The sequence below is a fragment of the Toxotes jaculatrix genome, chromosome 21 (assembly GCF_017976425.1).
Source record: "Toxotes jaculatrix isolate fToxJac2 chromosome 21, fToxJac2.pri, whole genome shotgun sequence".
NCBI lineage: Eukaryota > Metazoa > Chordata > Actinopteri > Toxotidae > Toxotes > Toxotes jaculatrix.
This window is the reverse complement of record NC_054414.1, coordinates 6,191,073-6,335,251: the sequence shown is the minus strand read 5'-3', so window position 1 is coordinate 6,335,251 and position 144,179 is coordinate 6,191,073. Positions and strand designations below refer to the sequence as shown.

The 144,179-nt window shown below is 38.6% G+C and overlaps 3 protein-coding genes across 7 annotated transcripts; 1 reads left to right on the top strand and 2 right to left on the bottom strand.

Annotated features, from left to right (window-relative positions):
* Positions 1–66,656: 66,656 nt before the first annotated feature.
* frmpd2 (FERM and PDZ domain containing 2) lies at positions 66,657–81,949 on the bottom strand. Its single transcript, XM_041029203.1, has 28 exons — positions 81,939–81,949; positions 79,623–79,744; positions 79,256–79,419; positions 78,531–78,596; positions 78,248–78,427; positions 78,046–78,121; positions 77,804–77,891; positions 77,364–77,520; positions 77,071–77,142; positions 76,266–76,440; positions 75,913–76,048; positions 75,657–75,795; positions 75,111–75,263; positions 74,798–74,983; positions 74,513–74,672; positions 74,224–74,422; positions 74,011–74,111; positions 73,781–73,861; positions 73,510–73,617; positions 73,071–73,187; positions 72,010–72,191; positions 71,665–71,763; positions 70,546–70,639; positions 70,203–70,288; positions 69,868–70,063; positions 68,279–68,493; positions 66,810–66,876; positions 66,657–66,694 (listed from the first exon to the last, which is right to left on the bottom strand). Exons 2-28 carry the CDS (start codon positions 79,741–79,743, stop codon positions 66,657–66,659), a joined length of 3,456 nt encoding a protein of 1,151 aa, XP_040885137.1. The 5' UTR covers position 79,744; positions 81,939–81,949.
* Positions 81,950–83,028: 1,079 nt separating this feature from the next.
* On the top strand, positions 83,029–107,612 carry mapk8b (mitogen-activated protein kinase 8b). Of its 4 annotated transcripts, XR_005896576.1 has the most exons (13): positions 83,029–83,333; positions 89,678–89,858; positions 90,916–91,045; positions 91,513–91,571; positions 93,476–93,614; positions 95,414–95,579; positions 97,477–97,548; positions 98,367–98,549; positions 99,970–100,094; positions 101,025–101,088; positions 101,901–101,978; positions 102,733–104,742; positions 104,777–107,612. XR_005896576.1 is itself a non-coding variant. In XM_041066543.1 (12 exons), exons 2-12 carry the CDS (start codon positions 89,737–89,739, stop codon positions 102,906–102,908), a joined length of 1,227 nt encoding a protein of 408 aa, XP_040922477.1. In that variant the 5' UTR covers positions 83,029–83,333; positions 89,678–89,736; the 3' UTR covers positions 102,909–107,612. The 4 variants fall into 4 exon arrangements, 3 of the variants coding, with proteins under 3 accessions (XP_040922477.1, XP_040922476.1, XP_040922478.1); XM_041066543.1 differs by having other exon boundaries at positions 102,820–107,612; XM_041066542.1 differs by having other exon boundaries at positions 102,733–107,612.
* A 181-nt stretch (positions 107,613–107,793) lies between these two features.
* si:dkey-191m6.4 (rho GTPase-activating protein 22) lies at positions 107,794–136,328 on the bottom strand. Of its 2 annotated transcripts, XM_041067131.1 has the most exons (10): positions 136,286–136,328; positions 129,542–129,741; positions 126,144–126,231; positions 117,278–117,406; positions 113,810–114,017; positions 113,590–113,722; positions 113,418–113,491; positions 113,076–113,197; positions 111,940–112,975; positions 107,794–111,227 (listed from the first exon to the last, which is right to left on the bottom strand). In XM_041067131.1, the coding sequence occupies exons 1-10, from the start codon at positions 136,326–136,328 to the stop codon at positions 111,005–111,007; spliced, it is 2,256 nt and encodes a 751-aa protein (XP_040923065.1). In that variant the 3' UTR covers positions 107,794–111,004. The 2 variants fall into 2 exon arrangements, with proteins under 2 accessions (XP_040923065.1, XP_040923066.1); XM_041067132.1 differs by lacking the exons at positions 126,144–126,231; positions 129,542–129,741; positions 136,286–136,328 and adding an exon at positions 120,859–121,101.
* Positions 136,329–144,179: the final 7,851 nt, after the last annotated feature.

Below are 144,179 nucleotides of genomic sequence, written 5' to 3'. Positions count from 1 at the left end.
CTCCCTGTGCGACCACCGCAGGATGCAGGCCTCATAGAAAACACACACACACACATAAGCTAAGGGAACTTATACATCACAGTAGTCGGCCTCCTATGAATGTTTAATAAGCGAGGACAGGGGCCAGTCAAAATTCACACACACACACACACACACACAAACTTAATGAGGGGTGTCTCACACATAGTGCTTCAACTGATGCCAGGAATGGTGGGAGAGGGGTAGGTGTGTGTGAGTGTGTGCACGTGAGTGTGATTGTATATAGTATGTATGTGATGTATGTGTAAAATGAGGGTGTGAGTCAAACACTTAACTAAGTTGCTCCACTCATGCTTCCCAAGACGTCCACAAACCCATTAAGCTGCCGATCATATTTCTGTGTGTGTACCGAGTGTGTGTTGCAGTAGCTCTGCACAATAGACCCAAACTAGATTTTCTGTAAAAACGTACTCAACCTACTCTCAGCTAACTTGTCTCCATGCTGTTTAGTGTTATCTGGGGTCAGTTAAAGGAGCTAAACGTGAACTTTGAGTTCATGTTTCAGCTGCAGTTTAGCAAGTAAAAAGTGGGACTTCCACCGTGGCTACAGGCCAAAGACCTGTCAACACAGATACGTTTTTTTGAAAGATACTGTATCTTTACTCATCTATCACATCAGTCTGTGATGAAAACAGATTATCAACCAACAGATGAAAAACACTAGTTTAAAGCTGTCGCTCCTCTTTTAGGGACTAAATGAAATGTTTTTGTGACAAAAGAAGAAAATGGAAAAATGTGGAAAAAAAAACATGGAGGTGGAGATTTTGCTAATTTTTCTGATTTTGTTTGTTTGCAGCCTTTTAACACCCTCGCTGGCCTTGATTGGTGTTTGCCTGTTCAGTATACACTGCGGTGACTTGTGACGTTATTATTTCAAAGGTCAAACATCAGCACATAATTAAACATTCATTGGAATCTAAATATTGTAGTGAATTTAGAATGAAGCCTGTCAACATCTAGGAGCTTCTACGCTGCAATTTTCTTTGTGGTCAGATTCTGCAGGAATTCAGTTTCATCTTTCGCTAAGCTCCCGCTCACGTCTTCTCCTGTCTCAGTTATTCGATGAGTACTTGCTTCCCCCTCGGGCCTGAGCTGTCTCTGCGGCACTCAGGATGTGTTTGTTGTTTCTTGCACTTGCACAGCCAATTAAGGTTAATGTGATAGACCTGACTTAAGCACATGAAAGCGTTTGAGGTTCCCTTGCAAAATACTTTGGTGGAGTGAAACTCCAAATAAGTGTGTGTGTGAGATGAGACATACAGAACCTGAGGCAAGCCTGGAGGTTGTAAATTGTCAGCGATGTCTGGAGAAAAGTCTCCCTTTGAAATAAAGTCACAAGACTCAGTATTCCTGGAATGCACTGTCAAACTCCACTTTCTTGATATACACAGACATGTTTATTCATTTTTTTTAAATCTTTGCTTTCCATGTTATTCTTTGTTTCTTGCCACAAACTAATCAGGTGCAATAAACCTTTTTAGAACCTGAGCCGTCAAGCCAAATGGACATATATTATTTTCTTCCCTGCTGCTGAAAACAGCAGATCTTTGTTCAGCTCCATTGATGCAAAAATTACTTTCCCTTTCAGCAGCAACAATTTCAGGAACCTTTTTAATGGGGCATCATGGTAAACAAGCATAAAACATGCCTGTATGTTGTATGTACATTGTTAAACGAGAATTAAATGATTTACTGGCTCCAGGGGGCAGCATAACAAGCTGTAAACTTTTAGCTCTGTTTTGGTCTTCACCAACTCTTGTGGGAAACATCTGGCTCTTTAGCTGCTAAGTCCTTCACCACATTCACCAGCTAATCAAACTCTGGCCCTTATGTGTAACTTCTTTGTCACCATGCTGCCCATGTTCCCAGCGTGATCTCATTGGGGGTTCTTTAAAAGCACACGTGCAGACCCACCACACATCCAGGGCAATGGTGGTCCACTGTCTGATGATCTGCAGCGCCCTGTGTGAAAGCGAATCCTACAGTGTGCGAAGCAGATTCAGAGCTAATCCAAGTTCTCACCTATTAAAACGAAACAGATCACCACCTCAAAGAGAGGGCAAAATCCCCACTAATAGCGGTGAAGGCTTGTGGCAGACCCACACACACACACACACAGAAAAGACAGACAGTGATGAATTGTAGTGGGAAAATCCCTGTTGTATGGATCCTTCAAAGGCAAAAACCTGCAAAGCTCTTCAAGGCAGATCCTCACAGCACTCAGACAGAGCTCGCTCTCCTCTAGTAAAGAGAATGAGGCTGAATAAGAGCACTGGAAAGTCATTCAGGCACTTTATTAAGATCTCAAGTCATAAAGCCACTGGAAAGCCATCGGATTCACGGCCATTTGGGCGCCATGTCCTATGGACAGCGATCAAAAATCCTGATGCATAGCATACATCTGGGATAGTGCTTTAGCTAGGAGTCTTCTATACTGGAGTCCAGTTAAGCAAACACAGAGGTGGGTTGCACCCGGTGTTTTCTGTGTGCCAGCGCCGTTCAGCTCTGGAGGTTTCTGTCCATTGAAACACCACCACAGCTGCTGAAACCTGCAAACGTTTCCATAGGACTCAAGCGAACAGAAAGGAACATTGGACACGTTAGAATTTCAGTTAGAATAATGCCAAAGATCAGCTGGCTGCTCCAAAGGTCACCAGAAGTCACCAGGTACTGTATCATGTCCTGGTTCAGAGACCTCAGCACAGCCAACTTGAAAAGACTGTACAAGTAAATTAAGCAGGGTGGAGCAATGGAAAGAGTCCAGTATGAGAAAATCCTGCTCAAGAAGAAATATTTTAATTTGACTTAAGTGTTGGTGTTTCTGGATTTCGGCCATTTTGACAAATTACAAACAATTTTACATTACTGAAGCTAAAAGTTCAGGTCCCACCCTAACCCACGCCATCCCACTGCCATGACTACATAAATAAAAGTCAACTTAAAGCTGCATTAATCAATATTCTTATATCAACAAATGTGTAATGTGAAATAACAATTCTTAGAAAATAATTACCAGACTCTGCAGTTCCTCACAGAGCGTTTTAGCATCATTCAGCTCATTGTTTTGGTTTTTTTGTCACACAGCCCTCACCACTCTCATTAGCATTGTTTCTACCTGTAGTAGGCAGCTGTTTTCAGCAAAAAAGCTTTGACAGACCAGCACCAACGTGCATACACACACACATACACATTGGCAGCTAACTGGTGAGCACAGTGGAGCCTCTGGCTGCTAAACAGCCTCTTCTCAGGAGCTGGTGGAAAAAAAAAATTCAGAACTATAAAAATCAGCATGCAGAGACTTGGAGTTTGCTTGGGTTAAGTAACAAAACACATCATGTATTTCAACATTGTCTAAGTTGTGCTGTACAGTAAAGCAGTTGAAAATGGATTTGAAAAGTCTGCGCTACATTTAAACAATACAATGACATGATGCCGAGTCTAAGCAACTTGACTTTCATTATGTAACTAAATGAAAATTTACCACACTGTGCGATTCTTTGTTTTGCAAAAGGTATAAGAGGCTTTAAACTTATAACTTATATTCATAAGTTATAGTAAGTAATCTGCATACTTTAACTTAGAGACTTTCCCTCCTTGAGGATGACAAACATTTTTCTGGTTGCAATTATGTCTGCAATGCAAATAGGCATCCTGTAAATTTGCGGTATTTTGAGGTTATGCATTCATGCAGGCAGGCAGCAACCCATGCTGGCTTTAACACACTGAGACACGCACTGAGACAGACACACACAGCTTTTACAGCTATTTAACTCAACAGTCACAAAGCAGCGGTGATATTTTTTTACAAGCTTCACTCAGAGGGAGATGTGTTTGCTTCAGATCATTTATGTCTGTTGAGCAATAATGACACACATCCCAGCTATGAAGGCAGTGAAAGCAAAGTTTGATTTTTCCCATCTATCCTATTTGTAGCATTTCTTTCCTTTCACAAATTGACTAATCTGTTATTTTTGAGTGTTTATAGATCCAAAACCTTATTTGCACATTGTCAGAGAATAAAGATGAACAGTTTACTGTATGCAACAACACTGCTACTTGATCCAAACTTTTGCAACGCACCAGCACACGTTGCTTGAGATGTGATGTGATGTGAGGCATTTAGATTAGTCCCCTTTACAAAACTAAACAGTCAGTATCCATGTATCCATGCATATTACTGTTTTGAAATTTTAAATCTGTGCTTCGTGTATTAACAAAAATCTCTCATAGTAAACAAGTCACCTACTCTTCCTGTACAGACTGCGACATAAAGGCAGGGAGGACAGTGGATGTCAGCATGCCTCAGTAGCATCCTTTAACACTTCCTCCTGCTCTCTTGGGTTACACAGCTGTCCCATAAAACCATCCTCTTCCTATCACTGTATAATGTGTCTTTTTCACAGTGTTGCCTTGTCTGTGTGTCTGAGACTTGTAAAGATTTACTTTTACCAGATGCTCCCTGCCTTGTTAACTTCAGCCCATTTGTCCCATTGTGGCTCAGCTCGTTTAATAAGATTTGCATGGCTGAACTTGAAGTCAACAATTCAAGAAGCTACCCACAACTGTGTGTGGTAAGTTCAATTCACCGGAGACTTCTGCTCACCACAGCTCCTGCTAACTATGTCTTCCTTTTTTGTGTGGACTGAAAATGTCCCGTGAGCTATTTATGCACTTTGTATGGTGGTGATGCTTTTATCTGTGACATTACAAACATGACCTGCATCCTTGAATGACACCAAATCATTTTTTTCATATAGCTCTGTGTTGGCTTTTTTTAGTCGAACTGAAACTTATTTTGCTAAAATACCATTATGAAAACTTGGTGACTATAGCATAATACTCACACAACTACTTCTTGTGAGTATTTTGCCTGTCTGGTTATTTCAATTCGCCACATCTGGACCTTTGAAAGACAGACAGCCAAGGAATGAGCTAGACAGAGCTCCTCTGACGTCAGCTTGACGTTCACCAGTCTATTCTTACTCCACCTCAGACATTTTTGAGATGGAGCCGCTACATAACGGTAAAGACATTCTGTCTGAATCATCTGATAGATATAATGTGTTGCTCGAGGATATGAAAAGTTTTCAGTTAAACAGTGGAGCCCTGACACTTTAATAACAGCATCTGACTTTGACTTGACCTTGACCTTGAGAGCTGTTGATCTGTTGATTTGTACGTCTCTGACGATTCTTCCCGTGCCAAAGAGACAAAGACGAATTAGATTATTGAGACAATAAAATACGATATTGAAGTACTGAACATATGTGAATGATTGCACATCACATTTAACATTATTATCTCTGTTTAGATCTGAAAATACCCCCCAGTTCTTCATAGGTCTTGGAAGATGAACAATACTTGTAAATGCAGCCATTTTACTGCTTTAGATGATGGCTTACAGTACGTCATCCTGCACACATTCACATTTATAACAATGGACAGAAATGCATGACTTAGTGATGTGTGATGTGATTTCTTTTTCAGTAACAAGTAGAGTAAGGGATTGAAATCATTTTGACAACATGGAGATGACTTCTTGACTCTCGTAACAGGAGTTTGATGGAGGGTTGTTATCAGTTTGGTCTCTGATGAGAAACAAATAATCTTGTTCACGTGTGAATGGTGATGCATGAGGAAAATAAAATGATTTTAATTTTAAGCAAAGCATGAGGTCAGTTATACTTATAATCAATCAAATGTTCAGTCCTCAAAATCCTGGGGTCACTAATTGTTTGTTTCCAGTTGTATTTCTGTAGAAATAAGAACGTGATTTATTACAGTAGGATCAACATTTCTCAAAATAAATGATCCATTACTGTCAGCCTGTAAATTAAGATGGTTTATTTTTTTGGGGGGTAAAGCTAACTTGAAGTAACCTCAGATACTTTGGCTGCTAACTTTACTGCCCCATCTGCATTGCTGGACCAACATAGCATGCAAGAGCAAATCGTCATTCCAGATTAACAATTTCCAGACAGATGGTTTTGGATACTAAAACTTTATCACAGTTATATGTCCATAAATTTGGCTTTTGGGGATCTTTGAACCCCTTAACATTCCTCATTCCTTAATGGCCTCTGTAGCTGTTGTCTTTCCTGACTCCTGGGGCTGGTATGAAGGGAGGGAGGGTGCCGTTGTTCTCGTTAGCATTGGGGCCATTTAAAGCTGATTATATGGAGCTGGCTGTGCCATAAAGCCTCCCTTCATGAGAGATCACCCGGATAAACCGCACGTCCAACTGTCAATATGATGGCTGTTGCTGGGTCGGCCAAACACAGTTTTCTGGAATGCTTGTGTTTAATCAGAGGACAAATGCCATATTTTGAGCAGTTTGTTTTTACGGCACAGCAGGGGTGTGTGAGTGTGTGTGTGAAGTAGCATGAATGGGAGTGTATGCTCCTTTGAGTTTGGTCTGAGTTTATATAAACATGCAGCAGTATATTTTTCTCTTGTTTTTCTGCATTTACATTATACCGTATAAACGTGCAGAGGTGTGTGTTGCTGCAAAGTAAGGGTGGTGTGTGTGAGACATTTTGTGTGTGTGTTTTTGTAGAAGTAAGAGCAAGTTAACTGTATATGTGTATATGTCACACTCCAGTGTGTGTGTGTATGTACAAGCAAGACAGTGATTATAAATGCAGAAACATTTTGTGTAGTGTGTGTGTGTGGGAGATTAAATTGTACATTTGGCACGTTAGCATTTATGTGTAAGTGTGTATGTGTAAGTCCCTGTGTGCTGTGCCAAGGGCCCGATGTGACCACCCATGATGACTGTGGGGCCTCAGAGTAACACAGCTTGAATCAACAGCAAGACAAAACACATTTGAACCCCACTGAGTTTCCCTGTAAGGAGCCAGTTAATGGTCCTGTTCTGAAAGTACGAACAGCACACAAACGCACAGTTCCGCACACAGTAGCCACCATTGTGTAAGCCTGCCTTCATGCATTTATCCTGCTTTGACACTTGTGTCTTCAATTCAGAAGAATGTTATTAACAATGAGGACTTGCGCATGAAGGAGGACGTTTGAATAAATGTTCTCTGTGGGAAACTGACCCTGATTTGACTAACTTCTGTCCTGGAGTCAGATGAGATGGAGTCAGATGTTGATGAGCTTCCCACTCAACTGGACCTGTAACTTTTAATACACTTTCCCTCCATCACCATGTTTAATAGAGGGAAATAAGAAAAATTATATTATGTTCAGGAAGTACTTTTTAATGCTAATGTTTCTTGTATGTGGAGCGTTTTTTGTGCTTTTAACCTGTGCTACACGTTGATGTGTTACACATTCAGGAAACTTACAGTTAATTTTTCTTGGGCTGCAGTGAGAAGCTAAGCATTATCATTTCTACTGACTGTCTCTTCTCATTAGTATGCCGTGTGTCATGCTCATCAGCCAGACCTGACAGGTTAATGATAAGACGTTCACCCCATTCATTATCATTTGCAAGGCATTGTGGGATTCCATTCTAAGCAACAGACCAGCGAAAACAAAACAAAAGGGGAGGGGTTATGTGTTCAAAATATTCAGCTTCATGCAAATGAGGGCAAAATCGCCTGCTTTGGTTGGCTTACAGCAGGTTGCCTCATTTGTAAATTATGACAATGACCACATTGATGCACATTTTCTACTAGGGATACTGGGCTGTAACATAAATGCCAGTACGACACCACAGACTGCACCCTCAGAGGCTAAACGCTGTTTAAGACACAGAAAAAATCGAAATCATGTTTTCGATTTGTGTGGGATTACCTTTAACAAGGGACAGCTGTCTTCAACAAAATGTGGAGGGCCACATTTGCAGTCAAATTTTTTTTACCGAACAAATAATAAATAAGGCAGATTTGCACTGGATTAAGATCATACACAACCACTGCAATTACAAAATAATAGCAGGGCTTTTGGCAGTTTTATAGGAGACTATATTTTTTTTCTTCCAACACTTATGTATGATGCAGGAGAAATAAATGTATGAAGGTTTTCATGGCAGTTTTTCCTTAAATACATTTAAGAGTCTGGGGGTGGTGCTGCCAGGTATGCGGGCTGGCTTCTGTAGATTAGAAGGGGGGCTTGTTATGTCTTCCATATTGTCCTTTTCATGCTGTATAGCTGCATTTTGTTCTGTAATTGATTCTTGATTAGTCTGATTTGAGACAGACTTGGAACGGCGGCGTGCAGAAATAAATAAACTTGAATTTAATCTAGCTTTTCAACAACAGCTACCACCGTTGCAGCCAGGGATTTGGAGAAAATATGCATTTAAATCAGTTCCACACTGAACATATAAACACTATTTAGCATGATTAGATACACCAACCCAGGAATAACGCTCGGCTTCAACCGCAGAGAATTTGTTCTGTGTTGTCCAAACCGTGAACTGCACAGTTGACGTTTTTCTACACCCTGATAAGACCCGATGCCTTTCTGAGAGACAACTTTTCCTCGAACATCTTCGATGGAAACGATCCGGGTCAGTCTGTCTTTGTCTGAGACCTTGGCCCAGCACTCTCACTAACCACCACTTGTTTCTGAAGTGGGCAAATGAATAACTGCCTACTGGAAATTTGTCTCTTCCCAGTCAATAGCTTCAGACCTTTTACAGGAATTGTCTCTTTCACTCCCCACTTGACATGAGTAACTCCCGATTGTGTGTATTCTGAACGCGTGTGTGAGCTTGTTCACATTTATTTGTGTTTATTGCATGTGTCCAAACCCACGGCCCAAGGTCGCCCTCGCTCCAAGCCATGAAAAGCATGAATCAGAAACCACAGGAGTTCAGTCACATACACAACAATGCTGACCATAAATATTGAGAGGAAGACACACCCCAACAACACTTGGAATGCCCTGTGTTTGTGAACGTAGCCTTGTAGCTTTCTGTACAAAGCATAATCCAAACATTGTTCCTGTAGTTTTTTTTTCTGTGAACAGTTTGTTTTCCTCCATCAGAAGAAGCCATTTGCTCTCTTTACATTTTAATGAAAGAGAGGGATAATCCATCACAGTTCCCATAAAGAGTGCTTGTTTATCCTCACTTCACTTTGCTGAGTTGTGTTTTCATATCAGTGCTGCATGACATTACGCTCTGCTTCCCCTCCAGTCACTCGATGCCCACAGGAAAAAACACAGGAGCTCTACAGGAAATAATCCCTTGAAGATGTAGATCTTTATACAACATCAAGAAGCCAAAGGTGTGATTTTTCTTTTCTTTTTTAAAATAGCTCTGCAAATTTGGGCGTTACAAATGAGTAGTGGCCCAGAAACCGTGGAGATGAGAGAGGTGCTTCCTGACGACTGGACACAAACATTAAAGCTGGTTTTATACTTGATGCAAGGGGTTAACAGCAGTGCTGGCGTGTTTGCTTACAGTGTAGTATCCCTCTGCTTGCTTGCTGCATAGTCGTAGCCTTGTTGTTTATCACGGTTAGCGGCACCCTGAACACAGAACAGTTATCAGCAGGCTTAAGTGTTGGGTTTACTGCCACTGCAGAGAAATAACTCTTGCTCATGCAAGGTGCTGTTTTTCCACTATTGTCTATCAGGCTTGTCAGTTCTGACACAACCAGCAGCTCAAACTGGAGGCAACAGTTCAAGCTGATTTTCTGCTTTTTAAACTTGACGGGGAAACTACCACCACAGCTGTAGACCTGAAAAAAAAAAAAAGATTATAAAAGGCAGTTGTTATTCACAGTAAGTGTTGGAAGAATTCAGTCCTGTAATCCTGTAATTAACTTTATACTTCAAAAAGAATCTCTGTGATTATATGCACAGTGAAAAATAATGATTTAGTGCATAGTTTGTCTTGTTCCATCACTGAGAAGGAGACCACAGCCTTGCAGTTAACCTAACCCTAACCTCCTTGTACTTTTTTATATATTTTTTTTCTTTTTAGCATCCCTCTTTAGTCAGGACAGCAATATAATCCAAGGTCTGTAACGTTTAGATTTCAAAATAAAAAAAAAGTGAAGGAACAAAAATCTGTGAGCAAAAGAAGTGCATCTAACTTAGAAAAGCAGAAGTTCAGTAAATGAACTGTAACCCTCACTGACACTGATATCCTTCAGCAATGTAAAATAAATGGCTCCGGTAATGTCTATTCAACATTTCTCTTCCTCTCCCTGCTGTATTTTTACCCAGCCAGGAAAACCACATGCACAGTCTATACGATCTAGCCCATATCTAAAGACAATACAGGCCAGCCTCCTGACTGGAGCGCCAATAGGGCTTTTGAATGGCTGTCAAAAGAGATCATGTTTTGTATCCCATTTAGTGGTTTGGGAGAGGAAAGACGCTGGCGGAAATCAAAGAAGCGTCTTTGTGGAAACAAAGATCATCTGTCTCTCGTCTTTTCTCTTTTGACAGGCAAAAAGAATGTCTGAGGGTTGTGATTAATGAAATTATGGCGAGGGTACAGTAAGTCAGGAAACATGCTTACACACACAGACAAACACACACACATGCAGTCAAACAGAGCCTGGGCACCTGGAGGAGGCATGCACATAATATCCATCACAGTGAGAAAAGATGACACATTTTCTACAGTGAAACGTTAGCTCTCACCAGCCGGCTCAGCTGTGTATCCTGGGGCATTTTGTCTTTGGCAGGAAAACACACACACACACAGGAGCTGGAGGAGCTTCAACTGTCACCAAAAAGTTGAGGATGGAATCTTAGTGAGAATAATGGTGTTGTTATTACAGTGAGGTAATGGCAGATGGAGCAGCCAATGTCACACACACACACACACATACACACATAAGCACACACTCTAAGCCACTATACACCTGTTCACATGGACATGGATACACACAGTCACCCTAACACTTAAATTAGCAGCACACACACACACACACGCAGGTTGTAGTGGAAATATAGCTTTTTGCAGTTGTGTGGGACTTCAACAATTGAGCGCTCTCACAGCCACACAACTGCTGGTCTTCACTCTGAGGGTTTGGAAGAGCACTAAGCTGCCCAGCAGGAAGCAGAGCTGAGTGTAAATGTGACAGACACTGGGCTCCACTCACCACGCTGTCATTACTCTAGACTTATTTGTGTTGATGTTGGAAGAATTTAAAGCTGAAAAACTTGTGTAGAGCCACAGATTTTCTTACTGGTTAAGATGAACCTCAGTGGGTGGAGCCACAGAACCACCGGCTGCTCTCTAGTTGGCTGTGCTGATGCGCTGCACATGCAGCGGAGGCGAGGGCAGGGAATGACGACAGGTATGATGTTGAATCTGTACCATCTGATGGTCAAACAGGTAGTTGTACCACACAGGTAATGTGACAGATGCTGTGTTTGTTCTGCTTGTGGAGGATTTGTAATTCATAGGATTTAAGATTGCTTGAACAGCAGGTCCACAAGGTGTGTTGTTGAGATTTGGGTGTATACCAGCTCCTCTCTGAGCCTTGGCCACCAACAGTTACTCATAACACCCTCCTCTGCGTAAGTCTGCAGAGACGTTTATGTGGATCTTTGGAGAAACATAATTGTGCCTTTAGGTGTCAAATTTTAATGTAGTGGAATAGGGTTGGATTTTGGCGTGCAAGGGGTTTCAGAGCTAACAGTAAAATGTAGGAAAAATCACTTTCTTTGCCATTCATAAACCAAAGTGTTGGACAAATCGGAATTTTTCCTTAATCATGGTGCAAAAGTCAGAGGATCAACTAAAATAATTACAATTTAACCTGAGGTAGGGGCTTGAATGTGTGCAGCAAATTTCATGTCATTTCATTCTACAGTTGAGGGAACATTTCACTCAAAACCATGAATGTCAACCTCATTGTGGAGAAGAAAAGCCAGAGAATAATGTAGACTGATCATCTGGGAGCCGTGAATGTATGCACCAAACTTTGTGCCATTTTTGTGCCAAATTTGCAGTCCACGATACGGATACCTGACAGGGTTGGATTCAATCCATGTCATAACCTTTAATGTTGTGATTTATTGTGCGTTGTTGAACTTTATTGGCCAATGTTCTACAGTGTATGTATTGTGAACAGATGTCGTATTGGCCCCAGTCAGTGAACCAGAAAAACAGATTCAACTCTGGTACACTCTGTGGTCACACAACTACAGCAGTGCACTAATAATGGAGTTCTGATAATGGCAAACTCTCTGTGTGTCGTCCCCATGTGCATTTGCGCATTACACACACACAAAAAGGAAAACACACACACACACACTTGCACATACACACTAATAGGACAAGATTTTTAGCAATCTGATGGTCTGTCTGCTCTGGTAATGGCCAAGGAGACACAGATGCAGTTAGATGGGTAGTTTCTGCACATATCTTTAATAGTGGATACACACACACACACACACACACACACACACACACACACACACACACACACACACACACACACACACACACACACACACACACACACACACACACACAACAGGATGGAAGTGTGCTGAATCTTAATAACAAATAATAAACTGAAGAAACCTGAACAGGAAATAGCTCTTATACACATGCACTCATGTAGAAGTTGATCCATTATTTACAGTTTTGCTTTTTTTTCCAGCTGGAGAAAAAAAATAAAAAAGCCTACATTAACATATGTGCATTTGTCATCAGGTTAAGTGGAGTTAGTACAAAAAGCTACAATTATATCCGTCTCAAATCCTGAAGGCAGTGTGAACCATTGATCTACACTCTAAGCTGTGGGACATGTAGCGGGATGACAGGCTGTAATAGTGACACCAATTGAAGCTCTGCACTGCCATCTCCTGGATTTGCACATACTCTGATAAGAATCGATAATGAAAACATCTGCATATTTGCAAAGTGTTTGTGCAGAATATAAAAGAAAATCTTCACTACCTCCATGTTTTTAATGTTTTCTGAGCAGTACTTGCTCTTGCAACACAATAGCAACTAAAGTGTAAAGACACACGCCTTCTAAGTTGATATAGTGACCTTCCTCAAACCTTCCTCCATAACTGCTGGAATGTTTACATATTCCAGCAGTTATGGAATGATGTTAACTTTCAACTGTAGTCGTGTTTCTGGCCAATATCCAAATCTTAAATTCCATTATGTTCACCGGCTGGTTGCTTTGTGTGTTTAGCCTGTTTGGTTTGGTGCTGAGCAAGTAGTGTATGGTTGTACAAAAACAGCTGCCTGCTGGGACCAAAAACAACAAAGTTGCAGGGCCCGAAAACCAAAACAGTGAGCTGAAAGATGCTAAAACACTCTGTTAAGATGATGGGAACTGTAGATTCGGGAGTAGCTTCATCACTAGAAGTTCACGTTGTCATCTTGTCAGATGATATATTGTTCTTATAAAGCTATAAATTATAGCCATTTTAACTTAAATCACAGCTTTTCTCTTATCTAACGTTAGTCAGAGTTCCTCTGTTGCCTAAACCTAACCACAAACAAGACTCGTGGGATGTGAGCCCCACTCTCCAATGCCAATTGTTCTTTGTAATTTCTGCAGACAGATTCACGTTACAGACATGCGGCTTTACTGATCTTTCAGCGGGATTTTATACTCTTTCATCCAAGTTGCTCTCCATGGTTGTATTTATAGGGACTGAGGTCAAGATTCATGAATGATTCACAACATGCTGAAAAGATTCTTTGTAGCCTTAAATTGGCCAAAAGGAAAAGCAACAGGAATGTCTATAGAAAAACAGTTGGAGACAATTTGACCCCATAGGTCAAGATGCATTATGCACACAGTCTTCTTCTACACTTGCATGCATGCATCCATCCTTGATTCAAGCTCCAGTCCACCTTGTAACAATCTGTGCATGTTGTGGATCAAATCATCCCTTCCAAGTGGTGATTGGAACAAGATGGACATTGCACCGGGAAGATGATTTGTAAAATGCATGGCAACAAATTATTTACAGGGATCCTTGCCACCCAAAAACACATTTACAGGGAAAGAAGCTTGAGTTTTTACTGGGACGAATAAGACTTTTATGAGATGTGATGGACAGATACAGAACTGAGATTTATGGCTCTGGCATGGCCTGTTCATCCGCAGGGATACATTAAGGAAAAGACGGGGAGATGAGGAGATAGATGAGGGGGAAGAGTAAAGGGTGAATGGGTAGGAAGAGGGAAAGGAGAGAGACAAAAAAGTAAAAGAGTGCTGTGGGGATACTTGAATTCCTTTCATTCACTGCCATTATCTTAAAGTCAAATAAAAGAGCAGTGAGAGGAGAGCTCACATTCCTCCGCAGACTAGAAACACTATCAACATCTTTAATTTGCCCTTGATCACTTGACACTGATGCTGCTGTTGGAACTTGTACTGAAACACATCCCACATATTACATTTCCACATTCTACAGTTAGGAATTATTGGACCCTTGTTCTTATTCTCTATTACACATCTCTGCAGGACTGAATCGCACCGTGGTCATAAGGAATGTGGACATCCATCCGTTTTAAGAGGAAAAGGGAAGCACATTGGATTTTTATAGTTTCAGGCGAACATGTCTGGAGCAGAGCTGCTGTAAAAGTAGAAATGATCTTACTGGCTTGGTTGAACCTCAGTGGGTGAGCACAAGTTTTCTAAAATGCAAGTTAGGCAGGAGTTTTAAAACTGACTGAAAGATGAATTCTAAATAAAGTAAATAAATGCTAACCCTCCGACATTATCAACGACCCTTCCCTCAATTAATGAAAAATAATAATTACCATGTAGAGTAAGTGTTTAGAGATTAAAAGATCAATTTATACAAAAGTGGTGAAGTGATCACCAACGTATGTGAGTCACCCAAAACAGTAAAATGATGGGCTGTGAAACAATCAAAGGCTACACACAGCTGAGAAGAAGGAAACTTGGGTGATAATTCTCAATAGGTTCATCGCTCTGAGCGAGGCCTTCACATTACACAGTCATTGTTTTCCACTGTTGACATAAAAATATTTATTAGTGCAGCTTTAGGTTTATTGTCTTTTTCACAATCTAATCCTCTACGAAGAAAGACAAAACATTTACCACTTTTCTGAAACAGAGCCAGAAATGTGAAACTTTTTAAACAGCTTAAATTATAAATCAAAGACAGACACCTCATATTTATGATTAGATCAGGGTTACGTCTTTGTTGCTTAAGCCTGCTAACTTCAAAATACTGCTGATCTTTGGCTCCTGTCCATTGAGATGATTTCTGCCTCTGGAGCAGCTCTGCCTAAGAGAACATTTTCTTAAAGTAAAACCTCAAGCTGTGAGTGTTAATGGCTCCTGAGGGAGTGGTCTGTGATGGGGAATGGTGCCTTTGGGGTGGAAAGGGTGGGCTGATTGAGGGCAGGACAGAGACGTTAGGGCTTGTAAAACTTCTCTGGGCCTGATGCGGTCTTGCTGCGTTTCACAGAGGCTGATGTTAACTGCTGCAGCGAGGTGGAGGGTCCGAGTTCAGTGTGTTTATCCTGGACAGGAAGGTAGATGGGTGCATGAAGAGAGAGGGATGGCTCTGGATGATCCAGGCTCTGGCTGCAGATGGGTGGGCTTTACAATACGTGTGAGAGTATTACTGCATAGGCTGGACCATATGTGCTCATGTGGCGGATGCTCATGCTACTCAAATGAAGGAATGATTATCACCTTTACAACAAAGTTTCATATCCACAAGGGATTGTCACATAGGAAGTAACTCCACTCTTGCACTATAAAATCCATCATTTCCAGTGTCTTTTGCACTGCACATATATACATTTTCTTCATCCAGCTCAGCTGGATGCAAACCTGAAGCTCAGCTCTGGTCAACGTTTTCTAACTGCAACAGTTTGAACACTGGTAGGGTCCTTGGTAGGTAAAGTCTTACACTGTGCAGGGTAAAGTGCAGTACATACAGTATGTCTGCTCCTACTGTAAAACAACAACCCTCACCTTGATTTATTTCCCTCACTCATTTTCTCATGGACGTCTAGGTGGTGAATTACATCAGGTTTCAAACCATAAAGTTTCAATAGAGCGTGCTTCATTCAACAGCACTGCACATTTGGCCCATTAACACACTCGGTTCAATGTCCCCACGCAGGATGGGCCCGTGTGGAGATTCCTGATTTCCTGTGGAGATTTAACTTTCTAATGTCACACTTGAATGTAATGTTTTACCAAGTGCCGCGTGAGCTATCAGAGGCTCAGTGGTGTGTCATTTTGTGTGTGAGTTTTATTAACATAATTGTCCAGGGAGAGTTTCCAGTTGCTCTTATATCCAGCTCAGTCCTTCCTCTGCATCCCAGATCAGCACTAGTATCAAAATATCAATATCATCAACCAACACTCAGCCCTAGTTACCTACTGACCAGCTTCAGTGACAGAAGCAGATAAAAGCTCATTTCTAGCTGGCAACCACTGAGTTTGGTGGTTAACAAATGTAGCACCACTTTATCAACTGTAGCTTTCTAGATTATTAAGCCTGTATTAATGTGAGCTTCATGACTCAGCAGAAAACAGCACTGAGGAAACTTAATTTTTATACAAGACAGGTCAGAATTTGTGGCTTTATTGTTTATATTTTAAGACTGTATGTATCACTTTTAACATTGTAAAACAATGTATATTTTTTATGATGAGAACGGACCAGTATGTGTTTATCAGATGTAATAGTGTCTCAGATATTAAGCTTTGTGAAAGTTCATTGTCTCAGACCTCATGGACTGAGGCAACCACAGCTCTGACAAACCTTAAGCTCCATTACACATCCAAACTCTGGTCAGTTCCATCATTGAAGACAAAGTCAACTGTATTATGTATTTCATCCATCAAAATTTAACTTACTACTTAACTTACTAAAAATACTTTTTGTACTCTCACGTTGTCCTCCATCTTAAAAAGTGGCACGTTCATGTGCGATTCTACTTTTTGGAAGCACTGAGCTCCGTCCCCTTATGGAAGCCTCATTAAGGCTTTTGGAAAAATGAGTTAATTTGTCGTACAATACCTCATCCTTCTGGTCTTATCATCACTGTAAAGGGATTCTGGGAAATTAAAGTCCCATCACTCTTCAGTCCATGTCTGTTACAAGTACAATTCCTCCCTCATTGTGAGTCCATAACCAGAATTTTTGGCCTTGAACCACGCAGAACATCAGGCCGTGGCCTAACCTCTGCTGCAGGGAGACTGAGGCTCTTTCCTCTTGGCTGTTTGATCCTTTGCACAGATGGTTTTCTGCCGGAGAAGGTGCTGAGTGAGAGGTGAAAAACCAGGTTTATGGTATCTGAAGAACCCAAGAATATGGACCGTTCGTGCTGTACTGCCAAGAACGGCTCTGGCTAACTTGGGAATGAGCAAATCAAACGGTTCTAACTGAATGTAAAGATGATAGTTGTTTTTATGGGGAGACCTGAGCTGTGATTGCATAAGAAATGCTTTAAATTTAAATCATTGAAATGCTACTTGCAGGAATTTGTACTTTAGTTGTAGCAAATGTTAAAATGTCATTCATTATCTTTCATGCATAAACGTGATCTTCATCATAACTGGGTGGTTGACAGGTCAACTAACCAACTTATGTATGTAGCTAAAGGCTGCAGTGGGTTTGAACTGGGTCAGCCCAGTCTTGAAGATCCAAACCAAACAGCGCTCATGACAGCACGCTACAGGATGGATCTTGGTTCAGATCTGTGATTTCGCTTATTTCATCTTACACTTAATTTATTAACAATATAAAGTCTTCACATGGCTTTTTACTCAAATCCTGACAACACCGACTATTCATTTCCTTCCTCTAATACTTACATCTGGACTTCATACCTGTCAGTGATGAGCTGAATGACAGCTCAGCACCTGTGGATCAGTCCGGTCAAGAAGTGCTTTTCGTGTCACCATTTAAAAGCCTGAACCCTTCATATCTGTGGAGAACACCTACAGCTATTGGTGTGATTATGAATCATCACCCCAAACTCATACTCAGATCAGACATTACGTCATTCGACCATTCCCATCCAAGAAGCAGCCCAGATGCTAGTGTAGGCAGTGGTCATCTTCACATCAAATTACTGCAGCACCCCACAGGCGGGCCTTACTGTGCAGGCAGTCAGGCTCCCCTAGCTGAATGTATATGCAGAAATATATATTTCAGAGTTAGTGTTATTCATAGAGTTTAAGAGATTTGTTGATCACCTCTACACGTGTGGTGAAATCCATTTTGATTTTCAATAGTTCCACTTACTGTAGGACTGACACCCGACAGCTTTCTGGATGCAAATATGACAAGAGGTCAAGAGAGTTAATAAAAACAAATGAGCACAGAAATATATGATGATAAATAAATGTGTGACAGTGACATTCAGCCTAATGACTTTTTATATTTATTATCAGCATAGATGATCATATTTGGATGTGATAAGCTGGTCTGCTCCCAGAGCGTCCCAAGACAAAAACTTGTTGGCAGACATGAATTAAATTAAACTAAAAGATGTTTTAGCTTTAATTGAAGCTCAGCTGCCAACAACAGAAGACTATTGATGAAGCGTGTGACTCCCCAGATCTAAATAAGTGTGAAATAGGGTGTTACTGAGACAGAGCACATGCATGAGACACATAACAGTCACCTTTGCCCAGATAGGTGGATCCTGTCAGTATGACTGAAAGTTCCTCTGGCTGGTACTGAGTATTTCTTTCACAGAGAACAGGAAAGCTGTAAATCTCATCTAATGAAGTATTCGCTAAAACTCTGGCATCAGTCAGAAACCTTATCAGCCTCTGGCAGATGTACCTTATTGTGGTGTTTTTGTGCTACGGGGTAGTAGACATTTTCCAAACTAGCCATTTAACGATGTGTAAATATCATATCTCTTTCTCCTCTCTGACACATGAAGTATCAGATTCCTGTTGTCAAAATGAGCAAATCTTTCACGATCCTTTCCACCTCATGGACTGAGACAACCACAGCTCTGGCTCCTACCCAGGGCTTCATGGTCCTTGTTGTTTTGCTTTCCTAAAGCGGTGGAGATGTATGATGAGGATTTCCGCTGAAAGAGCTGCTGAATTTCTCCCTTGTGAGTTAGGCGGAGTCCCCCTGAGGCGACCTCCCACACTGAACAATGTTGACACATTATGAGCTAGCTGTTCAACTCTCCTATTTCCTTTGATTCTCACACTTTCCCTTGAACTGTGTGTGTGTGTGCACATGTGAATACACACCCACTTACTCCTTCGCCCTCTATTCATCTATTCGACATATTGAACTTTTATTCTCTTTTGACTGCTTCCTTTTCATTGACGTCTCCTCCATTACCTTTTCAAGCTCCTTTGCCTTTTCGACTCCCTCAGAAACCTGGAATTCTTTGGCGCACTGCTCCCTTAAAATGTGCAATTACCATTGTTTTCATTTTACATATCGGCCCATTTTGGTCAGGATATAATTATAATTAGGATATCCTTTTCCACTTGCCAGTAATAAGTCAAATTTGATGATTTGCCCTTCATGTTTCAAACGGCTTGAAGGCTTTTTCCAAGCCGAGCGAGTTTGTGTCAGTGGATGCTCGGTGCTGCAGCCATGGTGATGGATTTGAGGCCCTTCTCAAAAACAACACGGCTTACCTTTAATCGTGGCAGTCCACTTTACACATTAGCACAATCAGTTTAATTGGGGAAATAGCTGAGCGAGAGGTGACATCAAAGGCGTGGGCAAACAGCCCAACGCATGCAATCATCCAGCATCCATTGTGGACGGGGCTGTGCGTCACAGCGTCTGCAGTGGAAAATGTGAATCGTTCACAGTGCCCTGTAACGCAGAGAGAGATCTTTGAGGCCTGTCAAACTGCATCACTGTGCCCATTTTTCTCCGTGGTGTTTTACATGTTATTTTGGGGGTCATGGAGCGCTAGCATGTGGCTTCACATCGGGAGCAGAGATGTTTAGCCACATCCATGTGTTGAAAATGTAATATGAAATTAAAGCTGCAAGCAGCGATGGGCAGGCCCTCGCACCCCTTGCGAGTCGCGGGAGTTGCAGCCAGCACAGCCACGCACAAGAGTCCTCCTATGTCCTCTCCTCTCTCCTGCTCTTCTCCCCAGAGACGCACAGCAGTATACAGCAACAGAAAAGACATGGCCCCCTCCCAGCAGGGGGCGTTATGAGTGTATCATCATATGAGCATATAAATGAGTTGAGAGTGTGAAGGTCATCCTGATTGTCTGTGCAGAGCAAACATGTAATTTGGTTTAATGGACGGTGAGTTGAGTGAGTTGTGTTTATGTGACTACATGTGTAATGTTGTTACAAGAAAGTTGCACATGTTAAGAAAAAGTATCATGAAGTTTGTCAGAGGATAACTCACGCAGTCAGTGTTCAGTTTGAGAGATGTTGATGAAGCAGGTTAATGGAGCCTTAATTGTTAGACATTGTTTTTCCAAACATTGTATAATTTGTATTTTAACCATACACATTTCATGATTAAATGTAGGGAGGTTGGACTTTAGTTGAGTGGGACTAGTTGTTTGGTTCAGTGGTGTCTTATGATTGATGAATGATGTCTGTGGCCACACCCACTTTTGTTTTGGGAATTCTGCCAATGTGTGAATAAAACAACAAGGTGAGTTTAGGTAGACATTTTTGGATGATTTGGTAATAGTTAAAGCTTTGTAAAATTTGTATAGTGTGTTGGTTTTTGGTTAGATGGGGTTTATTTTGGCAGTACAAATGTTGATCTGCATTGTAAGATGTTATTTGTAAATCACCTTAGTGTTGGTTAGAGTTTGTGGATGGAGGTTGAGAATGTTTTAGTGATTAAAAGCAATTTTACAATGGTTGTGGCTTGTTGATATACACAGGTGTTATTAAAACACATTTAAACAGTTCTAGCTTTGGTTGAGATTTGATGCAGAACAGAGATGTGTTGCAGTCTTTTTTACCTGTTTTTCTGAACTTATATTTTTATATGTACTGTGTTTTTATTGCTGGAGCACAACAGGGCTCTGGTGCATTTTCTAAATTTCTACTGTTTGTGTGCTCTTTACATGTCCAAATCCTTTGCTTTCTCGACTTTCTCAACAATTAAGAACTATTTCAAATCATATATAATCATGTACCACTTACCCACAGACGTAACGCAAAAATAACACATTATAGATTATATGTCATAAATCCATGCTTTGATTCTATAGCAGTAATACCTACATATATGTCATATACATTATTCAAAGTAAGGTTTTCTTTCCTACATTACAACAGCGTTTCCACGAATGCCATATCTCATTCTAACTAGATATGTTGATAACACAATATTTAAGAAATGCTGTTGAAATATAGGTTTTGCTTTACCTTTACATCACTTCCAAAAGCAAAAGGCACTGGTTATGGTACACCTAGTACACTAGGGTGGGGTTCAATTCCCTGCAGTGCCCTGCTAATAGATTGATGATGTAAGATCCACACAAAATCCTGAATTTACACAGAAAACGTCATAGTATAGTAAGGCTTCAAAATCGGGCCAAAAAAGTCATACTTTAGTATGGCCTCAAAAAGTCATAAAAAACGTCATAGTATAGTAAGGCTTCAAAATCGGCCAAAAAAAGTCATATTTTAGTATGGCCTCAAAAAGTCATAAAAAAGTCATAGTATAGTAAGTAAAATTAATGTTTTTAATTAATAATTAAATGTTTGATCTGCACAAATAATTCATCTTACAATGCAGATCAACATTTGTACTGCCAAAATAAACCCCATCTATCCAAAAACCAACACACTATACAAATTTTACAAAGCTTTAACTATTACCAAATCATCCAAAAATGTCTACCTAAACTCACCTTGTTTTATTCACACATTGGAAGAATTCCCAAAACAAAAGGGGGAGTGGCCACAGACATCATTCATCAATCATAAGACACCACTGACCCAAACAACTAGTCCCACTCAACTAAAGTCCAACCTCCCTACATTTAATCATGAACGCCTTACCTCAAAATGTGCCTTTTTTGGCAAAAAAAGTCATATGCCTTTTTTGGCACATTTTGAGATCATATTTAAGTATGACTTTTTCTTTGGCCAATTTTGACGCCATACTATACTATGACGTTTTTTATGACATTTCAAGGTCATACTAAAGTATGACTTTTTTGGCTGATTTTGACGCCATACTATACTATGACGTTTTTTGGCACATTTTGAGGTCATACTAAAGTATGACTTTTTTTGGCCGATTTTGACGCCATACTATACTATGACGTTTTTTGGCACATTTTGAGGTCATACTAAAGTATGACTTTATTTTCCGATTTTGACGCCATACTATACTATGACGTTTTTTATGACATTTTGAGGTCAAAAAATTTTTTGACTTTTTTTGGCCGATTTTGACGCCTTACTATACTATGACGTTTTTTATGACATTTTGAGGCCAAAAAAATTTTTGACTTTTTTTGGCCGATTTTGACGCCATACTATGACGTTTTTTGACACATTTTGAGGTCATACTAAAGTATGACTTTTTTTGGCCGATTTTGACGCCATACCATACTAAGACGTGTTTTGGCACATTTTGAGGCCATACTAAAGTATGACTTTTTTTGGCCGATTTTGACGCCATACTATGACGTTTTTTGACACATTTTGAGGTCATACTAAAGTATGACTTTTTTTGGCCGATTTTGACGCCATACCATACTAAGACGTTTTTTGGCACATTTTGAGGCCATACTAAAGTATGACTTTTTTTGGCCGATTTTGACGCCATACTATACTATGACATTTTTTATGACATTTTGAAGCCAAAAAAAATTTGACTTTTTTTGGCCAATTTTGACACCATACTATACTAAGACGTGTTTTGGCACATTTTGAGGCCATACTAAAGTATGACTTTTTTTGGCTGATTTTGACGCCATACTATATTATGACGTTTTTTGGAACATTTTAAAGTCATACTAAAGTATGACTTTTTTTGGCTGGAAAAAACGCCATACTATACTATGACGTTTTTTATGACATTTTGAGGCCAAAAAAATTTTGACGTTTTTTTGGCCGAAAAAAACGCCATACTATACTATGACGTTTTTTATGACATTTTGAGGCCAAAAAAAATTTTGACTTTTTTTGCCCGAAAAAAACGCCGTACTATACTATGACGTTTTTTATGACATTTTGAGGCCAAAAACAATTTTGACGTTTTTTGGCCGAAAAAAACGCCATACTATACTATGACGTTTTTTATGACATTTTGAGGCCAAAAAAATTTTTGACTTTTTTTGGCCGATTTTGACGCCATACTATACTATGACGTTTTTTATGACATTTTGAAGCCAAAAAAAAATTTGACTTTTTTTGGCCGATTTTGACGCCATACTATACTATGACGTTTTTTGACACATTTTGAGGTCATACTAAAGTATGACTTTTTTTGGCCGATTTTGACGCCATACTATACTAAGACGTGTTTTGGCACATTTTGAGGCCATATTAAAGTATGACTTTTTTTGGCTGATTTTGACGCCATACTATATTATGACGTTTTTTGGAACATTTTGAGGTCATACTAAAGTATGACTTTTTTTGGCTGGAAAAAATGCCATACTATACTATGACGTTTTTTATGACTTTTTGAGGTCAAAAAAAATTTTGACTTTTTTGGGCCGAAAAAAACGCCATACTATATTATGACGTTTTTTATGACTTTTGGAGGCCAAAAAAAATTTTGACTTTTTTGGCCCGGAAAAAACGCCATACTATACTATGACGTTTTTTATGACTTTTGGAGGCCAAAAAAAATGTTGACTTTTTTGGCCCGAAAAAAACGCCATACTATACTATGACGTTTTTTATGACTTTTGGAGGCCAAAAAAATTTTTGACTTTTTTTGCCCGAAAAAAACGCCATACTATACTATGACGTTTTTTATGACTTTTGGAGGCCAAAAAAAATTTTGACTTATTTGGGCCGAAAAAAACGCCATACTATACTATGACGTTTTTTATGACTTTTGGAGGCCAAAAAAAATTTTGACTTTTTTGGGCCGAAAAAAACGCCATACTATACTATGACGTTTTTTATGACTTTTGGAGGCCAAAAATTTTTTGGACTTTTATGGGCCGAAAAAAACGCCATACTATACTATGACGTTTTTTATGACTTTTGGAGGCCAAAAAAAATGTTGACTTTTTTGGCCCGAAAAAAACGCCATACTATACTATGACGTTTTTTATGACTTTTGGAGGCCAAAAAAAATGTTGACTTTTTTTGCCCGAAAAAAACGCCATACTATACTATGACGTTTTTTATGACTTTTGGAGGCCAAAAAAAATTTTGTCTTTTTTGGCCCGGAAAAAAACGCCATACTATACTATGACGTTTTTTATGACTTTTTGAGGCCAAAAAAAATTTTGACTTATTTGGGCCGAAAAAAACGCCATACTATACTATGACGTTTTTTATGACATTTTGAGGCCAAAAAAATTTTGACGTTTTTTTGGCCGAAAAAAACGCCATACTATACTATGACGTTTTTTATGACATTTTGAGGCCAAAAAAAATTTTGACTTTTTTTGGCCGAAAAAAACGCCATACTATACTATGACGTTTTTTATGACATTTTGAGGCCAAAAACAATTTTGACGTTTTTTGGCCGAAAAAAACGCCATACTATACTATGACGTTTTTTATGACATTTTGAGGCCAAAAAAATTTTTGACTTTTTTTGGCCGATTTTGACGCCATACTATACTATGACGTTTTTTATGACATTTTGAAGCCAAAAAAAAATTTGACTTTTTTTGGCCGATTTTGACGCCATACTATACTATGACGTTTTTTGACACATTTTGAGGTCATACTAAAGTATGACTTTTTTTGGCCGATTTTGACGCCATACTATACTAAGACGTGTTTTGGCACATTTTGAGGCCATATTAAAGTATGACTTTTTTTGGCTGATTTTGACGCCATACTATATTATGACGTTTTTTGGAACATTTTAAGGTCATACTAAAGTATGACTTTTTTTGGCTGGAAAAAATGCCATACTATACTATGACGTTTTTTATGACTTTTTGAGGTCAAAAAAAATTTTGACTTTTTTGGGCCGAAAAAAACGCCATACTATACTATGACGTTTTTTATGACTTTTGGAGGCCAAAAAAAATTTTGACTTTTTTGGCCCGGAAAAAACGCCATACTATACTATGACGTTTTTTATGACTTTTGGAGGCCAAAAAAAATGTTGACTTTTTTGGCCCGAAAAAAACGCCATACTATACTATGACGTTTTTTATGACATTTTGAGGCCAAAAAAAATTTGGACTTTTTTTGGCCGAAAAAAACGCCATACTATACTATGACGTTTTTTATGACATTTTGAGGCCAAAAACAATTTTGACGTTTTTTGGCCGAAAAAAACGCCATACTATACTATGACGTTTTTTATGACATTTTGAGGCCAAAAAAATTTTTGACTTTTTTTGGCCGATTTTGACGCCATACTATACTATGACGTTTTTTATGACATTTTGAAGCCAAAAAAAAATTTGACTTTTTTTGGCCGATTTTGACGCCATACTATACTATGACGTTTTTTGACACATTTTGAGGTCATACTAAAGTATGACTTTTTTTGGCCGATTTTGACGCCATACTATACTAAGACGTGTTTTGGCACATTTTGAGGCCATATTAAAGTATGACTTTTTTTGGCTGATTTTGACGCCATACTATATTATGACGTTTTTTGGAACATTTTAAGGTCATACTAAAGTATGACTTTTTTTGGCTGGAAAAAATGCCATACTATACTATGACGTTTTTTATGACTTTTTGAGGTCAAAAAAAATTTTGACTTTTTTGGGCCGAAAAAAACGCCATACTATACTATGACGTTTTTTATGACTTTTGGAGGCCAAAAAAAATTTTGACTTTTTTGGCCCGGAAAAAACGCCATACTATACTATGACGTTTTTTATGACTTTTGGAGGCCAAAAAAAATGTTGACTTTTTTGGCCCGAAAAAAACGCCATACTATACTATGACGTTTTTTATGACTTTTGGAGGCCAAAAATTTTTTGGACTTTTATGGGCCGAAAAAAACGCCATACTATACTATGACGTTTTTTATGACTTTTGGAGGCCAAAAAAAATGTTGACTTTTTTTGCCCGAAAAAAACGCCATACTATACTATGACGTTTTTTATGACTTTTGGAGGCCAAAAAAAATTTTGTCTTTTTTGGCCCGGAAAAAACGCCATACTATACTATGACGTTTTTTATGACTTTTTGAGGCCAAAAAAAATTTTGACTTATTTGGGCCGAAAAAAACGCCATACTATACTATGACGTTTTTTATGACATTTTGAGGCCAAAAAAATTTTGACGTTTTTTTGGCCGAAAAAAACGCCATACTATACTATGACGTTTTTTATGACATTTTGAGGCCAAAAAAAATTTTGACTTTTTTTGGCCGAAAAAAACGCCATACTATACTATGACGTTTTTTATGACATTTTGAGGCCAAAAACAATTTTGACGTTTTTTGGCCGAAAAAAACGCCATACTATACTATGACGTTTTTTATGACATTTTGAGGCCAAAAAAATTTTTGACTTTTTTTGGCCGATTTTGACGCCATACTATACTATGACGTTTTTTATGACATTTTGAAGCCAAAAAAAAATTTGACTTTTTTTGGCCGATTTTGACGCCATACTATACTATGACGTTTTTTGACACATTTTGAGGTCATACTAAAGTATGACTTTTTTTGGCCGATTTTGACGCCATACTATACTAAGACGTGTTTTGGCACATTTTGAGGCCATATTAAAGTATGACTTTTTTTGGCTGATTTTGACGCCATACTATATTATGACGTTTTTTGGAACATTTTAAGGTCATACTAAAGTATGACTTTTTTTGGCTGGAAAAAATGCCATACTATACTATGACGTTTTTTATGACTTTTTGAGGTCAAAAAAAATTTTGACTTTTTTGGGCCGAAAAAAACGCCATACTATACTATGACGTTTTTTATGACTTTTGGAGGCCAAAAAAAATTTTGACTTTTTTGGCCCGGAAAAAACGCCATACTATACTATGACGTTTTTTATGACTTTTGGAGGCCAAAAAAAATGTTGACTTTTTTGGCCCGAAAAAAACGCCATACTATACTATGACGTTTTTTATGACTTTTGGAGGCCAAAAAAATTTTTGACTTTTTTTGCCCGAAAAAAACGGCATACTATACTATGACGTTTTTTATGACTTTTGGAGGCCAAAAAAAAATTTGACTTATTTGGGCCGAAAAAAACGCCATACTATACTATGACGTTTTTTATGACTTTTTGAGGTCAAAAAAAATTTTGACTTTTTTTGCCCGAAAAAACGCCATACTATACTATGACGTTTTTTATGACTTTTTGAGGCCAAAAAAAATTTTGACTTATTTGGGCCGAAAAAAACGCCATACTATACTATGACGTTTTTTATGACTTTTGGAGGCCAAAAAAAATTTTGACTTTTTTGGGCCGAAAAAAACGCCATACTATACTATGACGTTTTTTATGACTTTTGGAGGCCAAAAATTTTTTGGACTTTTATGGGCCGAAAAAAACGCCATACTATACTATGACGTTTTTTATGACTTTTGGAGGCCAAAAAAAATGTTGACTTTTTTGGCCCGAAAAAAACGCCATACTATACTATGACGTTTTTTATGACTTTTGGAGGCCAAAAAAAATGTTGACTTTTTTTGCCCGAAAAAAACGCCATACTATACTATGACGTTTTTTATGACTTTTGGAGGCCAAAAAAAATTTTGTCTTTTTTGGCCCGGAAAAAACGCCATACTATACTATGACGTTTTTTATGACTTTTTGAGGCCAAAAAAAATTTTGACTTATTTGGGCCGAAAAAAACGCCATACTATACTATGACGTTTTTTATGACATTTTGAGGCCAAAAAAATGTTGACGTTTTTTTGGCCGAAAAAAACGCCATACTATACTATGACGTTTTTTATGACATTTTGAGGCCAAAAAAAATTTTGACTTTTTTTGGCCGAAAAAAACGCCATACTATACTATGACGTTTTTTATGACATTTTGAGGCCAAAAACAATTTTGACGTTTTTTGGCCGAAAAAAACGCCATACTATACTATGACGTTTTTTATGACATTTTGAGGCCAAAAAAATTTTTGACTTTTTTTGGCCGATTTTGACGCCATACTATACTATGACGTTTTTTATGACATTTTGAAGCCAAAAAAAAATTTGACTTTTTTTGGCCGATTTTGACGCCATACTATACTATGACGTTTTTTGACACATTTTGAGGTCATACTAAAGTATGACTTTTTTTGGCCGATTTTGACGCCATACTATACTAAGACGTGTTTTGGCACATTTTGAGGCCATATTAAAGTATGACTTTTTTTGGCTGATTTTGACGCCATACTATATTATGACGTTTTTTGGAACATTTTAAGGTCATACTAAAGTATGACTTTTTTTGGCTGGAAAAAATGCCATACTATACTATGACGTTTTTTATGACTTTTTGAGGTCAAAAAAAATTTTGACTTTTTTGGGCCGAAAAAAACGCCATACTATACTATGACGTTTTTTATGACTTTTGGAGGCCAAAAAAAATTTTGACTTTTTTTGCCCGGAAAAAACGCCATACTATACTATGACGTTTTTTATGACTTTTGGAGGCCAAAAAAAATGTTGACTTTTTTTGCCCGAAAAAAACGCCATACTATACTGTGACGTTTTTTATGACTTTTTGAGGTAAAAAAAAAATTGTGACTTTTATGGGCCGAAAAAAACGCCATACTATACTATGACGTTTTTTATGACTTTTGGAGGCCAAAAAAAAATTTGACTTATTTGGGCCGAAAAAAACGCCATACTATACTATGACGTTTTTTATGACTTTTTGAGGTCAAAAAAAATTTTGACTTTTTTTGCCCGAAAAAACGCCATACTATACTATGACGTTTTTTATGACTTTTTGAGGCCAAAAAAAATTTTGACTTATTTGGGCCGAAAAAAACGCCATACTATACTATGACGTTTTTTATGACTTTTGGAGGCCAAAAAAAATTTTGACTTTTTTGGGCCGAAAAAAACGCCATACTATACTATGACGTTTTTTATGACTTTTGGAGGCCAAAAATTTTTTGGACTTTTATGGGCCGAAAAAAACGCCATACTATACTATGACGTTTTTTATGACTTTTGGAGGCCAAAAAAAATGTTGACTTTTTTGGCCCGAAAAAAACGCCATACTATACTATGATGTTTTTTATGACTTTTGGAGGCCAAAAAAAATGTTGACTTTTTTTGCCCGAAAAAAACGCCATACTATACTATGACGTTTTTTATGACTTTTGGAGGCCAAAAAAAATTTTGTCTTTTTTGGCCCGGAAAAAACGCCATACTATACTATGACGTTTTTTATGACTTTTTGAGGCCAAAAAAAATTTTGACTTATTTGGGCCGAAAAAAACGCCATACTATACTATGACGTTTTTTATGACTTTTTGAGGCCAAAAAAAATTTTGACTTATTTGGGCCGAAAAAAACGCCATACTATACTATGACGTTTTTTATGACTTTTGGAGGCCAAAAAAATTTTTGACTTTTTTGGCCCGAAAAAAACGCCATATTATACTATGACGTTTTTTATGACTTTTGGAGGCCAAAAAAAATGTTGACTTTTTTGGTCCGAAAAAAACGCCATACTATACTATGACGTTTTTTATGACTTTTGGAGGCCAAAAAAAATGTTGAATTTTTTGGCCCGGAAAAAACGCCATACTATACTATGACGTTTTTTATGACTTTTGGAGGCCAAAAAAAATGTTGACTTTTTTGGCCCGAAAAAAACGCCATACTATACTATGACGTTTTTTATGACTTTTGGAGGCCAAAAAAAATGTTGACTTTTTTGGCCCGAAAAAAACGCCATACTATACTATGACGTTTTTTATGACTTTTTGAGGCCAAAAAAAATGTTGACTTTTTTGGGCCGAAAAAAACGCCATACTATACTATGACGTTTTTTATGACTTTTGGAGGCCAAAAAAAATTTTGACTTTTTTTGCCCGAAAAAAACGCCATACTATACTATGACGTTTTTTATGACTTTTGGAGGCCAAAAAAAATTTTGACTTTTTTGGGCCGAAAAAAACGCCATACTATACTATGACGTTTTTTATGACTTTTTGAGGTAAAAAAAATTTTGACGTTTTTTTGGCCGAAAAAAACGCCATACTATACTATGACGTTTTTTATGACATTTTGAGGCCAAAAAAAATTTTGACTTTTTTTGCCCGAAAAAAACGCCATACTATACTATGACGTTTTTTATGACATTTTGAGGCCAAAAACAATTTTGACGTTTTTTGGCCGAAAAAAACGCCATACTATACTATGACGTTTTTTATGACATTTTGAGGCCAAAAAAATTTTTGACTTTTTTTGGCCGATTTTGACGCCATACTATACTATGACGTTTTTTATGACATTTTGAAGCCAAAAAAAAATTTGACTTTTTTTGGCCGATTTTGACGCCATACTATACTATGACGTTTTTTGACACATTTTGAGGTCATACTAAAGTATGACTTTTTTTGGCCGATTTTGACGCCATACTATACTAAGACGTGTTTTGGCACATTTTGAGGCCATATTAAAGTATGACTTTTTTTGGCTGATTTTGACGCCATACTATATTATGACGTTTTTTGGAACATTTTAAGGTCATACTAAAGTATGACTTTTTTTGGCTGGAAAAAATGCCATACTATACTATGACGTTTTTTATGACTTTTTGAGGTCAAAAAAAATTTTGACTTTTTTGGGCCGAAAAAAACGCCATACTATACTATGACGTTTTTTATGACTTTTGGAGGCCAAAAAAAATTTTGACTTTTTTGGCCCGGAAAAAACGCCATACTATACTATGACGTTTTTTATGACTTTTGGAGGCCAAAAAAAATGTTGACTTTTTTGGCCCGAAAAAAACGCCATACTATACTATGACGTTTTTTATGACTTTTGGAGGCCAAAAAAATTTTTGACTTTTTTTGCCCGAAAAAAACGCCATACTATACTATGACGTTTTTTATGACTTTTGGAGGCCAAAAAAAAATTTGACTTATTTGGGCCGAAAAAAACGCCATACTATACTATGACGTTTTTTATGACTTTTTGAGGTCAAAAAAAATTTTGACTTTTTTTGCCCGAAAAAACGCCATACTATACTATGACGTTTTTTATGACTTTTTGAGGCCAAAAAAAATTTTGACTTATTTGGGCCGAAAAAAACGCCATACTATACTATGACGTTTTTTATGACTTTTGGAGGCCAAAAAAATTTTTGACTTTTTTGGGCCGAAAAAAACGCCATACTATACTATGACGTTTTTTATGACTTTTGGAGGCCAAAAATTTTTTGGACTTTTATGGGCCGAAAAAAACGCCATACTATACTATGACGTTTTTTATGACTTTTGGAGGCCAAAAAAAATGTTGACTTTTTTCGCCCGAAAAAAACGCCATACTATACTATGACGTTTTTTATGACTTTTGGAGGCCAAAAAAAATGTTGACTTTTTTTGCCCGAAAAAAACGCCATACTATACTATGACGTTTTTTATGACTTTTGGAGGCCAAAAAAAATTTTGTCTTTTTTGGCCCGGAAAAAACGCCATACTATACTATGACGTTTTTTATGACTTTTTGAGGCCAAAAAAAATTTTGACTTATTTGGGCCGAAAAAAACGCCATACTATACTATGACGTTTTTTATGACTTTTTGAGGCCAAAAAAAATGTTGACTTTTTTTGCCCGAAAAAAGCGCCATACTATACTATGACGTTTTTTATGACTTTTTGAGGCCAAAAAAAATTGTGACTTTTATGGGCCGAAAAAAACGCCATACTATACTATGACGTTTTTTATGACTTTTGGAGGCCAAAAAAAATTTTGACTTTTTTGGGCCGAAAAAAACGCCATACTATACTATGACGTTTTTTATGACTTTTGGAGGCCAAAAAAAATGTTGACTTTTTTGGCCCGGAAAAAACGCCATACTATACTATGACGTTTTTTATGACTTTTGGAGGCCAAAAAAAATGTTGACTTTTTTGGCCCGAAAAAAACACCATACTATACTATGACGTTTTTTATGACTTTTGGAGGCCAAAAAAAATTTTGACTTTTTTTGCCCGGAAAAAACGCCATACTATACTATGACGTTTTTTATGACTTTTGGAGGCCAAAAAAAAATTTGACTCATTTGGGCCGAAAAAAACGCCATACTATACTATGACGTTTTTTATGACTTTTGGAGGCCAAAAAAAATTTTTACTTTTTTGGGCCGAAAAAAACGCCATACTATACTATGACGTTTTTTATGACTTTTGGAGGCCAAAAAAAATGTTGACTTTTTTGGCCCGAAAAAAACGCCATACTATACTATGACGTTTTTTATGACTTTTGGAGGCCAAAAAAAATTTTGACTTTTTTTGCCCGAAAAAAACGCCATACTATACTGTGACGTTTTTTATGACTTTTTGAGGTAAAAAAAAAATTGTGACTTTTATGGGCCGAAAAAAACGCCATACTATACTATGACGTTTTTTATGACTTTTGGAGGCCAAAAAAAATTTTGACTTTTTTGGGCCGAAAAAAACGCCATACTATACTATGACGTTTTTTATGACTTTTGGAGGCCAAAAAAAATGTTGACTTTTTTGGCCCGGAAAAAACGCCATACTATACTATGACGTTTTTTATGACTTTTGGAGGCCAAAAAAAATGTTGACTTTTTTGGCCCGAAAAAAACGCCATACTATACTATGACGTTTTTCATGACTTTTGGAGGCCAAAAAAAATGTTGACTTTTTTGGCCCGAAAAAAACACCATACTATACTATGACGTTTTTTATGACTTTTGGAGGCCAAAAAAAATTTTGACTTTTTTTGCCCGGAAAAAACGCCATACTATACTATGACGTTTTTTATGACTTTTGGAGGCCAAAAAAAAATTTGACTTATTTGGGCCGAAAAAAACGCCATACTATACTATGACGTTTTTTATGACTTTTGGAGGCCAAAAAAAATTTTTACTTTTTTGGGCCGAAAAAAACGCCATACTATACTATGACGTTTTTTATGACTTTTGGAGGCCAAAAAAAATGTTGACTTTTTTGGCCCGAGAAAAACGCCATACTATACTATGACGTTTTTTATGACTTTTGGAGGCCAAAAAAAATGTTGACTTTTTTTGCCCGAAAAAAACGCCATACTATACTGTGACGTTTTTTATGACTTTTGGAGGCCAAAAAAAATTTTGTCTTTTTTGGCCCGGAAAAAACGCCATACTATACTATGACGTTTTTTATGACTTTTTGAGGCCAAAAAAAATTTTGACTTATTTGGGCCGAAAAAAACGCCATACTATACTATGACGTTTTTTATGACTTTTGGAGGCCAAAAAAAATTTTGACTTTTTTGGCCCGGAAAAAACGCCATGCTATACTATGACGTTTTTTATGACTTTTGGAGGCCAAAAAAAATGTTGACTTTTTTGGCCCGAAAAAAACGCCATACTATACTATGACGTTTTTTATGACTTTTTGAGGCCAAAAAAATTTTTGACTTTTTTGGCCCGAAAAAAACGCCATACTATACTATGACGTTTTTTATGACTTTTTGAGGCCAAAAAAAATGTTGACTTTTTTGGGCCGAAAAAAACGCCATACTATACTATGACGTTTTTTATGACTTTTGGAGGCCAAAAAAAATTTTGACTTTTTTTGCCCGAAAAAAACGCCATACTATACTATGACGTTTTTTATGACTTTTGGAGGCCAAAAATTTTTTGGACTTTTATGGGCCGAAAAAAACGCCATACTATACTATGACGTTTTTTATGACTTTTGGAGGCCAAAAAAAATTTTGACTTTTTTGGGCCGAAAAAAACACCATACTATACTATGACGTTTTTTATGACTTTTGGAGGCCAAAAAAAATTTTGACTTTTTTTGGCCGAAAAAAACGCCATACTATACTATGACGTTTTTTATGACTTTTTGAGGCCAAAAAAATTTTTGACCTTTTTTGGCCGAAAAAAACGCCATACTATACTATGACGTTTTTTATGACTTTTGGAGGCCAAAAATTTTTTGGACTTTTATGGGCCGAAAAAAACGCCATACTATACTATGACGTTTTTTATGACTTTTGGAGGCCAAAAAAAATTTTGACTTTTTTTGGCCGAAAAAAACGCCATACTATACTATGACGTTTTTTATGAGTTTTTGAGGCCCAAAAAATTTTTGACTTTTTTTGGCCGAAAAAAACGCCATACTATACTATGACGTTTTTTATGACTTTTTGAGGCCAAAAAAAAATTTTGACTTTTTTTGGGCCGAAAAAAACGCCATACTATACTATGACGTTTTTTATGACTTTTGGAGGTCAAAAAAAAATTTGACTTATTTGGGCCGAAAAAAACGCCATACTATACTATGACGTTTTTTATGACTTTTTGAGGTCAAAAAAAAATTTGACTTTTTTTGCCTGAAAAAAACGCCATACTATACTATGACGTTTTTTATGACTTTTTGAGGCCAAAAAAATTTTTGACTTATTTGGGCCGAAAAAAACGCCATACTATACTATGACGTTTTTTATGACTTTTGGAGGCCAAAAAATTTTTTTACTTTTTTGGCCCGAAAAAAACGCCATACTATACTATGACGTTTTTTATGACTTTTGGAGGCCAAAAATTTTTTGGACTTTTATGGGCCGAAAAAAACGCCATACTATACTATGACGTTTCTTATGACTTTTTGAGGCCAAAAAAAATTTTGACTTATTTGGACCGAAAAAAACGCCATACTATACTATGACGTTTTTTATGACTTTTGGAGGTCAAAAAAAAATTTGACTTTTTTGGGCCGAAAAAAACGCCATACTATACTATGACGTTTTTTATGACTTTTTGAGGTCAAAAAAATGTTGACTTTTTTTGCCTGAAAAAAACGCCATACTATACTATGACGTTTTTTATGACTTTTTGAGGCCAAAAAAATTTGTGACTTATTTGGGCCGAAAAAAACGCCATACTATACTATGACGTTTTTTATGACTTTTGGAGGCCAAAAAATTTTTTGACTTTTTTGGCCCGAAAAAAACGCCATACTATACTATGACGTTTTTTATGACTTTTGGAGGCCAAAAATTTTTTGGACTTTTATGGGCCGAAAAAAACGCCATACTATACTATGACGTTTTTTATGACTTTTGGAGGCCAAAAAAATTTTTGACTTTTTTGGGCCGAAAAAAACGCCATACTATACTATGACGTTTTTTATGACTTTTGGAGGCCAAAAAAAATTTTGACTTTTTTTGGCCGAAAAAAACGCCATACTATACTATGACGTTTTTTATGACTTTTGGAGGCCAAAAAAAATTTTGACTTATTTGGGCCGAAAAAAACGCCATACTATACTATGACGTTTTTTATGACTTTTTGAGGCCAAAAAAATTTTTGACTTTTTTTGGCCGAAAAAAACGCCATACTATACTATGACGTTTTTTATGACTTTTTGAGGCCAAAAAAAATTTTGACTTATTTGGGCCGAAAAAAACGCCATACTATACTATGACGTTTTTTATGACTTTTGGAGGTCAAAAAAAAATTTGACTTTTTTGGGCCGAAAAAAACGCCATACTATACTATGACGTTTTTTATGACTTTTTGAGGTCAAAAAAATGTTGACTTTTTTTGCCTGAAAAAAACGCCATACTATACTATGACGTTTTTTATGACTTTTTGAGGCCAAAAAATTTTTTGACTTATTTGGGCCGAAAAAAACGCCATACTATACTATGACGTTTTTTATGACTTTTGGAGGCCAAAAAAATTTTTGACTTTTTTGGCCCGAAAAAAACGCCATACTATACTATGACGTTTTTTATGACTTTTGGAGGCCAAAAATTTTTTGGACTTTTATGGGCCGAAAAAAACGCCATACTATACTATGACGTTTTTTATGACTTTTGGAGGCCAAAAAAAATTTTGACTTATTTGGGCCGAAAAAAACGCCATACTATACTATGACGTTTTTTATGACTTTTGGAGGCCAAAAAAAATGTTGACTTTTTTGGCCCGAAAAAAACGCCATACTATACTATGACGTTTTTTATGACTTTTTGAGGTCAAAAAATTTTTTGACTTTTTTGGGCCGAAAAAAACGCCATACTATACTATGACGTTTTTTATGACTTTTGGAGGCCAAAATTTTTTTTGACTTTTTTGGGCCGAAAAAAACGCCATACTATACTATGACGTTTTTTATGACTTTTTGAGGCCAAAAAAAATGTTGACTTTTTTTGCCCGAAAAAAACGCCATACTATACTATGACGTTTTTTATGACTTTTTGAGGTCAAAAAAAAATTTGAATTTTTTTGCCCGAAAAAAACGCCATACTATACTATGACGTTTTTTATGACTTTTGGAGGTCAAAAAAAAATGTGAATTTTTTTGCCCGAAAAAAACGCCATACTATACTATGGCGTTTTTTATGACTTTTGGAGGCCAAAAAAAATTTTGTCTTTTTTGGCCCGAAAAAAACGCCATACTATACTATGACGTTTTTTATGACTTTTGGAGGCCAAAAAAAAATTTGACTTATTTGGGCCGAAAAAAACGCCATACTATACTATGACGTTTTTTATGACTTTTTGAGGCCAAAAAAAATTTGGACTTTTTTTGCCCGAAAAAAACGCCATACTATACTATGACGTTTTTTATGACTTTTGGAGGCCAAAAAAAATTTTGACTTTTTTTGGCCGAAAAAAACGCCATACTATACTATGACGTTTTTTATGAGTTTTTGAGGCCAAAAAAAAATTTGACTTTTTTTGGCCGAAAAAAACGCCATACTATACTATGACGTTTTTTATGACTTTTTGAGGCCAAAAAAAAATTTGACTTATTTGGGCCGAAAAAAACGCCATACTATACTATGACGTTTTTTATGACTTTTGGAGGCCAAAAAAAATTTTGACTTTTTTGGCCGGAAAAAAACGCCATACTATACTATGACGTTTTTTATGACTTTTGGAGGCCAAAAATTTTTTGGACTTTTATGGGCCGAAAAAAACGCCATACTATACTATGACGTTTTTTATGACTTTTGGAGGCCAAAAAAAATTTTGACTTTTTTTGGCCGAAAAAAACGCCATACTATACTATGACGTTTTTTATGACTTTTGGAGGCCAAAAAATTTTTGACTTTTTTTGGCCGAAAAAAACGCCATACTATACTATGACGTTTTTTATGACTTTTTGAGGCCAAAAAAAATTTTGACTTATTTTGGCCGAAAAAAACGCCATACTATACTATGACGTTTTTTATGACTTTTGGAGGCCAAAAAAATGTTGACTTTTTTTGCCTGAAAAAAACGCCATACTATACTATGACGTTTTTTATGACTTTTGGAGGCCAAAAAATTTTTGACTTTTTTTGGCCGAAAAAAACGCCATACTATACTATGACGTTTTTTATGACTTTTTGAGGCCAAAAAAAAATTTGACTTTTTTGGGCCGAAAAAAACGCCATACTATACTATGACGTTTTTTATGACTTTTTGAGGTCAAAAAAATGTTGACTTTTTTTGCCTGAAAAAAACGCCATACTATACTATGACGTTTTTTATGACTTTTGGAGGCCAAAAATTTTTTGGACTTTTATGGGCCGAAAAAAACGCCATACTATACTATGACGTTTTTTATGACTTTTTGAGGCCAAAAAAAATTTTGACTTATTTGGGCCGAAAAAAACGCCATACTATACTATGACGTTTTTTATGACTTTTGGAGGCCAAAAAAAATTTTGACTTTTTTGGCCGGAAAAAAACGCCATACTATACTATGACGTTTTTTATGACTTTTGGAGGCCAAAAATTTTTTGGACTTTTATGGGCCGAAAAAAACGCCATACTATACTATGACGTTTTTTATGACTTTTTGAGGCCAAAAAAAATTTTGACTTATTTGGGCCGAAAAAAACGCCATACTATACTATGACGTTTTTTATGACTTTTGGAGGTCAAAAAAAAATTTGACTTTTTTTGGCCGAAAAAAACGCCATACTATACTATGACGATTTTTATGACTTTTTGAGGTCAAAAAAATGTTGACTTTTTTTGCCCGAAAAAAACGCCATACTATACTATGACGTTTTTTATGACTTTTTGAGGCCAAAAAATTTTTTGGACTTTTATGGGCCGAAAAAAACGCCATACTATACTATGACGTTTTTTATGACTTTTGGAGGCCAAAAAAAATGTTGACTTATTTGGGCCGAAAAAAACGCCATACTATACTATGACGTTTTTTATGACTTTTGGAGGCCAAAAAAAATTTTGACTTTTTTGGGCCGAAAAAAACGCCATACTATACTATGACGTTTTTTATGACTTTTTGAGGTCAAAAAAAAATTTGACTTTTTTTGCCTGAAAAAAACGCCATACTATACTATGACGTTTTTTATGACTTTTGGAGGCCAAAAATTTTTTGGACTTTTATGGGCCGAAAAAAACGCCATACTATACTATGACGTTTTTTATGACTTTTGGAGGCCAAAAAAAATTTTGACTTTTTTTGGCCGAAAAAAACGCCATACTATACTATGACGTTTTTTATGACTTTTGGAGGCCAAAAAAAATTTTGACTTTTTTTGGCCGAAAAAAACGCCATACTATACTATGACGTTTTTTATGACTTTTGGAGGCCAAAAAAAATTTTGACTTATTTGGGCCGAAAAAAACGCCATACTATACTATGACGTTTTTTATGACTTTTTGAGGCCAAAAAAATTTTTGACTTTTTTTGGCCGAAAAAAACGCCATACTATACTATGACGTTTTTTATGACTTTTGGAGGCCAAAAAAAATTTTGACTTATTTGGGCCGAAAAAAACGCCATACTATACTATGACGTTTTTTATGACTTTTGGAGGCCAAAAAAAATGTTGACTTTTTTGGCCCGAAAAAAACGCCATACTATACTATGGCGTTTTTTATGACTTTTGGAGGCCAAAAAAAATTTTGTCTTTTCTGGCCCGAAAAAAACGCCATACTATACTATGACGTTTTTTATGACTTTTGGAGGCCAAAAAAAAATTTGACTTATTTGGGCCGAAAAAAAACGCCATACTATACTATGACGTTTTTTATGACTTTTTGAGGCCAAAAAAAATTTTGACTTTTTTTGCCCGAAAAAAACGCCATACTATACTATGACGTTTTTTATGACTTTTGGAGGCCAAAAAAAATTTTGACTTTTTTTGGCCGAAAAAAACGCCATACTATACTATGACGTTTTTTATGACTTTTGGAGGCCAAAAAAAATGTTGACTTATTTGGGCCGAAAAAAACGCCATACTATACTATGACGTTTTTTATGACTTTTGGAGGCCAAAAAAAATTTTGACTTTTTTGGGCCGAAAAAAACGCCATACTATACTATGACGTTTTTTATGACTTTTTGAGGTCAAAAAAAAATTTGACTTTTTATGCCTGAAAAAAACGCCATACTATACTATGACGTTTTTTATGACTTTTGGAGGCCAAAAATTTTTTGGACTTTTATGGGCCGAAAAAAACGCCATACTATACTATGACGTTTTTTATGACTTTTGGAGGCCAAAAAAAATTTTGACTTTTCTGGCCCGAAAAAAACGCCATACTATACTATGACGTTTTTTATGACTTTTTGAGGCCAAAAAAAATTTTGACTTTTTTGGGCCGAAAAAAACGCCATACTATACTATGACGTTTTTTATGACTTTTGGAGGCCAAAAAAAATTTTGACTTTTTTTGGCCGAAAAAAACGCCATACTATACTATGACGTTTTTTATGACTTTTGGAGGCCAAAAAAAATTTTGACTTATTTGGGCCGAAAAAAACGCCATACTATACTATGACGTTTTTTATGACTTTTTGAGGCCAAAAAAATTTTTGACTTTTTTTGGCCGAAAAAAACGCCATACTATACTATGACGTTTTTTATGACTTTTGGAGGCCAAAAAAATTTTTGACTTATTTGGGCCGAAAAAAACGGCATACTATACTATGACGTTTTTTATGACTTTTGGAGGCCAAAAAAAATGTTGACTTTTTTGGCCCGAAAAAAACGCCATACTATACTATGACGTTTTTTATGACTTTTTGAGGTCAAAAAAATTTTTGACTTTTTTGGGCCGAAACAAACGCCATACTATACTATGACGTTTTTTATGACTTTTGGAGGCCAAAAAAAATGTTGACTTATTTGGGCCGAAAAAAACGCCATACTATACTATGACGTTTTTTATGACTTTTGGAGGCCAAAAAAAATTTTGACTTATTTGGGCCGAAAAAAACGCCATACTATACTATGACGTTTTTTATGACTTTTTGAGGTCAAAAAAAAATTTGACTTTTTTTGCCTGAAAAAAACGCCATACTATACTATGACGTTTTTTATGACTTTTGGAGGCCAAAAAAAATTTTGACTTATTTGGGCCGAAAAAAACGCCATACTATACTATGACGTTTTTTATGACTTTTGGAGGTCAAAAAAAAATTTGACTTTTTTGGGCCGAAAAAAACGCCATACTATACTATGACGTTTTTTATGACTTTTGGAGGCCAAAAATTTTTTGGACTTTTATGGGCCGAAAAAAACGCCATACTATACTATGACGTTTTTTATGACTTTTTGAGGCCAAAAAAATTTTTGACTTATTTGGGCCGAAAAAAACGCCATACTATACTATGACGTTTTTTATGACTTTTGGAGGTCAAAAAAAAATTTGACTTTTTTGGGCCGAAAAAAACGCCATACTATACTATGACGTTTTTTATGACTTTTTGAGGTCAAAAAAATGTTGACTTTTTTTGCCTGAAAAAAACGCCATACTATACTATGACGTTTTTTATGACTTTTTGAGGCCAAAAAATTTTTTGGACTTTTATGGGCCGAAAAAAACGCCATACTATACTATGACGTTTTTTATGACTTTTGGAGGCCAAAAAAAATGTTGACTTATTTGGGCCGAAAAAAACGCCATACTATACTATGACGTTTTTTATGACTTTTGGAGGCCAAAAAAAATTTTGACTTTTTTGGGCCGAAAAAAACGCCATACTATACTATGACGTTTTTTATGACTTTTTGAGGTCAAAAAAAAATTTGACTTTTTTTGCCTGAAAAAAACGCCATACTATACTATGACGTTTTTTATGACTTTTGGAGGCCAAAAATTTTTTGGACTTTTATGGGCCGAAAAAAACGCCATACTATACTATGACGTTTTTTATGACTTTTGGAGGCCAAAAAAAATTTTGACTTTTTTGGGCCGAAAAAAACGCCATACTATACTATGACGTTTTTTATGACTTTTTGAGGTCAAAAAAAAATTTGACTTTTTATGCCTGAAAAAAACGCCATACTATACTATGACGTTTTTTATGACTTTTGGAGGCCAAAAATTTTTTGGACTTTTATGGGCCGAAAAAAACGCCATACTATACTATGACGTTTTTTATGACTTTTGGAGGCCAAAAAAAATTTTGACTTTTTTGGGCCGAAAAAAACGCCATACTATACTATGACGTTTTTTATGACTTTTGGAGGCCAAAAAAAATTTTGACTTTTTTTGGCCGAAAAAAACGCCATACTATACTATGACGTTTTTTATGACTTTTTGAGGCCAAAAAAATTTTTGACCTTTTTTGGCCGAAAAAAACGCCATACTATACTATGACGTTTTTTATGACTTTTGGAGGCCAAAAATTTTTTGGACTTTTATGGGCCGAAAAAAACGCCATACTATACTATGACGTTTTTTATGACTTTTGGAGGCCAAAAAAAATTTTGACTTTTTTTGGCCGAAAAAAACGCCATACTATACTATGACGTTTTTTATGAGTTTTTGAGGCCCAAAAAATTTTTGACTTTTTTTGGCCGAAAAAAACGCCATACTATACTATGACGTTTTTTATGACTTTTTGAGGCCAAAAAAAATTTTGACTTTTTTGGGCCGAAAAAAACGCCATACTATACTATGACGTTTTTTATGACTTTTGGAGGCCAAAAAAAATTTTGACTTTTTTTGCCCGAAAAAAACGCCATACTATACTATGACGTTTTTTATGACTTTTGGAGGCCAAAAAAAATTGTGACTTATTTGGGCCGAAAAAAACGCCATACTATACTATGACGTTTTTTATGACTTTTTGAGGCCAAAAAAATTTTTGACTTTTTTTGGCCGAAAAAAACGCCATACTATACTATGACGTTTTTTATGACTTTTGGAGGCCAAAAAAAATTTTGACTTATTTGGGCCGAAAAAAACGCCATACTATACTATGACGTTTTTTATGACTTTTGGAGGCCAAAAAAAATGTTGACTTTTTTGGCCCGAAAAAAACGCCATACTATACTATGACGTTTTTTATGACTTTTGGAGGCCAAAAAAAATTTTGACTTTTTTTGGCCGAAAAAAACGCCATACTATACTATGACGTTTTTTATGACTTTTGGAAGCCAAAAAAAATTTTGACTTATTTGGGCCGAAAAAAACGCCATACTATACTATGACGTTTTTTATGACTTTTGGAGGCCAAAAAAAATTTTGACTTATTTGGGCCGAAAAAAACGCCATACTATACTATGACGTTTTTTATGACTTTTGGAGGCCAAAAAAAATGTTGACTTTTTTGGCCCGAAAAAAACGCCATACTATACTATGACGTTTTTTATGACTTTTTGAGGTCAAAAAAAATTTTGACTTTTTTGGGCCGAAAAAAACGCCATACTATACTATGACGTTTTTTATGACTTTTGGAGGCCAAAAAAAATGTTGACTTTTTGGGCCGAAAAAAACGCCATACTATACTATGACGTTTTTTATGACTTTTGGAGGCCAAAAAAAATTTTGACTTATTTGGGTCGAAAAAAACGCCATACTATACTATGACGTTTTTTATGACTTTTTGAGGCCAAAAAAAATTTTGCCTTTTTTTGCCCGAAAAAAACGCCATACTATACTATGACGTTTTTTATGACTTTTGGAGGCCAAGAAATTTTTTGACTTTTTGGGGCCGAAAAAAACGCCATACTATACTATGACGTTTTTTATGACTTTTGGAGGCCAAAAATTTTTTTGACTTTTTTGGGCCGAAAAAAACGCCATACTATACTATGACGTTTTTTATGACTTTTTGAGGCCAAAAAAAATTTTGACTTTTTTTGCCCGAAAAAAACGCCATACTATACTATGACGTTTTTTATGACTTTTGGAGGCCAAAAAAAATTTTGACTTTTTTTGGCCGAAAAAAAACGCCATACTATACTATGACGTTTTTTATGACTTTTGGAGGCCAAAAAAAATGTTGACTTATTTGGGCCGAAAAAAACGCCATACTATACTATGACGTTTTTTATGACTTTTGGAGGCCAAAAAAAATTTTGACTTTTTTGGGCCGAAAAAAACGCCATACTATACTATGACGTTTTTTATGACTTTTTGAGGTCAAAAAAAAATTTGACTTTTTTTGCCTGAAAAAAACGCCATACTATACTATGACGTTTTTTATGACTTTTTGAGGCCAAAAAAATTTTTGACTTATTTGGGCCGAAAAAAACGCCATACTATACTATGACGTTTTTTATGACTTTTGGAGGCCAAAAAAAATTTTGACTTTTTTGGGCCGAAAAAAACGCCATACTATACTATGACGTTTTTTATGACTTTTGGAGGCCAAAATTTTTTTGGACTTTTATGGGCCGAAAAAAACGCCATACTATACTATGACGTTTTTTATGACTTTTGGAAGCCAAAAAAAATTTTGACTTTTTTGGGCCGAAAAAAACGCCATACTATACTATGACGTTTTTTATGACTTTTTGAGGCCAAAAAAATTTTTGACCTTTTTTGGGCCGAAAAAAACGCCATACTATACTATGACGTTTTTTATGACTTTTGGAGGCCAAAAAAAATGTTGACTTTTTTGGGCCGAAAAAAACGCCATACTATACTATGACGTTTTTTATGACTTTTGGAGGCCAAAAAAAATGTTGACTTATTTGGGCCGAAAAAAACGCCATACTATACTATGACGTTTTTTATGACTTTTTGAGGCCAAAAAAAATTTTGACTTTTTTTGCCCGAAAAAAACGCCATACTATACTATGGCGTTTTTTATGACTTTTGGAGGCCCAAAAAAATTTTGTCTTTTCTGGCCCGAAAAAAACGCCATACTATACTATGACGTTTTTTATGACTTTTGGAGGCCAAAAAAAAATTTGACTTATTTGGGCCGAAAAAAACGCCATACTATACTATGACGTTTTTTATGACTTTTTGAGGCCAAAAAAAATTTTGACTTTTTTTGGCCGAAAAAAACGCCATACTATACTATGACGTTTTTTATGACTTTTGGAGGCCAAAAAAAATTTTGACTTTTTTTGGCCGAAAAAAACGCCATACTATACTATGACGTTTTTTATGACTTTTGGAGGCCAAAAAAAATGTTGACTTATTTGGGCCGAAAAAAACGCCATACTATACTATGACGTTTTTTATGACTTTTGGAGGCCAAAAAAATTTTTGACTTTTTTGGGCCGAAAAAAACGCCATACTATACTATGACGTTTTTTATGACTTTTTGAGGTCAAAAAAAAATTTGAATTTTTTTGCCCGAAAAAAACGCCATACTATACTATGACGTTTTTTATGACTTTTGGAGGCCAAAAAAAATTTTGACTTATTTGGGCCGAAAAAAACGCCATACTATACTATGACGTTTTTTATGACTTTTGGAGGCCAAAAAAAATGTTGACTTATTTGGGCCGAAAAAAACGCCATGCTATACTATGACGTTTTTTATGACTTTTGGAGGCCAAAAAAATTTTTGACTTTTTTGGGCCGAAAAAAACGCCATACTATACTATGACGTTTTTTATGACTTTTTGAGGTCAAAAAAAAATTTGACTTTTTTTGCCTGAAAAAAACGCCATACTATACTATGACGTTTTTTATGACTTTTTGAGGCAAAAAAAATTTTGACTTATTTTGCCTGAAAAAAACGCCATACTATACTATGACGTTTTTTATGACTTTTTGAGGCCAAAAAATTTTTTGGACTTTTATGGGCCGAAAAAAACGCCATACTATACTATGACGTTTTTTATGACTTTTGGAGGCCAAAAAAAATGTTGACTTATTTGGGCCGAAAAAAACGCCATACTATACTATGACGTTTTTTATGACTTTTGGAGGCCAAAAAAAATTTTGACTTTTTTGGGCCGAAAAAAACGCCATACTATACTATGACGTTTTTTATGACTTTTTGAGGTCAAAAAAAAATTTGACTTTTTTTGCCTGAAAAAAACGCCATACTATACTATGACGTTTTTTATGACTTTTGGAGGCCAAAAAAAATTTTGACTTTTTTTGGCCGAAAAAAACACCATACTATACTATGACGTTTTTTATGACTTTTGGAGGCCAAAAAAAATTTTGACTTATTTGGGCCGAAAAAAACGCCATACTATACTATGACGTTTTTTATGACTTTTGGAGGCCAAAAAAAATGTTGACTTTTTTGGCCCGAAAAAAACGCCATACTATACTATGGCGTTTTTTATGACTTTTGGAGGCCAAAAAAAATTTTGTCTTTTCTGGCCCGAAAAAAACGCCATACTATACTATGACGTTTTTTATGACTTTTGGAGGCCAAAATTTTTTTGGACTTTTATGGGCCGAAAAAAACGCCATACTATACTATGGCGTTTTTTATGACTTTTGGAGGCCCAAAAAAATTTTGTCTTTTCTGGCCCGAAAAAAACGCCATACTATACTATGACGTTTTTTATGACTTTTGGAGGCCAAAAAAAATTTTGACTTATTTGGGCCGAAAAAAACGCCATACTATACTATGACGTTTTTTATGACTTTTGGAGGCCAAAAAAAATGTTGACTTATTTGGGCCGAAAAAAACGCCATGCTATACTATGACGTTTTTTATGACTTTTGGAGGCCAAAAAAATTTTTGACTTTTTTGGGCCGAAAAAAACGCCATACTATACTATGACGTTTTTTATGACTTTTTGAGGTCAAAAAAAAATTTGACTTTTTTTGCCTGAAAAAAACGCCATACTATACTATGACGTTTTTTATGACTTTTTGAGGCAAAAAAAATTTTGACTTATTTTGCCTGAAAAAAACGCCATACTATACTATGACGTTTTTTATGACTTTTTGAGGCCAAAAAATTTTTTGGACTTTTATGGGCCGAAAAAAACGCCATACTATACTATGACGTTTTTTATGACTTTTGGAGGCCAAAAAAAATGTTGACTTATTTGGGCCGAAAAAAACGCCATACTATACTATGACGTTTTTTATGACTTTTGGAGGCCAAAAAAAATTTTGACTTTTTTGGGCCGAAAAAAACGCCATACTATACTATGACGTTTTTTATGACTTTTTGAGGTCAAAAAAAAATTTGACTTTTTTTGCCTGAAAAAAACGCCATACTATACTATGACGTTTTTTATGACTTTTGGAGGCCAAAAAAAATTTTGACTTTTTTTGGCCGAAAAAAACGCCATACTATACTATGACGTTTTTTATGACTTTTGGAGGCCAAAAAAAATTTTGACTTATTTGGGCCGAAAAAAACGCCATACTATACTATGACGTTTTTTATGACTTTTGGAGGCCAAAAAAAATGTTGACTTTTTTGGCCCGAAAAAAACGCCATACTATACTATGGCGTTTTTTATGACTTTTGGAGGCCAAAAAAAATTTTGTCTTTTCTGGCCCGAAAAAAACGCCATACTATACTATGACGTTTTTTATGACTTTTGGAGGCCAAAATTTTTTTGGACTTTTATGGGCCGAAAAAAACGCCATACTATACTATGACGTTTTTTATGACTTTTGGAGGCCAAAAAAAATGTTGACTTTTTTTGGGCCGAAAAAAACGCCATACTATACTATGACGTTTTTTATGACTTTTGGAGGCCAAAAAAAATGTTGACTTATTTGGGCCGAAAAAAACGGCATACTATACTATGACGTTTTTTATGACTTTTTGAGGCCAAAAAAAATTTTGACTTTTTTTGCCCGAAAAAAACGCCATACTATACTATGGCGTTTTTTATGACTTTTGGAGGCCCAAAAAAATTTTGTCTTTTCTGGCCCGAAAAAAACGCCATACTATACTATGACGTTTTTTATGACTTTTGGAGGCCAAAAAAAAATTTGACTTATTTGGGCCGAAAAAAACGCCATACTATACTATGACGTTTTTTATGACTTTTTGAGGCCAAAAAAATTTTTGACTTTTTTTGGCCGAAAAAAACGCCATACTATACTATGACGTTTTTTATGACTTTTGGAGGCCAAAAAAAATTTTGACTTTTTTTGGCCGAAAAAAACGCCATACTATACTATGACGTTTTTTATGACTTTTGGAGGCCAAAAAAAATGTTGACTTTTTTGGGCCGAAAAAAACGCCATACTATACTATGACGTTTTTTATGACTTTTTGAGGCCAAAAAAAATTTTGACTTTTTTGGGCCGAAAAAAACGCCATACTATACTATGACGTTTTTTATGACTTTTGGAGGCCAAAAAAAATGTTGACTTTTTTGGGCCGAAAAAAACGCCATACTATACTATGACGTTTTTTATGACTTTTGGAGGCCAAAAAAAATTTTGACTTATTTGGGTCGAAAAAAACGCCATACTATACTATGACGTTTTTTATGACTTTTTGAGGCCAAAAAAAATGTTGACTTTTTTGGCCCGAAAAAAACGCCATACTATACTATGACGTTTTTTATGACTTTTTGAGGTCAAAAAAATTTTTGACTTTTTTGGGCCGAAAAAAACGCCATACTATACTATGACGTTTTTTATGACTTTTTGAGGCCAAAAAAAATTTTGACTTTTTTTGCCCGAAAAAAACGCCATACTATACTATGACGTTTTTTATGACTTTTGGAGGCCAAAAAAAATTGTGACTTATTTGGGCCGAAAAAAACGCCATACTATACTATGACGTTTTTTATGACTTTTTGAGGCCAAAAAAAATTTTGACTTTTTTTGGCCGAAAAAAACGCCATACTATACTATGACGTTTTTTATGACTTTTGGAGGCCAAAAAAAATTTTGACTTATTTGGGCCGAAAAAAACGCCATACTATACTATGACGTTTTTTATGACTTTTGGAGGCCAAAAAAAATGTTGACTTTTTTGGCCCGAAAAAAACGCCATACTATACTATGACGTTTTTTATGACTTTTGGAGGCCAAAAAAAATTTTGACTTTTTTTGGCCGAAAAAAAACGCCATACTATACTATGACGTTTTTTATGACTTTTGGAAGCCAAAAAAAATTTTGACTTATTTGGGCCGAAAAAAACGCCATACTATACTATGACGTTTTTTATGACTTTTGGAGGCCAAAAAAAATTTTGACTTATTTGGGCCGAAAAAAACGCCATACTATACTATGACGTTTTTTATGACTTTTGGAGGCCAAAAAAAATGTTGACTTTTTTGGCCCGAAAAAAACGCCATACTATACTATGACGTTTTTTATGACTTTTTGAGGTCAAAAAAAATTTTGACTTTTTTGGGCCGAAAAAAACGCCATACTATACTATGACGTTTTTTATGACTTTTGGAGGCCAAAAAAAATGTTGACTTTTTGGGCCGAAAAAAACGCCATACTATACTATGACGTTTTTTATGACTTTTGGAGGCCAAAAAAAATTTTGACTTATTTGGGTCGAAAAAAACGCCATACTATACTATGACGTTTTTTATGACTTTTTGAGGCCAAAAAAAATTTTGCCTTTTTTTGCCCGAAAAAAACGCCATACTATACTATGACGTTTTTTATGACTTTTGGAGGCCAAGAAATTTTTTGACTTTTTGGGGCCGAAAAAAACGCCATACTATACTATGACGTTTTTTATGACTTTTGGAGGCCAAAAATTTTTTTGACTTTTTTGGGCCGAAAAAAACGCCATACTATACTATGACGTTTTTTATGACTTTTTGAGGCCAAAAAAAATTTTGACTTTTTTTGCCCGAAAAAAACGCCATACTATACTATGACGTTTTTTATGACTTTTGGAGGCCAAAAAAAATTTTGACTTTTTTTGGCCGAAAAAAACGGCATACTATACTATGACGTTTTTTATGACTTTTGGAGGCCAAAAAAAATGTTGACTTATTTGGGCCGAAAAAAACGCCATACTATACTATGACGTTTTTTATGACTTTTGGAGGCCAAAAAAAATTTTGACTTTTTTGGGCCGAAAAAAACGCCATACTATACTATGACGTTTTTTATGACTTTTTGAGGTCAAAAAAAAATTTGACTTTTTTTGCCTGAAAAAAACGCCATACTATACTATGACGTTTTTTATGACTTTTTGAGGCCAAAAAAATTTTTGACTTATTTGGGCCGAAAAAAACGCCATACTATACTATGACGTTTTTTATGACTTTTGGAGGCCAAAAAAAATTTTGACTTTTTTGGGCCGAAAAAAACGCCATACTATACTATGACGTTTTTTATGACTTTTGGAGGCCAAAATTTTTTTGGACTTTTATGGGCCGAAAAAAACGCCATACTATACTATGACGTTTTTTATGACTTTTGGAAGCCAAAAAAAATTTTGACTTTTTTGGGCCGAAAAAAACGCCATACTATACTATGACGTTTTTTATGACTTTTTGAGGCCAAAAAAATTTTTGACCTTTTTTTGCCCGAAAAAAACGCCATACTATACTATGGCGTTTTTTATGACTTTTGGAGGCCCAAAAAAATTTTGTCTTTTCTGGCCCGAAAAAAACGCCATACTATACTATGACGTTTTTTATGACTTTTGGAGGCCAAAAAAAAATTTGACTTATTTGGGCCGAAAAAAACGCCATACTATACTATGACGTTTTTTATGACTTTTTGAGGCCAAAAAAAATTTTGACTTTTTTTGGCCGAAAAAAACGCCATACTATACTATGACGTTTTTTATGACTTTTGGAGGCCAAAAAAAATTTTGACTTTTTTTGGCCGAAAAAAACGCCATACTATACTATGACGTTTTTTATGACTTTTGGAGGCCAAAAAAAATGTTGACTTATTTGGGCCGAAAAAAACGCCATACTATACTATGACGTTTTTTATGACTTTTGGAGGCCAAAAAAATTTTTGACTTTTTTGGGCCGAAAAAAACGCCATACTATACTATGACGTTTTTTATGACTTTTTGAGGTCAAAAAAAAATTTGAATTTTTTTGCCCGAAAAAAACGCCATACTATACTATGACGTTTTTTATGACTTTTGGAGGCCAAAAAAAATTTTGACTTATTTGGGCCGAAAAAAACGCCATACTATACTATGACGTTTTTTATGACTTTTGGAGGCCAAAAAAAATGTTGACTTATTTGGGCCGAAAAAAACGCCATGCTATACTATGACGTTTTTTATGACTTTTGGAGGCCAAAAAAATTTTTGACTTTTTTGGGCCGAAAAAAACGCCATACTATACTATGACGTTTTTTATGACTTTTTGAGGTCAAAAAAAAATTTGACTTTTTTTGCCTGAAAAAAACGCCATACTATACTATGACGTTTTTTATGACTTTTGGAGGCCAAAAAAAATTTTGACTTATTTGGGCCGAAAAAAACGCCATACTATACTATGACGTTTTTTATGACTTTTTGAGGCCAAAAAAATTTTTGACTTTTTTTGGCCGAAAAAAACGCCATACTATACTATGACGTTTTTTATGACTTTTGGAGGCCAAAAAAAATTTTGACTTATTTGGGCCGAAAAAAACGCCATACTATACTATGACGTTTTTTATGACTTTTGGAGGCCAAAAAAAATGTTGACTTTTTTGGCCCGAAAAAAACGCCATACTATACTATGACGTTTTTTATGACTTTTTGAGGCCAAAAAAAATTTTGACTTTTTTGGGCCGAAAAAAACGCCATACTATACTATGACGTTTTTTATGACTTTTGGAGGCCAAAAAAAATGTTGACTTTTTTGGGCCGAAAAAAACGCCATACTATACTATGACGTTTTTTATGACTTTTGGAGGCCAAAAAAAATTTTGACTTATTTGGGTCGAAAAAAACGCCATACTATACTATGACGTTTTTTATGACTTTTTGAGGCCAAAAAAAATGTTGACTTTTTTGGCCCGAAAAAAACGCCATACTATACTATGACGTTTTTTATGACTTTTTGAGGTCAAAAAAATTTTTGACTTTTTTGGGCCGAAAAAAACGCCATACTATACTATGACGTTTTTTATGACTTTTTGAGGCCAAAAAATTTTTGACTTTTTTTGCCTGAAAAAAACGCCATACTATACTATGACGTTTTTTATGACTTTTTGAGGCCAAAAAATTTTTTGGACTTTTATGGGCCGAAAAAAACGCCATACTATACTATGACGTTTTTTATGACTTTTTGAGGCCAAAAAATTTTTGACTTTTTTTGCCTGAAAAAAACGCCATACTATACTATGACGTTTTTTATGACTTTTTGAGGCCAAAAAATTTTTTGGACTTTTATGGGCCGAAAAAAACGCCATACTATACTATGACGTTTTTTATGACTTTTGGAGGCCAAAAAAAATGTTGACTTATTTGGGCCGAAAAAAACGCCATACTATACTATGACGTTTTTTATGACTTTTGGAGGCCAAAAAAAATTTTGACTTTTTTGGGCCGAAAAAAACGCCATACTATACTATGACGTTTTTTATGACTTTTTGAGGTCAAAAAAAAATTTGACTTTTTTTGCCTGAAAAAAACGCCATACTATACTATGACGTTTTTTATGACTTTTGGAGGCCAAAAAAAATTTTGACTTTTTTTGGCCGAAAAAAACGCCATACTATACTATGACGTTTTTTATGACTTTTGGAGGCCAAAAAAAATTTTGACTTATTTGGGCCGAAAAAAACGCCATACTATACTATGACGTTTTTTATGACTTTTTGAGGCCAAAAAAATTTTTGACTTTTTTTGGCCGAAAAAAACGCCATACTATACTATGACGTTTTTTATGACTTTTGGAGGCCAAAAAAAATTTTGACTTATTTGGGCCGAAAAAAACGCCATACTATACTATGACGTTTTTTATGACTTTTGGAGGCCAAAAAAAATGTTGACTTTTTTGGCCCGAAAAAAACGCCATACTATACTATGGCGTTTTTTATGACTTTTGGAGGCCAAAAAAAATTTTGTCTTTTCTGGCCCGAAAAAAACGCCATACTATACTATGACGTTTTTTATGACTTTTGGAGGCCAAAAAAAAATTTGACTTATTTGGGCCGAAAAAAACGCCATACTATACTATGACGTTTTTTATGACTTTTGGAGGCCAAAAAAAATTTTGACTTTTTTTGGCCGAAAAAAACGCCATACTATACTATGACGTTTTTTATGACTTTTGGAGGCCAAAAAAAATGTTGACTTATTTGGGCCGAAAAAAACGCCATACTATACTATGACGTTTTTTATGACTTTTGGAGGCCAAAAAAAATTTTGACTTTTTTGGGCCGAAAAAAACGCCATACTATACTATGACGTTTTTTATGACTTTTTGAGGTCAAAAAAAAATTTGACTTTTTATGCCTGAAAAAAACGCCATACTATACTATGACGTTTTTTATGACTTTTGGAGGCCAAAAATTTTTTGGACTTTTATGGGCCGAAAAAAACGCCATACTATACTATGACGTTTTTTATGACTTTTGGAGGCCAAAAAAAATTTTGACTTTTTTGGGCCGAAAAAAACGCCATACTATACTATGACGTTTTTTATGACTTTTGGAGGCCAAAAAAAATTTTGACTTTTTTTGGCCGAAAAAAACGCCATACTATACTATGACGTTTTTTATGACTTTTTGAGGCCAAAAAAATTTTTGACCTTTTTTGGCCGAAAAAAACGCCATACTATACTATGACATTTTTTATGACTTTTGGAGGCCAAAAAAAATTTTGACTTTTTTGGGCCGAAAAAAACGCCATACTATACTATGACGTTTTTTATGACTTTTTGAGGTCAAAAAAAAATTTGACTTTTTATGCCTGAAAAAAACGCCATACTATACTATGACGTTTTTTATGACTTTTGGAGGCCAAAAATTTTTTGGACTTTTATGGGCCGAAAAAAACGCCATACTATACTATGACGTTTTTTATGACTTTTGGAGGCCAAAAAAAATTTTGACTTTTTTGGGCCGAAAAAAACGCCATACTATACTATGACATTTTTTATGACTTTTGGAGGCCAAAAAAAATTTTGACTTTTTTTGCCCGAAAAAAACGCCATACTATACTATGACGTTTTTTATGACTTTTTGAGGCCAAAAAAATTTTTGACCTTTTTTGGCCGAAAAAAACGCCATACTATACTATGACGTTTTTTATGACTTTTGGAGGCCAAAAAAAATTTTGACTTTTTTTGGCCGAAAAAAACGCCATACTATACTATGACGTTTTTTATGACTTTTTGAGGCCAAAAAAAATTTTGACTTTTTTGGGCCGAAAAAAACGCCATACTATACTATGACGTTTTTTATGACTTTTGGAGGCCAAAAAAAATTTTGACTTTTTTTGGCCGAAAAAAACGCCATACTATACTATGACGTTTTTTATGACTTTTGGAGGCCAAAAAAAATTTTGACTTATTTGGGCCGAAAAAAACGCCATACTATACTATGACGTTTTTTATGACTTTTTGAGGCCAAAAAAATTTTTGACTTTTTTTGGCCGAAAAAAACGCCATACTATACTATGACGTTTTTTATGACTTTTGGAGGCCAAAAAAAATTTTGACTTATTTGGGCCGAAAAAAACGCCATACTATACTATGACGTTTTTTATGACTTTTGGAGGCCAAAAAAAATGTTGACTTTTTTGGCCCGAAAAAAACGCCATACTATACTATGACGTTTTTTATGACTTTTTGAGGTCAAAAAATTTTTTGACTTTTTTGGGCCGAAAAAAACGCCATACTATACTATGACGTTTTTTATGACTTTTGGAGGTCAAAAAAAAATTTGACTTTTTTTGCCTGAAAAAAACGCCATACTATACTATGACGTTTTTTATGACTTTTGGAGGCCAAAAATTTTTTGGACTTTTATGGGCCGAAAAAAACGCCATACTATACTATGACGTTTTTTATGACTTTTGGAGGCCAAAAAAAATTTTGACTTTTTTGGGCCGAAAAAAACGCCATACTATACTATGACGTTTTTTATGACTTTTGGAGGCCAAAAAAAATTTTGACTTTTTTTGGCCGAAAAAAACGCCATACTATACTATGACGTTTTTTATGACTTTTGGAAGCCAAAAAAAATTTTGACTTATTTGGGCCGAAAAAAACGCCATACTATACTATGACGTTTTTTATGACTTTTGGAGGCCAAAAAAAATGTTGACTTATTTGGGCCGAAAAAAACGCCATACTATACTATGACGTTTTTTATGACTTTTGGAGGCCAAAAAAATTTTTGACTTTTTTGGGCCGAAAAAAACGCCATACTATACTATGACGTTTTTTATGACTTTTGGAGGCCAAAAAAATTTTTGACTTTTTTGGGCCGAAAAAAACGCCATACTATACTATGACGTTTTTTATGACTTTTGGAGGCCAAAAAAAATTTTGACTTATTTGGGCCGAAAAAAACGCCATACTATACTATGACGTTTTTTATGACTTTTGGAGGCCAAAAAAAATGTTGACTTTTTTGGGCCGAAAAAAACGCCATACTATACTATGACGTTTTTTATGACTTTTTGAGGCCAAAAAAAATGTTGACTTTTTTTGCCCGAAAAAAACGCCATACTATACTATGACGTTTTTTATGACTTTTTGAGGTCAAAAAAAATGTTGAATTTTTTTGCCCGAAAAAAACGCCATACTATACTATGACGTTTTTTATGACTTTTGGAGGCCAAAAAAAATTTTGACTTATTTGGGCCGAAAAAAACGCCATACTATACTATGACGTTTTTTATGACTTTTGGAGGCCAAAAAAAATGTTGACTTATTTGGGCCGAAAAAAACGCCATACTATACTATGACGTTTTTTATGACTTTTGGAGGCCAAAAAAATTTTTGACTTTTTTGGGCCGAAAAAAACGCCATACTATACTATGACGTTTTTTATGACTTTTTGAGGTCAAAAAAAAATTTGACTTTTTTTGCCTGAAAAAAAACGCCATACTATACTATGACGTTTTTTATGACTTTTGGAGGCCAAGAAATTTTTTGACTTTTTGGGGCCGAAAAAAACGCCATACTATACTATGACGTTTTTTATGACTTTTGGAGGCCAAAAATTTGAATTTTTTTGCCCGAAAAAAACGCCATACTATACTATGACGTTTTTTATGACTTTTGGAGGCCAAAAAAAATTTTGACTTATTTGGGCCGAAAAAAACGCCATACTATACTATGACGTTTTTTATGACTTTTGGAGGCCAAAAAAAATGTTGACTTATTTGGGCCGAAAAAAACGCCATACTATACTATGACGTTTTTTATGACTTTTGGAGGCCAAAAAAATTTTTGACTTTTTTGGGCCGAAAAAAACGCCATACTATACTATGACGTTTTTTATGACTTTTGGAGGCCAAAAAAAATTTTGACTTTTTTGGGCCGAAAAAAACGCCATACTATACTATGACGTTTTTTATGACTTTTGGAGGCCAAAAAAAATTTTGACTTATTTGGGCCGAAAAAAACGCCATACTATACTATGACGTTTTTTATGACTTTTGGAGGCCAAAAAAAATGTTGACTTTTTTGGGCCGAAAAAAACGCCATACTATACTATGACGTTTTTTATGACTTTTTGAGGCCAAAAAAAATGTTGACTTTTTTTGCCCGAAAAAAACGCCATACTATACTATGACGTTTTTTATGACTTTTTGAGGTCAAAAAAAATGTTGAATTTTTTTGCCCGAAAAAAACGCCATACTATACTATGACGTTTTTTATGACTTTTGGAGGCCAAAAAAAATTTTGACTTATTTGGGCCGAAAAAAACGCCATACTATACTATGACGTTTTTTATGACTTTTGGAGGCCAAAAAAAATGTTGACTTATTTGGGCCGAAAAAAACGCCATACTATACTATGACGTTTTTTATGACTTTTGGAGGCCAAAAAAATTTTTGACTTTTTTGGGCCGAAAAAAACGCCATACTATACTATGACGTTTTTTATGACTTTTTGAGGTCAAAAAAAAATTTGACTTTTTTTGCCTGAAAAAAACGCCATACTATACTATGACGTTTTTTATGACTTTTGGAGGCCAAGAAATTTTTTGACTTTTTGGGGCCGAAAAAAACGCCATACTATACTATGACGTTTTTTATGACTTTTGGAGGCCAAAAATTTTTTTGACTTTTTTGGGCCGAAAAAAACGCCATACTATACTATGACGTTTTTTATGACTTTTTGAGGCCAAAAAAAATTTTGACTTTTTTTGCCCGAAAAAAACGCCATACTATACTATGACGTTTTTTATGACTTTTGGAGGCCAAAAAAAATTTTGACTTTTTTTGGCCGAAAATAACGCCATACTATACTATGACGTTTTTTATGACTTTTGGAGGCCAAAAAAAATGTTGACTTATTTGGGCCGAAAAAAACGCCATACTATACTATGACGTTTTTTATGACTTTTGGAGGCCAAAAAAAATTTTGACTTTTTTGGGCCGAAAAAAACGCCATACTATACTATGACGTTTTTTATGACTTTTGGAGGCCAAAATTTTTTTGGACTTTTATGGGCCGAAAAAAACGCCATACTATACTATGACGTTTTTTATGACTTTTGGAGGCCAAAAAAAATTTTGTCTTTTTTGGGCCGAAAAAAACGCCATACTATACTATGACGTTTTTTATGACTTTTTGAGGCCAAAAAAATTTTTGACTTTTTTTGGCCGAAAAAAACGCCATACTATACTATGACGTTTTTTATGACTTTTGGAGGCCAAAAAAAATTTTGACTTATTTGGGCCGAAAAAACGCCATACTATACTATGACGTTTTTTATGACTTTTTGAGGCCAAAAAAATTTTTGACCTTTTTTGGCCGAAAAAAACGCCATACTATACTATGACGTTTTTTATGACTTTTGGAGGCCAAAAAAATTTTTGACCTATTTGGGCCGAAAAAAACGCCATACTATACTATGACGTTTTTTATGACTTTTGGAGGCCAAAAAAAATTTTGACTTTTTTGGGCCGAAAAAAACGCCATACTATACTATGACGTTTTTTATGACTTTTTGAGGCCAAAAAAAATGTTGACTTTTTTTGGCCGAAAAAAACGCCATACTATACTATGACGTTTTTTATGACTTTTTGAGGTCAAAAAAAATTTTGAATTTTTTTGCCCGAAAAAAAACGCCATACTATACTATGACGTTTTTTATGACTTTTGTAGGCCAAAAAAATTTTTGACTTATTTGGGCCGAAAAAAACGCCATACTATACTATGACGTTTTTTATGACTTTTGGAGGCCAAAAACAATTTTGACTTATTTGGGCCGAAAAAAACGCCATACTATACTATGACGTTTTTTATGACTTTTGGAGGCCAAAAAAAATTTTGACTTTTTTGGGCCGAAAAAAACGCCATACTATACTATGACGTTTTTTATGACTTTTTGAGGTCAAAAAAATGTTGACTTTTTTTGCCTGAAAAAAACGCCATACTATACTATGACGTTTTTTATGACTTTTTGAGGCCAAAAAAAATTTTGACTTATTTGGGCCGAAAAAAACGCCATACTATACTATGACGTTTTTTATGACTTTTGGATGCCAAAAAAAATTTTGACTTTTTTGGCCTGAAAAAAACGCCATACTATACTATGACGTTTTTTATGACTTTTGGAGGCCAAAAATTTTTTGGACTTTTATGGGCCGAAAAAAACGCCATACTATACTATGATGTTTTTTATGACTTTTGGAGGCCAAAAAAAATTTTGACTTTTTTGGGCCGAAAAAAACGCCATACTATACTATGACGTTTTTTATGACTTTTGGAGGCCAAAAAAAATTTTGACTTTTTTTGGCCGAAAAAAACGCCATACTATACTATGACGTTTTTTATGACTTTTGGAGGCCAAAAAAAATGTTGACTTATTTGGGCCGAAAAAAAACGCCATACTATACTATGACGTTTTTTATGACTTTTGGAGGCCAAAAAAAATTTTGACTTTTTTGGGCCGAAAAAAACGCCATACTATACTATGACGTTTTTTATGACTTTTTGAGGTCAAAAAAAAATTTGACTTTTTTTGCCTGAAAAAAACGCCATACTATACTATGACGTTTTTTATGACTTTTTGAGGCCAAAAAAAATTTTGACTTATTTGGGCCGAAAAAAACGCCATACTATACTATGACGTTTTTTCTGACTTTTGGAGGTCAAAAAAAAATTTGACTTTTTTGGCCCGAAAAAAACGCCATACTATACTATGACGTTTTTTATGACTTTTGGAGGCCAAAAAAAATTTTGACTTTTTTTGGCCGAAAAAAACGCCATACTATACTATGACATTTTTTATGACTTTTGGAGGCCAAAAAAAATTTTGAATTTTTTGGCCCGGAAAAAACGCCATACTATACTATGACGTTTTTTATGACTTTTGGAGGCCAAAAAAAATGTTGACTTTTTTGGCCCGAAAAAAACGCCATACTATACTATGACGTTTTTTATGACTTTTGGAGGCCAAAAAAAATTTTGACTTTTTTTGCCCGAAAAAAACGCCATACTATACTATGACGTTTTTTATGACTTTTGGAGGCCAAAAAAAAATTTGACTTATTTGGGCCGAAAAAAACGCCATACTATACTATGACTCTTTTTATGACTTTTTGAGGTCCAAAAAAAATTTGACTTTTTTTGCCCGAAAAAACGCCATACTATACTATGACGTTTTTTATGACTTTTTGAGGCCAAAAAAAATTTTGACTTATTTGGCCCGAAAAAAACGCCATACTATACTATGACGTTTTTTATGACTTTTGGAGGCCAAAAAAAATTTTGACTTTTTTTGCCCGAAAAAAACGCCATACTATACTATGACGTTTTTTATGACTTTTGGAGGCCAAAAAAAATTTTGACTTTTTTGGGCCGAAAAAAACGCCATACTATACTATGACATTTTTTATGACTTTTTGAGGTCAAAAAAAAATTTGACTTTTTTTGCCTGAAAAAAACGCCATACTATACTATGACGTTTTTTATGACTTTTTGAGGCCAAAAAAAATTTTGACTTTTTTGGGCCGAAAAAAACGCCATACTATACTATGATGTTTTTTATGACTTTTGGAGGCCAAAAAAAATTTTGACTTTTTTGGGCCGAAAAAAACGCCATACTATACTATGACGTTTTTTATGACTTTTGGAGGCCAAAAAAAATTTTGACTTATTTGGGTCGAAAAAAACGCCATACTATACTATGACGTTTTTTATGACTTTTTGAGGTCAAAAAAAATTTTGACTTTTTTTGCCCGAAAAAAACGCCATACTATACTATGACGTTTTTTATGACTTTTTGAGGCCAAAAAAATTTTTGACTTTTTTTGGTCAATTTTGACGCCTTACTATATTATGACGTTTTTTATGACATTTTGAAGCCGAAAAAAAAATTTGACTTTTTTTGGCCGATTTTGATGCTTTACTATACTATGACGTTTTTTATGACATTTTGATGTCAAAAAAAATTTTGACTTTTTTTGGCCGATTTTGACCCTTTACTATACTATGACGTTTTTTTGGCACATTTTGAGGTCATACTAAAGTATGGCTTTTTTTGGCCGATTTTGAAGCTTTACTATACTATGACGTTTTTTAAGACATTTTAAGGTCATACTAAAGTATGACTTATTCCGATTTTGACGCCTTACTGTACTATGACGTTTTCATACTTTAAAAGTCATACTTAGTATAGTATGGCATCAAAATCGGCCAAAAAACGTCATACTTTAGTATGACCTCAAAAAGTCATAAAAAATGTTATAGTTTAGTAAGGCTTCAAAATCGGCCAAAAAAAGTCATACTTTAGTATGACCTCAAAATGTGCCAAAAACATCATAGTATAGTATGGCTTCAAAATCGGTCAAAAAAAGTCATACTTTAGTATGACCTCAAAATGCACCATAAAACGTCATAGTATAGTAAGGCGTCAAAATCGGCCAAAAAAATTCATACTTTAGTATGACCTTAAAATGTCATAAAAAACGTCATAGTATAGTATGGCGTCAAAATCGGCCAAAAAACGTCATACTTTAGTATGACCTTAAAATGTGCCAAAAAACGTCATAGTATAGTAAGGCGTCAAAACCGGCCAAAAAAAGTCAAAATTTTTTTTGGCCTCAAAATGTCATAAAAAACGTCATAGTATAGTATGGCGTCAAAATCGGCCAAAAAAAAGTCATACTTTAGTATGACCTCAAAATGTGCCAAAAACGTCATAGTATAGTATGGCTTCAAAATCGGCCAAAAAAAGTCATACTTTAGTATGACCTCAAAATGTGCCAAAAAACATCATAGTATAGTAAGGCGTCAAAATCGGCCAAAAAAAGTCAAAAATTTTTTTGGCCTCAAAATGTCATAAAAAGCGTCATAGTTTAGTAAGGCTTCATACTTTAGTATGACCTCAAAATGTGCCAAAAAACGTCATAGTATAATAAGGCGTCAAAATCGGCCAAAAAAATTCAAATTTTTTTTTGGCCTCAAAATGTCATAAAAAACGTCATAGCATAGTAAGGCTTCAAAATCGTCCAAAAAAAGTCATACTTTAGTATGACCTCAAAATGTCATAAAAAACGTCATAGTATAGTGTGGCTTCAAAATCGGCCAAAAAAAGTCATACTTTAGTATGACCTCAACATGTGCCAAAAAACATCATAGTATAGTAAGGCGTCAAAATCGGCCAAAAAAAGTCAAAATTTTTTTTGGCCTCAAAATGTCATAAAAAGCGTCATAGTTTAGTAAGGCTTCATACTTTAGTATGACCTCAAAATGTCATAAAAAACTTCATAGTATAGTATGACGTCAAAATCGGCCAAAAAAAGTCATACTTTAGTATGACCTTAAAATGTCATAAAAAACGTCATAGTATAGTATGGCGTCAAAATCGGCCAAAAAACGTCATACTTTAGTATGACCTCAAAATGTGCCAAAAAACGTCATAGTATAGTATGGCGTCAAAATCGGCCAAAAAAAGTCATACTTTAGTTTGACCTTAAAATGTCATAAAATACGTCATAGTATAGTATGGCGTCAAAATTGGCCAAAAAACGTCATACTTTAGTATGACCTCAAAATGTGCCAAAAAACGTCATAGTATAGTAAGGCGTCAAAACCGGCCAAAAAAAGTCAAATTTTTTTTTGGCCTCAAAATGTCATAAAAAACGTCATAGCATAGTAAGGCTTCAAAATCGGCCGAAAAAAGTCATACTTTAGTATGACCTCAAAATGTCATAAAAATCGTCATAGTATAGTAAGGCGTCAAAATCGGCCAAAAAAAGTCATACTTTAGTATGGCCTCAAAATGAGCCAACAAACGTCATAGTATAGTATGGCGTCAAAATCGGCCAAAACAAGTCATACTTTAGTATAACCTCAAAATGTCATAAAAAACGTCATAGTATAGTAAGGCTTCAAAATCGGCCAAAAAAAGTCATACTTTAGTATGACCTCAAAATGTCATAAAAAACGTCATAGTATAGTAAGGCTTCAAAATTGGCCAAAAAAAGTCATACTTTAGTATAACCTCAAAATGCACCATAAAACGTCATAGTATAGTAAGGCGTCAAAACCGGCCAAAAAAAGTCAAATTTTTTTTTGGCCTCAAAATGTCATAAAAAACGTCATAGCATAGTAAGGCTTCAAAATCGGCCAAAAAAAGTCATACTTTAGTATGACCTCAAAATGTCATAAAAATCGTCATAGTATAGTAAGGCGTCAAAATCGGCCAAAAAAAGTCATACTTTAGTATGGCCTCAAAATGAGCCAACAAACGTCATAGTATAGTATGGCGTCAAAATCGGCCAAAACAAGTCATACTTTAGTATAACCTCAAAATGTCATAAAAAACGTCATAGTATAGTAAGGCTTCAAAATCGGCCAAAAAAAGTCATACTTTAGTATGACCTCAAAAAGTCATAAAAAACGTCATAGTATAGTAAGGCTTCAAAATCGGCCAAAAAAAGTCATACTTTAGTTTGACCTTAAAATGTCATAAAATACGTCATAGTATAGTATGGCGTCAAAATTGGCCAAAAAACGTCATACTTTAGTATGACCTCAAAATGTGCCAAAAAACGTCATAGTATAGTAAGGCGTCAAAACCGGCCAAAAAAAGTCAAATTTTTTTTTGGCCTCAAAATGTCATAAAAAACGTCATAGCATAGTAAGGCTTCAAAATCGGCCAAAAAAAGTCATACTTTAGTATGACCTCAAAATGTCATAAAAATCGTCATAGTATAGTAAGGCGTCAAAATCGGCCAAAAAAAGTCATACTTTAGTATGGCCTCAAAATGAGCCAACAAACGTCATAGTATAGTATGGCGTCAAAATCGGCCAAAACAAGTCATACTTTAGTATAACCTCAAAATGTCATAAAAAACGTCATAGTATAGTAAGGCTTCAAAATCGGCCAAAAAAAGTCATACTTTAGTATGACCTCAAAAAGTCATAAAAAACGTCATAGTATAGTAAGGCTTCAAAATCAGCCAAAAAAAGTCATAATTTAGTATGGCCTCAAAATATGCCAAAAAACGTCATAGTATAGTATGGCGTCAAAATAGGCCAAAAAAAGTAATATTTTAGTATGGCCTCAAAAAGTCATAAAAAACGTCATAGTATAGTATGGCTTCAAAATTGGCCAAAAAAAAAACATACTTTAGTATGGCCTCAAAATATTTGAGGCCATACTAAAGTATGCAGACTGTAATGTAAATTTTTGTCTCTGTGCTCTGTTTCCTTTTATAACTGTAATCTGCTGAGCATACATTATCCAATAGCTGTTCACTAACTGTAATGTAAATGCTGACCCACTAATATTGTCCATTGTCTGTATTATGCTGCATGTTCTTCTCCCCCTCTCCTCCATTCCTAGCTGTCCTATCTTCCTCCTTTTCCTCCTTTTACCCAGCCCAGCCATCGGCACGAGGGTCCCCCATCTGAGCCAGGTTCTGCTCAAGGTTTCTTCCTGTTAAAGGGGAGTTTTTCCTTGCCACTGTCGCCTTAAGTGCTTGCTCTGGGGTCAGGCTCTGGGTCTCTGTAAAGCGCTTTGAGATAATTTTGATTGTGGAAGGCACTATATAAATAAAATTGAATTGAATTGAATTGAAAATTGAATTGAAAATATGCCAAAAAATAGTCATAGTATAGTAAGGCTTCAAAATCGGCCAAAAAAAGTCATACTTTAGTATGGTCTCAGCAAGTCATAAAAAACGTCATAGTATAGTAAGGCTTCAAAATTGACCCCTAAGTCATTTGACCCATTGATAGCATTAAAAATATTGATTAGTGCAGCTTTAATAAGCATCTTATTTTAAGGCTAAGAAATGAACTCAACAGGTACAAGATGCAGAATAAATAAAGATGAATAATGTCAGTGGTGACTAATCTATTAAATTCCATTAAAGTTCTTGAAAATTTCGAGAAATCGTCCCAGAAAACTTTGATAAAAGTCTTAAAGACTCCACTTGATTGGCTGGTGAACGCCTGCCTCAAAGAACTGCAGCTCTGCTAAGTTTTTTACTAATATAACAGTCAATAAGCAAATGGGTAATGGCTTCCTTTCTTTTTTTAAATTCATGCTTTTTGTTACACTCCCTTATAGTCTCACACAACAACTTGGCACTGTTAACAATGTCTCAATTCTAGCATTTTCATCTATGGTGAAGCACCAGAGAGAAAGTCTCTCATAACACTAGGTTAGCACTTAATGAAATGTTCCCCAGTCACGCACCTACAAGGTTGTAACAACACAATGTGAGTTCAAACACTCACATATCCACACATTGTACATGAAATCCACAGTGAAAATGGTCATCCACAGCCTTCGATTCAAACAATTTACATATATTAAACATGATGCAGGCCTTAAATGCTAAACGCTTGCCTTGAAATATGTAAATTGCATGGATCCGAATGTGAGGAAGGTTTTTCACTGTGGATAAGACCAATAACTTTCTTTCAGAAGTGATGCATGTAGATACTCCAGTTTTAGTAATATAATTTTGCTTTTTCATTACTTTTTGCATATTCCACAACTCTAAAAATCTCATCTCCCACCCCCCAGGTTGGAAATCACTTAAGAAGAGCAGGGAGACAGTAATGTCAGCAGAGGAGACTGGTGGAGAAAATCCATCTCCACCCCATCTTTCACTCATCAGTCACCACCACGTGCAGTGACCTAAGCAGAGGCTGCAGAGGTCAAGACCACACTGTCCATCTCTGTTACTCTGTTCATGAATAAACAGAGGCCAGTGTATGGGTGTGCGTGTCAGTCAGGGCGATTACACACACACGAAAATACACACACAGACACACGTGCGCACACACAGCCTCGTGCCGACTCCTCTGGCATAATTAGAAACATTTGGGATCATTTGCAAAGGGAACACGAGCTCTGATGGGATCCAGATGCACTACTGGGTTTCACCGAAATACAGAAACCCTTATTTACGAGGGGCCATTACTGGCTCCTCACCCAGGGAGGTGGAGGTGTGTGTGTGTGTGTGTGTATATGTACTTATTGGTTTGTCCAGATAGTAAATGAGTGTTTGGATGTGTGGATCATCCATATTCAGGTCAGACACAGCTTTTTGTTTTTGTGAGAAAATGAGGGGAAATGAGCAAAAAAAGAAGTTACCAAACAGAAAAGTTTGATTTGGCTTAAAGGTTCTTTAATGATATAAAATTGTATTCACAATTTTATTATTATTATTTCAAGATCCAGAGCTTATGTGGTAAACTCAAGTGCATTCAGGACCACATTCTGCATATCTGGAGTATTTCTGTGTCCTTGCAAAAATGATTCTTTTACAATTAATGTTTGTCTTCTTGCTGTTGTTATCCACATCTTTTTTGTGGCTGTCCTGTGGAGGACAAAAAACAAAAAGCTGTTAGCTGAGAAATGAGACACAGCACTGAGGATCAGCAATTACAAAACAGAGAGGACAAGTATTCTTACTTGTAGCACTATGCTGCCACCTTGTGGCTGAGATATGAACAGATAATAGAAGTCAGTGAAAGTTGGTGGAGCCTTTAGAGGATTACATTTAATTTAGAAAATGGTTAGGTTTTGGTTCATGATGAGACATTGTTGGGGTCATGTAAATTCTACTGGATTCCTGTCTCTGCTCCTAAATGTGGAAAGATCCTGTGATTAAATCTCGCTGAACACACCAAGAGCCAGTTTCACATATTTTCATCAACAAAGAACAGACAGAGCCCATCAGTAAATCAGATGTTGTCGGTGCTGTGCTGTTTTGTCTACATGAAAACGAAGGCTGGGGGCTCTGATTAGTAATACTATGTCAGACCCCTCCCGTGTTTCATTTGGAGAATATCAGCTTTTGCTACCAAACAGAATAAGTCCTGCAGACAAGACTGAACAGATCACAGAACTCCTTTGTTCCCCTGCCTGTCAAACTGATCAATTATCAATTTGTCTGACTAAATGTTCAAAAGTTCAAAATTGTTTTGTTATTTATATGACACAGTTCACATCTTGTGATTCAAGACAAATTTCAGAGAAATCTCAGTGAAGTGAAGTCAAATCAAATCAGGTTTGTTTTCTGTAGGAATTCTAAACACTAATTTCTATTTGAAAATATCATGTAAATCAAAGAAAGACAGAAAAAACACATCTCGTGTCTGGAACTGAGACAAAACAACATCCTTATATTCTCTCGTCATCCAGTCACTCACCCTTCTATCCACATCGGATTTCGCAAACTGCTGTCGCCCACGTTCAGTCTCCAGCATTTCCGCTTTCCATGATTCATGTCGGTTTCTTCTGTATGTCGGAAAACAAACAAGACAATATATATATTATAATGTATAGTTTGTTAGGTTCAGATTAGTTACATTCACTGATTTTCACTGAGGACTTCTTCTGAAATGTAAATGTTATACAATGTTACTATTATTATTAATTATTAATATTTTGTTATGTACCATGTCATTTTGTGTCATGTCTCCCTGAGTGACATTAAGTCGTGTCACAACATATTGTGTAAGATTCATCCCTCTGGTAAACTGACCACCATGAAACAGACTTCCCAGCGTCTTTGTGACAATGACGAAAGGTGAAAATCTGATCACATATGACGACACTCACACACAACAAATAAACCTGTCACCACATGTGCTGTCAAATCACATCACATCATGTCACACTGTGGAGCATCTCTGACCTTTCTGCACTGCTGGTGTCGACTGATAAGATCAGCTTAATGCTCCTGTCCGCTGATCAGATCAGCCTTATCACCCATGTTCATCATCTATCGCTCCAAAGCTGTTGCATCACTCATGTGCCAGTGAACTGATCGATGGAAGGAAGGATCCCTACAGAAAACAGAGAAACAGTTGAGTAAAGTCCTGTAGGTGGATGCAAGAATGTTTGTGTTTATCAGAACGGGTGTGTGTGTGTTTCTGCGTGTGTGTGGGTGTGTGTATGTACCAGGAGCAGGCCGATAGAGAGTCAGTCGAACTTCAGGCGGCGAAGTCTTGAACAGCTTTAGCACTTTCTACAGAGACAGGGAACACCTGTTAACAGGACTTCAGAGGATAAAGAAGCTGTTGTTTTGTGCCAGGTATTTAAAGTCTTTAAAAATCATTTTCACACCAAGGAAATTATAAATGTTTCAAATCATATTACATGAGAAAAAAATGGTGTTAGTTAAAATATGTGTAGAAATGGTATATTTCCATTCATATTATGCTTGATATGATCAAAATATTGGACCAGTTCAGGATAAACTAGTGTGTTTGTTCCTGCTAAATAAATGAATGAATAAATGAATGAATTGTGTTGTTCAAGTGTCATATACGTAAAGGTGCCCAGCCCACATGGGCTTACAAAACACTGCTTGTTAAGAGCAACATGTACGGTTAATCTATATCTGTCTTATCAAGCAGACTGGGGCGGCCTTTTCAGGAAAAGTTTAACTGGCATATCATGATAAAAAGGACAGTGGAAAGTAAAATGCTTTTCATTCTCAGCCTCATCCAAATCACACAGGTGACTCTGTCTGTTCTGTGGGACTGAATTTACACAACCAAAGGCAGAATGCCAGATCTTAACTGAGCACACACAGACCTCTAAGCTCTGCTGAGTTTAAGGGAGACATATTGCTCGAGATGTAAAACCATACTACAAGGAAATTTATTTCTAAATGTATACTGCGAATACATTTAGAGGATAGCTCTACAAGTTCCCTTGCCTATTAATAACTATTTAAGGAAACCCAATGAAAGATTTGTTCAGTAAGTCTATTATCTAGTTTAAGTAAGTCTATTGTTAGGCATGTTAATGAACCTATTACACAATCACAGAATGTGACCCTTTTGCCTATCTTCACCTGGCTCCCATTGCAAATCACCACATACTGACAGCTCTGGGGCCAGTTTATGCTTTACCACAAGACAACCCCAGATCACTGCAGTGTAATCCAAAATCAAGACCGACACAAGATTTCAACAGTTGCATATCTGTATTTTAAGACCTTCACAAGGCTTAACCTTATCTAGAAGAGCCCCCAGAGTCCTACAAGCAGAGTCTGACAGGTTACTTATTCCAGTTTCAAAAGTAAGATGATCGTCTAAGGTAATCTCAGGTAAGTAAGATAAAAGCTAAAAATTGTAACTTAGATACAACTGAAGCAATGTGAAACACAAACTTATTTGGGTATCCACTTTTTTCTGAAATGCATGCAAAATGCAAATGTTCTATCACTATAATCTAGATTATTGAACCGCATCATATTCCTCAAATTACAGACACCAAATATTTCAATTAAAAGGTAAAAAAAAATTAAATTAAATTAAACAGAATAAACTGAATTGTGAAAAAAAAAATCAAAGATTATCAATTAGATGAGCAAATATATATGAACAGAACTTGACGTGAACTTTTAAATCAGTACATACTGGATAGGACAGCTCCTTGAGCGACTGGCCGTTGATGGCCAACAGGACATCTCCCTCCTGGATCATGCCGCTCTGCTGAGCCGGTTGACCGGGGAAAAGCTGCTTTATTCGGACCAGGCTGCCAAAGTCCCGGGTGGGAGGATCCAGCTCGCACATTAGGAAGCTGAAGCCTAGGCCGTTGGCACTCTTGGTCAGGGTCACCTCCTGTGTATTTTCTAAAGGTTTGGAGGTGTGAGGATGGAGGTGTAGACGTTGGGCGGGGGGGGGGGGGGGGGGGGGGGGGGGGGGTCAGGAAATACAGGAAATGGGAGGAGGTGAATGGATGAAGTGGAAGGAAGGGAGGAGAAAAGATAAAGCTGATTATCTTTTTTTTTATAAACTGAATTTGACAATGTTTATCTTCATTAGTTTTGCATGAACTTTTAACTGAAATATGAAAATGAATAAAATGCAAACATAAAAGCAACAACAACAGAAAACTGTTCGTCGTCCAACTTGTGAAACGTATTATTAAATGAATGAAGAACTGATATTTGGTGTACAGTCTTGGACTTCGTCACTCCCCACAAAAAAACAAGGTCAACACAGCTGGGACTGGTGGGTAACAATGAGAACTTTACCACTTGTAAAATGAGATTGCATTCACCAATACAAGATATGAGCTGAAGTTCTTGGGTGGGAAGTTGTTATCATCACTCCCCAGTCCTGGTAATGTTAGCTTGTTGCATTGTTGTGGGGATTGGTTTTCTTGATTACAACATTGGTTAACTCAGAATATGATCAAATCATGTTCTTTTGTTCACAGAATAATAATTTTGTCATCACAGGAAACAAAGGCTTGTTATGTCAAGATTTAAAAAATAATTATTTAATTGCCGAAATTAAGAAATCATGACTTGCATGTCCTCTCAAGCTTCTGTGGATGTGATAAAAAAGAACGGTAAAATCACTTCAACAGACAGAAGAAAAAATACATAAAATGAGCGAGTACAGAAATGGGTAGGAAGGACGTTTTCAAGGCTATTATTTTCCGTTATATCTTGTGTTAATTGTTGTCGAGATGTTTAGAACCTCTAAAGGGAACGAAACTGATTTTGTATTAAATTAAAATACATGATCCACTGTATGATTTTCAGCGGAGAGGACAGAGGTGAGATGTGGGATGACACATATAGAAGGACAGGCCGAAGGATAAGGGAGGCCAGAGGGGATAAGAAGAGGAAGGTCAGGGTTGGTCAGGAAGATCAGGATGAAGAGGAGGAAGTGTGTGAAAGTTCACCTTGAAGCAGTCAGACTAGCCTGGCTGCCAGGTTGGCTATTAAAGCACAAAACAGCTTAGAGTCAATAGGTTCTCTCACGAATGTTCTTCCTCAGTGGTGTAAGGTCTTGTGACATAACCTTTAGTTTCTTTGAGGGAACAGCAGATCGCCATTTTATTCATTTTGGGAAGGATGCATGAATGATCTTTGCAAATACTTCTGAGCAGTTCCCAGAAGTAAATCATGGGCTTTCTTTGTATGTTTAGGCAGTTTTTTTTTAATTTTGTGAACTTTATTTAAAATTCCTCTGGTCTAACTACGGTGTCCTACCATCAGTGACAAAGCTGTATTCCCTGGGCCGGTCAGTGATCGTGTTTGGAGGGGTGCTGACGGATGAGCAGCTGTTGAGTCTCAGCTGGTTGGTAGCTGGACTGGGGCTCTGATTAGACACACTGCCGCTGGTGTCTACACTGAGAGAAACCCTGGGCAGGTTCATCAACTCCCTCTCCACAACAAAGGTTACAACCTAGAGGAGAGACAAGGATGTGACTGGGAGGAATACAAACAGTTTGAGCAGTAAATTGGGAAATAAACAGTTTATTATTATATAGATATAAGATATAGATATAAGTGATCATGGGCCTCTAATAATCTTCTCACTTTACCTCTCCAGTTTTACTCAGACACTCCACTGCCTGCTGGTAGGTGAAGCCCTGGAAGCTAATCCCATCTACCTCTAACAGTCTGTCACCTGTACCAGAAAAAGAAGGGGACAAATAAACAAACAAAAAGATTAATGACACTTCATCTGTTTTATGTGTATTTCTTGCTACTTGTTTTAGTTCTTTACTGAGAGTGTCTCAGCTTAGATCTTTGTTGTGTTGCTTTCCATTTCTGGATCATAATATCATTCATGCTGCTTTCAAAGCATCAGTAAAATGCAAAAATGTACTGGTGTTAACAACTGTTGAATTTATTAGCATTATCATTACTGGATTTCTCTTATACCTGTGTGTATACGTCCGTCTCTCTCAGCAGCCCCGCCTGGAACGAGGCTCTTGATGTAGATTCCTCCATTAGGAAGGTTAGTGTTGACGCCACCCTGAACAATCAATGACAGAGACTTTTTAGTTCAGCTTTCATATAGGATATATACCATCAGTGATAGCATTGTTATAGATTGAACTACATAGAGATATATATAATAATAATATATAAGTTGTAAAAATTAGCTCCACCTCGACAAGCTGCAACATTAAAATTCATAAAGAATTTCTAAGCTCTAACTAATGGTTTTTATTAACATAAAATAAATCAGTAAAGGCTTCACAGAATTAATAGTTACACCATGCCACACATTTTACTGGTGTGTCCTTCCTTCTAGGAACTTTTACTAGAGAAAAATTTCAATACTTTTACTAGTGCAGTATTTTTACTCCAGATTTTGCTAGGAAAATATCAGAACACTTCTTCCACCACTGGTTAGGGAACAGCTCATAGAGCAGTGGTGATCAGTGTGAGTGATCTCTCTCTCTAACCTTGTCAGACCGCAGATGTTAATCCACTTGAGAGGAGCAGACTTTGTGACCCACTGCTGAAGATGAGTAGCTGTGCTAATCGTCTTCCCTGACTGTTCACTCCGCACATTAATCAGATGGGTACAGACTAAAACCAAAACCACTACTCTTGAATGAAAACCACTATTTTATGCACAGAAAACAAAACGTTTTCCCCATTGTTTTATTATTGTCATGATGAAAACGTGTCTGAAACAGTATTTGAAAGATCACAAGACGAAATTTGATTTAGGTAGGTTTGCAGTTTAATCACACATAAGGAGCCAAGTGTCATTGTAGAATTTGACAAACTGCTTGACCATTAAAACTCTAATTTTAGACCTAACCTAAACAATATATCACTTTACAGTTGCCAACATTAACAATAATGTCACTTATGTTAGACAACCAGTTTGTTTGTTTCAGCTTTCTTTCTGGCACCATTCTATGCTGTTTACATCAGTAATCAAATATCAAGCCAAGTGAGATGTATTATTCACAAGTAACACAACTGGTGGACTATCAGCTATCACAGTGTCTTTGCAGGGAAAAAACAGTTTCATAAACTCACAGAGATGCTGATGCCCAGACTTCCTGCTATCTTCCTGAGCTCCACAGTGATCTCCTCCGGCCTCACACAGTTCAGAGAGGGAGACAGAGAACAGCCGTCCTGAAACCAACACACACGGTCAGGTCTCAATCAGATATGTACTAAATGTGTAAAAATATGTTTAAAAAAAAAAAAATCAAGGCTACCATGATTGAATAGAGCGTTTGACTTTTTGGAGGAACAGTAAGTTGTTTGTATTATTAATTCTGACCTCCTGTATGGGGTAAAGGTTCTCAAATTCTAACTGTGTTTTAAATAATTATAAATAAAGATAGTTTCACAACTTGACGATCCCCATGATTCTACCTGTGGAACTGGGGCTCGGACTTCACAGGGGACGTGCAGCCTGTTGCCGGTCTTTGGCGTCATCATGACGGAAACAATTTCTTCCAGGCTGTCGTCTCCTGATCGGCCGTCTGCCATCAGCGTGGTCTGGGATTCGTAATTCCTCAACACAGGAGAGCGAACGCTGCAGGGGCTGTGGGAGACTGGAGACAAAAATAACAAAGTAAGTCGCTTACTGTTATATCTCAAAATGCTGAAGTAAAACATTTTAAATATGTTCATTAACTGTTAGAGTAACCAACTATTTTTCTTGTTTTGTCGTCTGAATGTGTTCAAAGAAGAGTTTGATATTTTAGGAGATTTTTTTGAACTGAAAGACCTCAAGACGGCAAACTTTTATTCTTCATTGTCATTTTAGTTTTGGCTAGATAGCTTGAATATTGAATATTATAACTAAAATATACATAAATACTAAAATATACATTGAAATATATATAGAATTAGTCCAAACCATTGTTGTATCTGTTGTTTTAGTACATAGTTAACATATAACGGTAGAGAATTTAGAATTTTAACAGTCTCAGTATGGTATATTTAACATCAGAAGAGACTCAGTTTGTAGTTTTATCTAATGGAATTTGTTTTCTCCCTTCAGGGCAACATGAGTCAACATTTTGCAGGAAGACAAAAAGGTGGAAAAAATTATCTAAATATACAAAATACACAAATACAAAACACAAAATATAAAATATGTTTTTGACATATTATTGTATAAAACATTAGATAACAAAACAATACACCCAAGAACACAAACTAAAAATACAAAACAGGCACTAAGATAAGAAAATAAAACAGATCTGGTTTTTACATTTATTATTTCAGAGAAGGTGCATCAGTAGAATGGGCTAATTACTAAATCACCCACATTATACACACGAACAAAGAAGGGCTAAGGTCAGAGTCACACTATCATTACACACATACAGTGACCACACACACACACAAACACAGACACAGACACAGACACACACACACACACAGGCACACACACACACACAGGCACACACACACGCACAGAGCACCTTTTGGCTGTGAGATAATGAGCTGCACCTCCTCGGGGCTGCTCTGCATGACCTCTGCTGCCTCGCTGAAGGTGATGCCCTCCAGGCTGATGTGGTTCAGAGAGATCAGACGACCACCTGAGGGCAAAGGTCACAGTGAAATGGTGCTGGTGTCAGTAATGGTGGAGAAGTGAAGACCCCCCCCCATCACCACTTCTGAACCCAAGTGTGACCCCAAAGGCCCCGTGATTGAGTTCCGCAGACACCTCCTGTACCCCCTCTGTCATCATTTGCACTTTCCCGCTAAACATTCTCTGCATGCATTTTATTAAAATGGAAGGAGAAACATATTGATGGCTGATGAGGGGAAGCAAAGTTCTAAAGACAGTCAAAAGAAAACATCAGCGACACACTGTACACAGTGTTGGAGAAAGCAAAAATCATCCACACGATTCTCTACCTGGTCTGATACGTCCATCCTTATCGGCTGGTCCACCAGGCACAATGGAGGCAACAAAGATGCCCAAGTCATAACGGCCCACAGTGTCCTCTCCCACTATCACTATACCTGGACGGGCACAAACCACAAGTGTGTAAAAAAAGACTTTTTTAAAAGAACACAGTTTTTCTTCAGTCAGCACTGTGGAACCTTCCTGTAAAATCATGATTTCTCAAAAACTAGAAAGAACAACTTTTTGGTGATGGTGTACAATAAAGTGTGATCACCTTACCGAGGCCAAGCTTTGGGTCTTTCTTTAAGGAAACACATATGACTTCTCTCTCTGACGACGACCCCATTTTAGTCGGGGTTTCTGTGAGAGACACAGTGGAAGAAGAACATGTAAACAGTCACCTACACTGTAAATACATCACAGTTAACTGGTGGCAATCTGAAAAAGCATGAAGTGCCATCAACAGCTTTCTTTTAGGATGGTGAGCAGGATGCTTGATTCTATTGTACCTCTAGCTGCTGGAGAACAAGAGGGTGCTTCAGATCCGCTCCTCTGAGAGAACGCAGGGGAACGCAAACCAGTGCTGCTGCGCTGACTGCTGGAACAGGTACTGCAGATAAAAAAAAACGCAGAAAGAGGAAAACTTATCTTCAGTTACTTCGTAATCTTTCATCTCCTCTGTATTTTGAAGGTGTGGTAAAAAAATATAGATGATGGTGTACCTCTGCTCATTGAGGCTCTGGCGCTGCTGTTTCATGCGGGCTTCGATCCTGGCTGCGACGTCGTCACACAGTTTGCTAAGGGACTCATCCTGAGGCGTGGTCAGACCACTTTCGTCCTGCGGTGTCTCCGAGCACGAGAAGGACTTGAGCCGGCTGCTCTGAGCACGACACACCGCGGCATACTGCACAATGTTCGTCTCTGGAGGCAAAAGCAGAGAAATAACAGACTCTTCAGTAACTGGAAATCAGTTTGGTCTTTTCATAAACGTCTTCTCCTTGCTGAGCTGACCTGAGACGAAGTTGTGGCTGAGCTGACGAGAGTTCATCTCGTTGTTGAACTTGTGCTGGGCTGAACACAGGTTACACAGGTATTTGGCTATCTTCGACCTTTCTGTGATGAAGGTGTACTTCTTGTTGCTGCCACGGCTCTCTACTACAAATTTTCGCCTCTGCACGAATGGGGAAAATTTTCAGTACAAACAAATAGTTCCACATTTTTTATTTGAAATTGCTATTTTGATTTCAATTTCATACATGAAAAGGAAAGAAATGACGTTATCATTGCTCCACTTACGTTAGAGGAGATGGTTGCTGTCTCCCTCCAGTAGAAACTCTGACTGGTGGATCTGCAGCTGTCTTTAACCTCATAGACAATGATTCCTTTGGCACAAACCCCGAGGATAATCTCTCCTTCTAAAGGCTTTTTCTCACGCGTCACACGGTGGAACAACACACCGTATTCAGGCAACTGCTGACACACCTAAAGGGACAAATATAACGTGGCGGCTGTAATTCATATGATACTAATGGTAGCCATAGTATAAATGCCAGCATGTCCAACATCATTAGAAACTGATTTTTAATTTCTGATTTAACTACGCTGCTACCTTGAGGAACTCGAGCTCCGATTCGTCGGTGAGCATCTGAGCGTTGTTGGTGTGAAGTCGCAGCAGCTCCCCCTGAATGTAAGGCAAGGCACGTCTCTCCATCACACTCTTGGAGACATACTGGTCAGGGCGGAAGTAGTTTCTACCATACACCTAAACACGTCAGATCAAAACTTCTTATTTATTGAATCCAACAAATGTATTTATATAGAATGTCATATGTTTTTTTTTAAAATTGCAACATTTTAATGGAGAATCATAATAAAGACTTAGGGGAGAAAGCAAAACACATTGGGAATTTTACACATGAAAATCAGTTTACTGGTCATCAAATTTATTAAAGCAAGACTTTACTACAAACCAAGGGTACGGGGTTTGAAAGATACCAACATTTAAACAACACAGAGGGAAGAGGCTACTCATGGGAAACATAGAATTCAGTGTTTCTGGACCTTGATCTATACTAGGGACTAAATGTCCCCTTTAACAGCTCACGAGGAGACTATGAAACTACAGGTTTTGTTAAAATAGATTTAGGTGGACAACCTCAGGCATGCAGTCTCCATACTCCGTCTGCAGGGCCAGAGCTCCGAGGTACAGAGCAGTCTCCTCATGGCAGGACACCCTGTCCTCCAAAAGGTCTCTCCTGAGCTGGAGGTAATACTGGTGGCGCGTCTGTTTGTGCCTGATGGAGAAGACCGCACACATTTTAACGATTCTAGAAGACTTTATGGGACACATTTTGTGACTACTTTTGTTTTTTTTTTTTTTTGGTAATAACACAAGAAAGAAAGAAACTTACAAAAGAAGAGAAACGTCATTGACAAAGAATTTGATTCTGAAGAAAAGAACAAAGGTGGCTGTAGGCACTTTCTTCCAGGTATCTGGAGCAACTTTGGAAATCTTGGTGTCGTTGTCCACAAAGAAAAACTCGTTATCTGACCAGGGATGAGAAACATCAGAGCAGACACATTACGTGGAAGAATACCGTATGACTTATTCACTCCACCCCACAAAAGCCCTAACACGACTAAGGGTCAGGGTTAATCAGTCAAGCGAACAGTCAGATGCTGTACGCAGCCAGTCATTCACTCAGTGTATCAGCCACTAACTCACTCACTGACTCATCATCTTGAAATCTGTCTGCTTCTTTACCATCAATGTAAGCAAGGCCAAAGTAGAAATGTTCCATCAGGTTGGAGTGAGCTACGATCATGTCAAAGACGTCTCCTCCTCTGGATTTCACCTCACACTTCACGAGGATGCTCTGACCGTTTGGCATCACCACGCTCAGCTCTCTCTGGGTGGTTGGAGATTTGCCTTTCTTTGACTGCAAAAAAGAGGACACGCTTTTGAAGTGAGAATTTCTGGTGCGTTTTTTTTAACTTAGTAAAAAGGTGATGGAACGGACCTCTTAAATCCTAAGTGGCAAGGTTTGCAAAGTGATGCATAAAATGGGGAAAGCTATTTTTTTTTATTAGATCAATATGCATGGTAAGGTACCACATTTGGAACTATTTTAATTTTAATTTTTATTCAATGTGGTTTTATATTCTAGTTGTTTAGGAAAAGGCGATGCCTGCGATGCATGCGATGACTCACGTGTCCTTGACTGAAACATCAAGGTGAACCCTTCCCATTAGCTTGGCTGTTGTGTAATTGAAAATACTTGTTCCTTCTTTATCGAAAGAGATTGGTTTCTGAATAAATCTGAGGCAAGAGATGTGTCATGCAGTTGAAGAATCATGCGGTGTTCTATATTTACAAAGACTAATTGAAATGGTGGTTCATAAGGAACGGGAGATTCAGGATGTGAGTCACATTATTATCTAAACCGCTCCTCATATTTTCCTTTTCAGTCCAACTTCCAGCTGATGGTCTGAGGCTGAGTCTCACTCTCTTTTTGACTGGGTGCGTCCATTTAAATTCACACTGACAGAATTTAGTGTCAAGAACTCACCACAATGGATCCAGGCAGCTCCAAGACAACCAGCGGCTCATCTAGTACTCTAATAAACTCAGGGCCCATGTCCTGTAACATAACAAATATGCTGTCAACCACTTTGGGTAGAATAACATAGATGGAAGTTTGCACACAAAATACGCAATGTGGGTCTTTACAGTGGTCAGTAATTGAAAAAAAATAATCTAATTTCATATAATTGTCAGTGTCAGCAATACATAATATAAACTTACATACCTATGTACCACAGCATTTTAAATTAGATTCCATAATATAATAATTTGGCTCACCTTGACCTTCTTGTCATTCAGACTCATAGAGGAGTCAAACTGTGGGAGGGCTCTGGAGTTGGCATTTCGATTACCATCCACGTAGGGACTGCAGGGGCTGCGGCTCAGCTGCTGCCAGCTGCCGTAACTCTCTCTGTGTCGACCTCCCGAGGGAATCCTAGGAAAAATTAGTTTTCCATTCTCAGTCTGATGGGAGTCAGGATTTGTCACCCTTGAAACGCTGGCTTGCATCCTGGCAATATATGTTTTAATTGCATTAGCTCTGGGGCGGTTATGTTCCCTACATAGCCTCAGACTCTTTTTTTCGTACTGTTTTGGTCTGTGGTTTTACTGTGAAATAAACAACATGTGATTTTACAGTATTTTATTTGTGCTGTGATTCAATTTAAAAAATGTTTGTTATGAGGTTTATGAAATATGTTTGGACACAGACTTCATACCCTGAGGGCTCAGATGGATAAGATGTTCCTGAGAATGTTCCAGAAATCTTCTTCTTCGTTGCCCATGGAGAGTTACTAAAAGAGCCCCCTGGAAAAACAAACTGGTATGTAATACTTATGTCCACATGCTAATATTATACAAGAGAGTGGTATCTATCTCGTCATTTCACTAAGTCAGTACACTCGTTTCCCAAACTGTGGAACTATTGCCTCAAGTCTGACAAAAGGGATGAGTTTCTTACTGTGTAATCTGTCCCTGACCATTTGACTGCGGTCTGTTAGCTGGGATCCATTTTCAGCCATGGACACATGATCAACCTGGAAAGACATCAATTGTCCAGCTCAAGGAGGAAGCAGAGAGCAGGTGCTATCGGTAAACATGACCTCATCTAAACCAATCCAAACCAAACCAAATCAGCCACCACCCACTCGGTGCACACTCACTGAGTTTCTGTAGACATCTTCAACCAGCTGTCTTACGAGGCGTTCGGCAGGAGGCAGCATTGCGGCCTTGTGGTGAAGCTCACAGGTCTCCAGCACCGTCAGGAGGTCGGTCCTTCTCACCACCATGTCCTCACACATACTAAGCAGCAAACCTTCAAGCTCCGCACTCAGCCGGACCGGCTGCAAAGGACGCAGGTGACAGGAAAACAGATGATGCGCGAGTACCACGAATATGCAAGAGTGAGTTTGAGCAAGAAATAGAAGATATGAGCAAGGAAAGTACCTGATTTTGAGGTAGATGATAATCAACACACCAGTAAAGAGTCATCCCCAGTGAGTACACAACCATCTGATGGAAAGTAGAACAAGGACTCAGACATTTATTCCTGCTCACACAAAAACTGTATGTATCCTTTTTTTTGGGAATATAGTGGTGTTGTATGTGTGGAGCTTATGCTGTTAACTGATCTCTAACAGTTTTCTCATTTTATGATTAAAGAGTTGAGGTTAGACACAATCTTTGGAATTATTAAAGCACATAGGCAATGACATTAAAAAGTAAAAATAATTCTTTTAAAATTATATATTATGGACTTCTTCTTATTTCACTATGGTCTATATGAGTAGTACTTGACCTTTATTCCTTTATTCCCCTTTATTTCCCCTTGTAAACCTTGGTATTGCGACCCTGTTATAGGTTTAATACATTATGCATTAACCTATGAGTGTTTTCCCCTTCAGAGTATTTCATTTGAATAATTTTTTGAACCCCAAAGGGATAAAACCACTGAGCATTTCACAATAAAATCGCAATATGTGTAGAAAATATGAAAGTAAGTATAATATGTTTTTATTCTTTCTGTCCTATAAATCATCTTATGACCCCTTAGATTTATCTGGTGAAGTCCTGATCTCCAAGAAGGCCCCCACATGTCTACACCATGACAATTACCACATTAGTCTCCAAATATTTTTGTATTAAATGTCCTCAAATCAGATTTTTCTGACCTTTTCAGGTGGAGTCCTGGTGGAGGCGGCGTGAGTCTGCTGGACCTCAGGAGCCGTGAAGGAGGCCACGTCTTCATTTCGAGCACAGCTTTTGAAGGCCAGACTCCCATTGGCTGACAGGAGCACCGAGCCGGGGCTTAGCACACTGCACATACTGCCTGAACCTGATGAGAGAGCAGAACAGAAACTGGTGACATTTACCAGCTGAGGTGGAACATAATAATATCAATACAAACATTCATAGTAAGCAAGACATTTTAAACAATTCTGTTGGGATGCTCTTGAACGCTGCCATTAAACCAAGCCCCGTCGCCAGGTAACAAGTGGATCTGAGAGGAAATACAAGTTGGTGAGTGGTTTTGATTACCTTTTTTGGAGATGTCCAGTAAGGCCTCAGTGGCGGCGAGTAGCAGACACCAGACTTCATCCTCATCCAGCGGTGAACCCCGGGCCTCCAACACTTCTGCCAGGGTCACGAACGTACCCATCCTGCCAGGACACACATAGACTTTTACTGAGAGCTGCAGATCAGTAGATTTTACTGTTGTATTAGGTATTAGAAAAAGACTGCGTACTCCAGCATCAAAAGTCTCCTGGAAAATATCCTTGATCTTTCACACCATGACACCAAATCTTCATGTACCCGACAGAATTTTTCTTAAAACAAGAATATTAGCTGTAAGTGAACAACTCAAGTTATATGTATATTACTATGGGTTTATTTAAAGTAGAGGGCTGATAGAATTAATGACCTCAAGAACTAGAATCCCACTGAGATGTACATCAGACACAGTGAACCTTTAGAGGTCAGAGGTCAGAGTTTCAGACAGACAAGCTTAGGGGTTTAGTGGAATTAGATCTAATTGGACATAAATCCACACTTCTGCAAACCACTTTCAAACTTTTCCTATGAAAATTAAGTGATATCTATGGTCAACATCGAATCTGACATAAAAATACAGAATGCAATTTTTATGCAAGTAAACATTAATTAATGCCACTTGCAACTGGATTTTCTCACTTCTGGTAATGAAAAGGCAGGAATACAATGATATTCTTCCTTCATCAAATTCAAATTTTGTCCTGCTCAGCCTGGTCGATGCTGACTGTGAGATTGTAAGTAAAGTTTAAAGCTTGTAGAAAGGGTTATGCAAATATGAGCAGAATGTGATATGATTTAACTGCGATGAGTTTTTCTCATTCACAGCTATTTAACTTGCAGCTAAGAAATCTTATGATGCTGAATGGGACTCTCTCATGACAGCGTATCATATTTGACTCCACCTGTCTTTGTCCTACCTTTTAGGGGATGGGAACCTTTCAGGATCGCTCTATGGCACAAAACAGGAAGAAGACCAAACTGAGGTAACTCTTTCATGATGGTGGGTCGAAAAATAGTGGATTTAAGTGTAGACTAATGACAAAAATATATTTTTTGCAGCATCTCGCCATTGATGAGTGTTGTGTTTCCTACAGCAACACTGGTGGCATTAGATAAAGCCTACTGTTACTAAGCGTACAACGTCACACGGTGAATGTGGTTCTCAGTAACCCCATTAACCTGAGTTTTCATTGTTTGTCTAACAATCAGATTAACTCCGGATGTTGGTGTGGTAGCATCCTGGAAATATCTTACTATAATATCCTTACTCCTTCTCTTGTTAGAGGATAAGAGGAGGAAAATGGAAGAATGTTTTAGCGCTTATTGTTTTAAGTGTAAGTGTAAGTTTACTTCTTTAACTTACTTCAATCTATTTTAATTTAATTGAATGTACTATTTTAACTACCCCAGTTGGTATATCTGCTGCTTAGACACTGTGTAGAGACACTGGTTTCATTCTGACATGAACAGAATTGCATCAGTGACAGAAACCAGACAGTAATTTGTGAGATTGCCAAATAACCCAGCACTGTTAATCAGGTTATGTGAACTCTTCTTTAATTCAACTAAGATAACCCCAGGTGAGGCGTCTACATGGTAGCTGCAATAATCAGTATTATTTTCATGTGCTTATTATCACATACAATCACATGAGTGAACATGGAGACACAAATGGATATGGGTATAACAGTTAAGTGAAAATTAAGTGAAAATTAATTGGAAAAATGCTATTAAAGCAGCTTTGACATGCCAAATTATATTATTATGAGAACTGTATAAAAGTTTTACCCCTACCTTTTTAGCATTTTTAGTTTTACTGACCAGATATAAGTGTTTGAATCAGACAAATTTCACTGCCACTCCCTTCACACAGAGCTTCTGACAGGGATTTTAGTTGTGAAACACATGTTGATTCAGTTGTAGAGAAACAAAGCAAAACTGAAGATTGACTCCGTGAAATTCTCTCATGTATCCAGGGAACTCTGACTGAGCACACGGACAGACTCCTTTTCACCAACATCCTGCTCCTCACTCACGCTGTATGAGTTTGAAGCTTTGCTTAATATGACCCTGTCCTGTAATCACAAACCACTACGTTGTTCACCCCAGAGAGAAACTGGGTTGTCACAGGAGTTGAAATAAAGGATAGAGAACAAAAAACATGCTGACCATTGGTGATATGTGTTGGTTTTAATCAGTGGCGTCAGAACTGAGTCTGCACATTTCTAGACCTACAAGTGGTTTGCTGAGAAATGTTCAAACAAAAAAGATTATAACTTGATTTTGACTTATGTGGCCTACCTTATTTCATCCGGTATCTGAAGAGATTCTGCTTAAGTTCCTTCAGACATCTGCCACTCTAATCCTTCCTCTTATGCATCCTCTGTTGCCATTCCGCCCACCTCTCCCTGGTCTGTGCTTCTGTCTGTCATGGCAGCTTGTCACACATGACAGATCAATTGTCTCCACACAAAGAACACATCAGCTCCATAACATAATTTCCTCTGTTCTACCAACTATTGACGTGTCGTTTCTGTGTTTTCCGTCATTTTCAACTATTTTTAGACTGGGAACATAAGAACATAATTGGATTTGCAGGGCAAGCTAACGGCAGATGGGGCAGCAAAGGACCAATCCATTGTAGGCGGCACTGTGTTAATCTGACGTTTCAACCACAAGTGACACGTTAATAGTCCCACTTTCTATTAGTGCCTTACATACTGTAGGTTAACCCACAGCTGACTGTCGAATACATATGCCTCTCTAAATAACTAGATATCAAAGAACATGCCTACTAAGTATTATAAGTATTACAAGTTTTTGGGAAACTACAGAGAGAGTTACTTTTTCAACTAGCACGATTATTGTATTAGATTGCATTCACTTTGGATTGCTGTACCTAATAAAATGCAAAAAACAAAACAAAAAAATAAAACCCAAAAAACAAAAACAAACAAAAAAAAAAACTAAACAAATTACTAAATAAAAGAGGGAACTCCCATTTGCGCTCAAATTTTTATATATTATATGCTATATATTAGCCAACTTATAACCTATACACATTAATGTATATAAAAGTTTGAGTGCCAAATTATATTTCTGTTATAAAGCTGTTATATAAAAAAAAACATACGATCTTGCGTGTTACCTCAGTAACAAAAACGTTTACATGCCGTTTGTACATGTATATGTATATTATGTATTTGAAAACAGTTTTTAAAATACACCTGTACATAAGTGTAAAATATTAGTGTTTACACGTTTCATGCACCGTCGTTTCAAAACGTTGCGAAACCGACGCTTCCGCTTTCGCGTAGGGGCTGCCGGGAACGCGCAGGCGGTCTTGAACGTCCCCCTGGTGCTCATTGTGCAGCCGAGGAAACATCGCAAGCTTCCGACGACGTCGGTATGAAATGGCAGAAACTGCTTGTGTCACGGAAGCACAAAGATTAGGTTACGTAGGAGCCGCTACACATGTATTTTGCGGTGATCCCGGCCTGCTAGTGTGAGAGAAACGGGACTATATCCGGAGGATTAAAAAAAAAAGGGGGATTAAAGTGCTGTTTTTCTTTTTTTTAAAAAAATAAAATAAAAAAATAAAGAAGAAAGAAAGAAAAAGAAAACGGCCGGGTTGTGTCTCCAGCAGGCAGCGAACGGCGACTGCGGGTCGACACTGTTGGAATTAACGGGAGAGGGGTGAGCTCGACATATGGATTTTATTTGTCTCTGTGAGACATGTTTGACGTGTTGTTGTCAGTCGTCGGCGGATGGTGACAGAGAAATGTGGGTCACACGCGTTACTGTGAATAGGTGTTACTATAACGTACATGTTGTGTGTGTGTGTGTGTGTGTGTGTGTGTGTGGATCACAGCAGGCAGGACAGGTCTGGCCTAACTGGGAAAAGGCAACCAGACTGAGTGGCTACACTGGGAGAGCACACACTTACTGTAACCTGTGTCGGCGCTACACACATTAGCACTGCCTACACTGTAAACTGTGAACCGGGTGGTGTTGCCAGTCATACAACTGGTGAAAGGTTTAAGTAAAACGCGGTGACACCCGGTCTGTGGTCAATTAGAGATAATAACATCCTGCATGTAAACAGAGACCACTTTGAATGCACCATGTTTTTTGCCTAGCGCCTGTTTGCTGGTATTTACTGTTATGAAATGATCTCGTATATATTTCTATTAGCTTGGAAGGTGAGTAAACTCAATTCCTGCACCGTAAAGTGGGCATAGGAGGGTTTACACTGGCTATTGTGCTGTAGCAGCATCTCTGTTAGTTCAATGACACTGAACAGATAAGATGTTAATATATGGCTATAGACAAGACTGCAGTCTTTCTGTTTCTGGTTTTTATGTTATTTATATGGATGCTAATCTCTCCCTGACTTGCAAATTGAAAGGTGAGTGTATATATCCTTACTTGGCAATTGCATAATGTTGCAGTTTGGCTTGTTGCTGCAATCAAGTGGACAGGCAACAGCCTCTACCTCTATAATAATGTGAGCTATCTTATCGGGCCAGGAGATCAACTGTGATGTTTTGTAATCCATCTAATTATCAGTGATATCAACAGCTTGGACTGGCCTAGCCAGGTGGGCTAGGCTGAGACTGTCCGGATTTGAAGCTTGTGCTCGTCCAGCTCACGCATGTTGACTGTAACTAACGTCTTCCTGTAGTCATATTTGGGTGATGCAGCTCACAGAGTGTACTGCACATTGCTAGCGAGGTTTACTGAACAGTCTGCCAAGAGAAAAGCAGTGGTCAGCCAAAAGCACCAAGAAATCTGATTCCTGCACCAAACGTGCAGAGATGGGATTATGAATCCCGGCTAACATGTGATGAGCCCACATTCATATCTGAAGGTCTTATTGGTTGACACTGGCAGAATCTGGGGCCTTCTGATTTTAAGTATTAGATAATTTTACTTTTTCTCTGTCAGTTGGTTTCTCAGTGCCCTCACGCTAAAATTGAATGGACTATGTGGCTCTTTGTGTCCAAACTCCATTAACAGGTCAACTTACAGCACTTGCAGGTGTATGCCATGCTTTGCCTTGGTATGTGGAGTTATTATTTGCTATAAAAACAGGCTACACTGCGGCATGTGCTGGTTGGCCTGCTCTCACCTGGCGGCCAAGATCAGCCCTGACGCAAATAATACAAACAAACAAAACAGCATGCCACAGCTCAGGCAGTCATGGGTGAGGGCAAAGGCAGTTTCCTTGAGAAAGAGTCGTGACTCTCATTTCTTTCTACAGCTTCGCACCATGTTCAGATTCCCTCCTGAAAGATGTGATGTTTCATTTGTTGTTTTTCTGTCCTTGTGCAAATATGTTTCATGCTAACACCTCACCAAGCTGTTCAAATCGGTCTTGTTGACAAGATTTACAAGCACAACTGAATTTAGGGTTGGGCGACATGACAACAAACAATTATAACTGTAATAAATTCAGAAAAAAGACCAAGAATTATAAAAACTGCAAATAGAAAATCAGTTTTGTTCAATAAATTGTACAAAGATAAACAGCAAATTTAATACATGTTGGTATAAATCTGCATAAAGTAGCCAGGCCCCGGGTCAGATTTTCTCATTCATTGCTTGGGAAGATTTCCTCTGACGAAGTGTTGATCCTTTAGGTCTAACTATTGGACTTTTGATACCAAAACAAAATCAATGCTCATGGCAACAATGGTTTGGTAGCCCAGGCTATTTCCTAGTTGAGTCGTCTTTTACGATTTGCACATTAGCTAAGATTAATGTTAGACTGAGCAGAAATACCCCTGCAGACAGTCAGGAGAGAAATGTGGTTTATGGCCTTTACTGGTACTAATGTTTGGCATACACTGTGCCCTTACGGGCTCTTATCAGCAGCCATTACTTTGGCTGAGTGTGAGCGGTGCACTGATAAAATCCGACTGTCCCAAATAGCTAGTGGACTCAATCACGATTGCCCGGATAACACGGATCTGTTTGATATTTGCAAGAATCTACACGGTAGAGTGACGGCGTTCTGAGCGAAAGAGGAGCGGACCTGGAACAGCCCGTTGGAGACAGATCAGCTCCCAGCAGAGATGGAGTGATGGACAGCCGTGGGGAAGAGGGCTGTGTAAATCTGGAAAGGACTGCAAAGGCTAATGCGTCGTCACTTGTTTAAAAAAAAAAATCCACATCTGACACTTTCTGACATAGTTATGTCTTTTTCTGTCTGGTTGTCAGAGGCGTTATTTGCTTGCAGCCATCAATCTGTGATGCTGCTGCGACTGCGATACCTCAGTATGTGCTGTATGTGTATATACGTTATAGAGCTGCAGTATTGTGGAAGGATTACCAATAGATCTGAATGACCTTTGACCCCTGGGAGTGTCATGTGATTGTCACATAGATAAAATATTGCTGTAGTCAACGTACAAACACACATAACACGCTTGATTACTGAGCCAACAGCTTTCACACACACAGTCATTTATTCATGTGCAGCCCGACCACAGTGTGAGGGAGCGCTGCACATGCACCTTTCTCTGCATCCTAACAGCTGAATTGTGTTGACAGCCTGACACACTCTGTCGTGTTGCTCGGTCCCGTTTTCACATTCGGTCTCACTGTCACACTGATATACGGCTCTGTCTTCGCATGGGAGAGAATATCATGTCACACCATACACCGAAGCCTAACATCAGTTTACACATATTCTGCAGGTTATAGATAGACCTGCATGTACTTGGTATGAGTGTGAGTACACGCACTCTCTCTGCTCCAGTGTGGCCTATATTTGATTTACCAAATGATATTTTCTGCGTGTTAGTAGTACTCACATTATTTCTGAAATCGGTGCAGCCACATACAAATGGCAGATGAAGCTGGATCAGCCTAAAGATTCTAAGAAAGGGGCTTTGAAGTATCCTCTGTAAGGTGTGACTGCTTATAAATCAGCAAGAGTTAATTAAATTGGATGTGGCAACATAAATTTGACAACATGCAATATCAGACTGAATAGTATGGAAATACAGAAAAATGGGAATGTTATATATACAGCTACAGTTAAGTAATCACATGACAAAACACTAGACAAGGTGAGGGAACACTGTTAAATGGAGTACAGGCCGAGGTTTAATCTCGGTGACGTGATAATGAAACAGCAGCAGGTGGTAGAGCTACTTTCAACTTTAATTCAGTCTTTTTACACTTTAAACTTATGGTTTTAAGAGACACTACAGAAATGTTTCCATCTGTATTAAGGGCTGTTATAACATAGTTAATAAAGCTATGTTGACAGAACGACAAAGGTGGAACTCAGTCGTGACAGCAGGGTGCAGCACCCAGGCGGTTTACAGCAAACACTTCAGTTCATCTTTAAAAAGACAAGCCTTTGGGCACATCTTCGGAGTTAATGACTTAATAGATATCTTTGCAAAACAAGGATGAGGTATTATGTGAATACGTGTTAACCTATCACCTGTTTACTGACGTCAGTGGATCAGACTCCAATACTAACAAACAAGACCGGTTCCCCAACACACACTGCAGCACTTTGCAAATCTACAGCCAACTGAACTGATTCATTTCAAAAGCCCTGCGTCCGTATGGCAATTTGAATGAAAATGGCTTTCCTCTCCACTAATGTCAGAGCAGAGAGCCTGCTCTCCACTGCTGGAGACATAATGTTAATAACAACACAGCCGAGCGCCCCGCGTTTTCTCCTTTTTTCACAACTTAACTGCAGAACACACAGACCAACAAAACAAAACCAAAACCCAAACGTTTCCCCGGTGATACCGGACACTTTCATTACTTTCATAAAGACAGCAGACTGCAAGAAGCTTCAACAGTAATGCAGTTAATCTAAATAAATAACATTAAAATCCATCCATCCATCCATCCATCCTGGACCCAGGCGAGAGGCAGGGTACACCCTCGATACATCGCCAGACTATCACAGAGCTAACTTTAAAAATAACACATCAGTTCATGTCAGCATAAGCAGCAAAAAGTGTGTGTGCTAAATTGAGATGGAGTGAAAATCACGCCCTGCTGGAACAAACCTGACTTGTGTCTAACAAAGTCTTTCCCTCCTTCAGATCATGTTTCCTTTCCATTAGAGCTGCCCTCAGTGGTTGGAGTTAGGCCTCAGGTAGGATTTGGTTTGGTGTAGCAGAGATCACTGGCGGGGGTTAGGGTTAGGTGGGGGTCAGGCGAAGCCTCTCAGAAGATGACTGGTTGGGGTTAGAGATAAGGTTGGGGCTAAGGGGAAACAGGCTAACACAATCGCAGAGTGACAATGGCTGGCCACCATCAAAAGACAAATCTGAATGAATGAATTTGAATTTGTTCAGTAAGTGTAATCATAATTGTGTTTATATGTGTTTCTGCATTTGGAAGTGTGAGTGTTTGCTGGAGTATGTGTCTTTTTGCCAAACATTTGGCAGCACACCTCTTGCTGTTAAATAAAAGAACTGAATTCAGGCTCTTTTGTGAACCTTTCATTCATCCCTGTACCTCTGCATCGCCTGGCTCAGCTGCAGACTGTCGACAAGGTTCCCCAGCAGGAGAGGGAAGATGACGTTATGATCAGAGTCAAAGAGAGGAAGGCAGGAGAGAAGAGAGGAGACGAAGGGAGGATGAAACACAAGGCGAGGAGAGGAGGAGGAGGCACAGAGGAAGGCAGGCGAGGTGGCATGGCTGCAGTATTTGAGTCCAATATAAAGATTGCCTTCTGGTGTCTTGACCTTGTCACGATTTTAGCCAAGAAAAAGAAATATGTCTCATAACAGAGCAAGTGATGTTTACTGACCTTTTAAATAGGATCTAAACTCCCTTGGACCTGGTCTCCGAATTGAATTGGACTTAACTCAGGTGGTCTAGACTGCAGCCATGTGAGGTGAAGAGAAAACGCAAAATAGAAGAGAAGAGTATAGGTCTGAAGGGCAGCTCAGCCAAGAATAGAACAAAGAACGTAGTGGAGAGGAGAGCGAAGAGACGAGAAGGAAAGGCTAACTGATACTGAAAGGTTGGGGGTGGGCTGGCAGTAGTCAGAAACATTCAGAGGTCAGGTCATGGTCTGTGGAACGTACAGCTATCATCACAGAGCCGACCTCCTCACCACGATGTTCCAAATTCCTCTAATGATTTCGTCGTCTTTATACCCAGCATGAAACCCAGCTTCCTGCTTCCTCTCTGTCCCTCTTTCCGCCTGGATCATCACTCCATCTCCCTGACCTTTGGTTTTTATATACCGGACAGCTCCTCTGGACTATATGATGTGTTTCAGAGGCTCAGTAGTCATTATAATTGATGAACCTCACTTTTGGAAGCATGGCAGGTTTGAGTTTCTAATGAATGACTTCTTCTGGTGTTAAATCAAGGCTGTAATTGGTTGAAAGAGGCAATAAGATGAGATTTAAACACAAAAAAAAAAGAAAAGGAAATGCAGATAATGGTGTTTAACATTACACGAGGTACCCAGAAAATACCAACCTTGGGAGTGTTTGATTTTAATTAACTGATTGCAGTGATGAGGGTATAAGCTGTGCCAGGCTGCCTGTAGTGATGGACACATCTGCTATCTGAGCAGTGTAACAGCAGAGCTTCACTGGTCCCAAACACTTGATTTGATGTACCATGTTGACAGGACCTGTTCACCTGCCATGTTAAACATTAGTTTTCCACAAATGTATGTCATAATGCCACTTGAGGGACAGTGCAAGGTTTGACAGCCAGAATTTCAGATATTTATTCCTTAAATCTAAAATAGTCAATTCTATATAATGCTTGATAACAGAACTATGAAATGGTCCATACGCTGATAACAAGAATGGTTCTCATAAATCTTTTGACCACATTAGCAAAAATATTTTGTAGATGGCAGCTACATGCGTTAAAAAAAAACATACAAAGTATGAAATATGAATTTGAAACCCCTAAATCTTAGTTTCATTGTGGTTTTGTTTTGTCTGCTGGATGGAAAGTGTGAAACCAAAGCGTGAAAATGATTGGAAAAAAAAACTGACAAAACCTTACTTTCTCTTCATGCTCTGCAGGTCTTGAGAGGACAGCTCCACTTGGATGCCCAGTCACAGCGTTCGTCCAAGGCTTCACCATGAACCGGAACAAGCGTGAAAAGGAGTACTACAGTATAGATGTGGGCGATTCGACTTTTATGGTTTTAAAGCGCTACCAGAACCTCAGGCCCATCGGATCCGGAGCACAGGGAATTGTCTGGTGAGTCAAAGGAAAAAGAAAAAAAAATTTATTGCATGTGAAAATGAATTCACTCACTTTTTCTGGTGCTTTCAACTGCATCACATGGTTTTCATAAGCAAAAGGCGTTTGTACTTAGATTACTTGGGGACAGCAGTCTGCTCCCTTCAGCTACTGACCATCATTAGATGTGGTTGAAAGCTCTGAAAAATGCTAGTAAGACCTTGAATGAAGATCATTTAGTCATTTTGTGTGTTTCTCACACAAACTTGTTAAAAAACTTACTGAAATAATGTTTCAGTATCACTCGTAGTGTGATAGTGTTCACATTAAATCAGTTTACTGCAACTTTTCACATCTTAAATCATGATCCAGACCTTCTTTGAACAACATTAGCCTTTACCTCCTGTTATTGATTGTTCAACTTCAGGATTAAACTTTCCACATAGAAGCTGTCAGATGGTCAAATATTGGACAGAAGCTACTGATGCAGTGCTCAGACTCTGCCAGCCTTTGGCTCTGAAGGTTGATGACATCCGATGTTAGATGAGGAGTTGCAGACAACATGGAAATCAATGCATAATGTAGTATCTGTTTACTGTGCAGCAAGGTATTGTGTTTCTGGTGTATTGCTGTAGATGGGAGAGGATTAGGGGGAGGGTGGGAGTCGAAACATTTGAATCTGAATCCCAGGATCACTCAGATCTATGTCAGGATTGGTTACTGTATATGATGACAATCTTCTATCATATGAACAGCTGTTTGCATGTCCATCGTTCCAGTGGTGGACTGATTGATAGCTCTGAAAACTGACTGGTAAAGTGTTATTTCAGCTGGACTTTAGCTCTAGAACTTTCAACATGTTAAAGACCTTGTATGTTTTGGACTTGAAAATGTTTTACTGTGGCAACTCATAGTGGATGACTGTGGTGCCACACTGCAAACAGTCGGTGGTTTAAGAATTCAAAGGGTTAAATCAGTGGTCAAACGTGTGTAAAAACTATTTTCCTCTTTTTGATACTCTTTTTTTTTGTTTGTTTTATTTGACATGTATTACTTTCCTTCCACCCCCCCTCAGTTCAGCATATGACCACAACTTGGAGAGGAACGTTGCCATCAAGAAGCTGAGCCGACCCTTCCAGAATCAAACACATGCAAAACGGGCCTACAGGGAACTGGTGCTTATGAAATGTGTCAACCACAAGAACGTAAGTTAAAGTTTCTGTATATCATTAGGGACTGTGTATTTTCATCTGTGAGACATAAGCTTTCTAACCGGCTTTACATCTGGCTTTAAATACAAAAGGTTGTTTCACTATTAAAATGTATAACGTGATTTTTACAGAAGTAAATTTCCATCTTGCAGCTCTCTGCTGCAGAGACATTAGCGATCCAAAAAGCTGCCCGCCATGTTTGATTGACAGCCGGACTTCCTGAGGATTACCACAATGCTCCTCTGCTGTGTCATGTTTTCTATGTAGTGTTTTGAAGTAGGGAATGTCCTGTTGTTATTCATTATTGATGCTCAGGCCGCTGCAGTCTGAGCCTTTCAGACGAACGGTCGGCCCTGCTGGTTCAGCTGCAGAGGTGGTGTTATTGTCATTCATTAGAACCCTGTAGTCTCTCCTCTGGACTGACAGAGTAATAACTTTTTTTTTTTTTTATAAATCTGCAGATAATCGGCCTATTAAATGTTTTCACACCACAGAAGACACTGGAAGAATTCCAAGATGTGTGAGTATAACTGAGCCAAATAACATCTGCTCCCTGCGTGTTTGTAAAATCAATACAGGATATGGCGTGCTGGGGGCTTAGATGATCTTTTCTGACTTTTAGGGGCTTGTGCAGCTTAGCTGGATCTGTGGTTAGTGTGTGTTAAATTATCATATACAACTTACAAATGAGTAACTGTGATGGTTCTGGTGGAATGCAGATTCCCCAGTCTCTCCAAAAACCTAAGTGCTATTCCTTTGTATACACTGACGTGTATAAATTTTGCATTTGTGTGGACTGTGCCTTTAATGAGAGCAGCACTGGGGTATATTTAGCAGAATCCTGGATGTGTTTTGAAGTCAACAAGATGTCCATGTGAATGTAAACTGACTGTAGAATCGCAGAGAGGGGAATACTAGACCCAAATGTGGAGGAAGTGATGGTTTCACAGAGTATGACGGGAACAAACATGATTAATGCCATCCTCTAGAAGCCTTCTCTGTGTGTGTGTGTGTGTGTGTGTCTGCAGTGCTGCGTCTGCTTGATTGGAGCTAAAAAGGAAAGTGGACAAATCATAGCCAGAGGGCTGCAGGGCAAATACACAGTTAGTGTGAAGGAAAATCTTGTGAGTTGAAGGAAGTACAGAACGACATTTTTGGGAGATCTTCAGATTCTTAAGCAGGAGTTTATTTATTGATGCTTGATGCATCAAGGAGAAAAGACATGAGCAATATAATTTAACAAGTGTAATGACCTTGGCAGGGCGTATTTAAACCCCAACAGACTCACATGTCAGTAAACCCACATGGCTATAGGTCCAAATACAATGACTCCTCACAAAATCACATCACCTACATACAGAGACTGTTCCTGTTGTAAATGAATGGAGCATAGCACAGTAATGCAGCAGGTGTGAGGAATAACTTTTGTGGGTCAGTGTTCTGCATTATGTGACCACTTGCAGTTTCTCATTTGCTCAAACTACCTGAACTGTGGCGTGATGGCAATTGGGTGCTCCAAGTGTTTTTGGCTGCAGTCATCACTCTCCAGCCTCCCCACTCGCCGGATTGGCTCAGTCAGACTTCTTCATCCTCCCTGAAATGAAATTAACACACATTTTACCTAACTCGTGTTGGATACCCCAATACCTCTGTCCTACTAAGAAAGAACGTGTGTAAAAAAATGGCCCTGAGAACCTAAGGCAACAGCTTCTTATCGTGGCTGTTTACCTTCTTCACTGTCTGTCTTATCTTCTGAGGGCCTTGGTTGCTTTGCCCACAGCTGATGGGAAATGAGCAGATGTGTCTTCACAGCTATGCTTGAGATAAACTGTAAACTATTGTTCATAGATGCATACTTGTATTACAGGGTGACAGTGCACTATACCCTTTAAAAAAATATATAGATTTCAGCATATATATATATACATATGTGTAAATGAACACCAAAAACATTACGTGACAGTGTATTTTACTCATTTTCAGTCTGTGTATGGTGACTGTGACAGCAAGCTGGGTTCCTTTTCCCAAAAAATAAATATATAAATGAGTAAAATCTGTCACTATTTCCTTACCCCATGTAGGAGGATTGAAGGGACTGATGATGTAACAGCTGCCAGATAATATAACATCATCACTGTTTAGAAAAGGAAAATACTTACTGTCACTTTGTAAATGCCATGCCAAAAAAAGTGCTGCATGGGTGAAGAACTAACAGTCCAGGACTTAGAGTCCTTACAGTTACTTTTTAATAACATAATACATTTACATACTCTCTGATCATATTAAATAGCATTTTTAATATGTTTCACCTGCATTACTCTGTTACATAAGTCACAAATATGGCCACATCCCATATGAAATAATTAAAATACTGCAGGTATGTCCACCCGCCTGTTTGTTTTACCCTCTGTGGTTTCCCTGCAGGTATCTAGTGATGGAGCTCATGGATGCCAACCTCTGCCAGGTGATTCAGATGGAGCTGGACCACGAGAGGCTGTCTTACCTGCTCTACCAGATGCTGTGTGGAATCAAACACCTACACGCCGCAGGCATCATACACAGGGTGAGACTCACTCATAAACTGTATACATACCCATAAAACAGTGGCCATGAATCAGCTCCACATATTAGGCCTCACATAATGTAAGATCAAACCAATATGCAGCTGTAAATTAGCCTTTCTTGACTTGGCAACCCCCTTGTGGTTGCCAGTTATCATCTAGAAAAAAATGTTATAGACAGTGTTGAAAACTCAGCGTAAGCTAAATTTAAAACCTGTCCAGTGTTTAAAAGTTGAAAGTTTGGGGTTAAAGGAATAGTTCAACACTTTGAACTTCAATTGCTCATTTGCTGTCTTGATAAGAGATGAGATTAATGAGAAGATTGGAGGATTTTTTTTTTTTTGGGTGCAGAGAAAGAAATCAGCAGGGCCATAACCCCATTTAAAACTTCAACCTGATATTTTTTTTTTTTTTTTTACTTATCTCAAAGGAGATATAACTAGGTCTGTAGCTAAACATTATTTTAACTAGGGATTAATCTTCAGATTTTTTGGGATTAATCTATTAATTGTTTTGTCTATAGACTATAAAATAGTGAAAAATGCCCATCATAATTTCCCACAGATGAAGGTCACATCTTTGTATGTCTCCTTTTGTTCAACCGACACTGCAAAATCCAAAGACACTCAGTTTACTGTCCTGTGTCACAAAGAAAAGCATCAAATCTTCACACTGGAGAAGCTAGAAACTGCAAATACTTCACAATTTTACTTTAAAAATGACTAAAACGACATAAATACAAGCACATACACACACTCAGGTGCTCATATTCACCTTGAAACAACACACACAGTATGAGACACACACCCCGAAGCAGCATCAGCAATATACAAAGGATCCGTCTTGTGTACACACACACAGACACACACACAGTCACTAACACACACACACACACGGACAGCAGTCTGTCAATCACCCTCAGTGAAAGAAGCAGCAGTAGATTAGCGGAGCTCCTCATGCTCTGCCAGCCAGAACTAATTGAGCCACAGGCGTAGCTAACCAGCCTCGCTCGCTTTGGCGCGGCTCAGCACGCAAAGCTTTCATAAGGTGAACAGATGCAACATGAGTCATGGTCGCCAAAGATTCAGCTCTCTTGTTTTTGTGGCCATTGTCTCTGGGATGAAAGCTCTCGCGTCCTCTTTAAGATGCTCACCACTGCAAAGCGCTCGCTGTAGAATAGGCTTTCCTACCCATCAAGGCATTCGAGCACAATCGACTGTACTTTAGTTTGACGGTTTCATTGTTAGGGGGTGATGATGCTGATTATGATGATGAGGATTTGTACTTCTAAAGCACTTAAACCTTCCTGAGATGAGTTGTATTGTTTGCCGGTGAGCAGCCACCTGGACGTTTTTGGCCACTTGGCTGGGAGCTGTTGTCGCAGTCATTGCATACTTCTCCAGTGTAATTGTTGCTGTGTAAATTACGCTGAAAACAAATTAGTCAATCCTGTTATGGCAGTCAAATTAGCTGCTGTAATAAATCATGTGGCAGATAGACATTTGTAGAATATAGCCACAGGCAATGAACCTTGTTTGACAGGATTCAGGTCTCTTCAAGAAAAAAAGAAAAAAAGCCAGTGCCGGTTAGTTATATCTAAATACATGTCTTATTACTTAGCAGAGGCTTGGGTTTGTTCCTGTAGGTGTCATGTGATTGACATGAAGCTGTGCAGCACATATTGTAGCACTGACATGAAAACACCCAACTTAGGGGAAAAGCCCAATAATATAAAATAAATAAATAAATAAGTGCCATCTCAGTATCAGTCAAGTAACTCTGTGTTGTGTTTTCCATCCAGGACCTGAAGCCCAGTAACATAGTGGTGAAGTCTGACTGTACTCTAAAGATCCTGGACTTTGGCCTGGCCAGGACGGCCGCGACCGGCCTCCTCATGACGCCCTACGTGGTCACCCGCTACTACCGCGCCCCTGAAGTCATCCTGGGCATGGGCTACCAGGCCAATGGTGAGTGGAGGAAGCGGCTTCTTGACAGCGACTGGCCAATGAGGAGCTGCTGCCTGGCCTGCTGCATGGCCCTCCCCTTTCTGAGATGTTTCAACTGCACCTCCCAAACAAACTCACACTCTCTGTCTTTCACACACACACACTCACACACACAAACACACACACACTCCCTTTTCCTGTAAAGGTCACTCTTGGGGGGAGGGGCTGGCACGTTGGGCATCACTGCTTTGTGGGAGACTTCTTGTCAGGGGGACTCCAGTGCCCAGCAGTGCTTGAGCATGCGTTTGATGTTTTATTAAGTGGTTGCCTGTCCTGAGCTCGATACAGCCTGGCTAAAAAAAAAAAAAACGAAACAAGAAAAGAAAAACGGCAGTATGGATACAGGCACTTGTGCATGCTTGAGCAGATTCACTTAGCGCTCCCGCTTGGAACGTATCATTTATGGAAAATGGTCTTAAAGGAATAGTTCAGCATTTTGGGAAATAGGCTTGTTCACTGAGATTTAGATGGGATCATTGATACCTCTCTCATATCTGTCTGTTACAAGCTAGAGGTAGGATATAGTTAGCTTAGCATAAAGATGGATAGCAGAGGCAAACAGCTAGTTTGAGGCTAGCGGTTTCCCCCTGTTGCCAGTCTTTATGTGTACAGACACTAAATACAAATCTCAGTTTGCAGATAAAAAAGATTCTTTAGTACAAACATCATGGGGTGAATTCTAAGAAGTAATGCTCCATTACAACAAAACATTTAGATAATAATTATCTTTCCTTAGTTCTTATGACCAAAATCATTGACACTAACTTTTCCTGCTGACTTGTTGCATTTTTTTTTTTTGCTTATTCTCTTCTCCCTTCTTTTATGCTGCGCATATGTAGTGGATATTTGGGCTGTGGGCTGCATTATGGCAGAAATGGTTCGCCACAAAATCCTTTTTCCAGGAAGGGATTGTATCCTTGAGCTGCTTGCAGCAGTGTCTGGCATTTCTTGTGAAACAAATTGCACCCCAAAAAACAAAAAAAAGTCTTTTCAAACCATTATTTTTCATCAGATGGATCGCACGGAGATCACATCCTGTGAGCAACTATAGAAATTCTATTTCTCGGATATGCCTGACACCTCGACTTGCATCCACCCACCTGCTCTTCCTACAGATACGCAAACTCACACAGCTCCCTCCTCACTCACCTCAGCAGCAGCACTGTTGTTTCAAGCTCCATGACAGTCACCTGAAAAAAACCCAAAATAGAATTTAATAGTTTGCTCATCCATAGCAGAGAACTGAACGGCAAAAGAAAAAAAATACCCTCTTATGTCCTCAAACTGCTTTCCATATGTGTTCGTAGATGCCATAGCAACAGTCACACAAAATAATGAATTGCTAAGTCTTTATCTAGAATATGATTCTGAATAAACTGGTGCCAAATATCTGTGAAGCTCAGTCTGCAGTGTCAGACATGGGGGTGACAGCAAAGCTCAATCATTTCTGGCCTTATTAATCAGAATATTTCAGTTTAACATGTACCACATATATAGCAGGGAGGATACAGAGGGTGCTAAAATGCATTTCTGCAAAGAATCATGTTCAGAAGACCTTGAAAGTTAGAGTTTCACTTCATTGCACCTGAAGTAGAAGGAATATTAAACACTTCTTCTTTGGATCTTTGGAGAAATATGCAGCATATGAAGTTAGAATAATAATAATTTTCCTTAGCCTTGTGGGACGCTGACCCAGGTTTGATAGCGCACTCAACTGCATGCAGTTCATTTTTGTCACGTATCACACACTTTACCTGGCATGTACATCATGTCTTGTTCTTTTGATTTTTGTCTTGTTTTGTTTTCTTTGGTTTTCAGTCTTGCATGCTAATTCAGTGGTTGTCATTTCATTTTTCAGTTGATGTCTGGTCTGTTGGCTGCATCATGGCTGAAATGGTCCGGGGTAGTGTGTTGTTTCCAGGCACTGATCGTATCCTTGAGTTGGACCTTCATCCAAACCCCCAGAAATCTTGTCTCATCCTTTGTCTGACGTCTTGTTCATATCTTTGCACACAATGGGAGGCCAGATGTTACTTGCAGCTAACATGAAATATTATAACTATTACTAGTAAAATTGTTGTAACTGCTGCTCCTGTTAATATAATTATTAACAGACGTTTAATGAGCAATGACGTAATCGTCGACCAGGCTTGTCCTTGTCCTTCATTCTTTAAGGATGAACAAAGATGTGAACAAGAATTTCTTTGTGTCCTCTAGGTTGATCTGTACATGTTACATCTGTATTTATGTGTGTTTTATTGTCTACCCCCCCCCCCTTCCCCCAAAAAAACAAGTTGCATACATATTTCCAGCATCTGGACCATTTAAGTGGAGCATCACCTGCCTCACCTTGTATAGTCCAGATGTTTGAAATCATTTTTGCAACACATTTCATAGTGTATGTATCCCACACAGTCCATCCTGACTGACTTTCCTCAGGTTTGAATGAGATTTAAATCTGTTACAACCTTTCTTTATAAGTAAAACTTACAATACAAGTAAACACAAACTTTCAGAGCCAGTTGAGAAATCTCTCCCAGTTATTGCATGCTCGGTAACAGTTTTGACATTTTCTTTTTCAGCACACTTAAGTTACGTGTTTCAGGAGCAATGCAGTACAACACATAGCAACTCCGGATAGCTCTCTCTCATTATTCATCAGCTCAAAATGACCCAGACCAACTCGGGAATGGTCGCTCTTTCTGTCCAAACCCAGCCTAGGGTTTTTCTTAATGCTTTAATCATAAGATATCGACCAGTGGAATAAGGTGATTGAGCAGCTGGGGACGCCATCTCAGGAGTTCCTGATGAAGCTCAACCAGTCAGTGAGGACTTACGTGGAGAACCGGCCACGGTACGCCGGCTACAGCTTCGAGAAGCTCTTCCCCGATGTCCTGTTTCCTGCAGACTCTGAACACAACAAGCTGAAAGGTAAAGATGGCACAGTTAGTTCGTCTTGTAAAGGCTTGCTGCAGCACAAGAAAACTGCTTTTAAGGTTGTGAATTTAATTGCCTGCTATGAGTTAAAACCATGTTGGTGCATAGTTGCCCAATTACAGGTGCAGCGATTGTCCAGCCTGAAGCAGAAACATTCAAATTACTGTTTTATCACATACGAGAAGGTGCCAGGAATAATGAGGAAGTCAGTGTCAGCCACAATCAGCTTCTTCTTTGCTGGTTTAAATTTGTACAAAAGACTATCTTAAAGCTGGCTAGAATTTATCACAGGTGGCTTAAATGGCTGTTTTTGTAACTGGAGGATTAATATAATGGGTCCATGGTGACTCAGTGAGTGTGTATTCATGCCCCTGCAAAGCAGCAGTATAAAGTTTTCCTCGATATAGCATCAGCGTGTGTTGCACCATGTGTTTGCGATGTTACAAACATCTGCTGACAGCAAAGCCCAAGTGACAGATACATTTTCAGTGGCTGCCTTAGATTAAGCGCTTATTACGGAAGCTGACAGTTCAGGACCAAGTTGTTTACTGTGAAGGAAGGAGGAATTTACCTCAAGCGTGTCTTCGTCTGTAAATGGAGAGAAGATGACAGGAACACTCACAGTAAGCGCCCGCCAAGCTGTTGCAAGATGGGGAAAGAAAAAAAAAACTCATCCTTTTCTGTCCTCATTAATTTACACAGGCAAGAATATGTGACAACAGTGTATTCCCCTGAAGTACTCTGGGTAGACTGCATGTATCAGAGCTTTAATAGTCCACACTGGCAAGGCTTTCAGACAGAACGTGATTATGAAGGTGGATGCTTTTGACAAACTAAAATACAAAGACAACATGACCCATTAAATGTTACTGGTCTGATTTTTCTGGTCAAAAGGCTTAAAGACTTAAAGGCACAATGTGGAGTTTTAACCAGTGGTAGCACTATATGAGTCCCTGCTTCATTTATATCACACCTGAGAGTGCACACAAGATGCTTGTTGTCAAGGATGCACACAAAACGTAGTTAGTGGGAAAACATAGTTAGTGGGAGTTACTGAATATAAACACGACTTTGTTTACAAGAAAAAAATCCCATAGGGGACCTTTAAATAAACCATCGCTGACTAGAATCCTCGTTAGTGACTTCTTCACATAAGTTCCAACTAATGAAAGTGTTAGATTTCTGAACAGTTGCCGTTCCAAACCCTTTCCATCAGATTAAACTGTTGGTTCCTCCCTCAAAGATACTCAGTTCTCTCACACTTGTGAATGGCCCGTCCCTGCCCCAACTTCCTGTTTTAACAGGAAATTCATCACATTAACGAAGCCAGACCCTCCCAACTGGAAGAAATTGCAGAAACAAAAATCTGTTAATTTGAAATCTTTTCTTATTTTCCGCCACTATTTCTTTCCAGCGAGCCAAGCCCGAGACCTACTATCCAAGATGCTGGTTATCGATGCGTCAAAACGGATCTCAGTGGACGAAGCTCTCCAGCACCCGTACATCAACGTGTGGTACGACCCGACTGAAGTGGAAGCAGTAAGTACTGATATTCTTAATTAACGGTGCATCAATTTTATGCTCAAAAACTGAGCTAATCCGCAGAAAATGCGCTCTGCGTGCAAAATGTGTGTTTGTGCTGGGACGTCCGTGGTTCTCAGAAAGTCTGAAAGCGTTTCTAAAGTCGAGACTTCGTGTTTGGTGACAATCCCTTGTGCTCTCCTTGCAAACACAGTGACTCATCCAGTGCAAATTGATTTTGCCTGTGATCAGACGGATTGGGAGATGAAGTGAATTGTTGCTTTCTTCCCTCCCCTCTCCTCTGTGGGATGAAAAGATTCCTCAGAACTGACAGCTCAGCCTTGAAAAGCGCAGATTTGTATACAGAGTTTGCTCTGACACTGCACAAATCCATCAAATCTCAGTCTGACTCTGGGGTGGACGGATAACTCTATCTCACGGCTGGCTTTGGGGGTAGTTTATTCCGACTCTGTCAGTGCTATAAATTTGAATTTTGTAGTTTGTGGTACTTTGCTGGGAAGATTTGTGCACAGCAAAGCAGAAAAATAAAATCAGCATTAAATGGGCTTAATTTGTGGAAGGTTTAATGCAGCGGTTTTCTATCTCGTGCCATCAGTAGCTGAGTCTGTAGGTTTTGGGTTTGAGCCCTGAGCTGCAGCAGATGACTAGGTGGACTGAGAGGTTAAACAGTCCTAGTACTTCAATCACGAGTTTGATTCAGGCAAAACAAATAATCAATTAATTGAGGACACAATGGGCAAATCAATCAATAATGAAAACAGTCATATCTGCAGCTCTAGTATATTTTGTCTTGAGATATTTTAATATTTTAGAATTTTTACTTTACTCTCTTTGATTCTAAAGACCATTCACCTGACTGTGATGTTTGTGGACCCGTGTCTGGTCTGAAATATAGCAAACGTGTGTCTGTCTGTGTTTGTCTTGCAGCCACCACCAGTGATCACAGACAAGCAGCTGGATGAGAGAGAGCACACAGTGGAGGAGTGGAAAGGTAGGAGAGCTCCTCTGTTACTCCTCTCCTCTTTGATAAGCCGTCATAAGTGCTTAGCTTTTTGCAGCGTGTTGCATAAGTTGGTCTGGCTTTGTTCTTTGCAGCCTGTGGGACATTTAATCTTCGTCCTCAAACTGAGGTGAACGTTCCTCCGCGTAGTCTGTCTGAATTCATAAATGCATTCATTTACCTCTTCTTCTTGGTGTCCTGTTCTCACCGCCTGAAACACACACATTATATCATCAATCATTATCTGCATCCAAATCTTTGCTCTTGTGTAGAAGACAATTTTACACTGTGACGTATCAATCTGTGGTATTTTCATATCAATATAAAGACAAAAAATAAAATGAGCCAGTTTTGGCTATGATCTTCAACAGGAAGAACACTGAGAAAACGGTTGTTTAACATAGGTCAGTCAGAGGAAAGGTCAGAATTATAGATCTATACCTAATCACAGGGGTGGGTGTGTGTACACAGGGCTTTCCTCAGTGTCGATGCTCTTTTCAGGGCTGTGAGAGCGATGATGACAGCAGGAGATTCACACCTGAGGTGTGACATGTTGGTGTTTCTTGATTCCACACGCACTGCTGGAGGACATGTCATCATGTGTCTCTCCCTTAGATTATCCTGTAAAAAAAAAAAAAGAAAGAAAGAAAGAAAAAAAGACCTAAGGCTTGTGAGCTTTCTTGGGACAAAGTTCTATTTATGAGACAGATTTAAAAGGTAGATATAGCATACACATTCCTAAAGTCATATCCGCCATAATTTCTTTTTTCTCACCTGAACCAAATGCTTGTATTTTGTTGCAGAGTTGATATATAAAGAAGTGTTGGACTGGGAAGAGAGGACAAAGAATGGCGTCATCAGGGGACAGCCACCCTCCATAGGTTAGTGGAGTTTCTTGTGTGTTTGAGAGTCAGTCACCATGCTGATGCTGGGTAGTTCCTCCCTTTGCTCTCAAAACAGCCTCAGTCCTTGACGCATGGATTCCACCAGATGTTGGAGAAGTGACACACTGAAGTGCACCGAACTCACTGTCGAGTTCCTGAAACCACTTCAAAACGATCCTTTGCTGTGTGACATGGAGCATTGTCCTGCTTTGAAAATGGTGAACTGTGGCCATAAAGGGGTGAACATGGTCAGGAACAGTACTCAGACAGAATGTGGGATTCAAACTGTGATTTGTTTGGTACTAAGGGGCCAAAGTGAGACAAGAAAACTCCCCACACCATCGCACCACCACCACCAGCCTGCTCTGTTTACACAAGGCAGGTTTCAGATTTCTGTTCTTACCTGACGGGACAGGACAGGACAGCATTTTCTTTTAAGCTCATCTTTGTATGCTCTAACTGAACTTCAGTACGTCCTCTAATGGAATCACACTGTGTGTGTGTGCAGGAGAGTGACTGAATTAGCACAGTGATTTGTCTTATTTCATGTTCTCTAATGACCCTACTTAGCTTTGGCATAAATCTACAAGTGACACAGGATTATTAAGCAGAATCTCCATAATAATACGTCCCCTGCAGTGTAGAAGAGCTCCACCTCTCCAGCATTACTCAGACTTTATGAGCTCAGCTACAGTCACACAACAACCTTCGATGGCTGACCACAGGCCTTCTCCTGTTTCTCATAGCACAGGTGCAACAGTGAGCAGCAGCCCCCACCAGCACCACCCCTCCACATCCTCCTCCGCCTCCGCCAACGACATCTCTTCCATGTCCACAGACCCAACTCTGACTGACACTGACAGCAGCCTGGAGACGGCCAGCGCCGCCGCTGCTACGACCACCGGCCCCCTGGGCTGCTGCAGATGACTATCATCTACACCTCCTCCTGGTCCTGGGCTTGGCTGGGCCACACCCCCTAGTCACCTCTGGGGCCGCCAGCCTGACACTGGCTCTTGGTCCCGCCCCCTGTATCTGCCTCCTCCCACCTCCTCTCTGTGCTTGTCTTTAGTAGTGTAGCGATTAGCCAGCTAGCTGTTTGAGAAATATTTCTGAAAGGACAGATCTTTTTTCTTTATTTTTTATGACAGTTATTAGTCTTTTTTTTTTTTTTTTTTTTAAATTAGGATTTCTCTTCATTTGAGTCCTAGCTGTAATTTATTGTGGCATTTCTTAATTTTTTTTCAGAAACCTAAGATGATAAGAGAATTTTTATGATTTCACTATGTTCCGGTTTGTATTAACCGACAGTGAGAATTTAAAGAAATATCTGTAAAATGTTTTAATGTGATCTATTTTTCTGTTGAAAGTTATTTGTTTTCACTCGCTTTTACAACTTGCCATATAAATGTAGATTGAGTTTGTACAGATTTTATGGTAGATGTAGTTTTATCTTCAATATGAGTTTGCAGTGAGCCATTGAAACATAATTTAATTGATAAATGTCCTTAGTACTCCCCTTACCTGATTTATTTCATATAATATGGATAAGGTTAAAATGCATTTGACATATCCATTTATTTCAAGGTCGTTTAGATTTATTTGTAAAAAGATTTTTTTTTCTTGTGAGTCACTACTACAGCCTACATTGTAAATTTCAACTTTAATGAAAGCTTTATAATTTGCGCATTCTTCACTTCCTGTTCAGTCAAAATTTCAAAAATACTGAGATTTTCTTTCACTATATGATTCATTTTACAATCTGCATTTAAGCTATGGGATTGATAATGGCACAGTGAGGTCCCGCAAGATAAAAGAGCATTTTGATAACTGTCTTCTGTAAGTTTTAAGTGCTTTAAAGTACCTCTTCTCTTGTCTGCAACAGGGAGTGCGACGTTATGGAAATGGAGTTGGTGGTATTGCTTTGGAGGGACTGAACGTGCGGAGCGCTTGCTCTGACAGTGAGGTATTGTTAACCGTTCAGGACTTTAGAATGTTTTTTCGTTGTGTTTCGGGAGGTTTTTCGAGACGTAGAGTTGTGTGAAGTTGTAAAATCGGTGATGGTGTAAGTAGAATGTGCTTCAGTCAAGTAGGGAATTACGATATTGAGAACGCATGTGAACGTGTCGGTGTTTGGTGTCTCGGAGGGATAGCGATTCTGCAGCCTGATGGAACAGTTTGAAAAGATGTCTGCTTCCTACTACCAGATCCTGTTATTAGTAATGTACATTTGTGAATTTGGAAATTTTGAAAGTCTTTTTTTTTTTTTTTTTTAATCTAGAAATTGGCCAAACACTTTGCATACCAGACTTGCCTGTGGTTATGAATAAAAGAACCTAAAACTTAGCATGTTAAACAACAGCACAAGCAAGCCGAGTCAAAAGAAACAAATTATTCTTACTGTATGCAATAATAGTGCCCTTTTTAAGTGTTTCTGATTTGTTTTCGAAAGGAAAAGTGCCTGTTGTTTGTCATTCATTCCTGAGTTCGTGGGAGGAAGTGTATTCATTATGTGTAGGTTTTTATGGCGTCTGGATTATAGCAGTAGTGTCCATATCAAACTAATAATGGATGATGAGGTTGTAGTTCTCACAAACGTATTGTATATTTTTCTACTTGTTTTGATTTTGACCCTCGGGCGGGAGACTGTGGTGTCTTGCAGGGTAAAGAAGGTGATGGTGTTTTCGGCGAGACGCTTGTGTTTGAGTCATTTCAGAAGAAAAGGCAGTTTTATCAAGGTCTTTCATCAAAGTAAAAAAAAAAAGTATTTCTTTGCAGTGACAGCAACCGAAATATAGGTTAATAACAGTTTTTCGGCTTTTTTTTTTTTGGAATACTAATTCAACGTGATGACTGTAAGAAAGAAAAATGAACTGAAAAGTTAAGTTTTAAAGTCACTCTACTACTGGAGCAAACTAAACGAGTGAACTCTGCAGTATTGTCAGTATTTTGTGGAAGGTTTTAGGTAATGTTTATGGTTAAAAGGCAGATTGGTGCTTAAGTCACTAACACATTTCTGAGAGGCGGAGCTTAACAACTACAGTATTTCTGGCATATTCGTTTTTAAAGTACTAACTGAAAAGTTTGAACTAGCTTTATAAGCTTAAACCTAACTAAAACTGAGGAGTTGATGGTATTTTCTAGTTTAGCCTTTTGCGCCATCTATTGAGGTTGCATAATTAAACCTGCTTTCCACAGGAGTGGTGTTGTACTCTGTCACGGATCATGAGCAGTTGTTGTGGAGAGGCAGAGGCATAAATATCACTGTGCTAGGGTTGTTCAAACAGACAGTGTGATTGTCTTGGTCTATGACATGGACGTTAATCTTGTAAGCTCAAAGTTCGAAAGTGGCATAAATGGTCGTCTTTAGGCTGCAACATACGCTGTAGCTCTGTGCTGTGCTGTGCTCTGCTTAGGTAACTTGTTATTGAATACCAACCATTCAGAGCTAACACAGACGTAACCATTCATTTAAAGGCGTGATTATGGCTCACTCTCTCTTTCAAGCTCTGAACTTGCACCAGCTATTCGTAAATCCATCACCAAGTGCGTGCGTCCTTCCGAAGGTCTTAGCAACAACTCACTTGCTTCAAGCTGCTAATTTACAAAATTGGGTTGGACCATCAAACCTTTCAGACTGTCTCTGCTAGTAAAAGCCGGAGCAATGAGAAAACTGGCTGCCAAAAACGATCTGTAGCCCCGTCAGATCAAAATCAATCAGCTATTGAAAATGGAACTGTAGCAACACAAGCTGTAACATAACTTCCACTGACAGTTTTAGTAGGCCATATGATGTATTAAACTGCCTTTGTAAACATAGGTATTACTTGATTTATACATGTTTATGCAAGTATTCATGTTTCAGAATTAACCCTAACCCTAATTAGTTTTATTTGGTTTCTTAGTCTGACAATATTTGTATAATCTTTTGTAAACTGAGCTGTTTTTATTTCTTTGGAATTTCACATTTTAAAAATTTCTCAGTTTACATCATTATTAAACAGCATTTTATCAGGTGTCTGGCAGGAACATCAACCATATCACATTACCTCATATTCGTCAGTATAAACGGGTAATATATATATATATATATAGATAGATACAGATATAGATATATAGATATAGATATAGTCAGTTACAGTAGCTACATAACAGTTAATATTTAATATACTAGCAAGATAATGTTAGCTTTGACGGTAAGCTGCACAACAGTTAAACCTGGCAGTAAATATTTAGCAACAACCTAATTCTACCGAGGAGCCAGCTTGTGTGGTGCAACCCAATTAAATTTTGCAAACTTTGTAAACACATTATAAGTTGTAATGACACTAAGTTCCAACTTACGAACAGCTGGTGCAACAGCTCCTGCTTTTCTTTTCCGTCACCAGAATGGAAAAAAAACAGTTTGATAGTTATTTAGCATCAAGGGTTCACTAGCAAGATACAGCTGCAGAGCCTTAGTAGTACAGTACAACACTTAATTCAGTCTGCATTTAGTTACTGTAGATTACCGCTGCAAAAACTGGTACTGTCCAGTAGTAAGTGAGTATAGTAGTATTTCGACAGACAAGGAGTAAAAACTAGGACTTTAAACAGTGTCACAGCTGTAAGAAGGCAGCAAATAACAGGGGAAAAAACAGTGACATGTACCCATTTGTCAAATTAGCTAAAAAGAATCAATCAGAGAAAAACACTTTGCTGTCTAAAGTGCTCTTAATTTTCTAGCCCAGCATTAGGGGCTGTAATTTGAGTTCTTTTTTCTTCTTAGGTTGTTGTTACTTGTTTTTTTTTTTGTTTTTTTGTTTTTTTTTATTATTATTTCTGCATCTCTCCAAACAATGTCATTCTGATTTAAGTCGGCTTTGATGAACTACCTCACGCTGAATTTCTGCCAGTTCTTGCATATATTTAGTCGCCTGCAGAATTAGCTATCGAAGACGTGTGAATAACAGATTCCATTATTTATTTATTTGAAAGTGTACTATTTGTCGGTTTCAACAACAGACTTCTAGTTTTGTACATTATGTATACTTCACCTAGAAGTAAGAGAATTGTTATATGTATTTTTTTTTTGTTTGTTTTTTTGTTTTTAAACTAAATGTGCAATACCTTCAGCAAACTGTGCTAGTAGTATGTGATGGGCCTAGCCTTTGTTAGCTGTCTCCTGAAGGTAAAGAAAATGTTTGGTACTGTCAATCCATGTTTTCCTTTTTTATGAATAAGATCAATTTTTATTTCTGTGACTTGTTTATAGTCATAATGTTACGTAATCAGTCTTACCCGCCAAACAAATCTGTCAGCCAGGGTTTGATTCAGAGACACTAAGTTTCTTGAGTCACAGTATGGCAGACAGATTTTGACTTGGGGGCGTGGTAAGGACAATAATGTTAATAAACACAAAAAAGACGAGTAAATACCTACAAGAAATCATTATATGTATGGTGCTGGTTTGTAATGTTTGCTAGTGAATCCAGCCATGCAAGTAGTTTTAAGAATTCCTGGATCTGCGCGTCCCAAAAACCGCAACCAACGAAGAAGTGCACTACTAGAATACACGCACTGGGATCTGATGATGCCACCTCTTAAAAAAAAAATAATAAAAATAAAAAAAACATGTACTGCAAATAAAAGAAATACACTTTGATTTGTGGTTGTATGTCCTCTTTCTGTAGTAATAAGTTGACAGTAATTCGTTGCTGTGCATACAGTACAGTAAACTACTTCTTTACTGTGATCTATGGTCCAGACTGTAAGTTTTCTACTTGTTTGTCAGATTAGATCAAATACTACAAGCTGACTAATGTTTAGATTATCTTTATCACCTTTATTCCCATACATGTCCATTCATTACAATATTGGAAATCCATAATAAATAAGCACCATAGATGATCAGCAGAGAAATAAGAAACACTCAGTCTTAATCATGAGACATACATAAGAGGAAAATAAATGTCTGTTGGAATCTAAGAACCTGCTATAGATTTATACCATCATACTGTGGACTGTGGTAGTGGCAGTCCATAGTGAAGCCTTAAAGCAGAGGTTTTTGGTCCAACCAAGCAGCAGCACACCATACTTGACTCCTTTAATCAACTGATCTCAGTCTTCAGACAGTTGATTGGTCAAACTGTGTGCTCATGATTGGTTGGAACAAAAACCTGCAGCCACACGGCCCTTTGTGGATCAGTCTGGATACCTCTGCCTTAAAGGATAATTACCTTGTAAACCTGTGCAATTAACCGCCCGGTTAGCTCAGCTGGTAGAGCACGAGACTCAGTCTCTCGGGCCTGAGCCCCCACTCCAGACGGCACCGCATCCCAGGAGCCCACCACCTGTGGGATAAGCAGCAGCAGATGATGGCATGAACTGTGCAATTAAAGAGCATAATGTAATATCATAGGTGTTATGTTTCTTTAGAAAATGTAAAAAAAAGAACAAAAGAAAAAAGAAAAATACACATTGTCCAACCAACAGCACACTTACACTTAAACTGTAGTGCCCTTAAAGAAACAAGTGTCACTTAAGCCACTTCTGGACAATCTTCTGATTGGTGATAAGTTGCTAAAAAAAAAAAACCAGACATTTTCAGCAATGTAACCACATGCAATTCTCACAAAACAGCTATCTGCACCTCTTCATTTTGGAAACATAAAATTAAGTGTTAATCATCCAGTGGATTATTAACAGCACATCACAGCTACCCGATGTGTTGCGGGTCTGTGTGATGCATCCCATAATACGTCTCATATTCAGCACTGCCAAAAGCAGAAATGTGGTTTGAAGAACTGGAAGAAATTAGAATTATTTTTTTCCCTCTGTTTATCGTTTCCATTTTTTTTTTTCCCCCCAGCGGGCTGGTTTCATCAACAACACATTACATTCACTACAAGTATACATTCTTAATTCAAAACTTCCATTCAATTCACAATTCACTTTCACAAGAATTGGCACCTTCTAGGGAGATCAAGTTATTTATCTTCAGCAGTTCGTTGCCATATTAAAAATAAAAAACAAACAATGCAGCCACTGTGTGCACTGTGGGGGAATATATGCACTACATCTCTGGACAAGCAAGCAACACTACATTTTTCCTATTTAAAAACACTTCCCTGAAGGCACAACCAGGAAATTCCATTGTTTTTTTGAGGGCAGTGTTCAGCTTCATGTGCCAAAATCAACATGGCTTCCAGGCAGGCCATTCTGATCTTTAGTGAGGGAACAGCTGAGGCGGTGCAGCTTTGGTATTTAACATGTACCGTAAATGGTCTTCACCTACCGAGCCACACTGTCCTGTGTACGAGGCAGCATGCGCTAAGTTGAAAATGCTTGAATATCTGTTTTCATTGTCCCTGTTGTATTAACTGTACATTAAAGGTATACTGACATCTGTGAGGTTCGGAGTGAACCTGAAAGCTGAGGCTCTGCCATCGACTGTACATGGAAACCATGTAGATGGTGAAGAGAGAGGCACTGGAAAGGCCTGAGGACAAAGAGGAGTATAGAGGCAGCTATAGCAGAGGTCCCAGCTCTTACTGCCTCAGTTTGGCTCTGTTACCAAAAGGAATAATCTGGAAGATCTTGTTTTCTGAACCTGCTTTTGTGTTATGATGTACAAGCCGAACTCTGCAGTAAAACAGGAAGCAGTGTCTGCAGTACAAATAAAAGATGGGAGGATAAATAAAGTGGAGGGACCTCTGCTAAAGCTACCACTGCTGTTAGAGTCAGCTCTCCCAAATTACAAAAAAAAAAGTCTTCCAAAACCCTAGCTGTGTCTAGCCATGCTTATAGGTTTGGTTTCATTTGATAAGCTTTTAAGATATCTGTCTCAGATTCCATCCAAAAAAGGAATAAAAATGGAGATAATTTGAATTTCATTTTCTAGTGCTCACTGCATAAAAAAACAACAACTCACATTTAAAATAAATTACAACTTATCCACATCTCTGTCCTGAAACCGAACCTGTTACTCTGGATAATTTATAGAACTCTTTCCTATCTTCAAATCCAGCCAAAGAAAAAGCAAAGTTTTTGTTGTAATTTGGGCAAACTCACTGTAAAGTTACAAGGCATCTGGGAATCAACTTTATTTGTTTTCTTCCTGAGAGTTCAATGAGAAGATTGATACCACTCTCATGTCTGTACACTAAATATAAAGCTAGAGTCAGATTAGGTTAGCATAAAGCCTGGAACTTCATGTTAAACTGCAACTTGGGGTTTTTGTAAGTATGAATGAGACATAATATTATTAGTTAGGTGCAGAGGTGTTGGTAAGCAGATTATTTTAACATGTTTTAACCAGGATAGCTTTCCATGTTTTCTGTCTTTGTGTTTAGCTAGGCTAAGTGGCTAGTATCTCTAGCTTTACATTTGACGTACAGACAAATAACTGTCAGCAAAAAAGCAAATAAAGATGTTTCCCAAAATGTCAAACTATTCCTTAAAGATAAATATCAGATAAATATCAGTCAGCTGTCGGCACTCAATATTAACGCCTCTAATAACAGGTCTTACAGTTTAAGCACAGAATCTATTCACTTAGTATCCTTGTAAAGTAGTGGTTGAAGAAGTCAGTGCTCTCCAATACAGAGAATGTCTGAGAAATTACATTACGTTCCACTGGTCAAATACAGGCGTCCAAACTGTTAAAATACTGCCTTCACCACACAAACCCGAGACCCATCACAAGGAGTGTAATCACAGGAGTACCGTCTTAACGTTCCAGTTCAAGCATGCCTAAGAAAGTCAAAACCTGGTCCTTAATGGAGATGATTCTGACAAGGACTGCACGCTCAGTCCCACTTTGATATTTACTTCCTTCAGAATTTCCTCTATCATCTCCATATGTCAGTTCCCTTTAACTTTGTCCCGAATGTACACAAATATGGCCGGTTCCTATATTTTCTTGTTTTGTTCTTCTTTTAAAGGAACGCCCTGATGCACTGAGGAAGATGTTAAAAGACACTCAGCCCCTAAAATATAAACCCTGATGACAGCCACGGCTTTGGCCAACGGACAGCCTCGATGTATCAAATGTCGCTAGTCCTCGCACCCAGGGCCAGATCTCCTAGTGTGGAAAAGAAATCCTCCATCTCCTTCTCCAGGAGCCGGTTGCGGTTCTCTGCATCCTCTCTTGCACGTTCACTATTTCGTAGTTTGATCTCAAGCATGCGTTGCTTCTTCCTTTCCTGCTCCATCTCTTGTTCCAAACGCTCCATCTGTGCACACAGAGCAGCACTGGACTCTTCCAGTCTGAGGAGATGCAGCACAACACAGACAGGAAGCAAAAGTCATTGACATTGACCTTTACAGAATGGTTTGGTAGTGTATGGACCAAACTTAAAGCTTCACAGGGCAAGTTTCTGTCACATGCTCTTACCTTTACTGGTATCTGACCATTCAGATAGTTTTGGTCATGTTTACCCTGGTTGTGAATAGAAATAATTTTTGGGAAGCTTGCAGCATTGAAAATTTTCAAATGTCTTTGCACAGTTTTCATCTGAACTACTTTCTACTTTAAAACAACTGCCTCATCCACAATGAGGTTTGTGCATTGTCAACAGTAAAAGGTGGTATTTAACCCTTGATGAAAAAGAAACTGTCTAAATTGACTTCTTGAAACCATAAACTGTTAATATCTTTAATTTTAGGTGTCAACCAAAAATAAATTGTGCTGTTGAGGTATCCCCAGTGGAGAGGAAATGAATTAAAATGAAAGAAAATACAATCCTGTTAGTAAGCACGCTAAGAAGCACTCCCTTCATACAGAAAAAGTACAACATCTGTAAATGATGATATAATGAAAATCTAAGCCAGTGTCAGAAACTTTGGCAGCTTTTTGGACCCTTGATCGGGTACAAATGAGCAATTGTTTAACCTAATTCATTTATTACACAATGAGCACCACAAAAACAAAAATTTACACACACATGATGAAGTTTAGGAGATCCTTTCACAGACTTACTTTTGTATCCTTGCCTCATAGGCGGTCTTCTGTTTCCTCAACTCATCCTTCAGTCCTTCCACCAGACTGCTCAGCGTTAGAGTTACCCCGTCTCCATCCTCAGACATGATAATAGAAGGCACACCAGCTGCCACGGCCATGTTTCCATTCTCACTGCAGGCTGCACTGCTGCTGCACAGCTCCATGGCCTCGCAGCTGTCCTGCTCAGAGCTCGGGTCTGTCATCATTCCTCCATCCCTTCCTCTGTCAATCTCCCTCTGGCTCTCCATCCACTCCCCCTTTTCGCCACTTTCACCCCCTGCTCCACAGTTTTGGTTTGCTGAAGGCTCACTTCCAGAGTCAGGGACGGAGATCTCGCAGGAAGAGGTGGACCACGGTGTGCTGGAGACGCTTGGTACGCTCCCCATGCTGGAGGAGGAGGTGACATTGTCGTAGGTGGACAGTCTCTGTGAGGAGCCGGTGGAGTCTCGGTCACGGGCAGACCGCTCACCTGAAGACGTGCGCCGGTGTCCCCTCAAAGAGGACAAACCATTCATGAGCCAGTTACCTCCACCACCACCTCCACCTCCTCCTCCTCCCCCACCAGAAGATACACTAGTTGCATCTGTCACGGAGCCGCTGCTTTGCTTAGCTTGTGGCTGAGAACGTGGTGCAGAGGAGCTTTTAAATGAGTACTTCCAGGAAGGCATGGCCTTGGCTTGTTTACTCGGGCTGACCACCGTCTCTCCCTTCCCTGATGAAGACCCCAGTTTTGGTCCAGGGTTTGGGTTTGGGGTCTGGGTGGGTGTGACGGCTGCACACAGTTTGGCATCCAGAGATGAGGCACTGCTGTGCAGCTCTTGGTCGGGGTTAGAGACCGGGCAACTCTGAAGATCCTCCTCAGAGATCCAGGCTCCCAGGCTACGATGTTGAAGCTGATGCCCCTGGACAGGGAGTTCTGTTTGGGGTGTGGCGGGTCCCTCCTGGTCCCTCCCTGAGTACAAGCGGTTGTGTTCCCTAATGAGGACTGTCATCAGGTGTTGGACCAGAGAGGTTCCTGGACAATATGGACCACATTCAAACAGTTTTTTTATCCTGTATATCCAGTATGTTTAATTTGTATCTTTGTCAAATTTTACCATGAACGTCATCCATACCTTCCATGATAGTGACCGGGTCCTCCATCTTGGGTCGAAGGATATTTGGTCCAAATACTGTGGCAAGATTCTGCACGCTCATTTTGTTCTCATTACAGTGGGACTGGACCTCATCGAGGAATCTAAAGCGAAATACAGAGTTAAACACTAAAGTAGAAGCAGTGATCATTCTTCAAGACTGATTACATTGGTTAAATTCTCACGTGTTAATCATCAGTTTCGAAACTGCCAGAATCTGTGAACATGTCAGTGCCTCTGCTCTGTGTCTTGTGCATTTCAGATATTACACTTTTAGCTGAAATAAGTTAGAGTATCAAAAGACAAAAAAGAGAGTGGACTCACTTGCATATGTACTTGAGGAGATTGTAGTTAGGTAGAGGTAGAGTGCTAACTTGCTTTCCAAGTTCCTGGACCCCCTGATAAAAGATGGATTGTAAAAGTTTTAGACGCACAAAAACACACACACACACACACACACACACACACACACACACACACACAGAGGAGTACATACCTCCTCCTCATCTTTGGCCAAAAGCTGTGCACAGGTTAGAAAGTCTTCATATTTGGAGAAGGGAATGACTGGTTCAGGCAGCTCTCGCAGGTACAACTTAAGCAAGGATGCCACCGTGTGGACATCTGTGTTACTGCAAGGGAGTAAAGAAAATCACTGTCTACTGGATGCTCTATCATTGGACTCTCAAAAGGTTTGTGTAACACTCCCTTCCACCTACCTGTCAAACAGAGGCTTGTCCCCGCAGTCGAAGGCCTCCTGCAGCTCTTTGACCAGGTTGGCCTGTCCTGGCATCCTAAAGAGACCCTCCTCGTCCAAACCCCTCTCCCTGATGAAGTCCACGCACTGCTCCACCAGCAGGGGTGCCAGCCGGGGGCCAAACTTCTTCTCATACTGCACCGTGTCTTCTAGACGCTGGCCAAATATCCCTGAGGAAAGATGGAGGAAACATGAAATATCTTTGCATTTGATGGTTCAACCATTGATGCACCTTTTGAAAACACTGGGTTATAGGTGGCTTGTGTCTATTCTGAAACAAGTATAGAGATCTCAGAATTATAATTTACATTATACATACTGTTTTTTGTTCAGTACCAAAAACAGACCTTTGATGATGGAGCTGATACAAAAATATTCTCGCTCATTTCTATGTGAGTCAGCTTGTCCAGTTTGTGAATTATTGTTGAGACATTCAAGACAAAACATTCAAAACATTACACTTCCACAATATCAACTATCAGAGGTTATAATTACTGTACTTTATATTGACCTTGAATCTGAGGGTGTCTCACAGTTAAAGCAGTCTCGTAACACTCTTTTGTTTCACATGAACAACAGTCACTGAACATTATTTAATGGCCACCATTCACAGAATGTCCAGCATCACCATTAGAGACTGTCCTTTGCAGGCAGACACCACCTCTATGCAGAATTGTGGAAAACAAATGGTTGAGGAGAATGTCGTGACACAATGGCCTGAGACTGTAAACTGAATACCTTTACATTATCTTAAAGTGCTATTTCTCATTTCTCCTTCATAATTAACTCATTTAAAATGTATTAGAAAGTGAACGGTTAATCCTGGTAAACTGGCTCATTAATTACTGTTTGTTACCTGCTGACTGGCTGCAGCAGTCGCAGCTGGCTGACAGCTCACAGTAATCGTAGTGATTCACCGAGCAGGGGCTGCACAGCAGCAGAGAGCGTCTCTCATACATCCCAAACCCGCATTTCACCAAGTTCATCCATTCCAGTTCAGGCATTTGACTCCTCTGGCGGATTAACGCTGCATTTACAAAGACCTGAACCGCAGAAACGAGCTACAGTCGAGGAACAGGGAACAGAGCTGGAGCTGAAGCAAACAGCAGCTGACGAGAAGAGAAATGTGACCAGCAGACTCGGGGGGTCAGTGTGCTGTGACCACAGTCCTGCTGTTAACGACAGGTCTATAAGTTGGCGACAGATCTATTCTGGACCGAGAACCGAGAGACAGACGCCCCCCTCACCCTATGAATCTGAGAGGGCGGATAGAAATATGACCAGGCCAGCAGGGGGTAACCGAGCGGATAACAGATTACCACTACACTCTATGGATGAGTGCTGCTGGTTATGATGCTTCTCTCCCCATGACATAATTTATTTTATTTTTAATAATATATTACACCAGGGCTTACATTAGATTTAGGGGTCCTAAGCTTCATCCCACCCTCCATTTGTGCTGCAGCTGGACCGGAACTGATCTTTCACTCAGCTCCATTTGTTTGAAGTTCCCCACTTTTTAAACTTACATTGATTCATTTTTTCACTTGAGGGCACTTACACTTACATGAGCTGACATGGCAAACAGCTGCCTATTTACACAAGCAGCAAGATTAGCATTCAGTTGGAGTTGTGTTTCTGGCCACCTGGTGAATGTAAATCCAATAATTCACTCTGCTTCTGACCCTGACAAAGAAGTTTTGAAAACCCCAAAATGATGTGGAAAAACTTTCTAGAATCAACAAGTTCTAACCATCTGAATAAGAAATATTCAGCCTGTTGCACGGGTTTGCAGGTGCCTATGCACACAGCCCGAAATGACAAATCTTCTTCCTCATTTGTGCAACACAAGAATATCAGTGAGAACTTTTGTGAATAATAACATAAATCCAGACAAACACAATTGCTAATAAAACTTCTGAATGTATTTTTTTTAATACAAATGATGGACAGTTTGAGAAAGGAGACATGTCATTCCAGGCTGCCAGAAGATTTTTTTTTTTTTTTTTTTTGTATGGAGCTAATTTCCTGACAAACATGTTTTACAAATGCCATTGGACTCACTAACAAATACTGTACACGTGGTTTGCAAATCCAAAGCAGCATTAACAAACAAATGCATTTTGTTTGGCGAATATAAAACCTACCTATCAAACAAACAACTTATTTATAATACATCGCACTTCAGAAACAAATACAGCAGGGTCTACAAGCACAAAATGATACATCCAAACAAAAGAAAAAAAAAAAAAAAAAAAAAAAAAAACATCTTCTGGCACAGTCTTTCCACCGTGACTGTGCTGAGGATTTTCTCACAAATGTATGCCTTATCAACAGAGGGTGGTGCTATAAGTCCCTTCAGACTCACCAGTGTATTTGTATATGCAAAATGTTTTGTTTTTTAAGTTTTGGCAGGAAATTATCTCCATACAGTTTCTCAGTTTGAAGCATCATCCAGCGACAGAGCTGGCAACAGAGCTTAAACCTGGCTCATTAAAAATGAAGTTTAACATGAGACCAGTGACATCATACTCTATATCATTGGTGTGTTATTCTACATTTATCCCCCTATTAATACACTGCTCCTTTGTAACCCAACACTACGCTGTTCAGCTGCTCCTTATGTCCCAGTTCACACCCACACGGGCCTGGTTATATTTATGGTCCCCTGTCAAGTACACTAGTTAGACATCCAGACCGAAGCAGACAGGGTGAGAATTAACCGCAGGCTCACCGCTGCATGGAGAGGGGAAAAAAAGAAACTTTATTACCCATCAAACTCACCTCAACAGGTGAAACCACAGGCAGAAACCTAAGAGAAGAGCCCTGTCTTCTCTTTTTGAATTTAAACCAGCACTATACTGGAACAGACTGACAGCGAACTCTGATCACATTACTCCAGTCAGGTACAGTAGTTTGACACCAGGAATAGAGACATCAGGGTGAGAATAAACTGCAGGCTAAAGAAATGAGACACAGTGGGTGGTGGTGCTGGTGGGTGGGTGATACTTTTCCACGACTAGGCTCATGTTTGTAACTTATACAGTACAATGCAGACACACCAGGGACGTCTTTTCCTATTTCAGCAGCAATATCTTGTTGCAGAAACTGCTGCAAAGAAATGCAAATACTTCCTGGCTACAGCTTGGAAAGAACAGCCTCAGTACAAGTTGTGTAAATGATTACGAATGAGGAAAATTGAGTCATACATCATCAGAACTGCTGGTTATTCTTTTCAATCAGTCTGAAGAATCATATGTTTAATTTCCCAGAACAAGTGAAAACTCTGACCTGTCTGTTGCTGGTTTTACTCTGCCTTTAATTGTCCCTCGTGCTTATGAGGCCAAATGTGTTCAAGGACGGGAATCTGTCTGTGTGTTTTTTAAAGTGATCGTGTTTCTCATGTTTCAGTTCAAAGGTTTGGCTTTACCTCCTCCAAAAGGCGCCCAGATGACCCGCCGTATGGCCTTGACCCAGTCATCCATGTCTGTCTGAGAGTTTGCCATGAGCAGGAAGGATTCATGGCTGATTGGGGCCCGGTCCTTCTCTCCTGTTCCACCTAGAGTGGGAGGGAAGAAAAAGTCAGAACACCAGAGGCTGCAAATATTCCCCAAGAGTACAGGAATTTATCCTGTGCTGTGTTGATCAGTGAACATATATTGCAATTTTTCCATACATCATGTCACAACCCTGGATCACAGGGTGCCACTATGGGAGCTAGACTGTGAACTGAGTTTGTGTTGACAGCGAGCGCAGACGTGGAAGTGGGCTAAACAAAACAGATAATCAAATGCTCATCCGATTTTTATCTTCTGGGGTTGACACCAAGTTAAAACTAATATGTTATAAGGGCTTCTTACCACTAGATGGCACAATTGTTTCACTCTGAGTGCTTTGGATTTGCACTCTAACCATCATGTCCTGTAGTTATGACCCCAGTAACTCCAGTTCATGTTTAGAAGTAAGGCATTTAGCTGATATTGTGAACAGAGCAGCTTTTAGTGAGTACAGAGGATAACTGTGTTTCATCTCCCACATTTTTCTGATACTCATAAACAGCAGCAAAGCTCACAGCTGCTCGCCAACACATGAAACAAAATGAGTGATGTCAGGTTAAGATAATGAGGCTGGACATCTTTGGACTTTCTTTTACAAGAGCAAAAAAGTGTGACATGATCAAGTGCTACAGGAAAACAACACTGACACAACACAGTAAAATGTACAATCCACCATATCGTTTTCTTCTGCTTACATTCACATAATCTGGAGGGAATGTCATGTGTTTTCTGTGTGGTTGAGCCACAAGTGTTGGATGGTGTGGGTGCCACAGTCACAGTCATTGTTGTCACAGTCATTTAGCTGTGAGAAGGGAATCCAAATATAAACAGTGGTGCCATAAAGCTAAGTGCCATTGTCACCCAGCTTTGCAAACTCACACTGTCATGATGAACAACACACTGCAGTCTGTCTTCACATGTGCTCCACTGTCTTAGAATAATGAACTGAGGATTTCTTATTATGTGCATGAAAATGTTCAATAGAATTTAAATGAGTCCTTTAGTTTGTCCTCAGGAAAAGAGGCAAAATTAAATGGGTAAAAAAAAAAAAAAATACAGACAGGAGACTCAGACATTAAGGAGCCTGGGCACATCCAATACTTCCTCTTCAGTGAATCATGGCCTGATAAGACACACACACACACGCAAAGGCACTTAAAATCAATCCCAACATAGCTGACTTATACCAAAACCACTGGAACATCCAAGCCTGGATGGATAAGCATTACAAAGGTCCTTTTGGAACCAATTAAGATAACAGTGGCTGAGGGGTTTTACAGAGACACGTTAAACTGAGTTGTCCTCTCAAAGTCCCAGTGATGAATTTGATTTTAGCTCTTCCACATGCTGATCAGACGGAGGTTGACATTTCAGTCTGAGAGGAGGTTGAATGTTTATAGCATGGACACACAGAGCTGCTGCCTTCTGAGTGTCTGTTTATTGAAGATATATTCTTGATAATTATAGCTGTGGTTCTTAAATGTCAGATGGCTCATAGACGCTGCTGAATGGGAGATTAAGGGTGGAAAGGAGGGAGGAAGGGGAAGAGGTAGTTTTTACAGTGCAGATGAAGAACCATGTTCTTGCTGATGCCAGTTTGAACTTAGGGTCCAAAATTAACTTTTTGGTTTATCTGCCAATGGCTGGTAAACTGAAAAAAAATTACTGGCCAAAATCATTTTCAACCAGCTATAGAACTGCAGAAGATACAATGTCATTCAAACAATAATACTAAATACTAATTACCAGCCAACTGACCTTTTAAAGGGAATTCTATAATAATACAAATTTTAGATGCTGTTGTAAGGGAACTCAACTTTTATTTTGAAATGTTAACCGATATTACATCTCATACACACACGCACACAACATGTGTGTACATGTGTCAACTCCATATAATCAAATTACTCAAAACTACTCTTATGGTTGTGTGTTGCATATTATACACAACCTGCTATGAATAAAGTGTCATCGTCCTCAGATACAAGCTCTCTCTCAGATAAAAATTAACTCAAAATAACATCAAAAATAACATCACAGAAATGCAAAATGAAGCCAATCACCAATGTAGATTTTCTATTTGCATTTGTTGTTTTGTAGTTGTTGTTGAACAATAACAAAAGAAAATAATATCTTTACTTAAAAAAGTAGGTGCTAAATGTTTATGTATTTAGACAGAGGCTTGTGGAACACAAAGCTAACACAGGCTAGTAGCTCATACTCTTTAAGCTGATGCTTCAGCTGACGTGTTTTCCACAGACACTTGCTTAGAGGAACAGTTTGACAGTTGAAGATCAATACCACATTCATGCCTGTCCATTCTGAAGCTAGAGCCAGGACACAGTTAGCTTAGGTTAGCATAAACATAGCATGCATTGTCCCTGAGGCTACGTTCTCTATTAATAATGTGACTGATGATTGGGCTCTGTGAAATGGTTGGGGATTCCCTTTATATGACCTCTGTGCAGCTTATTATTGGTATGTATGGGAGAATGAGAGAGAGAAAGAGAGACTGGAAGAAAACAGTGAATTAGTTACACAAACATTATTGAGGACCAGTCAGTGCAGCCAGCAGCACTGAGGCTTACAACACAGGCTCTACTACCTGAAACCTACTGTACATTCACTTATAACTACATGATGATACATATTTAGTAGTTCTTTTTCACGTAGCATGAAATATAAACGAAAATAAACACTGAAAAATACACAAACAATATTGCTTGGCTGAAGATATTCGCGGATAACCTCCCAGTGAGTGCAGGACCACATGACTACAACCACAGACACATTACTGCCTGACCTTACAGCCACATTTAAGGTCTAACCTCATGTTTTTCATCCAGCATGCACTGCTGTGGACACAACAAGCTCCCGCCACAATATTTCTACTGTAAGTGTGACACACAGCACAGTGCACACTTAACCACATTTAACTAAGTCATATTGTACCAGTAACTGTATGTAAGTGACCAGTCAATCATGCAGATAAAAGTCTCCACGCTGCAATATATGTTTTTTAAAATACGAATAAAGCAGAACTTAATAAAGTTGTTAGACAGGAATCGACCAAACAAATACTTGCCTTTTCTGCAGAATGGGCCACTAGTCTTCCACTTGAGCATTCAAACATTTTGCAGAGGTAGATTAGGCAACTTGTAAAACTCATTTTCAGCAAAACGTTGCACTGAAAATCACTCCGCTTTCTTTCTGTGTCCTGCTGATCCACCAAAAAGTGTGTTTTATTCAAACACATAACATCTCAATATATGATGTGTCTTGCAAATAACCATTGGCTAATAGAGGAGTTAGTATCTTACTACTATGCAAAACTACGCAAAAATAAGAGTTTGTTCTAAGCATACTGTAAATCTCATCAGTGTCCAAGCTACTCAGACGCTCCCTACTACACTTGTAAAAAAAAAAAAAATCTCCAGGATCTGTTTCCTGTTACCTTGGAGATGTTGTTTCTTCAGTCTGTCCGGCTTGCAGCAGACCAGCCCCATGTCTGAGTGAGTGGCGTAGGCTGGAGCTGGGACTGGCTCTGGCCTAAAGCTGCAGCATGAGGAAGCGGCTTCTCCACCGGCACAAAGTCCGTTTGGAAGCAGATCAGTACGCAGGTAGCACTGACGGCCAGAACCTGCCAGTGAGGCATGCTCGATGCCAGCGGAAACAAAACCCGTCAGACAAGTCCCACTTCTTGCTCCTCACTCGTTTATTCTGTCCATTCATTCACTCTTCTCTTCCTGTCTCTCTCATTCAGCAGTGCGGGCAGCAGGTCCGTTCCCTCAGCCCCCCTGGGGAGAAGCAAATCCCTGAGGAGGAGTGTAACAAGGCTCTCTCTCTCTCTGTCTGTCTGTCCCCCTCTCTCTCTCTCTCTGTGTGTGTGTTCAGTAACTGGAAGATGGGCTGTCCTCCAATCTTTGCCAAACAAACTTGTATACACACACAAGGAAAAGAGACAATGCCAATCAATCTCTGCAAGATACAGGCAGTATAAGCTTTCTCTCCTCCATCAGAGAGGATCTAGGCTCCTATAGACCTGTATGACTGCAACAATCTGTGACTTTTTTAAAAATCTAATTTCCTGCTTTCATTCATCCTGTAACCAGTTCACAAAAACTTTCCTCAAAATACAAAATGAAACTTGGTAACAACACCTCAAACACTGCCAAAGACTATAGTCTCCGCTCTCTGTAGCTTCAGCTAAACTGATTCACAAGCACAGACATAACTTTTCTAAATATTAATCAGAAGAAGCTGTCTGAGGCTGTCATTGGTAATACAGTACAAATCTTTACCTTTGCTGTGAATGGCTCCAGCAAGCAGTGATGTTGGGAATAAACTGAAGAAACAAGAGACTGTTGGGAAAAAGTGCAGTAACCACCACAGCAGAACATACTGAGAAATATTTATCAGCTATAAAAAGTTTTTCAATCCAAGGTTCAAGAAAAGCAGAGACAGTCCTGCCTTGTCTGTCTGACTGACAGGTGATCTCAGGGAAGTACAGAAACAACCCAAAAATGATCATTTAGATAGAGACTGAATTAAATACTGAACAGCAGTCTCTCATTTCTGATCTTCTGTTGATAAATTTAGTGTGTTTACGTATCTGCATTCTTCTTCGTACCATAAATCCCAATAGGTTCATAGGCCTATGTGATTTTGGTTTGGTTTAACATCATGTTTATTATCCCACCAGCCCATATTTAGAATGCACAATGGTTACCTGTGGGTGGTTAAAGCATGACTGTCAGTGTTTGTGTATACACTGAAAAACAACCTTAATTACTAACTCAAAGCAACAGTGTTCGGTTAGTCACAGAGTTGGCTGAGTGATTTGAATCTTAAGCTAGCTTAGTTTAGCACAAAGGCTGGGAGAAAGGGGAAACAGCTAGCCTGTCTCTGTCCAAAATGAGAAAGCACCACCTTTAAATTTTACTTATTAACATGTTATAACTTGTAAATTTGTATGCAAACCAAAACATAAATTGCTGTTAGCTGTTTCCACCTATTTACAGTCTGGCTTTAGCTTTGTATTTAGCTTACAGACAGCAAAAAAAGTGACAAAGTGCATTTCTTAAAATGTCTAAGAAAGCTATTCCATTAACAGAAAAACAAAAAATCACTGTAGACCTTCCTTCAAACCTCCCTAATTTATGTATCCTGCAATGTTGTTTGGAAGTCATGGATCAAAAACTGGCAAAGCCCAGTTAGGATTAACATAATGACCAACGTTTTACAGTTGTGTTGATGTTACAGAGTTCAAAGGCTAAAGGTAACTGTGTGTTGTTGTGTTTCAGGTCAGAAAACAGGACTCTGAACATGAACTTTGATGCGGGTTTGTTTGGTCTATCTTGAGAAAATGGCATTTCTGGGACATGCATGGACGGGATTGAGTGTGTGGGCTAGCCCACAATAATGAATTAACAGAAGCTGTCGCGTTTGCACTGGCAAGTGTGTTTTGTGTGTGTGCTGCTTTCCAGATGGCTTAATTGCTTCACACTACCACAACAGAGGGCTTATAGCCTTGAGTCAGCCATTAAATACAAAAAAATATTTTTAAATATCCAATTATTTGCCCATTTCCTTCATGCCCAGGGGCTTTGAGACAAGCTCAATTCAGACCCAGGCACATGACTGTGGAATCGGCTTTGTCTGGGTGCCCTGCTCGCCTGCTTGCTCTGTCTGCAGTACATACTGATTTAAAAAAAAAAGTGGTGGGAGTCCAATTTTTAATTGCTTGCACGCTGAACTGCTGCAGTTGTTTCACTCCAATGCCAAGAGGAAATTACAAGTAGTGGTGGGTTGAGTTTTGTGTTCCTTGTGCTTCCACTGAGCAACGCTGAAGAAAAATTCTGCAGGATAATTGCACACAAAGAGATTTTACAGTGGCTGTGACCTTGAGAGAGTGAGTGTGCCAATAAGACGTGTACCGAATGATGATCTCATGTTCTTCAACTTCAGTTTATGAGTGAGTGTCCTCAGTTTGCTCTAGTAAGCCAAGTAGACACTGGAGACATTTAACAAACACAACATTATACAGTGAGTGTGCGTGTCAGGGGTTCAGCATCTTGTGGCTGCTATCTGTCTTGTATCTACCTTTTGAAACAGGGCTGGCTACTCTATATCTTCACAATAAACATGACCAACGGACTTAACCTGCGCGCACGCACGCACACGCACACGCACACGCACACACACACACTCAGAAAAGCAGAGTCCATCAGTCAATGACATGACCCAGATGAACAGCCAAGGTCCCTGGGCTCCTTTGAAGGACAAGGCTACTATTACAGTGGACAAAGGAGTGCTGAAAATGAGAGAAAGCCAGCAGCTGATTTATCAGCACTGATAGAAAAAACCACCTTCATTTCTGGGCTGGCTTGACCTCAAATCGAGGGTTTATCAGTCTGGGAGTCCTAATACATGTCCTCAGACGTGTGGTTTTCTGCCATTTAGATGGCAGCAAAGGCAAAGCTACTGCTGCTCATAACCCCCTGTTGCAGGCCTATACAGTGCACACAAAAGGATGAACTTCTTTGACTAGTTAGAGTGTTAGAGGGGAATTAACTAAAACCTTATCCTTTTAATTCATGTACAATTTAACCAAAATAAAGATAAAATGGAATTAAGGCTGCAATTTACAATTAATTACCTTAATTATTTAGTCTGCAAAACAACAGAAAACAGTGAAAAATGTCCGTCACAATTTCCTCCAGCTCCAGGTGACACCAGCCACAAACAGTCCAACAGTCCAAAACCCAGAAATATTCAGCTCACTGCCATGAAAAGCAGCAGCAAATTCTCGCATTTGAGAACCTGTAACTTTCACATTTGGCATTTATGCTTGAAAAATTACTTCAACGATGAGTGAAGTAAGAGTGAGTTTTTTTTTCTTCTCCAAACAGTCAATGCATCAGGTGTTTTTTTTTTTTTTTGTTTTTTTAAACCAACAATCCTCTCTGTTGGAAGCTGTACTGTTCAGTGACAGTGGCTGCAGACCTGACTGGACACCATCATGACTGTGGGAAGAAGCACTATCCTCCTTGAAGCATTACTTTTAATACAATGTCAAAGTCTGAAAGCTCCAGGTCTATTCATTTCACACAACAGGAGTGAAAAAAGCCTTCATCGCTCTAAACTGATTACAGGCTACAGAAAGAGTAGAGCAACTCATGTGGTTCTCCCCCAGGAGCCCACAAATCTTATATGCCATAAACACTGGATGTAGTCGGCATCAACTTGCTACGCAGAGGGACTGAAAAGAGGAAGAAAGTAACTCGGATCATACTGAAATACAATCAGACTCCTGCTGTCGACCTGAACTAAGGAACATCCACAAGGTAAAGAGCAGCTATTCTGTTAACATTTTATCTGATGAAACCTTTATCAACCCTTATTAACAGTCTCTGTATCTGTGTCTGTCTGAAATCCATGTCTCCTCACATCATGTCTGACGGCCTCCTCTGACCTACCTCTTACTCCCCGTCCTACCTGTCTCTTTACATCTGTTCCACCTGACAGCAGTATTTTTTTTTTAATCTGCCTTTCACTCCCTCTCTCCCATTTTTGCTCGCAGGGTGCAGCTCTCTCCACAAGAAGCCACAGGTTAGAGGCTCATTGGGGTTCACACCCCTCTGCTACGTTGACAGGCCATAAACAAAACACACAGAGACTTACAAGCCTGGCAGCCATTCTAAACACAAAGAGAGACCTCCAAGCAAACACTCACAGAATGAGTGATTGATATACAGAACCAGAAGGATGGGCTTTACTCACACTTAGTACAGTCCACATTAACAATACTGTTCTTACAATATATTGTTTTTATTATATTCTACAAAGTGTTATCAAAAATCTAAGTGCAGGTTTGATTGAGTAAAACCATGAAAAGGCCACGTAAGGTTAATGTAACCGGAAAACGACTGTGTGTCTTCGATGGGTACAACATGTGGAGCGTGACGGCTCACTAACTGTCCTGAGATGTGCAGGCACAGCGCTAGCCCTTAATGTTTATCTTATGTTGCTTGTTGCAGGAATTGACTTTCACACTCCAGGCTAGAGGCAAGCTAGAAACGTAATACTGGTAGCAGACATGTCACCAGCTCTGAGGTCATGAGATGCGAGAATCAGAGACTGGCAACTGTAGCAACGAATCCCTAGCTGACAGTGCTCCCTGCTGTCTCATTACTGAATAGCAACCAGGGAATGGAGGTGACTATACTGCTATACTAATTTTCCTTTTCTGTTCAACACAGACGAAGTGTGGACAAAAACATACAGATTATTTCTAAAATTTCTGATTAATAAAACATTGTCTACCGTGGATTTTAACCTCCAAGACACTACACTAGGAAGCAAGTTCTTGATGTGCAGACACTGGATTCACTAACATTTGTTATCCACACCTTTCAGCACATTGATTTATTAAATTCACATTGTGAAAGTTTTATGCACACTCGATCATATCGAATGAAATTACTGAAATGTAAGGAGATACTTGATGTGATTTCCTAAATGTCAACTGCATCTGATCTGTGGCCATGAGACGAGAGATATCTAGATCTCTGTAGAACACTGGATATTACATCCATGGTGGCTCGAGCAGTGAGCAAGGGGACAAAAAAGGGAAATCTGTATCTGTGAGATTGCAGGGTATTTTGAAAAACCTGTGAAGTGGATCTGGGAGGAAGAGATGGTGGCAGTGAAGAAAGAGGAGGAGCTCGTGGATCTTACCTGGTACGATCTCAAATAGATGTCTTCCTGGTTCATCCGGGTTAGCGGTCAGTTCATTCACCTGGCATCCCTGCAGAGGTATGCAGCCCTGAAAACGAGAAGCAGATTTAATCAAACACGGAACTGGAACAGATATAATTTTGTTCTTGCTTCCGTGCTTCATCTCCTCCGTCTTACAGTCTTTCATATGTTCCCTCTGTCTTAATTTCTCTCTTCCTTTCCCTTCTTCCTCTCATCCTTGCTCCCTCTGTCTCCCCCTGTCCTTCCTTCCTTCCTGTCACTCCACCCTTAACCCCTCTAAAACTGAACAGGGCAGAACAGGGACCCACACTGATTATCAGAATACATTATCCAGATCAATACCTATTTAGCCCTGAGAACTGAGGCCAAGTGAGCTGTGAAGAGATGCCAGCGTCTGTAGGTCGGCCCCCGTTAATCTGCGCACTGGCATCCTCCATCAAACGGGGAGAGGAGTCTGCCAAACCGCCTCAACTGGAGGGCCGGGCTGTTGCCAGCATTAGTCGCCATGGCAACAAATGGAAGGGGTCGGAGCTGTGGATGGATGGAGCACAGGGGAAGGGCAGGAACCGGGTGGGGGTGGGGGTGGGGGAGCTCCCAAGGGTGCTATGTGCTCGGAATCACATGAGTAGCTGGCCGGGGAAGAATGAATAAGAAAAGGCAACACGTAACCCGAGAACACAAATCACACAGTCAAGCTGTGCAGGATGAAAATGTAGGGTGGTTTGTCCTTTTCTGCGTCTTAGCGTGGTGACATGCTGACTCTGAAGCAAAGCTCATGTTTTGCGGCAATCATCATAAAACTGAGCTCGTACACATGAGCCTTCAACCAGCCATAAACATGCCACAGCTTAACCTGGTTTGCTCATAAATGCCAATCATCATCCCGGACCAGAACACCAGCAAGGGCCTCCGAAGACCAGTTCTCACTTTCATCCCACTTTGGCAACGTCCTCCACCAGTGCCAAAGCAGCCAGTGTATTGTTACAAACACACTTTACACACTTTTATTGATTGGTATCATGTGCATAGGCCCTAAAATGAGCCACATACGCACCTCAGCCTCCTATTGTTGAACACGTGCCATGAAGACAGCTGTCTCCTCACATATAAATCTGTGCCAATACTGTATCCCAGTCAAAGCAGCGGCAGTAAACCACTGACTGAACCACCCTATGAGCAACGCTAATACTTTTTAATCAGCCCCCCCACAAGGCTGTCCCACACACTCACTGTTTCCTTAGGTTGCCACAGTTACTGAGTACATAACGTCAGACTGGGATTTAGAGGATTTAAAAAAAAAAAAGAAATACATCCTCTCTCTTAAATGTGTTAACACTTAGATTCAGGGTGTTTTGTGGACAAAATTAATGAAGTATTGGCACAGCCTCAAATAATAAATATTCGACTAAAATTAACATTGGAACCAGCAAATACTTAAAAAATGTGACAAATGTAAAGAGGAAAATCAAAGTTTTACTGCTTGACCTTGGTTCCAATGATCCTGAATAAAGAAGAAAAGCAAACCATCACACTAAATCAACACCTGAGTCAAAGACAGAGATGTCAGTGTCCTCACTGACCACACTGCAAGTTTCCACTTATCACTTTATAAATTACTGCACACGGTTTTCTTCATGACATTACATGTCATGAATTACAGCTGAAGGCTCATTTTGTATTTGGAGCTAATGATCCCCTCCACCACCACCACCCATGTGTTTGTCTTGGAGCAACAGAAATCTATTGCCCCGATAACTGAAGTCCATTTGTTTTGTAGCGGATTTATCCCCATGTGATGAAAAGGAAAAGAAAACCTGTATAGATCCTGCATCAATCAGTTTTGCCTTTCCTTCCACCAATTATCACATCCTTTCATCTTGGTAGGGGGTGGTGGTTGTAATGGTTTGCCTACACCCCCTCCCTCTCCTCAAACTCCACCACCACCACTCCCAGCCTCGAATTTCCAATCAATTAGAAGATGAGAGGGAGAAAAAAAAGGCCAGAATGACACTTTCTCAAACATCGTGCTCTCAGAGGGGGAGGAGGGGTGTGTGTGTGTGTGTACATAAATGTGCATTCCTCTGAGTGTATATGTGTGTGTGCATTCAGCCATGTGTTTTACTTGAATCCATGGGGAGTTGCAAATCAATATAGACTGAATGAGTATTGGCGAACTCAGATTAAAGACAGTCAGTCAAAGCCCTCAGTCATCGGATCCCCCACAAAATGGACACTGCAAGGAGGAGAACATGTCACTTTGTGTGGATATCGTGTGTGTGCACATGTGTGATGGCAGGGACTAACAGACAGTGATGGCAGACAGCTGCTGCCTGCATCAGATGAACCGCCGTCACGCAAAGTGAAAACTGAAGAAATCAATAAAAGTGTCAAGATTTCAGCCACAAATGTAAAGAGGTGATTATTATTCTGTGTGTGAGTGAGAGCTCAGTCCAGCTCAGCTACTGTACTGCTTGTGGACACTTCAGTAAGAACTGTAATGGAAAAATATGAGTCAGCACCTGGCCACAGGAGACGTACACGTCTCATCAAAGAGGCGATGGGATCATTTGGAGATTTGCTCTGTAAATATTTTTATGATGGCGTACTAATGGAGGAGGAAACCAGGCGTCGCATGCTGTTATTTGTACTGATGCAGTCAAATGTCCTGCGAGTGTGGTGAGTCATCATCATCACCACTGACAAGAATCAATAAAGGCCGTGTTTTCGTCAGCTGATGGAGGATATAAACTTTGAGCTCCATGTCATTGTAGTGGCTGTCAACATTTACATTTCAGATTTTTTTAAACTTGGCAGTGCGAGTGTGTAGGTGAACTGAGGAGAACTACCGTTGCCACATATACAGAAAGCAATGAGGGCAAAAAAAATGCTCGCTGAAGAAACTAATTAACTTTTCAGAACTGCAATCTTCCCACAAGAGAAAGACATTTGGAAGGAAGTAATTAACACTGAGGTAATGTGGTCAGATGAACAAAAACAGGGCTTGACCTAAAGGAGATACTTATCTCCTCTCACCAACACACTTTAACATGCTATTGATGTCTCATCCAAAATAAAATAGATACCAACTTAGGGCAGCTGCAGATTACAGACTCTGTCGACACTGATTCATCAGATAAAATAATCCTTTAAATTTCCATTTCCTCTTCCTCACATTAAGCTATGTGTGTTTTCAGTGCTAACCGACTCATTAGAGCCTAAAAATCCATCAGGCCTCCAGAGAGCGAGGCTTCTCGATTGGGGCAAAGATCCAGTAAAACACTTTTGTTTAATCGCGTAAAGGACAGTGACTCAGCTTGGATTGGGTTTCACCTTCCTATCAGTGTATTCCACTGTGCGCAACGTGGCTGATGTATTACCTGTGGTTTGGTTTCCTCCTCGTCTTTGTAGAAGTAGAGCTGATCCGAGCGCAGCACAAACCATCGCAGCTGCCAGTTCTTCATGATGCTGCGCTGCTTCTTCAGCCAGCCTGCCTTCAGGGCCCCCTCTTGGAGGCTGGGGGAGGCCGGTCGGCACGAGCCCCGCGACACCTCGCCCATCACCATGCTCTTGGACCTGGCTGCAAACACACACACACACACACACACATACAGGCATGAAGCATTTTTATCCTGCGCAGATACAAGCAGTCAGAAAGCAAAGGGTTGTGTGGCTCAAAGGGGATTGAATTGGGTGCTCTGTTTGATTTACTATATTTCTTCCATCGCTCTGGCTCGTGTCTTTTCATTGTCTCCCTAATAGAAGCTTGTGTGATCCCTCATTCTGTATGCTGTATGCACACACATGCTCTGCCTCTGCTCCTCAGTCATGTACACACACACACAACCGGGCTGCAACGCTTTTAGATGAAGGGGGAGAGGGACTGCCGAGAGGTAGCAGGCACAAATAATAATGGAGAGCAGATAACAGAGAGTATGTGAAGGGGGGCAATGCACACACACTCACATATACACAAATACACAAATACACCCAAACACACATAGCCTCAGGTGACAAGGATCCCCCCCCTTGATTTCAGAGGTCCTTGGAAGAGACTTATTGTGTGTTGCCAATAGAATAGCAGAGGCTTTTGAGCTGAGATAATAGGACCACATGGGACCGGCTGACTGACTGACTGACTGAGTGACTGGCTGGCTGACTGAATCATTCTCAAACGTGTGTAACCTGAACTCAGTCAAGGACAAGGTTTAAAAGGCAAAGGGAGACAACGTGATGTCAGGTTCTCAGGTCCTCTCAGATTGTCCATGTATGACATCAGCTTTGGAAAAAATAGAGTACAGTGATACCTGTATCATTTTTGGCAGGTGACACCTTAGCATGACTTCTGTAAACATGTAAGACCTTTATTTTTAAGAAGTTGAGGATAAATTTTGTAACACATTTATAAAACTGGTTGATGCTTGTAAGGTTGTGTACAGATGAGAAAAGGCCATCGGGCCATTTTCTGGTCAGGCAAACAAGGCAATGCTATGTGATGATCATGTATAATTTATAGAAATCAATTGTGCAGACATCCTCCCTGCTGGTGTGTGTTCTGTGCCACACGTGCACACACACACACACACACACAATCAATGTTCAGATGGCGCAGAGGGAAGAGAGGGGTGGATGAATGGGGAGGGGGAAGAAAATCAATGTTTATTCCATTTTATTGTCTCATCTCTGTCCCTCCATCATACATATAGCTCAAAGGACATGGCTCACGTCATTTTTATTTTATGTCTCAGCCTGTCCTGGCAGTCTGCAAAGCCTGTTGATCCTCAGAGATGTGTCTTATTTTACTGTGCATCACCAACTGTAGATTATAATTCAAAGCATTTTTTGGATATTTTTTCATATGTGAAACATTTATATTATTGTGAACTGATAAATTTTCTTTACTTTTGTTTTGATCCCAGTGTAACATTTGTCTCTTAACTTCAGATATATCCAGAATTATTAAATTAACAACCAAATACAATAGCAGATTTAATTACACAGAGATATTAGTTAGTTATTTATTATTTAGTTGGCCAAATACATCAACATCTTAAAGCAAAGTTCCCTGATTTCCCATTAAGATACAATAAGTAGAGGAGAGGAGGTTTAATCCAGGTTTTCACAGTTAGTTGGTCCTTTAAGGACATGCTGGGAGTAGTGTCCATGATGTCCTCCATTGTTTTTGAATAGGAACTGTTGGACGTCTGATGTTTGGCTTTGGACTGCTGCTCGCAGGCATCTTGCCAAATATTTAAACTAGAAAACTCAAACCTGAGCAACATGGTGGCTGAATGTGACATGATAAGGACCTGTCAATCAACCAAACATGGAAAAACATACCTCTTTTTAAGATTAAAACACCTGATGGAACAAGCCATGCATTCTTCCTTCTATTTTGTTACCCTCTCCTTCTCTTTCTCTCTTTAACTCTGCAATCTTTTCTCATTTATCCGTCTTGTGCTAATTCCAGTCTCCTCCAGCTCTGTATTTTCACTCTCCTGCCCCGTCTCCCTCCATTTCTCTTACTCTGACTCGCTCTAATTCTTCTCACCCCTCTTACGTTCAGCACTGCTGGTCCAACTAAATCAGAGCTCTGTTATTACTGAGAGCACAGAGGGCACACGCACACAAACCCACACACACATGTAAGAATATCATTCTTCTCACCACTGGCATCTAATTAAAGCAGGTTTTGTCTAGTAAATTAGTTCTTGGCTTTGAGACTCGTTTTCACTGGCTGGCCTTTAAAAAATATAATTATTTATAATGTTTTTGAGAACAAGGTTAATTTTAAGTAATGCAAAGCCCTGTTCTAATAGAGCTATTTAAAACAATCTTTGATGAGGGTGTGGTGTTGATAACTGTCAGCTATTAGAGATAAATCACAGGGCAGCCTGATTTATTTTTTTAAATTGTGAAAAAGGCCATTTTCTGGTTAATGTTCCATCCCAAGGTCTGTCTGAGTTTTTCAACTTTTGAAGTTTTATTCAATCTTTCTTAAGTGAAAAAACGGCACTAGAGATACTACGTTTCTAGCTGGAACAAAAATTGAGATACAAAGTCATGTAGTTTTCAATCAGATTCTCATGGTGACTTTGACCATCAACCGCAGGAATCAGCAGAAGTCTCATCACGACAAACTTTTCCCTAAGAGCATTTCAAACCACATTATACTAGTATAGGTCAGTTTTTCCTCAAGAAATCCAAACCCAAATACCACATCTTTAAATTACCGCTGAATAAATCTAGAATGAATTTTAATGCCTGCATATTGTTGACTTTTACTTACTCACTGCTTACTCACTTACACTGCTTAGGGTCCAACAGTCCGTCTTTTATATGTGTAAAGTAATAACAACAACGGCAAAATCAGCAAAAGACAACAACAAAAAAAAAAAGCCAATGTAGAATGTAGAAATGTGTTATGTTTAAGACAATATTTTATAGCTACATAGTGACTTTACTTCTTTTTGGGATCATGTTAGGTAGTCAGTCCCTCAGTCATACTGTCTATTTCTCCTCATCATGAGGAAACTAATCAAGTAGTAGAGATTGTTTAGAAATGTAAACATCATAAACATGAAGCGTCATGTCTCCTCGGCAACAGTATGAAGTGAACCGTCAAACCCTGACAGGGACAGGGTCTTGCTCTTTCCGTCACACTGCTGCTAAATGTGGCGCTCACCTTCCCTGTCCTCCTCGATCCGTCTGATTTTCCTCACCACATCACGTCCCTCTTGTCTTTCCATCCTCTATGGCCCTGCCAGTCTTAGTATAAAGGAACACCACTGTTCAACACATCAGCTGCCTGGATCACAGACTGAGTGGAACATACACTGGCCGATGATTCACGCCTGAGTCACAACAACTGATTTTTGAGTGTGTGAATGTGTGTGTGTGTGCCAAGCACGACTACCCACAGCGCCAATTTGGACGTTCTGCACAGAATGATTCAGACCTTCCTCGGCTTGGGTGGAGCCGCTCTGTGGTCACTTCTACAACTATCAACTACAATGCTTAAAAGAGGCCGTTTTACTGTAAATGTGCACTTTATGCATAATCACTGCAATTCACTGAGATAGAGAGCAAAACTGTGGCTCGTTCATTTACAGTAGCTAGCAGTTATGGAAGGGCTGAGTCCAATAACAGGGCTCAGCATCGTGCCTGACTGTGGGTGCAGATGGCCACATTTGTTTCTCATGACGTACCCCAATGATAATGTATGTAAACTAGCCCATGTGTCATGTTATTTAAAGGTCATGGATGAATAATTCTGAGCATAGAGCTGAATATCCAGGAATACCAGATGGATTGGCCAATCATTCAGTCATGAGATCATCCATGATATCACGAACAAGCGTGAGTGTTGGTGGGGAGGAGGGTGTGCTGAGCTGACTGTAAACTGCAGAGCACTTCATAAAACCTAACTTCACTAACTTTACCCACGATTTACAGCAAAAGTAAAAACAGGCTTAATCTGAACCAACACAGAAAGACACAAAGATCCTGAGAGACTGAAGCCACCAGTCAACCTATATTTAAAGCTAAATTTTCAGTGGAGTTACCACGATCAGTGAATTGGATTTAGGTGAACTAACCCTTTAAAAAACAAGGATTCTACAAATCCACAACTACCTGGGATGCTGTGGTTTGACAATTTACACAGAGTGAGCGCTCTGGCTATAACAAGATTCACCAGCGTCATGTCTAAGTATGCAAGTAATGTTACAATGCGAACAAATGGTTGTCTGCCGACCCAAATCAAAACACAAGTGGTCTGACACATGAAGGGACACTTGATGCTCTCATTGTGCACACACATGCCCGAACACGCACACGCTAGACTCCAGTGATGTCATTTAATGCAGTTTGGGGCCGTATATTTATCATCAGCAGGAAATGGATGCATGGCTCTTATGCACATCACAGAGGAGCCCATCCATTAGCTTGGCGAGGCGGGTACTCTACAACCGCTAGACAATACTACACCGATGGCTGAATCTCTCTCACGCACACGCACACACACACCCACACACACGCACACAAGCATGTTGGAAGAATTCAATTTCATTAATTTGGTTGTTGTGCAGTGATTTATGATTCGTGGAAAATGGCAGAGTTACAGGTGCATCAGGGCGTAACTTCCAGTTAGCCTATCACTGTTGATTAATGTGTTAACCATTATGTGTGTGTGTGTGAGAGTATGTGTGTGTGTGAATGTGGCAACCTTCCTTGACAGGCTGGAGGTGTGGCCAATAACATACAGCCTGTATGTGAAAGCTGCAGTGGAGTGGAACTGATCTGCAGCAGCCGCTGTGTGCATATCTGAGCATTTCTGTGCACGTTATCATCTCCACATGCACATTATCAGAGTGCGCCGGTGTGTGCATTTCTTATCCATGCTCTTGCTGCCTGTATCTAGTCGTGAGGGTGTTCATTCACATGCCTCGAAAAGGCACAATGTAAGGGGTGCTGCTACGTGGTAGGACTTTGATCATAAAACCATGGTAACGCAGATCAAAAAGACACAGCAAGAGAATGAAGCAGCTGATATGTGGGCAATTAAAGCTGCTACTAGATTTCTGATGCCAGCCTGAGCCCCATTACAGCTTTAATATGTTTATGGTTGTAGCAGTTGCTGAAGGAAAGCAGTCAGTTTCTTTTATGGAGCAGATGTTGGTGAATTGATTTCTAGTGCTAACTGATAGATAGAAAACAAACTAAACTGACCTTCAAGCATCATGAATGTTGCAGCCATGAAAGATCAATAAAAAAGACATTTATGTTATTAATTTATACTTTGAGCATATTCTTTGACATTCTAGTTTGCTGGTGAGAAGTAGTTTAATCCCTGACAATGTCACATACGTGATGGTTAGTGTCGCACCCCTTTCATGACCTGCTCTGACCTGGGCCTGAGTATGTACTACACAGCTACATCTGTCACATACCCGTTTATTCATGGGCTCCATGCAACAAATGCAATACTGTCAGCAGCGAGTGAAGCACCAATTTGCAGAAGGTATGCGGAGAATGCTTCTGGCGCGGAATCGTAGTCGCCTTAATCTCTTTAATCTCCACTTTCTTAACGGAAATGTGGGATGAGTGGTTTTCCCACCTCCTTAATTTTAACAAGACATATTGTGTGTTTTATATATCTGGGCCTTCTGTAAATCCACATAAAATCTCCTTTCTCTCTTAATGAGCTCTAAATTGGACCTTAATGTTGCTAATGCTAAACCATCATGTTCGTTAGAATTATTTTATACAGCCTAATTGTGACGTTGGAATCAATGAAGTGATAATGTACCAAATGTCCACAGTGAATCAGTCTCACTCATCAAGTCAGTTGAATCTGTTCTGCCGTCTTAGCAAATGCAAATGCAGATTTAATCCACTTTGCCACCAATTTCATGGCGCTCCAGCCGAGGATTTATACATCACTCTCCCATTCTTGGAAACTACTCATTTCATTTTAATCAGATCCAGCTGTATAATTGCAGTCATGGAGATTAGGAAAGGAGGACACACACACACACACAAACACTTGCAAACATGGACATATTAATATATCCATCCACGGAGACACTCACACACACATACTTGTACATGAGCATGAGTACACACGCCCGCCCGCACACACACACAGCAGCAGCAGCAGCTGACGGCAGCCTGTTAGTGCTGAGCGTAGCAGTGATGAAACTAGAGATGCTCCTCTTAATAGAATTCACACTGGCAGCATCGGCCAGCTGTAGTAGAATGCTAATGTACGCGAGTGGTTTCTTGCGTGGGCAGACCAGCAGCTTCATTCAGAAATACATGACTGCAGCAGGAAAATAGATGGAGTGAAGAAAAAGTGTTTCCTCACACAAATTCTGTTGTAAAATCAAAAAATTACAGTAGAAAAAGCACTTAAAAAAAAAGCAATATAATTTGTAAAAGTGCTGCTCAATGTCCAGCAACAGCCCTGCATCACTAACACATCCTGTGATCTGATACACTCCCATCACAGTCCCTGTCAGATATGACATTATGTGTCACTGCAGAGTTAAGGATGAACAGGCAGCTAATGCAGCTGGCAGGTACTGTAGATGTGAAGGCAGAGCAAGCAAACCACGTCCTACCTCTCCTGGTCTGTCTGATCTTTGGGCTCAGCATTGCTGTCATCGCTCATCCGCACACTCTCCTGTCGGCATGTTCATGTACATCCAAAAGCACCCCACCCCTGTCTCTCCCTCTGCCTCTCTGTGTCTTTGCCTCTCTCCTCTTCCTCTTCTCTCTCTGACCTTCTGCAGTGCGGCCGGCAGCTAGGGGGTTGGGTGAACAGGGGAGGGGAGGAGAATGGAAAGAGAAGGGGGTGGTGTAGGAGAAGGAGGAGGAGGAATTGCCTTTTTTTTTTCCCCTATGTGCACACACGCCCAGTGGCCTCCACTCCTCCCTGTTACATTATTCATAGTGGCACATCCGCCTGGGGTAGATGAAGGAGGAGGTTTTTGGGGAAGGTCTCCCACCGGCAGAAGTCAGGTCTGACCGGCTAACAGATGCCTGATTTTTATTTTCTACTGCTTTTTCACAAAGCTTTGCATGTGTGTGAAGGAGGAAAAAGAGGAGAGGGGAGGGGGTGTTCATCTGGCAGGTGTCTCCTCCTTCTGCACCTAATTAAGCTGTCAAGGTCCTCAGCTTGTCTCCACCTCCTTCCCTTATTAACTTTCCCCCCACCCTTCCTCTGTTTTCTCTCTACCTTCCGTTCTATCTCTATCATCTTGCTATACCAGTGTTTGATCTCCTTCTCTCCCCCACAGCTCTCATAACAATTCCCTTCTATTTCATCTTGATCACTTTTCCTTAACTGTTTTGCCTTCATCTGTTTGGGCAGAAATGATAAGAATAATGCTGCCTTCAATTCAAAGTCATGGACATGGGAAATTCCCAGCTCATACAGTAGGTCGTAATTACATCCTCTAGGCATTCCAGTGGCACAACTCAGAAAAAAAACAGGGGAGAAAAAATACAATTACCCCTCTAACAAACAATGTCCGTTCGCCTCAAGCTACAGCCGCCTGTAATTGACACTTTAAAGTGTGTGAGAGTGGCACTGGTGGCAAGAGAAATATATAGGTAAGAGGAAAAATGTCACCAGTGTTTTGGCTCCTGATTTTAACTTGTATTAGTCATTTGACAAAACTGTATACATTTAGTAACAAGATATATATATATAAAAAAAAAAAACCCCACAAAAATAGAAGTACAGATATTTTAGTCTCGTCTCTCATTTTTGTCATGCATTTTTACTTTTTACACCTTTTTTTATTCCAGTGTTTTAAGTTCTCATTCACAAGCACTCACCTAGTTTTACTGCAGCTTTGTGCACTGCACCTTTATTATGTGAACATTTAGATGGTTGACAGCCTACATTACATCCTGAACCTAACATGAAGTAATGCTAACATTATGTCCACAGCCCTTAGCATTAGCTTACCTGTTGTAGAAATGCAGACTTCTGGAGTACATGTTGTCGTGGTTTGTCCTCGCTGTTTTTGGAGAGTTTAGCCCATGCCCTACAAAACCAAAACGCATTAACTAAAAGATTCTATTAATCTGTTAAAGGTGAAAAGAATTGTGTTTAAACTACTCAAAGTACTCATTAAAGTTAAAAGTTATCCTTACAAGTCTAAGCATTCTCATTACCAGGAAAATATATATATATCTTGAGCTGAACTAAAAGTGTTAAGTTGTTGAAACAAAAAGAGACATTTTGAAGGGGACACAAAAACAGTTTATTTATTCTCTAAGAACAACAAATTCAGTCAAATTCATTAACATGAACAGCAGATATGAATCTGTGCAACTGTAATGCAGACATTTGAGAGAGCAACAGCTAAAACCTGCTCAGAACTCAGGAGTTTAACTGTACTAAATATACTAAATCTAGAGGTAACTGGCTATAGAGCCTAATGCTGCTATATCGCCACAATTATGTCAGCATCAACAGAGAGGGGAGAACAACAGCTCAAAGAAAAGGTGCCTACATTTCTCCTTGTCAACACCAAACTATTTAGCAGCCTGTTTGAGAACAAAGAGTAATGAGGCTCCCTTCAACAAAAAAAGAACCAAGGGGACACTTTCCCAGTATTGACAGAGAGTTTCATTGACAACAGTGGGGTAAACATTATAGCGTATTTAACATGTCACATACTATTCACATTGTGAAGACAATCACTCACTGCAACAGAAGATTTTTGAGTGATTGTATTTTTGGTCTTTTAGTGTCCAAGTGACAGAAGCACTCTCTGAATAAAGTTGAAGGTGTTCTTCCGTTGTTGAGGGTACTCCAAGTTCAGGGCGTAAATAAAGCCAAAGAGAAGGCACATGGCATCTGGAAGATTTTTAAAGCCATCCATCACCATTGTTCCCTCCAAAATGATTGCAGTACCTGAAGCCTGTAGGTGCAGTGAGTCAGGAGAGTCCAGACTGTCTTCAGGAATCACTGTCAGGATCCCGATTGAGGCGTGGGACACGTCTGGGTCATTATAGTCCTAACAACAATAACAGCAAACACAATTACATGTTAGTTATCATCTTATCTATCTACGGTTCTTTGTCACTGCAACTGCTGGGCAGAGTTTTGAGACTCATGAGAGGGAGAAATCTTATGAGTGCCCAATGTTGAATAGACATTGCTCTCAAAGGCACAGTTTTTAAAGGGAAACTTCACAGTTTCCTGCTGAGATTCTTTAACTTATCGTTAAAATTATAATGAATGTATATTTTTACAAGAGCTATGTGAAGAGCTAACGTCGTTAGCCCTTTTAAGAGGCGAGTTGATGTAAAGATTAGCACGTTTAAGCTAGCGCTAGCTTACACGCTGGTAGATGTAATTAGCTCGTGTAAGCTAGCGCTAGCTTAAATGTGCTAATCTTTACATCAACTCGCCTCTTAAACGGGGCGGTTTTGGCTTAAATGCGCTACTCTTGTCTGTCGTGTCTGTTAGGACCGACTCCCAGCAAAATAAATAAATAAATAAAAACGCAATGTAATTCCAGCTTGCTTAGGAGTGTTTGAATTGGCAATCTGAACACATACGGTTTACCAGAAACCTACAGATGAAGCATACGACATAAGACCAATTTACTAAATAAAAAGCTGATAAAATGTTCCACTTTGCAGCAACTTACCTTGACAAGACAGAGCCAGAAGCGTTCTTCCCGCTTTCCATGTGAGCGTGCGGCCATTACCGAGCACTTCTTCACGGGATAATGCGCATGTCACATAGCCAAGTGCTGCCACCTAGTGTCGGGCATAGGTGTCAGCTTTCTGTGGGTATTAAGGACAGGTCTTCCATCCTTTACTTAAGGATGGCGCGTTTAATTACTTTATTCACTAAAAAATTTTATTAACTAAGTATAACATAGCAGAGTCAGTAAAGTAAGCACACAACAATTACATTTTATATTGTATCTTAGCTCATGCATATCCTTTCTTTTAATTAGAATTTTTTAAATATATTTTTATATTAAAACTTTAACACATTGCAACTTTTATTCAGATTTTTTTCATTATTGCTATTACCCAAAGCTTTTAGGACATAGTAATAGTTTATCCAGCTGAGAGAAGTACAAAACAAAAGGCTTCTATTCAGTTCTTAAAGTACAGTATTTGGGTTTCTTACATGATACTTTCTTTTCATTTTCCTCCATTTTAAGACTGAATTTCTTCCTCTCAGTTTTCTCTGGCAGCATCAGACCTGTCGTAGCTGTAGCAGCTGTGCTACAGCAGTCGGGCTTCCCTCCTCCTCCTGAGTACAGAGGATAATAGCCTTAAGTCCTGCACTGCAATTGAATCAGAGCTGGCCTCACGTCAACCACAGCTGCTCTTATTACAGAGCAAAGAGGGAAAGAGACGCAAAGGGGGTTAAGGGGTGTGTGTGTGTGTGTCCTGGCACATAACATATAAGCACATGTACACACAAGCCAACAAGCAGCTAAAATGAAGCAGCAAATGCACAGACAGATCTAATGCACACACACGGAGCCATTCAAAATGGAGCCAAAATGGGGCTGACAGAAACAGAGATAGGGGTCACACGAGCTGAAATGAAACAGTGAAAGAGGAGGGGCACGCCGACAAGAAACCAAGATGATGCAGAGCGAGGGAGGAGTGATGCACACACATACACAAACACACCAAGCAGCCAAAATGAGATAGCAATAAAAAGCCTGCAGTGCCAGTGTTTGGTTTAAGCCTGAGGTCGGGTGAAAGTAATGTGGCCACACCGTGCTGGGTGTGGCTCTGGGTGTTGTTTCACTCTGAATTTATCACCCAAATCTTCCATTTTTGTTCTGTTATCACAGAGTGGGACGTCGAACTAAAGGAAAAAAAAGACAGGAAGGTGAGAAAAGGTGGGAGCATGGACTCAGAGGGTGAACATTTGAAGCCACACAGCAAGATGAGTGGCAGAGCTGAAAACCACCAGAGCAGCACTCAACCATAGCTTTCCTGTTTTCGTTTAGCCATAAACATCGGGTTGCTCTCTGTATACACTTCACTGGCACCATAACTCTTGTATATACAAGCTTCCACATCTATTTCAGAGCAGAGTTGATTGTCAGGCTGTTCTCTCCAGTTTGATGTGAAGGCGACAGCTTGAATCAGAGTACGTCTGTGTTAGGGTGGAGTACTGTGACTTGAAGAAGTAGATTAACTTTTAGCAGCAGGACACCTATGATGTACATGTCTGAGTGCAGTTCTAAATTAATGCAGCAGAGGTAACAGCTCGGACCTAGAGGCCACCTGAGTAACCACGGACACCATGTTTTTACCTGTGCTCCTCCAGTGATGGATGAACACTCAGCAACAATTTGATTAACTAAATCCATCATCATATACCATGTATTGTTTATCATGTATTATTCATACATACACATCAATAAATCAGTTTCAATTCATTTGAAGTTTTCCATAGTTATTGTCTTTCCTTGTTTTCCAGACCTACTGTGTCTTGCATTATGATTGATGAGCAGGTTAGTGTAAATAATACATGCGTTCTTGATGGAAAGCACATGCTGTTCATTGAAAATGAAATCACCTCTGGCTTTCAACATGTGATCCTGAGATAACAATAATTCTTCCCTACCCTCTACACCACATGCACTACTGTATGTGAATTTTTAATTCTGTGACGTGGAGAAATGGCATTGCCTCTATTATAAAGTTATTTCTTTACTGACAGGTGAGGAAGAGGCTAAATGTTGGCACGACTGTCATTTTGTTGACAAAAACTGACCAATAGGAATATGTTTTAGATTGTTTTAGATTGAATATGTTTTAGATTGTTTTAGATTGAATATTTTTTAGATTTTTTTTGTGACAAAAAAAAAAAAACCACAGACCCAGATGAATGCAGCATAGTAAGATGGAATGGCTTTTTCTTTAACAAAGATCACATTTGTCTGGACTTTGAGCTGCTTGATCAGTCTTGATCAGTGTGATTTCATGGAGGACAACAGATATAACCTGTGTGTCTCCATGAAAGAGCTTTGCCCACTAATGTGTCTGGTTAGCAACCGAGCCTACTGTGCCTGCTGACAGTTAACAAGCCAGCTAGCTTGGAGCATGCTCCTGCCTGCAGTAGTCCTCCAGCTGGTCCTGTGAATATCCCTACATCATGAAGCTTCAAGCACCACCTGTTTTGCAGGGTCACACTGCTGAATTATGCTGTACTTGAAGTGAGACTGAGGTTTAAGATTGTTGTCAAATAGCTGGAAATATCTCAACCACCTAGTCACTGTTTGGCATGCAGAATAATAAAAACCCTTTATGTATCAATACAAGACATCCTAAAGGGTACGGTCTAGACCTGCTGAAAAGTGTCCTAAGATGACTAAACAAAATTGACCTGACTCGACGTAAAGTGACCCAAGGCAGCATTCTGTCGAAAATGAAATCAATCCTGTTTCTCTTGTCACTGATTGTGTTTATCCTTCCTCTGTCACCGTTGAGGTCAAATAATGTCACTGAGGATGAACCATGCTCAGAATGCTAACAAGTCCTCAGAATCCACAGTGTTTAGAAAACCCTTTAAAATATTGATACAGAGGATGATTAAAATTTCATATCGGTAGAGATGGGCTGCACTAAAACAGACCTCTGGGTGGCTGCTGAAGGTGTGACTGTTGACTTAGCATTATTTATTGATCGCCAGTGACTGACTGTGATGCACCACATAAGTCAGTCACCAGTAATGACCAAAGGGCTGTATGGACATTAACTCTGCCTCTGTAAATTATTGTATAAAAATCTGATTTTATTTCCATATGACTTTTTAGATAAATTACTCATGGGCTGGGTGATGTGATCTTCCAAACCATTACACTAAGATGTGGTGATGATTTTCCATCAATTCGTATCTTATTGTATGTCAGAGCTGTGCCATCAAGGACAAGCAAGGCAATAACAGCTTCACCAGTTCAAGATAAAAATCAATTAGAACAATACAGAAGTGGAATCGATAACTTATCTTACACCTTAGAACCGCGTTCTGTCCAATAGATCTGATTTGATGCTACACGTTTGCATTCATCATTGTAATACTGTGCTCTTGTTGCCACAGTACGATATTAGGTTAGACTACCAAGCGTTGCATCTATTGTTTCTCTTATTTTTGTGGTTCTGGCGGTTTCCCTTTGACAAAGGCTGGGGCTTGTTAAACAGAGGGAGGGGCAGCATTTTGTGGACAATCCTGCAACATGTGGCAGGTGACAAGCTACAGTGAGCTACAGACAAACTGCTTGTCAAGCTTCCACCACTCTGAATATTGTGTATGTTGCATGCATTATTATACACATGTGCTAATGCATTAGAAAATTACTTCAACAGTCTTTTCTTCCTAAGCATTAAGAAGTAGCCATAGCACGTAAATGAACAAATTGCACTGTGATTTATCATCTCAAATAGGTATTTCTTACTGCCCTGGTCCACCTCACAATCATAGCATAACCTGGTACGTATACACTGTTTTAATTACACCAGCTTGATTTCATGTTTCTCCAATTTTTACAGTTAACCATGTAACATAATACCTACGTCTTTTAATTCTGTTCTGCTTTTTATTTTTCATATTATATCATTTCCGACTCTGCTCACCTATCTGTACAATCTACATTAATGTTCCAGAAAACTGACTACATATATTAATTGACCACAAATTGTTCTGTATTAATAGTATGAATATAATCAATTACTGCAGGGTCTTGTGAACTAAAACACTGCATATGAACAAGATCCACAAATTTAGCTCATTAAAAGCATTTCTCTCTAATAAGTAACAGTCCAGTGACTGAAGCTCTCGTCCTCTAATTAGAAGAAAGAAAATGGTGCTCGTTAAGAGAACAGTGTGACTGACTGCAGAGACGTACAGCAGACAGGTGTTTTCCCTTGAGGTCTGTCTGTCTGTCTGCCTCTGCCTCTCTCTCTCTAACCCCTCTCTGCCCCCATTACCCTCCCTCACCACTCTGTCACTGACAATTAGCACAGGGCCATGATGTCATCCGCTAATGGTTATGTGAGGAGCTGACAGGACCGCAGACTGTGGCGTATGCAATATGGATGTCAGCCTTCTGCCTGTCTGACTGTGTCTCTGTCAGTCTGAATTTTCTTGCTCAAGCTTTTTGTCAGATTAATGTACTGTTGTTGCACAGAAGCATTTTTCAGAAGAGGAGCTGCTCTGAGGGCATAAAGTAAAACTGCTTGACTTTATAGTCATTGTCAGGAAGAGTGTGTAAAAATATTTCTTACCCAACTCAACAATGGATCAGTTTACTACAAATAATAAGAAAAGTATAATTTGAAAGTGACAAAAACAGACAGAATTACCACCCATGTATGCTGTCCCTGTCAGCTCTACGTAGTGTTTGTGTCTTTCAGCTCATCGTTTCGGTTTTACAGCCCACAACTTTACTGTTGCATCATGTTGCTTTACCTCAAAGTCTCACACAGAAAAAGCTCTGAGAAACTCGTTCT

Coding starts and splice junctions, on each gene's coding strand:
- mapk8b (XM_041066542.1), top strand. CDS start 89,737: ATGAACCGGAACAAGCGTGAAAAGGAGTACTACAGTATAGATGTGGGC. Junction 89,859..90,915: donor GGAGCACAGGGAATTGTCTG/GTGAGTCAAAGG, acceptor ACCCCCCCTCAG/TTCAGCATATGACCACAACT. Junction 91,046..91,512: donor AATGTGTCAACCACAAGAAC/GTAAGTTAAAGT, acceptor ATAAATCTGCAG/ATAATCGGCCTATTAAATGT.
- si:dkey-191m6.4 (XM_041067131.1), bottom strand. CDS start 136,328: ATGACAGCAATGCTGAGCCCAAAGATCAGACAGACCAGGAGAG. Junction 126,232..129,541: donor AGGAGGAAACCAAACCACAG/GTAATACATCAG, acceptor TCTCGTTTTCAG/GGCTGCATACCTCTGCAGGG. Junction 112,976..113,075: donor CCCGGTCACTATCATGGAAG/GTATGGATGACG, acceptor CATATTGTCCAG/GAACCTCTCTGGTCCAACAC.
- frmpd2 (XM_041029203.1), bottom strand. CDS start 79,743: ATGGGTACGTTCGTGACCCTGGCAGAAGTGTTGGAGGCCCGGGGTTCA. Junction 79,420..79,622: donor ACTGGACATCTCCAAAAAAG/GTAATCAAAACC, acceptor CTCTCTCATCAG/GTTCAGGCAGTATGTGCAGT. Junction 74,984..75,110: donor CGGAGCTCGAGTTCCTCAAG/GTAGCAGCGTAG, acceptor TTGTCCCTTTAG/GTGTGTCAGCAGTTGCCTGA.